The sequence below is a fragment of the Sander vitreus genome, chromosome 16 (assembly GCF_031162955.1).
Source record: "Sander vitreus isolate 19-12246 chromosome 16, sanVit1, whole genome shotgun sequence".
Classification (NCBI taxonomy): Eukaryota; Metazoa; Chordata; class Actinopteri; order Perciformes; family Percidae; genus Sander; species Sander vitreus.
Genome location: NC_135870.1, coordinates 25,317,226 through 25,419,915, shown reverse-complemented (window position 1 = coordinate 25,419,915; position 102,690 = coordinate 25,317,226). Strand labels below are relative to the sequence as shown.

Genomic DNA, 102,690 nt, shown 5'->3' with positions numbered 1-102,690 from the left:
CGTTTTCGTGTGTCACATGATAAACTCACAGGTGCTGCTAATGCTGCTAATGGGTATCGTAGCTTCCCGGCCCCCGGCAAGTTTGAAGAAGGAAACATGGAGGACCACACGTATTCAAAATCCAAATTTCAGGAACAGGAGTCTTCTTCTTCGCCCAGAAAAAGAAAAAGGATATTGAAAAGAGCAAGAGAGCGGCTTTTTGAAGCGTGAAGGCTACCGTAGCTGTAATACGCTGTAATTGCGATATATGATCTCAACGCTAGATGGAAGAAATTCCCAAACATTGGATATGGGTGGGGAAAAAATGGATACAGCGTAGTATCGCAATATTTTTCGTGGCAATACTGTATCGATACACAGACGCGAGGTATCGATCTTTTATTATATATGTTTTGGTCAGTTTGTCTGCTTGACAATCCCATTTTGCAGCAATAAAATTGAAGTGAGTTTGCAAACAGAGAAATTTCTTTCTGCTTTGGTTCATGAAATTAAAACTGTAGGCTACTTATATTGCTAACAGTGTGAATAGAAGAGCTGTTATACATTATACCGGAATTTAATTTGGCGTTTTTGTTTAATCTGGGCCGTTTTTGTAAAAAAACAAAACAAAAACAAAAAAAACAAAAAAAAAACTATGTAGCCTACCCTCATGTCTACTTTTTTTTCTCGGGTTGTTTGTTTAAAAATAAAACACCAACAATCTGTCATAAAATTAAAATGAATGGCATAACCAATGCTGTCATTTGGTAATGTGGTCTTGTTTGCAGCATAACCGCCATCATCTGCAAGTGTAGACTTTTCAAAACTCCTGGAAATCCTTGTCCTTTTTAAGATGCACTCACGGATTGGTTTTATATTGGTTGATTATTAAGAAAATTCACACTTTTTGACTAAATTAGAAGTCACCACACATACGAAATGTAAAGCTGATCATTCCTGCAGCATTTGAAGGCAGCATCGTGTGTGTAAAACGTGTAACCTGAAAAGACGTGAGCCAACAGGGTCCTAGAGCCGACCATTTACCTCCTCATTCACTGTGGCCTAAATGTTCAACAGGTGGAAACACAAACAATACTGATACTGTGCATGACTAACTAAAAGATTGGAACTGAAAAGAAAGAGTTTTTTGAGATGTTGAAGCAAAGAATAAAAAATAAAATAAAAAATGTGATGCTCTTTTTTTTCAGCAAATTTGATGATATATTCAAAACACAGATATTACATTTTTTTCTAACTCAAAGCACAATTCATCAAGAAAAAAATAAAGTCAAGACGGTGAATTAGATGGTAAAATATGCAGATGCGTGCTGAAATGGATCCATGCATTATGAAAAGATTAATAAAAACCTTCATGAAATATTTTTTCATATTGTCATGAAATATAAAAATGTCTGCCAAACTGAGGTTTAAATGCAAGTTTACACAAAAACGCAGTAAGACGACGACGGAAAAAAAAAGGAATAAAATCTGATTTGTGCAACATGATGCCAAGGTAAATATCCAAAGACCCATATACTGGAAAAAGGTTGCTAGGAAACAGCTTAATTTCCTGTCACTGCTTGATATTTGCCAACACTGGAACAGGAAATAACCTCAGACCCATTTTGACAGGTTACATTTTTTTTTAAAGCACACTGATGAGCAAACCAGGCACGTTTTGAGTGAATACATTATCTCTCCTTAATTTGTGTAAAAAGGTCAAATGTTCTACTCATCAGTAGCTCACTCATTACCTCAACATTTACTGTACACTTTCTTCACATCTGCAGTGTTCTTGGGCTTCACTTAGTTACCTTAATTTAAAGTGCTCATAATGTGCTTTTTTGGCTTTTTCCATTTCCTTTATTGTGTTATATATCTTTTTTGTGCATGTAATAGGCTTCCAAAGTGAAAAAGCCCAAAGTCCACCCCAAAGGGACTTACCATCTCCAACAGAAAACAAACTGCTCCAAACAGCTCTATTGTAGTCCAGCCTTTACTTAAGAGACAAACGTGCGTCACTTTGTAACACACGTTATAATGCTCGCCTAGCTGCTAGCATGACACGCCCTCATACTCTGCTTCTGACTGGCTAGTAGTCCTTTCCTACCTACTGAGCATGTGCGACTCCCAACAAAGATGGAACAGAAGTGAGATGTCTCACTCTGCAGCTAAAAAAAGCTCAGCACACAGGGTGAAAAGAGGAGCTGCAGCAATGTGCAGTACAACAAAAAATATGGTGTTCTTTGAAAATTAATCCATGTAAACCTATTCTGATATAACCTCTGAATGCAATTATGAACCTGAAAACAAGCATAATATGAGCACTTTAAAGCTAAATAACTGATGCGCTGCATCAGTTCCTTTTTTACTAAAAATGTTTAAAAAATAAACACAGAAGGTTGTCTGCAGGGCCTGACGTTAACTTGTTTGGCCACCAGCATGTGGCAGGTGGATTTTAAAAACCACTTGCCACACAGACTTTTTACCTGCCAATGTCTTTCTTTTTTGCCTTATAAAAGGTGAAATATAGGAAATGCATGAGCATTTAGTCACTGCGTTACACGGTACATTTATTCTGTACTGCTGTCGTAAATCCGCCACTCACGAACCTTGCCGTTGTCGCCCACTGTCCACTTGCTATTAAAATATTTTCTTTTACTTTTCTTTGAATCATCATCTTTTTGTCGGTTGCTTGTTTCAGCCAGTCTCTTCACTGCAGTACTGTGCAGCCACATTTTTTTTTAGCTCAAATCTAAGGAAATGGCCGTTGAAATGTGAAAGAAGAAAGAAAAGTGCATAAAAACAACTAATAAATCACTCAATTCTCGCCAAGCCCTGGTGGTGTGTCTTATACAGTCCACCGTAAATGTTGCATACTGTATGTAAAGAATAGACATAAGCAACAGTAGTAGAATTAAAATGTACACAAAGCAGAATCACACTACAGCTACAAAGTACGGTAGTTCCTTCATTACCCTGAACACACACACTGTAGTTTATTTTGACTCAATCCTACATACACCGTCCTGCTGCTGTAAATACTCACTAGAGCACCAAATATGTATTAATCCACAGCTGAAAATAGTCCCCAATAAATGCAGTTCAGTGCTGTTTGAATAACTTTAGCTAAGAAACTACAGTGCCCAGCTGTCTTTCTTTTTAACACTATATTGCAAATCAACATTGGGTACAGTCCGCACTGGTTCATACAATCAATTTTATATTTCCATTTTCTTTTCCATAAAGTAACAACAATACAGCAGCAGCCAAGAGACAGTGAGCAGAGTTCCCCCACCCCCTCCCCCAAGCATCTTGTCGGTGATTGGCTGGAACGTGGTTTGTTGTATTTTGGTGCACAGCCTGTGCCCCTAGTGTTTGTTTGACGTTTACGACCCCTGTGTTGTCTCCGGGCTTTCTCACAGTGTATTCAGGGGGCAGGCAGTTAGCGGATCAAGGAGAGATCCCAAGGGGATTTCAAAAATGAAATCACGCTGAAACCATGCAGGAACTCATGGTGCACCTTTAAATGGTGAGGTAGTAAATATCAAGACTTAATAATAAAAAAAAGAGAGCAAACCACGAGAGCCAAATGAGGGGGAAAAAATCCTTAACAGCTACCGCTATTACAGTATTATTATACTCAACCCCTCATCCCAAACCTTCTTCCCTCAGACACCTTAAATGTTTTAGTCTTTTTTTATGAAATTGGTGACGCATTTTTGTCTTCAGTTTAATTTACTGTAATGAACTTGGAGCTGAGAGCCACAGAAGAGGAAGTCAGACATTACGATAACCCCAGCCTTATCTTTTAAAGCACTTTGTGTTGTTTTTTCTGTATTTATAAGATACGAGATGCCTTAATTGTCTTCTATAGGACACCTATAGGAGAAATTTGTCTTGGGCAGAATGTGTTACTGCTACGGGCTTCATTTTGCTGTGGGAGAACTGTTGTGTCTATCTAGCTCTGTTTCTACAATGGAGAGTCTTAGAGAGCTGACACACCAAGACGATTATCGGCCGTCGGACAGTCTGGCGAGGTCGGTGACTCGAGTCTGTTTGGTGTGTTCTGTGCCGTCCTCCGTCGGAGGAGCCGTCGGCCTTCATTTGGGCCGACCCGACATGCTCAGTCGGAGACAGGGCAGTCGGGACTCACCCGGAAATGGCGAGCGGATGAGCCTCTCAAAATCTGACGAAAATCTTTTAAACTAACCTTTCTCGATCTGAAATGAAGACAGATTCAGCAACAGCACGGCCTATTTCTCGCTTAAAATGTTTTCAGAAACACGTTTCGGTGAACTATTTTAGTACAATATGAGATCGTAATCTGAACGAGCCGCCATGACAGTCTGGCTGTGAATTTCCGGAGAAAAAAAGACCCACGTGACGCGTTCGTCCAATCAGCTGCCGGTTTTCATTTTCTGGGAAACAATCATAGACTGTTAATGGAAACAATACAGAGAAGCGCTGCCTGCTGCTATGGAGACGTATTACGTTTCGCGCACGCGCAGAGCGTACGCTCAAGTCGGTGTCGCCTCAGTGTGTTTTGAGGCATTTTTTCGGACCTCGGGGACCCGACTGATCAGTCCGACTGGCTTTTCTGCCGACAGTCGGCCGTCTGGTTGGTGTGTTACATAGAGCTGCAAGGATCAATCGATTAATCAATTTGTGTTTCAACTATTAAATTATTCACCAACTATTTTAATAATCGATTAATCCGTTTGTTTCTCTGATTCCAGCTCCTTAATTGTCAATATTTTCTAATTTCTTCACTCCTCTGTGACAGTAAACTGAATATCTTTGAGTTGTGGACAAAACAAGACATTTGTGGACTTTGGGAAAACACTGATCAACATCTTTTAGACCAAACAACTAATCGAGAACATAATCGACAGATTAATCGACTATGAAAATAATCATTAGTTGCAGTCCTAATAGAGAGTTTTATTTCACAAATGTCTAATAGTTTTCATTTCAAACCATACTTAATAATACTAAGTGTTACTGGCAGCATCTTAGTCGTCATGGATACCAAGCGCCTCTGCGAACGTGAGCTGCCAAAGCAAATGCTCTATCAACTACTGAATACTGAATACACATACACACATCTTTCTAGCAAACTAATTGTGACTATAAGTTGACATAGTGTTGGTCTGTACTGTACGTGTGTGTGTGTGTGTGTGTGTGTGTGTGTGTGTGTGTGTGCGTGCGTGATGTAGGCATGCTTGAGTGAACTCACATTTGATCATGCATGTGCTGATGTCAAGCCACGTTCAGGATCAAAGTTATACCACCACAACCTGTTGCCATGGAGACATGAAAGTGGTTACAGCGTGTCATGTTTCTCGAGTCTAATTATTCAGGAAACATAGAGACTCTGTCGTGTTAGGGCCTCGTGTTAAATCCAAATCAGAAAGATACTGAACAAAAGAAAAAACTGGAGAAACTGCAAATGTAGATGACAAGAGTACAGAAAAGTATTTTTTGTATTTTTGTAAACAATAAGGTTACAACTTCTGTCACGGAACCTGAATGTAACATCCAGCTTCACCCCACAACATATTTTTATAGCTATTACTTTCACTTCTCACATATCCTGCAAAAATGCCTTTTTGTCTTATATCCTACATACTTTGGGCTTGGTTGAACCAGAGCTGGTCTACGGAGAGCCTGTTCACTCCCTATTCAGCCCCATTGTACCGAATCTGGTTGCAGTTCCACCAGAGTTCCACTGGGGGTGATCGCAGGTGAGTGCAAAATGAATGGGACTCTATGGAGCTAGACGGCTACATTTGTTTCTTTCGCCTGATTGTCGTTGATGTAGTTTTTGCAAGTTCAACATGGATTATAGGTCGGAAGTTGAATGAACGAGTACTTGTGTCCTTTCGATTTCTTACAGGTTGAGTCGTTGTTGCCCATAACACGCTAGCATTCTGCTAATGAATGCTGATTGGTCAGTGAAGGACTGATTACGATCGGAGATCACGCTTGACGGCATCCGAAGCAGAACCAGAATGTCAGAGTGAATATTTCAGCGTGGTCTTTAAAACATTAGCAAACCTCTTTCTAGCACGTGTATTAACAGGGAGAGTCTAACCTGTCAGCTGTGTTGTATTAACAGGGAGAGTCTAACCTGTCAGCTGTGTTGTATTAACAGGGAGAGTCTAACCTGTCAGCCGTGTTGTATTAACAGGGAAGAGTCTAACCTGTCAGCTGTGTTGTATTAACAGGAAGAGTCTAACCTGTCAGCTGTGTTGTATTAACAGGGAGAGTCTAACCTGTCAGCCGTGTTGTATTAACAGGAAGAGTCTAACCTGTCAGCTGTGTTGTATTAACAGGGAGAGTCTAACCTGTCAGCTGTGTTGTATTAATAGGGAGGGCCTAACCTGTCAGCTGTGTTGTATTAACAGGGAGGGCCTAACCTGTCAGCTGTGTTGTATTAACAGGGAGAGTCTAACCTGTCAGCTGTGTTGTATTAACAGGGAGGACCTAACCTGTCAGCTGTGTTGACGATGCCTCGAGAGAACAAAGGAAGGGACTCAGAGCTTGCAGTAAAGCAGCATCTCCGGCCGTGCGATGTGTATGACGTGATTGACATTTTAAAAGGCTTTTTAGAACAAAAAAGCCACTTTAAAAAAATCTAACACCCAGCAGTGTGTATTTTCTTAGCCTCCCCTTTCGAATGCAACATTCAAATTACTAGACAAAAAATGATATCCTGAGAAAAGTGGATATTGAGGGGTATAGCTCCATAGAGTCCCATTCATTCTGCACTGGCCTGTGAGTGCCCTCAGTGGAACTCTGGTGGAACTGCAACCAGTTCAGAAGAGTGGAATTCTTTGGTTGAACTGAAGCTTTATAGTCAAAGGCCCAATCCCAAAGTCCGGACTCACAGACTCACGGACTTTGGTGCGCGTTCTCGCTAAATTCGTAAGGGTTGTCCCAATCCCATTTATACCTATCTGAGCCAATGTGGCCTCACACACTCACTCACTTAGCACCTGAGATCAATTCAGTCTGTGAGTCTTTAGTCCTTAGTCCTCAGGGCTCAAGTTGGAATTGGGCGCATGTCTGCACACTTAAAAAAAGAAAAACTTGTGTGAGACAAGGTGGAAACCAATGGAAGGCTAATACATTTGCAGGCTACTCCTGAAAGGATCATCTTCCTGCCATTAAGAACTGTTGCCCAGTCAGAGTAAGCATATTACAGATGGATTGTGGGAAGCCAGTCACCAGTGGCTGCCTCAGCAGCAGTGGGGAGGCTTTTTTGAAACGGGTAGCAATTTATATGTACAGACCTAGCCTCGCATTGCCAGACCTATCTCTGCAACGCTGTGTAGTAAGGTCTGGCAACACCACACACATACATTCAAAACTTGCCATTTTCAGCTTGTAGCTTGCTAGCTCGAAGGTTGTTGTTGTTTCCCAAAGCCGTAGTGAGTCTAGTGGAATAATGTGTGATTCGCATAAAGTAAAGTCATAAGTTGATCCCATCCTATTATTCCCAACTAGGCATGAATGCAGGTAAAGGGACAGGCTCAAGTAAGACAGGCAAAAATAATGAGATTTCACAGCTTCCCCTTTCTCACTCCTTATGAATTAACGCACATAGAAATAGTAATATTACTATTTAGATTTGCATTAAGTGATTTTAGGTGAGGCATTCCCCAAAGAAGTTAATCAGTCACCATTGGTGACCTTATGTTGATGATGTTGTCTAGTTGATCGTTGTGCTGTGCACTATGGGAATACAATAGTCTGTTAAAGTAGACTAGTAAATGAAGAATGGAATTAAACAAACAGGTAAAAGGTAACAAGACACATAACAGAAAGGAAGAAAAGATGCAAAGCTGCAAAGATGAGCTTAACAAACAGGCGAGGACTAAAACTGGTGGCACTGAACGGATATCAAGCCAAGGGGGACGCCTGGTGGTGAAACACAGACATGAAAAAGAAGCCTGTAAATAGCCCTAACATGTAAACCCATTGGCTGACAGGCTGCAAGGGATAAGGTGCTCTCTGATTGGTCAATCGGCATCCACTGTTACAGTCCCTGCGCTCTAATAAGTAAAACATTCACTAAAGCAAAGGCAACACAGACACATTTACAATGGACAATGAGGTTAATGAGGTTAACTACATTTTGTTTACAACCCATTGAGTTATTTATATTGGACCACTTCAACATATCTTCTATAGGCATGTCAAGTTAATAAAAGATGAGTGTGTGGAACACATTTCATGAATTTGGGTCAACACTGAAGGCTGACATGAAAAGGTTCTGAGTGAGGTGATGAAGCAATCGAGGAAACTTCAACAGAGTCCTTCTCCAAACAGACCAAAAGTGTTGTAAATGCTGAGAGGACTGAGTCAACATATAAACCTTCATGCAAACAGACATGCTGCCTCACTGAAACGGATCCTCTTCCTGGAATGAATCAGAGTGTAATAACCCCTCCCTCCTCTTCCTGCTGTCCAGAACAGCCAGTCCCATTTAGTCCAGATATTTCCTGCTCCCTGCATCTTTCGCAGAGTTACCAGTGTACAGATGAGTGTAGCCTGAGTGTATCATGTTGTAAAAGGGAATCCCCATTCACTGCAGATCAGCAAGCAAACATAAAGAAAGGGAACTACAGAAAGCGTTTGGATCAGTTCTCAGTTTTTGTCTTGTGTGAGAAAGGGAAACTATTTCTCATTCACCGTCTCTTCGAGGGTAAATGGCGCAGCAACAAACCCTAATGGATCGTAAAAAACTTTGCTGTTCCATCTGTCTGGATCTACTGAAGGAGCCAGTGACTATTCCCTGTGGACACAGCTACTGTATGAGCTGTATTAAAAGGAACTGGGATGAAGAGGATCAGAAGGAAATCTACAGCTGTCCTCAGTGCAGACAGCTCCTTATACCGAGGCCTGCCTTGGTGAAAAACACCATGTTGGCAGATTTAGTGGAGGAGCTGAAGAAGACAGGACTCCAAACTGCTCCGGCTGATCACTGCTATGCCGGACCTGGAGATGTGGCCTGTGATTTCTGCACTGGGAGAAAGCTGAAAGCTCTCAAGTCCTGTCTGCAGTGTCTGGTCTCTTACTGTGAGCAGCACCTCCAGCCTCACTATGAATCCCCTGCCTTTGGAAAACACAAGCTGGTCGACCCCTCCAAGAAGCTCCAGGAGAACATCTGTACTCGTCACAACGAGGTGAAGAAGATTTTCTGCCGTACTGATCAGCAATGTATATGTATTCACTGCTCCTTGGATGAACATGAAGGCCACGACACAGTCTTGGCTTTAACAGAAAGGACTGAGAAGCAGGGAGAGCTCGGAACGAGTCGGCAAAAGATCCAGCAGAGAATCCAGGACAGAGAGAAAGAAGTGAAGCTGCTTCGGCAGGAGGCGGAGGCCATCAATCACTCTGCTGATGAAGCTGTGGAGGAAAGCGAGAAGATCTTCACAGATCTCATCTGTCTCATTGAGAAAAGAAGCTCAGATGTGACGCAGCAGATCAGATGTCATCAGAAAACTGAAGTGAATCGAGTCAAAGAGCTTCAGGAGAAGCTGCAGCAGGAGATCACCGAACTGAGGAGGAAAGACGCTGCGCTGGAGCAGCTCTCGCACAGAAAGGACCACACCGAGTTTCTACAGAAGTACTCCTCGCTGTCATGTCTTAGGAAAACTACAGACTCGCCCAGCATTAACTGCCCTATGCAATACTTTGAGGATGTGACAGCAGCTGTGTCGGAAGTCAGAGATAAACTACAGGACATTCTGAGCGACGTGTGGACCAAGATATCCGAGCCTGAAGCGGATGTTTTACTGCCACAGGCGGAGCCAAAAACCAGAGGTGAATTCTTACAGTATTCACATCAAACCAGACTGGATCCAAACACAGCAAACACACGGTTGTTATTATCTGAAGGGGACACAAAAGCAACAGTGATGAGTGGAAAACAGGTGTATCCTAGTCATCCAGACAGATTTACTGACATGTTTCAAGTTCTGAGTGGAGAGAGTCTGAGCGGACGTCATTACTGGGAGGTGGAGAGGAGCGGATATGAAGTTTCAGTAGCAGTTGCATACAGGGATATCAGCAGAACAGGGTACAAAAGTGGTTTCGGAAATGATGACAAGTGTTGGGCATTAGAGTGTTTCAAAAACAGGTTTGAGTTCAGACATAACAGTATTACCACTATTATCTCAGGCCCTCAGTCCTCCAGAGTAGGAGTGTACCTGGATCACAGGGGAGGTGTTCTGTCCTTCTACAGCGTCTCTGAATCCATGACTCTCCTCCACAGAGTCCAGACCACATTCACTCAGCCGCTCTATCCAGCACTGGGGGTTTTTGCTACATATAGTAATGATTCTGCTGCTATGTTCTCTAAGCTTGAGTAGATAGAAGTTAGGAGGCAGCAGTGATGGAGTACTCAAGTCCTGGACTTGAGTCTGACTTAAGTTGCTATTCTCTGGACTTGTGACTCGACTTGGACTTGCACACTGATGACTTCGATCATTGGATTTTATGTTTTGGACTCCAGGAAGACTAGCTGGTCGTCTAGGTGTCAGCTATTGGGGATCCTTATAATAAACTTAAAGGTGCCCTGCCACACGTATTTCATTACTTTGTAGTAATGTCTGAAGTTCTACCATGGACTCTGTGACCATGTATTTTTTGTGAAAAAAAATGCTTTGGTTACCTTGTTTCAAGCCATTCTAGCATGGTATAGAAAGCCTGCAGGAAGATTTGTGCCAGTTCTCATTAATATTCAACAAGCTAAGCTGCTTGACTCTGATTGGCTAACTGCTAGCCAATGAGAGCCTGGCTATTAGCATCCTTTACCCAGCGTAACTGGGCGAGCTCATGAATAGTAATGAGCTCAGGCAACACCACGTCAGACTGACCAGCTTTTGTAATTGTCCTGATTTCTCCGCTTATTTCTTTTCAGTGGCTAGAGCTGACAGAGGAGGTAGCAGTTCATTTTCACATTCACGACATAACACAAACACATATGGACCTAACATATTTCAAAAAAAAAATACAAGTAAAAACGGTTTTGTGTGGCAGGGCACCTTTAAACTTAAACTTGGACTCAAGGATTCATGAAATCGGACTCAAGCATTCATGAAATAGGACTCGGAAGTTGACTACTTTTGTTTGTAGTAGGCCATGGTGGATTACTCGGACTCGAGTCCTGGGCTAAAGCTATTTTCTGACTTGAACTCAGGTAATGGTGACTCAACTCGGACTCTGACTCTTCTTTGGTGATTCGGACTTAGACTCCGACTCAAGCATTCATGAAATAGGATTCAGAAGTTGGATGAAGTTTCTGACTACTTTTGTGTGTAGTAGGCAGTGTTGGAGTTCTCGAGTCAGCTTGGGTCACTTTTCTCTGACTCAATGTCTCAGAAGTATGTAGCTACATATAATACATGGTTGGAAAATAGCCATAATGTTTCATCTTTGGGCTACTTTTGTCCGATGAAATAATTGCTACACAGCAAGTGTCAAGTCCGTTCAATTTCTGTGGTTTAATGTCACGAGAGTTGACCGAAAAATCATGCTGTATCCTTTTTAAGTAGTGAAACATTATAGCTAAAAAACTAAAACTGAAATGATTCATTTCTATTAGTTAGTTATGTTATGAGTTTTTAACTAGGCAATATAGTTTCAGTTTAGTTTGAGTTTTTTATAAAGGTTTAAGTTTGTATTTAGTTTCAGCTTACTAACAATATTGTTCACTGATTATTTAGTTTCAGTTTACTATAATAACCACAGTGATTCAGCTCGCCTCACGACAATGATTAAGAACAGGCATTGCTTTTTCTTTTGGATGTGATATGACCATGTCATGTGACCATTATGTGTCAACAGACATTAAGTGTTTCAGGAAGCAATGTTTACTGCCGGTGCTCTTCTTCCTTTGGGAAGCCAAAATATGGCCCATTGGATTTATGTGAAGGGTTAGAAACAATCTGATTGCTGTCTTTCTCTACCATGTTTATGCATATCAAATGTATAATGAGTAATGTTTAGTTCCAGTACATTTTTATTATGAAGGGGGAAAAAAATCACCAATTAATGTATGGTTGCATTTACAGTCATCCAAGACACAGTTAGATGTGATTTATTCGTATGTTTGCAGAAACTCACTATACTATACTCTAATCTTTACTCCAATCAATGAAAGTTCAGAGTTGCTGTCTTTCAATACATTCTTCGTTACTACATTCCAAAAGTAGTAGCCTTAAGTACCAAATATATACTGTAGCTGAAGGGCAGAGCAAAGCCAGTGCACTTATTGCACTATTTTGTATATAAATTATATTATAAATTGCACCCTTACTTATTGTGTTCCTTTATTTTATCTGATGTATTATGTCTATGGCGATTCATTTACGCATCCAGGTAATTGTAGTTAAAACAAAACACATGAATTCAAAATATAAAATACAAGCCGTTTCAGTGTTCATCCATACACCTTCATCAGTTGTTTATTGTGCACAGGAAGTAACTCTGGCCTTAATACACAAGGCAGTCACATGATGTCATGATATATCTGATGTATTGCACTGTATGGCTCTGTATTAATGGTTCATGGTATTCATGGTATTTATTTACTTTTGATTAAACTTATATTTTTGTGATTTTGTTTTTATATAAATCTGGTTTATGATCAATGTAATTGTGATGAAAAGCACTTTGCAAATAAATTTTATATTGTCCATTCACACATTTACAAAAAGGGAATACGTTACAGATGCATCGTTGCATTTCAAGTGTTGCATACAGAGGCAAATATAGCATTCTTTTAAAAATATTTAAATATATATTTGACAGCTTAGACAGTAGATTGTACATACAACACACTATAAGTAGCCAATGTAGGCTATACTACTCAACAGTGGCTGAACCGACTACATTAAAATGTACATTTTAATGCTTTACTTTATTAATAACAATCATAATAGCATTAATAATATGACAACGGCATTGGTTATTGTGCTGCCTAATGAAGACTTTTACTTGTGTTACTCAAGTAGGCTACATTTTGCCGTTTGAATGCATGATTTGACATTTGTACGTTTGTAATGTAGCCTATTATTTTGATAACCATTCATTTATTATATTCGAATCACAGTGGATTCGGACAGAACCTATTTCACCAAAATAACCTCATAACCAAAATAAGCGGAACCTTCAGTCGATGGAAGAGCCCGGCTGCAACAACACGGAATGTTTGTGTGCAGCACTTCTGAACACGGAAGTGAAGCTGCTGCTCCTGTTTATGTTTATGTTTTCGTATTTCGCACCTAGACGACTTCATTTGTAAAACAATATGGCAGTGAGCGCCGTTCACCTGGAGTCAGACGCCTTTCTGGTGTGTATGAATCACGCGTTGAGCACAGAAAAAGAAGAGGTGATGGGTTTGTGTATCGGAGAAGTGGAAGTCACCCGTATCGTCCATATTTACTCGGTCATCATCCTCCGCCGCTCGGACAAGAGGAAGGACCGGGTAGAGATCTCCCCTGAGCAGCTGTCCGCGGCCTCCACGGAGGCGGAGAGGCTGGCCGACATCACCGGCAGGCCGTTGCGGGTGGTCGGCTGGTACCACTCCCACCCGCACATCACTGTGTGGCCCTCCCACGTCGACGTGAGGACCCAGGCCATGTACCAGATGCTGGACCAGTGCTTTGTGGGTCTCATTTTTTCCTGTTTCATAGAGGACAAGAACACCAAGACGGGTCGGGTGCTGTACACCTGCTTCCAGTCCGTGCAGGCGCAGAAGGGCTCCGAGTACGAGCGCGTGGAGATACCCGTCCACGTCGTGCCCCGCGAAGCCATCGGTAAGGTGTGCCTGGAGTCGGCCGTGGAGCTGCCGCGGATCCTGTGTCAGGAGGAGCAGGACACTTACCGCAAGATCCACAGCCTGGCGCACCTGGACCCCGTCACCAAGATCCACAACGGCTCGGTGTTCACCAAGAACCTGTGCAGCCAGATGTCGGCGGTGAGCGGGCCGCTGCTGCAGTGGCTGGAGGACCGGCTGGAGCAGAACAAGCAGAGCATCGTGGAGCTGCAGCGGGAAAAGGAGAGGCTGCTGCAGGAGCTGGCTCTGTGAGCCGCCCGGGAGGACACAGACGGGGGGGAAGGGGGGGGGACAGTTTGGAGAGCACTATTAGTTCTGTTGCTGTTGTTGGACAGGGGGGAAATGATCTGTTGTACCTTCCAGGCAGGGTTGTTTTTTTGGGGGGGGGTTCAACCATAAGCCCAGAAACAAAGATGCTACATTTTCAACGATATAAAACGTTATAAAAAAAAAAAATCCTCACATTCAAGAATCTGGAAACAGGAGGTTTTTCGTAATTTTTGCTTTGAAAATTCTTTTGAAACATGTATTTATCACCTAATTGTTGCAGATAGTTTTTCTGTCAATCAGCTAATCGATGAATCAACTAATAGTTTCAGCTCTATAGTCCCTGGAGCTGGTTTCTAAAGTCTGGTTGGATTTGTAGTTTTGATTACTTGTTCTTTGATCAGGTAATTCCTGATTTAAAATAAATCAACCATTATTTTTTTATTTTTTTTCTGCAAAGGTTTTGTACAGCTCTTTTACGATGAGACAAAATTAAACTTCATTATTTAAGAAGTTCATGTTGTTCATAACCAACAAAAAAATGGATTTGCTAAAACAATGATGCTTACGGTTTACGAGCAGTTTAGTGTCCCAAATTCCACTATGGCCACACCAAGACCTGCCCTACGAAGCAGCTCGATTGGTTGGGGTTAGGCAATTGACCTCGAGTGGTTAAGGTAAGGATAGTCGATTGGTCAGGGGACAGGACCTGTACAAATGGGGTTACGTTACGGGGAATTTGGGACACTAAACTGCACGGATACCAACAAGATATTTTCATGTGGTTGTTTTACATAATGTAATGGAAGATGTTAGCTATCACGCGCCTTTAATGGAAACTGATGGTGTAAAACATTCATTATTTGGGGTAAATGGGCAAAAACATTCAAAGCTACAGTTGGGTACATTAAGAGCCTCCGTCCCACACTATAATCACTCTGAATCAGAGCCAGCTGAGCCCACTGAGGGACAAGCGAGAACGAGAAAGTGTTATTGTAGCGTATTGTAAATGAGGGTTATTGGATGTAAAGGGTGTGTAGATTGCTGTTTAACAGCTACTGTAACATCTCTAGTGCCATTGGTTGACTTCTGTTTGCTTAGCTTGTGTCTTGTCTTTTCCCAGATTATTTATGTTCTTTTTCCGTTATAACTGACTGTCAAACTGGATAAAAAAAACAAAAGTTCCGGGGCGTTCATTGTTTGTGTTTGTTCATGTTTCACAAAGAGTTTAACCTGAGCCAGACTGACAACAAAGATAGAAATAATATCACATCCATACAGGGATAGTAGTATACAGCTGTTAAACCATAATCAAATATATGACACACTGGTATCAGATCGGTACTCGGTATCGGCCGATACGCAAGTTCAGGTATCAGAATCGGTATCGGGGAAGCAAAAAATTGGTATCGGACCATCTCTAGTTGTAATACTTACTGAAAACATATTTCTTTTAAAATTTCTGTTTTCATATTTGGTAACAGTTTTAGGAATGAAATATTGAACATTTGCTGAGTACAGCCTTCTAACTGAGTTGCTTTTAATATTCTGATGAATTTACAGCATTGATTAGTTTAGTTTTTCAGGTGCTGGGCACATTGATTAGTCCAGCAGTGCTACATTTTACTAAGGCAAATCCAAAAACGCAGTCATAATGGCCTACACATTTTAAATTCAGTATGACTTACAGAGGTTATGATTATCTCCGATATCTGTCGTGAATAAACGTCCATAAATCTGCATAGGAATCATATAATAGGAAAAAGATGCTCCTGTGACTCCAGAACTTAAATTGTCTTCAATATCAAAGTAATCCAGTGGTACTTGTCTGTACATCAATGGGTACGTTGCAAACTTTGCAAAAAGATTCCAATTTGCAAAAAATGTAAACAAATATATGATAAAAAAAAAAAAAACACTGGTATAAGTTGAAGCCCACTGTAACTCACTTAATCCACACCAACATTAAAAACTCCTGGTTTAGTCATACATTGTCACAGAAAAGGGTTGTTGCTACCTCAATTTCCTAAAGCCAAAGGGGATAGGCCTTTTTGACAGAAGACATTTTCAATAAAGGTGTAAATAAGAAAATGAATGATGGCCCGAATTCCATTACGCTGTGTTGGTTACAGAGTCCTTGTATTGTGCATGCTGGTACTCTGTAACACTATGGCTACTGGAATAGAACAGAACCATCCGTTCTTTCTCTGGGAATTCTTTATTAGGAATAACCCCTTGAGATGTAGCATCTCGTTTTCAAGGGGGTCCCTACTGTGACCAGTCAAAATGTCTGCAGTGAAGAAGACCTATTCAGTATTAATGTTTTCTATAGCTTGCTTTGCCTAACCAAAAGTCCAAAACTGATCAGCAGTGGCGTATTTGCCATCATGCGTTAAATAAGAAAACCATATCTTTGCTATACAAATTGATCGTGTCGCCACATCCATCTCCATCCCAGTTTAACGTGTGATAAACGGCCGTGAACGCATGGTAACAATAGTCTGTCATGTCTGTGTTGTACCACCAGGTGTCCCCACTGGCTGACTTTTCCCTTGGTGACGGTTATCGTCTCCACCTGTGTTAATTACAGTCCTCACCGGTGTTTAGACCCGTTTCGTTTACCTCAGTTTCACACCTCAGTTTTTCTTAGTCTTTGTTGTTGTTTCTCGTCAATGACCTGTAGTGTTTGTGTCATGCCTGTGTAATGTAATTCAAACCATCGTCTGAAGAAAATCTCTTTGAGACCGTCCTGCCAGTTTCTGTTACTGTAAGAATCTTTGGGGATTATGTTTCCAGACGGACTGTTGCCACAGAGACATAGAACAGAAAAGCAAATACTTCTCTTTACTTACTGACTTTATTAACATATCCAATCAGGTTCAGATTAAATAAAAAATGATGCAACTATTGATTAGTTAGATTCCCTTTTCCAAACTACAAAGTGACTACTACAAATATGATCAAATATGAAACTATGAAAAAAGACATGTGGTTTAGTTCATACAGTAGGAAGCAGAGAAAAAAAAACATGTAGCCTGGGACTCCACCCAGAGACAAAGACCAGACAAGCAAAACGAAACCACTTTACTTGATTGACCGTACATAATGAATCAGTACGTTATTTTAGGACTCATCTTTCCATCTACGTATTCACCTTGTACACAACAACAGTATGTTCAACAAGTATGTCAGCACTGAGGAGGAAAATAATTCAATGATGATGACAAAAAATGACTTCAAAGAAAAAAGGCTTAACTTTACTTTTCTGAATACATTGACAATGTGACAATACCAAAATAACCCATAATTTCACTATTCAACTGTGATTTTAAAAATAAACGTGTAGGTGCTGCTCAATTAAAGCCCAAGTAGCCCACAGAGTAGATAATATTCCAGCAACAATGCAAATTATAGAACAAATTAGAGAAGTATGTACGTATATACACCACACAAACAGGTTTCATGTAGGTTGCATCAAGCATACTAAATGAATTGTCATGCGAAATCCACTCTCTGTTTCCTGGGTAAAATCCACTCTAACTCTTGTCTACTTGATGTCACAAAACTCTGCTGTAGACCCCTTATAATAAACTCCCAGTCCGGCATAGAGAGGCTGAGTGAATGTGGTCTGCTCTTTGTGGAGGAGAGTGATAGTTTCAGTTTCAGAGATGCTGTAAAAGGACAGAATACCTGCCTTGTAATCCAGGTAAACTCCTACTCTGGAGAATTGAGGGCCAGAAATGGGAATTTTCTTACTGTTACGGGTATGTTTGAAAGTAATATAATTACTAGTATGCCTACCTTTGGTCACACACTCTAATGCCCAAGACTTGTCATCGTTTCCAAAGATACTTTCCGCTCCTGTTCTAGCAATACCCTTGAATGCGACAGCTACTGTAACTCCTAAGCCACTCCACTCCACCTCCCAGTAACAACGTCCAGACGTCAGACAGTTGCTACTCAGAACCTGAGGCCTGTCCATGAATCTGTCTGGGTGACTAGGATATGACTGTTCATCTTGGACTGAGGTTGCTTTTCTGTTCTCTTCAGATAGTACCATCTTCATGCTGGCTGTGTTTGGATCCATTTTGAACTTGGGGGTTTTTTTGGCAGTAAAACATCTACTTTACTCACTGCCCATGAGATCTTTTTCAATTCCTTACCATAACTGTCACATCTGACACTGTTGTTACATCGTCAAAGTATTGCAGACGGCGGGTATTGATGCTGGGTAAGATGGCAGATTTACTGATATCTGAAAGCGAGAAGTAATCACGCAGAAACTGAATGTTGTCCTGTGTGTGAGAGAGTTGCTCCAGCTCATCATCCCTCCTACTCAGCTCAGCAAGCTCCTGCTGCAGCTTCTTCTGTAGCTCTTTGGCCCGACTCACTTCACTTTCTTGATGCTCTTTGATCTGCTTCTTCACATCAGCGTTTTTCTTCATGAAACGGTCGAGCTCAGTGGACATCATCTCGCAATTCCCCACAGCTTTATCAGCAGAGCGACTGATAGCTTCCACCTCCTGCTGAAGCAGCTTCTCGTATTTCTCTCCATCCTCGATTCTTTCCTTGTTGTTTTGCCGAATCGCCCCGAGCTCTTTCTGCCTCTCGGCCATTTCCTTCGCAGCTGAAACAGTGTCGTGGCCTTTATGTGGTCCAAAAGCGCACTCATAACAGATACACTGGTGATCAGTGCGGCAGAAAACCATCCCCTCCTTTAACTGATGAGGGCAGGTTTTCTCCGGAAGCTTTGTGGAAGCCTCATCCAGCTTTTGTTTCTTTAATGGAACAGCTTCAAATTGAGGCTGGGGTCGCTCCAGTTCTGCCTTCTTCAGCTCCTCCACTAAATCTGCCAACATGGTGCTTATATTTAGGGCAGGCCTCGGTTCAAAGGTCTGTCTGCACTGAGGACAGCTGTAGACTTTCTTCTGATCCTCCTTATCCCAGCGGTGTTTAATACAGCTCATACAGTAGCTGTGTCCACAGGGAATAGTCACTGGATCCTCCAGTAGATCCAGACAGATGGAACAGCAAAGCTTTTCCTGGCTGAGCTGATCTCCTGGCCGTGCCATTTCACCTCTCACTGATAGACTGACAGTGATATCATAGAGTTTGTGATTATCAATATCCCAAGAGGGAAGCGAAGAGGGGGTGGCTTCCAGGTTGTGCTTCTTTCCAGAAAGAGGAGGAGTTAATAAAAGGTGTGTTCTGTATTGGGAATGTTATGTGTGACTACATGTGTGCTTCCGACAGAACAACGATGCAAACGTCTCCATACCGTACAGGGTATTACTTGTGTCTCTGGTACAGAACGATGAAAAGTATGACTAAAGAAGCTGTTAGAATAACACCAAATGTAGTAAGTTCCCCTCTTGCTAACTGATAATAAGCAGCTGTGCCATCAAGGACACAGCCCTCTCCCCCCCCCCCGCCGCATGTTCGCCTGTAAAACCTCTAAGACCCTGTACTTTGAACACTTTCGCAGACTGCTTTGGCACTCTGTTAAACTGTCTCCTTCTGCTTGCAAGAGAATAATAAAATAACAAAGACAACTCCAGTGTTTCAGCTTCTTCACCGAACACCAGAGAGATTTTCCTCATACCTTTTTGTTATTGGAAAAAAAAAGTCTTTAAGACTAAAGAGAAAATAAAGAAATAAATAATAATATATTGAAGGAATGAATGCGCTGTGACTAACAAGACCCTGCTCTATTTTCTGAATATTCTCCTCAGGAACACTTTGGTTCTGAAGAAATGTCCACAGACATTCATCTTGTGGGGGGGGGGGTATTTGAGGACAGCCATAACTGGCCCTGTACGCATGAAGGAACATACATACATAAATATGACTATCTCAGGATGACATTGGACAGTACTGGCTAAAAACATAATGAGTACAGTAGTGTTCTAGTAGTAGGTCTACTTTTTGGATTGCACACATTAGGACTACATGCACAACACCGTTTAAATGACAAGGTGTGCAACAAGATGACAGAAGTACAGTTTAAAGCCGAAATGACACAGAGAAAGGTTTCGTCGCATGTTCGGTCGACAGAGACAGCGCCCAAGTGTGACACAATTTTGGCACAAAGGGAACCACATAGCTCAAGTACACAGGCTATGTTAATATAAAAATGTACCCAAATTCAAATCATCAATAAAATCTGGATTGGGAGTTTGCAACATATTGGATGCAATAATGTGGTTCGTATGCTATCGTCTACTGTTCAGGGCGGAAAACAGATGAGAGAGGCTTTGGTCAGAGTTTTAATATATGTTTTTCAAGTGAATGCATTATGCTTCCGTAATGGAAGATGTGCTAGAGAGCCTTGAAGACCAAGACCACACCCAGGGAATGCAGAATGCAGTGATCTTTATCTGAGTTAAGCGTTGTTCCTGCCAAATACAACATTCACATCAAACAGAAAACATAATGCAAATATTCTTTATTCACAGTGTTCTTCAGTATTTTCATCTTCCGTATTGTTCCTTCTTTTATAACACTTGCTTTGGTGCTTCCTTTTTCAATCTGCTCTAAACATTAACACTGGATTTAGATGGTAAGTGACCTCATTTATACTGCATTAGAGTCGATAGTTTCTAGAGTATATGCTCAAGGAATACTTGAATTACTTTTGAAAATCAACTTCAATAAATCAATTAACTTGGTTCACATAACCAGTCTGTAAATCTCGGCAATGGACTCTGGCTACATCTACTTTATTTCATCACACAACTAACAATGTCTACTCATGATCAGAATAATGATTAGGCTATATCTTAACTACACATTTCTTATCACATTTACAAAGCGACATGAACAAAGTAAAGATATGATAAAGCGCCGTGACAGATGAAATGATAAGTATGGTATAATCCTGTCTAAGTATAGTATACTTTGAGTTTAATATAATTACAGCATCATTTAGGTGTATGGTGTCTAGAGTTTACTGTCTGATAAAGACCACTATATTTTGGTCTCATGGGATACAAAGTATGGCTTATTAGGTCTAATTACCATAACCAAAAGGGTGATGTGAGTATAGTCATCATTTGTATTTCATTTGCTTGTATTTCCTTATCAAGGAAGTGTTCCTGCAGGAAGAGAGCGACTTCCAGCAGGTCAGACTGGGCTTTACATCTGAAAAATCCATCGACTTGAGATTAGTGTTGTCATACTAATATTAATGCCATCCACATTAAGTAACATTCATATTCCCCAGTGTCTCATACCGAGAATGAAAAAACACAGATATAATGCGATGATTGATAACTATACCTAACTTTTCTTTCTATTACAAGTCCCAGATCCAGTAATTTATTAAAAGTGTTCACGCTCCAAAGAGCAGCTTTCAGTAACGTCAAAATCAAACAACCTCATCATTTAAGGCTTTCACTTATGAACACAGTAGTCATCAAACGGAAGATTTTTTTTTAATCTTAAGAATATTGATAATTCATGACAGTATGTGCCATAAGTGAGCCGAGTTCTCTCACTTTACAGAGACTGTATGTGTTTGTTAATTAGCTCCCTGTCTGCTGGGTGTGTTTTGTGCTTTAAGCTGTTTGGACGGACGCCGTGGTCCTTGTTTCCTGGTGTGGGTGTGACAGTGGCTTTGGGGCCAGGCTGGGGGGCAGTACGTGGACTCCTTTACGGGACAGGAGGCCAATCTCTAACCTGGATACACACAGACATCTATAAATGTCTGTGTATATATATATATATATATATATATATATATATATATATATATATATATATATATATATATATATTTATTATGTCATTAAAGTTTGTAAAATGTATTCCAGACTGATGTCCTTGTGTGCTGTGCTGTGATTCGTCGAGGTGGTTCGGGGCCAAGAGTTTGAAATGTCCTAATGATCACTGATCAGGAGCGTTGCACACAGCCTAGATTAAAAAAACATTTCGTAAGATCTGGTTTGACTTAAATGCTATTTCAAACCATGGTGACCACGAACCCATGCCTTGTGTCCCTACAGAGCAGAAACTGCCAATGCTGTTTTGCCAATAGTTAAGATATTGTGCACAAGCTGACTTTCTGAAGTAAAAATCCCATTGATTTTCTCCATAAGGATTTAGAATATCAGTCATAATGTCTAAACCATCCGAGGCAGACTGACCCCGAGCTACGTGGTTGTGAAACGAAGGTTTCTGCTCCTGTAGAAGCTAGAAGTCCGTATGAAATCAACCTTGTTTTAAGAAAAACATGTTTTATCCACGATTTAATGGAGAAAAACTACACTACCCACAATCCTAAGCGTAACAGCAACGTCTCTGATTGGTCCAACTCGCTGTTACCATAGAAACGTTTACCGGACCCTTGAAACCGCGAACGGCTAGAGCGAGCTTCTACCATTGAGGTCTATGGTAGTTTCTGTACACGGTCTTGTACCTTTGCCTTTTTTTTTTTTGCCGTTTTGCGCCGAATCAAATGTGTTACGCTCACTATTCATCTCGTAGCTTCTTGGCTCGGTTCCGGACTTAAATCTCTTTATATAAGCAATTTTCGAAACGTCAATGAAACAATTGAATGGGGAAAAAACACTTCTGGAGACAGAGCCGGAAAAAACAGTGGGCGGTCACTGTTGAGCTCTATATGTTTTTGTAATAGCGGCTACAGCTGATATACTGTACAGTGGGTTGTGATAGGCAAGGGTCTCATTTCCTTTTCATGTGCATGTTTTAACAAGTGCCTTTGCTGTTTTTTGTTTTACTGATCATGATTCTTTAGTTTGCAGTGTTTTAAGGTTTTAGACCACTTGTGTGAGGTACCGCTCCAGTTTTAATGTGACTGTACACTGTTTTACTAGAAATATGCGTGGAAACCCGTTGCCTTAAACCGTTTAAGTTTTTACACAAGGTGAAACTTAAAGCAACACTAGAGAACTTTTCCCTCTTCGGTCCCCCTACAGGTTGTCTCACTGGAACTACAGCTCGTGCTAGGGTAGCGCTAGCTGTAGTTCCAATGAGACAAGGCTGTAGTTACTTCTACTGGCTTTTTTTACTCCAAGTTTGGCTTGGTTTAGCTTTTTTCAAAGTTTTTGTCGCTGTTTTTGAAGATTGTCACCTTTTTTTTTGAAGGTTTTTGTCGCTTGTTTTGACCTATTCTTGCCTTTCTTCCTGCTTTTTTCTACTGTCTTTTTTTCTTCAAAGTTTTTGTCTCTTTTTTTTTCCTGCTTTTTTGTTAAGTGTTGTTTAAGTTTGTGTCACTCGAAGTCTGACGCTTATTTGAATTTTTTGTCACTTTTGTCGCCCGTAGTGTTTGTTGCCCTTCCTTCTTTCTACTGCGTTTTTTTTTTCTAAGTTTTTGTTACTATTTTCGACCTATGTCGGGGTTTTTTTTTTTTTGTCGCCTTTTTCCATCAGCATTTCAATGTTTGTCTCTGTCATGGTGCAACAATAAATGTAGATAAACATGAACACTGAATCAACCATAGAAAACTAAAACCCAGATAACATAAAAGCACAACCAAAACATTAACAGAACGTCATTAAAACACACTTTACCGTTCAGAAACGTATATTTTTTTCAGTTCAAATGACTCCGCCCCTTCCATACAGAAAAACATCCTTAGTTATCTCCATTAATATTAACATGTCTCTGGTTAGCTCTACTTAATATGCTCTGTGCACTGCATACGTAAGCTGATTATTACAAACAACTAATGTGATTTGGTAATGAATATGGTTCTTATCAAAACATGAAAGAAAAAGTAGTGACCACTAAAAAGTGTAATTACAACTAAATCTGGGTTCACGGTGTATATAGTCCAGGACGTAGGTCAATGCAAAGTGTAGTGTCTCGGGTGCTGAAGAGTCAGTGGAGGTCTGGACAGGGGCGGGTCTAGATGGGGGGCCTGGGGGAGGATCCTTTGGAACAGTCAAACTTTATAAAGGCAACTAAATAGGCAGGTGTACTCTCAGCAATGTCCTAACTCTGGCTTTGTATATATAACCACGGAACCATGCAGGTGTGTGCCCTGCGACAACAAATTGCACAGAATTTACTTCTACGGCAACCATACTAACCCTGAGGTGGGGTCAACAGATACATCTTAACAGAACAAAACATAACCTTAACTTACCTTCGCACCAACCACCAACTAGGTTTATTTGCAAATGCTGTTATATGTTACGCTTAAAACACCATGGAGACATCAGTGCCCCATGTAACTGTTGTTGGTTATTTTACGTTACCAAACTGTTATACAGTGTTATAAAAGAAGGAACATTATGGAAGATGGAAACACTGAGGAACAGTGTAAAGATAGAACATTTGCACGTTTTCTGATTTTAATTTTGTATTTGGCAGGAACAGCGCTAAACAAATACTGCAGCAGATGACTATCCTGGAGACTGTCGAAGCCACACCCATCCAAAATACTCACAACAACAGAAACCAACTAACCAACTTGTTTGGTTTGAGGACATTTTTTATTCGTTTATTTAACGGCACATAAAAAAGAACTTTGGATCCTTGCAATTTTGAGGCCAGTTTAGAAGTAGAAGCATATTGAGCTCACTGTAGAGCACCTGTTGCTTTATTTCTGTTCTGTTTCCTAGTATCTGAAAACGTGATATGTGTTACCTTTGTTGAAGTTTGAAGCACTTTTATTGAAAGTGTATTGCACTTTATTTTTATACGGTTCTATGAAGAAAAAAAATCTCCCCAGCCCATCACATCACCAGTTAATGCTTCCATGATGACTATCCAAATGTTTGCCTTAAAACTCCCTGAAACCCGAGCCATTGTTGAGTGTTTTTTTGCTCCTGTCTAATTATTTCTCAATGTGAGCTCATTTTTCACTCTTTTTGCAAGTTTTGCATTTCAAATTAACAAGCACAACCATGGCCAGAAGTAGGAATAACTCCTAAATGTCTTTTGAGCAGTATAACAAAGTTATAATGGCATAAACACAACAAAAAGGAAAAACGTAAGTTACATTTATTTGATAATTTATTTAAAAAAAAAGAAGGAAAAACTGCTGAAACAGATAAGAACCCATTTCCCGAAGGGAACAGACGTATACAATACAGGGAAAAAAAAGATCGAAGTTAACACCAGTGGTGGAATGTAACAGCTTCAGTTACTAGTTCTGCATTGAGTACTTTTACTTTTAATACTTAAAGGGATACTTCACCGATTTATCATTAAGCTTTGTCTCAGTAGAAACCCGGTAGTATTTTTGAATGACCGTGCTTCCCTCCCTCACGTCCGGGGCCGCAGGTCCGGTGTTACGCTGAAGCTAGCATAGCACACAAGCCACCTCTATCGAGCCTGTATCTCTCCAATGCCAGATCCCTGGTGCATAAAACGGACGACTTGGAATTACAACTCGCTGGAAATCGCTATGTTCGTGACTGCTGTGTTTTGATTTTCACTGAAACCTGGCTTCAGCCGGGGATACCCGATACAGATCTAATCTAATCTAATTTACTGAGTTGTTGATATTAAGACCAGTCCTACAGGGGGAGGGGATCAGGCCGTGAGTGCAGAGACAGCTCTGCGTTAGTGGTATTTACGACAGTAACGTTAAATACAAGTACTCCACAGCGACTCTAGGGGTAGCTGTTTGACAAAAAACAGAAACTGCATAGTATGCCTTGAAGTAAAGGATCTGAATACTTCTTCTACCACTGTTCACCACTAGGCTGCGCTGTGTTTTGGAGCTGTTCTCAGTCAGTTTGGATGAATTTTCATCACGTGGCTGTGCGTAGCAGTAAACAAACATGGCTGCCATACGCATATGTATGAGACCTATAGTTGGCTTCTTGAGGCTGCTTGAGGTTTATCTGAAACCAAGAAAGGAGATCACATGAGAGCTGAAGATCTTTGCCCAAACCCGACGGGACCCGACGGGTTCGGTCGGGTTCGGTCTTAATTTCTATCATTTTACACGGGCTCGGGCCGGGCTCGGGCCGGCGCTCCGGGTTGCGCGGTAAATGAGCGGTCAGGTGATGCGTTTCGATTAGCGCGAAAATGGATGCTGAGGAGGTGAAACGGAGGCTGGCCTCTGGAGGACTTATTTTATTTCTTTGTTCCAACTTCCAAGTGGCCTATAGCCTACGTTAGTCATGAATAAATTATGCTAAAAAATGTATAAATGACTCATTCTTGACTAAAGGCAAAAGAGCCTTGCACACATTTGAATAATGTCGGGCTGTAAACGGGTTCGGGCTTTTAAAAAGCTGTCAATCAAAATGTACTTGTCGGGCTCGGGCCTCGATTACAGCTCTACCTTTAGCATCCCTGAATTTGTTTACTGTTTCTTTTCAAGATTTTTAAATTGTATAACTGAAGTCAAAATCGAACACCCTCATCACTTAAGGCTTTTAATTATGAATTAACACAGTAGTCACCAAACTGAAGTATTTTTGTATCTAATAATTCATGACTAAGTGCTATTAGTGAGCCGAGTTCTCTCACTTTACAGAGACTGTATGTGTTTGTTAATTAGCTCCCTGTCTGCTGGGTGTGTTTTGTGCTTTTAGCGGTTTGGACGGACGCCGTGGTCCTTGTTTCCTGGTGTGGGTGTGACCTGTGGGGGTGGGCACGGGGGCGAGCAGGGGCTTTGGGGCCTGGCTGGGGGGCAGCACGTGGACTCCTTTACGGGACAGGAGGCCAATCTCTCTCCTGAGGGCCTCAGCCTGCTGCGCTTGTATTTTCACCAGGCCCTGGAGCCTCCGGATCTCCTCCTGGTCCGCACGTCTCCTGTAATCCTGGAACTGTCTGCCCTGGATACACACAAACAGACATCTAGAAAGGTATGCAGTATACAGATGGAAACACACACATTTAGGTTCATACACCTCAGTATTCACAAATGCTACTTCACTCAGTTGTGTGCACATGAATAAAAGGGAAGCAGGCTAAAGTGCTGACATCCTATCATGTTTTAACACATCGTTGCCATACGTAGAGATTTACTCCTCGACGCAGCAGGCCCGGGTTTGACTCCGACCTGCGGCCCTTTGCTGCATGTCATTCCCCCCTCTCTCTCCCCTTTCATTTCTTCAGCTGTCCTGTCAATAAAGGCCTAAAAATGCCCAAAAAATAATCTTTAAAAAAATAAATAAATAAATATCGTTGCTGCTGGGTAAAAAAAAAAAAACGTTGTTTTTCAGGGAATGAAAAAAGGCAAATTTAAAGATAATTTTTTTGGGGGGCTTCTCCCTTTATTATATAGGCAGGAAAGGGGGAGAGAGATGCGGGATGACACGCAGCAAAGGGCGGCAGGTCGGATTCGAACCCGCGTCGCTGCAAAGGACTCAGCCCGAAAAAAAGGCAAATTTCAAAAACATTTTATTGAGCTATTTACCTCGGATGAAGTCAGATGAAATCGCCTTGTCACTGTTTACATACTTGTGTCATGTGAAAGGTGAGAATTCTCTCCAGCCCTGCAGCTCTGCAGAGCCTTTAAGCTTTCTTTGGTTTTACGGCACATTTTTTAATTGGTTCAGTCCCAGAATTGTCTTTAACCTCAACCAACAGAAGGCAGCGTAAAAGCACTGTACACTAACTGCTCAGCACCAAACAGCAGACACAGACACAGTTAGAGAAAAGCTGGTAAGGAAAATTGAACATTTTAGCAGCTAAGGAGCCAGACATTTCCTCATGAGTTGGTGGAGATCAAACTAGAGTTAGAAGGAAAAACTTGTGCTCACAGTTATCAGATGGACACAAACACTACTCACATGGATGCTAATGTTGTTTCTGCTGGATGTGTAAATGGGTTTGCAATAACAACTTAATAAGGTGATGTGTCTGAGTGTGTCTGTTGCAGTAGTTTGTCTACCCCATAGAGGCTAAATAATCCATTGTCGCCCTCTGCAGGTAACTGAGATTCTGTGTGAACAGAGGTTTAGCCCTGCTGCTTATCTGAATCAGATTAAAAAAAAGATACCCATCTACCAACCTGGACCCTATTTTTCCATGTTTTTGTGTCTAAGTGACTAATGGGAACAACATTTCTTTTAAATTAACAAGCTGCAATGTAACATTATTGGGCAAATGCACACCTTCAATTTACGTCTACTACATTTTTTTTTGCCACTGACATTATGGAAAGGATCCCTACAGAGATAGGTAGATAGATAAAGAGTAAGATCTTTTTTGTTTAACCAGAAACCGAAATCGCCAAACTCACCAGACTCCATGTAAATAAGCAATACTTTTTGCGTGTATCGAGGCAGCATATTTCCACAAGTAAATGGGTGTATTAAGGGTTTATTTCAACCAAACCAGAATGGTGATTGTTGGAACAGTGGAGAGACGAACCAAGACGGCTTTTGATGGTTTTATTTGGTTTTTTTTCAACTTTAAATTAAGTGTGTTTTAGGCTGATAAAATTACCGTTTATTTACATGGAGTCTGGTGAGTTTGGCGACAGTGATTTTGGGGATGTTTCATGTTCAACAAAAAGGATCTCACTCTTTAACAGAAAGCATAACCTCTGTAGGAAACCTTTCCATAATGTTGTCAGACACTTTGAATAATAATCTGAGCATGTCAGTGGTAAAAACAGCACTTTTAGTGGATGGAAATTAAAACGTGCGCAATTGCCATACAACATAACATTGCAGCTTGTTTCGCCGCTGTCGACAGCAGCACAACAACATGGGAAAATAGGGTCCAGTTCGAAAAACACTGAAGTTTCCTTTTAATGTGGATCCCAGCTTTGATCAATATTACATGTAAAATGTAATTGATGCACAGACATTACCATTTTCTTTTGCCTAGCGTTGAGCTTATGCTCCAGTTCCTTTTTCTGGTCGAAGAGGGTCGTCATGCGGCGGAGACGCTCTGTGTTACACCTGGTCACCTCCATCAGAGCCTGGCGCGCCTCTTCCACCTTCGCCTGAATATCTCACACACACACACACACACACACACACACACACACACACACACACCAATAATCGTAATGACTTTTGAGGTTTACAGGGGATCAGAACAAAACAAGGCAGATATACAGATATCCCACACATGTAACGCCAAAGCGCACACAGATTTGCAAACACACACACACACACACACACACACAGGTCAGCGTACATCCCACTGTTTGATTTCCTTGGCGTACGCAGCTTCACGGAGGAGTTTTTCCTGCTTGAGCTCCTCCATGGTCCTGTTCCCTGACAGCGTCTGCAGAGCCTCCAGATCTACCGGCCTCCCGAACTTCATCATCATCTGCTCGTTGCACTGCTTCTCCAGCACTACAGCAACACACAGATCAGTATCTAAGAATGTTACCTCCTGGCAATAATCATTCCTGGGGCATTTGAACTTTTACTCTCTCTTCAACTCTCTTTTTACCTGTTTAAAGTCCCACTCAGTCTCACAATTGCAACCTATTCGGAACTCAGCAGCCAGATTAGTATATTAACTAAGTCTAGGAGGTTCTTTCATATAACTCCAATTTTAGCATCACTGCACTGGTTTATTTATTTATTTCAGGTTTTACTTTACTTTACTTTTAATACTTTAAGTACATTTACCAGATGATAATTACATACTTTTACTTAAGTAACATTTTTGATGCAGGACTTTTACTTATAACAGAGTATTTTTGCAATGTGGTATAAGTACTTTTTAAAAAAAGATTTCTTTAATGGCATTTTAGGCCTTTATTAGATAGGACAGCTTTAGACATGAGAGAGAGAGTGGGAGCGACATGAAGCAAAGGGCCACAGGCCGGAATCAAACCGCCGACCACTGCCTCGAGGACTAAGCCTCTGTACACGGACGCACGCTCTACCAGGTGAGCGTGCCCTGGCGCCCTGGTATAAGTACTTTTACTTGAGTAAAGGATCTGAATACTTCTTCCACCACTGCTTTAATTCCATTCCATCGCAACACTGCGTATTTCCTCATTTTGCTACTTTTTATTTGAACTTCACTGCATAGGCGGCACCAGGGAGGGGCTAGGGGGGTGCTGTAGCTACCCCTAGGATTGCCATAGCACCCCCTTAGCACCCCCAAGAAATTGCTGTGGTTGATTTATAAATCAATAAAAAATCGTTAATGTTTAAATAGTATAATTTATATTTGAAAAATGAATAAATACATTAATAAAACAAACAAACCTAAAATATTTTTAGGTTAAAAAACACAGGTGATCGTATTCGGCCAAAGGGTGCAGCACAGATTGAACTTTAGAGCCCAGAAAACACATTTGCCGTCAGTGGCTTATTTTGATATATTAAGTCACTACAGATATGACTACGTTATATTGACCATACGTACAAGTGTGAAAACTCTGTGAGGATACATGCGCGTGTGTGTTTATGTGTGTGCTTGGCCATGGGGGGTGTATTTGGCCTGCTGCATTCATCTTCTGAGCCACTGTATGAGAGCTGCAGTAATGATTGTTTGAACCCGGCTTGTTGGCTGGTATTTGAAATATGTTTGGTGGGCTAATCAGAGTTCTATGGTGCCGTTTTATCGGCAACTTTAAATCAATCTCTCTCGTTCGCTCGCTTAGTAAACCGCGGCGGAGGTGGGTAGGCATCTGCGTGTGTGTGTGTGTCTGAAACATCCAGCAACCCTAAAGCACCAGCAAAAGAACATCTCTGGCACCGCCACTGCTTCACTGGCATTGCGTATTTACATTATGCTGAATTTGTATTATCATTTTAGTATTTTTAGATGCATTTTGCATACATGTTTCTTTTATTGACATTCTGTCTTGCACTGTCACAATTGCTGCTTGAAATGTGTGCTCTCATGTTCTAATTTTTGTATGTCATGGGATGGAGGGGAGTTTATATGGGTTTCTGAGTCCTAATAAATATCCTGTAAATATTTTTAATCTGGAAAGCACTTTGTGCTTAATGCTTGAAAATTGCTATATAAATAAAATGATTATTATTATTATATAATTAATTTCACACGTATCTAACATATCGTCAGAGCTTTCAGCTTAAGCTGGACGGGAGCTGGAGTTGTTCTAGGCCCAGGTTTTGGCCTGTGTGGGTCTTACCCTGGATTTGGGCATCCATGTCCTTGCGGTCATGGATGAGCCTGACGTGCTGCTGGCGGGCCTGAATGTACAGATCTCTCTGATGGCTCTTCTCCGCCTGCAGCTGCCTGATGCGCTCCCGCAGCCTGTTCAGCTCCTTCATGTCCAGCACCAACGCCGGGCTCAGGTCACACGGCACCGAGCCGTCAGTGATGAACTCAATCTGGTGAACCAATGGAGAGGGTGGAAGGAAGACTATTCGCAGGAGAAGATCAAATGAGAGCATTTACCGTGCATGAGTGACGTCAAACTCCTCTAGTACCTGATAACCCTTGTGTTGTCGTTGGGTCAAATTTGACCCGTTTTAAAAATGTCTATATCAGAAATGTGAGTTTCTTGTTAACGACCTAATTTTCATTGCCCAAAAATAACACGGATGATTCCATGCAACGTGCGTCACAAGTACAACAAACGATCGGATCTCTACTCTCATTGAATTTTGGGTGTTTTATTCAGTTTTTTTAGCATTTGAAAAAAAAAAATTGAAATGTTTTGAAACTGTGTCCCAAATGAACATATACCCGTCCTTTAATATTAGTCTAAATAATTCATAATGTCTGCTTTTTTAACTAAAAAAATAGGTATAATTTCCAGTTTCCAGTTTAAGTTTATTGACCATGAATTCCAAAAATAAGTGTAAACAACTAGTAATAAGTTGGTTAGTGGTGTATATACATGGTAGTGAAAAGAAGCGCTAAACGGCCAAAAAAGCGTCAAAAACATTCAAAAAAGAGACAAAAACGTCAGAAAAAGTGTTGATTTTCACCTGGGGGGACGACAAGCAGTACATAACTCTGCCATAATGATAATGGACTTTTTATTTTCAAATTCAAGCAATAGAGCTTGAATTAATTGCAATAGAGCTGCGAAACGAACAACAGAAAATTAATTGCCAACTATTTTGATAATCACTTAATTGTTAAAATCATTTTTAAAACAGAAATGCCAAAAAAAAAGACTATTTCCAGCTCCTCAGCTGTTTATATTTGTAGATTTTCTTAGTCCTCTATGTATTATGTACTATCTATGTACTATTTGATTATGTCAAACTGGGCATATGGAAATTGCAATGGGGCATTTTTTTCAACTATTTTATGGACCAAACAATTATTTCGTTAAAAACGAGAAAATATGAATCAAAAGTGAAACTAATTGTCAGTTGCAGTTCCAAATTGGAAAGTGGACTTTTATTTAGAATGTTTGTTCTGATTTTAGCTCATTGAATGAAATCAAATGTTCTTCCTTATGGTCAATTTCATAATGGCAGAATTCTTCCAGGCCTCTTAATTGAAATGCTGGGTATTGGGCACCAATCAGAGAAGACAATTCCACCGCTCTGGTTTCTGGCCAGGGTTGCCATGTCTACCTAATATTAGCAAACGTGGGGTTGTTTTGCTTGGGATATGCCCGAAAGTAAAAGGTAGGGTGGTATGGTTGCAGGTTAGGCATCATTTTTACCTGTCAATTTAACATGCTTTCTTTGGGCTTGTACTTTGTCTGGCTCATGCACAGGACCACCTCCAATGAAATACAGTGGCTGTTAATGAATGGCTGTTACCGAAATATAATGGTTAAGGCAGTTGGTTCAACAAGATGCACACTGTGCGAGAGGTTTTAAATGTTCTTGATGATTATAATAATATAAGCAAGCTAAATATTTCATGTTTATCTTGGTCATACTGCACTGCCAACCCATCAAAGTTACCAAAAATGTGCTTACAAATTTGTTGACTAGAACTTGTTGTTTTGTCACCAGTCAACCTCCACAGTTTTGGTCTGTTTACCTGATGCTAGTCTCGCATTGCCAGGCCTTCCTCCACAGCGCTGTTAAGGAGGGTCTGGCTAGTCCACACAGCATTCCGGGATGGGAGAGAAACTGTGGTTTATTTGCATTTCTTTAAACCAATCACAATCGTCATGGCGCACAGAGCCACGGTGTCTCTGCAAAATAGCCTCGGGAAGGAACTTGTTTTGGTGGAACGTGTGTACGTTCAAAGGTTGTTTTAGTCGTGCAACAGAAAACTCAGATTGGACAGATAGTCTAGCTAGCTGTCTGGATTTACCCTGCAGAGATCTGAGGAGCAGTTAACCACAGTCCTCGTAAATCCACCGGAGTTTAGAATTCCAACTCAAAGAAAGCGGAAGGTAACGGACATCTGGCTGAAAGAGATGCATCCGGCGGAATTTACGGCAGAAAACGGAGCAATCCCCGAAGTGGAACGTCGTGCATGTAGACTAACCTGATGCAGTCTAATAGGAACCACCACATCCAGTTCATTCATTTTCTGCTGTTTCTCCCTGTTCACCAACTCCAAGTCGTCCTCTGCTGCCTTCCGACTGCTCTTCACCAACTTCTCCTGCAGAGGCGAGCAGAAACACACACGCACACACACCAGGATGTGAGTGACAAAAACAGCACACGACAACAGGAAAACAAGTCAGATTAGATGAGGCGAAAGATGCAGAAAACAAAAGCAGAGTGTGACCTTCTTGACGAGGGTGTCACACTCTCTCTTCAGAGCTTCAGCACTCTTCTTCTCCTCCACTAGCAGTTCCTCCAGGTCCAGCCGACGCTCACGCAGCTGCACTGTGTTCTCAAACAACTCTGGCTCACAGCCTGACACACACACACACACGCACACACACACAGTTAGAGTCGAAGCCTGTTAAACTTAAAGCACAGTGAACATCCAGTCTGTCCAGGTCCAAATTATATTCAGTCTATTCAAATAGCAATTTACCCTCTGCCCCGAAAGCTAGCGTAACCACCGTTTTGCGGTAGCTTGTTTCAAGCTAGAGACACATTCCATTAGCATGAAAACATGTCCCAGAGAACGTTCGACCTGTAAAAAACGTCCACCAATCACTGCCTTGTACCCGCTTGGAATGAACCAATGAAATGCCTCCTTGCCCCAGTGCGTGTACTCTACCCCTCCCGTGTACGAGCCTGAGCTCAATGCGCGTCGTCGCTGCAGGAGTTACTGCAAGTCTACTGGAGAATGGAGGAAAAAAACTAAATAAAAGTAACCACTGCAGGGGCGACCTCTAGCTCACCCAGTGAGAGCGTGCGCCCCCGTGTAGGCCGAGTCCTCTGCAGCGGCCCGGGGTTCGAGTCCAACACCTTTGCTGCGTGTCATCCTCCATCACTCTCCCACCTTTCCCGTCTATCCACTGTCACTTTCAAATAAAGGGATAAGCCCCAAAAAAATTTAACCACTGCGTCTTGATGGTTGACGTCTTCCTGTTGGACAGGTACGGGGGTGTATTTGCAGGTCTGTGTGTGGGCGGAGCCTCAAGGTCAATGGGAGGGGTTAGACGAAGACCCGAGGAGATGCTACTACCAACTCTAGCTAGCTTTTCAACATTACCAACCCTGCCATGGAAGTTTCGGGCAAAAGAAGCCTTTCTTCAGGTTGAGAAAAACACGTTGAAGAAGGGAGTTTTGCCCAAAACATTTACGTTCCAATAAAAAGTATTACTTGAAGAGCTGTCCAAATTAAAAAAAATTCCCAGCACAAGACTGACCTGGAGGGCAAACATTGTTGTCCAGAGCAGCTCCTCCCTCCTCTGTGCTGTCATAGTCATCATCATCATCCCATTCATCGTCTTCATCAGAGTCTTCGTCGCTGTCCTCCTCTTCTTCTGCAAACACACATTTAGATAATAAAGGAGACATTGATATACGCCCGCCACAGCATCACACAATCACACTTCCTGTCCCGCTCACCGCCACCTTCCGTCTGCTCCTTCTTCTTAACACGTTTGATCTTCTTCTTGAAGACTTTGGTCAGAAAGTCTTCAAACTTGTTTTCTTCGCCCAGCGAAGCGTGGAAGGCGGCGATCAGAGCCTTCTCTCTCTCCTGTAGCTTGGCGATGTCTCCCCGCTTCAGTTCCAGTTGTTCGTTATACTCCTCCAGCTTAGACTGTGAGGAGAGAAAGGGGATGAGGAACGAGTGAGCACAGAAAGGATCTGTAACGATAACGATACCATACGATACAATACCATACAATACAATATGATGATACGATAGGATACAATATATATGATACGATGCGATACAATATATGATACAATATATGATACAATATATGATATGATACGATACAATATATGATACGATACAATATATGATATGATACGATACATGATATGATACAATATATGATATGATACGATACATGATATGATACAATATATGATACGATACAATATATGATATGATACGATACATGATATGATACAATATATGATATGATACGATACAATATATGATACGATACAATATGATATGATACGATACAATATATGATATGATACAATATATTATATAATATGATACGATACAATATATGATATGATACGATACGATACAATAAAACATATGATACGATACAACTTTATTGTCAGCCAGGGCTGACATTCTTTTTGGATGCCTGGGTAGCTCATATAAAAAAGAGGACATAGACATACATACAGACATACATAAGATGAATAACACCAAAAAACATACATGAAACATTACCACAAATGACATAAACACCCAAGTAAGGAAACAAAGCATACATCCTGGACAAGAAACCAAGCATTTTTCATCATTCATCCAATATTACATAAACACAGATTACTCAACTGGGAAAACATGGTCAAATATTCAAATCTATGTCTTCTCTATGAAATTATTCACGGTTTATCATCCCCTCCTCTCCACTAGTTTGTCAACATTCGAACAGCTGATCACAGCAGAACCAGAGGTGCAGCGAGGGGAGATTGTACCATTCCATTTAGGAAAAGTGTATTTGGACAAACTGCTTTTTCTGTTCGAGCAGCTACTGAGTGGAACCTCACCCCCATAACCATCAGAAATCTAAACACATATAGTACATTCATGATCCAGTTAAAGAAATGGCTCATTGATAATCAGAGCTGTCAACATTACCATTAACTTCTTGACCTGCTCATGTCTTCATGTCTTTGTCTGATGTTATTGGTCTGCTATGTTTCTATTGTACATTTTAGCTTAATAGTACTTTTTACTAAATGTATTGTAATTGTTATATTGTTATGTAAATATGTAATTTTACTTTCTTTTAGGGTGACTTTTACCATCTGTCTAGGGACTGCAGATGAAAAATAGCCTTCTGGCTAACTCTGGCATATTGACAGAAATGTTTATTAATATGCATTGTCCCTGTAATAAATAAATAAATAAATAAATAATAAAAAAAAATGACATGAACATACACACAGACAAGGTCTTGGAGACTGTAACCATGAATACATATTGCACTGGATTTAATGTAGCTGGTTTAACAATAGGATATATTGATGTATGAAAGAGTTTTCAGGTCTGATGCGTTTGAAAGAATGAACTCTAAAGCGTCCGTTTGAAGGCAGAAGCTGATATTCTCTGTGCAAAACATGTGAGGAGTCATTTGAAATATCTATGGCCAGTCTGAGCATACTATTATTGTGGGCTTCCTGAAATGTGCTACAGGTAGTCCTATAATCTTTGAACAAATTTGAATATGATCAAATAGCTGTTACTGGTGAGGTGAGGAAGGAAATCCCCTGCAGTGTTACTGTCGCTGCGTTTCATTAGCGTTTCAACATGCCCTCCTTCTGTTCGCCTCAGCCCTTGGTACGATGTAATAGCATACGTACGTCGCACGGAGGCCACTCACACGGAGAGCAGATGGGAAAGTGGGCGGGGGAGGAGCCGAGGATTGAAATGAAACGCACCTTCCTTTGTTCACTTTCAGCCCAAACTATACGGATCGACCGGGAGTTGTAGGCTTAGCGCTACCGCTTCAAGTGCGTTTTATTTCCATTATTATTCCCATCAATTATGGCAATCTATCCCCGTTTTTATGTTCATTCTATGTCTGCTTATTTCATGCAACTTCTTTATCGTAAAGCATTTCTTGTATGAAAGGCGCTGTACAAATATTGTTTATAAAAAAAGTATTATTACTGCTTTTTACACATCATATACCTGCAGCCTCTTTTAAATGAGGCTTGGTATTCAGCTGCATGAGTTTGTGATTTAGAAATGTTGTGGCCTGTATCATGATCATATTATTGCTTATATTTTGCAAAAACAGAATTTCTTCCATGCATTTACAGATAATGCTGGAAATAAAGAAATCACAAATACTATCTATCTAGTAGATTAAAAAGCATAAAGTCGATATTAACTGACATTAGTTTTATTACATTACAATAACTCTCTCCCACCGTGATGCTTTTCTCCTCCTTGATGCGTGCGCTGAGATTCTCCTGCAGCATGTCCTCCCTCCTCTCAAACTCCTTGAGGAGCAGCAGCTCCTGGTAGAGCGTCATCTGGCGGAGGTCGGCCATCTTCAGCTGCCAGTCCAGACGCAGCTTCTGGTGACGCAGCAGCAGCAGCTCGGCGTCAAACTGACACACCCAACTCTCCATCTGAAGATTACAAAAACACATCCACAGATTATGGGCCCTATCTTGCACCCGGCGCAGCGTAAAGCCCGACTCAAGTGTCTTTGTTAGTTGTTAGTTTCTCGTCCAGCGCCCGCGTCGTTTAAATAGCAAATGCACCTGCGCCCATCTTTGCGCCCATGGGCGTGCCGGTCTTACAGGGAGGTGTGTTCAGGTGCATTCTTGGCGTATTGCTATCTTGAGGCGGCGGAAAGTGATTGCGCCATTGACCAACAAAAACCTGGTCTAAAGTCAATAACGCAGCATTTCATTGTTATTTTAACAGCAAATTAGTAAAATGTGCCTAGGCTTATGCACGGCGCGCGCACACTGTGCTTGTTACACACACAGGGAAGCGCAGCAAAAGATTACAAATACAAATATTACGGTGCAAATCCGCCATCATAACAGCAATGCGCCAAGGTCCAAACGCGCCTGGCTTTTAAAGGGAATGGGAGATGACACTCTGATTGGTTTGTTGCATGTTACGCCCAAAACACACCTATGAATCAATGAAGACACTAAGTACAACCCTTCTGAACCACGCTCCCGGTGCACGGACCCTTTTTTCCGCCGTCAAACTAACAAAAGTAGATTTGGACACGCCCTAAACACACCTGCGCCATGCGCTTCACGCCGTGCGCTTAGATTGTTAAAATAGGGCCCATATATATGGTATAGTGTTAAAGCTTTAGTGCGTAACTTTTTGATATTAATGAACGTCCGTTACATTCAAGCCATTGCCAAATGAGTTGCTACAAAGCTAATTAAGACAATCAGCTCCACACAACTCTGTGTGTATTTCTCAGTCTGGTTATGTTCAGAAGATTGTGTCGTTCCGACGCCCAAGACAATTGTGACTGGTTCAAAGAAATGTCAATAAACCAGAGTACGTTTTTTTTCTCCCATCCCGGAATGCTGTGTGGACTAGCCAGACTTTCCTTTGCAGCTCTGTGGAGGAAGGTCTGGCTATGTGAGGCTACCTTTTATTTAATCACAGAGTCATCATTCAATGGAAGACAGACCTGCTCCAGCAGAGAGTCCTGCTCGTGCAGCAGTCTGATCTCCTCCTCCCTCCGGAGCTCCTTCTCCAGCTTGCTCAGCTTTGCTTCTTCCTTCGCTGTGGTTTCTTTTTCTTCTCTGGTTAAATATGAAGCTGACAGACCTGGAGTCTCTTCCTCTCCTCTCTCCTCTTCTTCTTCCTCTTTCCCGTCCTCTCCTTCCATCTCTTTCTCCAGCTGCTCCAATAAACTCGTGGCTCCCTCCTGCTCCTCTTGCTCCATGTTCTTGAACCTGTTTGAAAATTTAAAAAAAAAGTCAATATATATGTCTTTAAAAATATGCCATCAGCAGCTAATCAAAATATTCTGAGGTTCAAGTTCAGTATAAGAACACATTTTTACAGCTCCTTTTATTATTTTCTAAAATAAAATAAAACAGTAACAGTGCAGCAACACATATACAGTGATGGTAACAATCAGTGTGTTAACATGCGCAGTAGTGTTTTCCCTAGCTTTGTGGAAGACTTAGGTGCATGTATTTGCCGCGGGGTTTAGGCAAGAAAATGTTTTCTGAAAATTTGTAAATTTCCCCTATACATTTTTGTGTCTCTTTGTGGGATTTTGCGTCTCTTTTTCACATCATTTTGGACGTTATTATTACCATATCTGTGTCTAAAACTTTTGAAAAACTAGAGCACATAATAGCTAAATAACTCTCAAAAAGCTTAAAGCTTTAGTGCGCATGTTTCTTAATCCTCTGTGTCCTCATTGGCTTCTAGCAACTGCGTGGAGGAGGGGTGGGGCCACTGGGGGACCATAGACAGGTTGGGGGAACTCATATTAATGTTAAAAACCCTCATAAAGTGACATTATCATGCCATGGGACCTTTACATATGTGATCAGAGAGAGACACGCCACACTGGGAAAAGAAGAACAATAAACAATGGACAAATAGAGTCTTTAAACGCTTCAGATGTAAAGTTACTCGCTGTCAAAGTGACGCCAAAATCAATGGCAGTCAATGGAATGCTAACGGGAGGTGATGGCTTGTTAGCATCAAAATGGCGCCATAGGAGCTACGCGTTCCGAGGAGAAGCTTACCCCCTTGAGCCTGCTTTCCTTTACTTCCGGTCTCTTCTTCTCTACTACTTCTTCCTTATTTACAGATTATTTAGTTAGTAAGCTCTCTGGTTTTACGGAGAGTACCGCAACGAACAATGCGTTGAGCATAAACGCCTCTGTGCATGCTCGTAGCACGCGCGCCATCTACGGAGGCCCGCGTATGGTGTCGCGCTCGAGTACACCCGCCGCTTAACTCTACCTCCGGTACAGTAAATGGCGCTCTGCCAACGTATAATTTCTCCGAATAAGGCTTTTTCTTTCCGGTTGACCTTTGTCAAAATCACAACAAATTGGAAAGCGGGGAGAACATGGACGACTTTTTAGCGCTGTATATTTCATACATTTACTTTGCAGGTCATGGCGAAGTCCTCAGTGAGTTTAAACGTATAAAGCTTGTGTTCCTGCTGTTGTTTTTGCTGCCGTTGCTTCTAACTGTTCTCTTCTATTTCCGGGTTAAAAACCACTGCAGCGGAGTGGGGAGGGGCAGGTACTGTATAATCTATGGAGCGTGAGAAGACATGTAACCTAAGTTTACCCGGGCTAAGGTTTATACATGCACGAATACCACGGTTACTAAAGGAGATATCTAGGTCTGTTTATTCTCTTTGTCTGGGAAAGCCCACCCTAATAGCTTTTATCATCCAGAAAGACTAATTTTGTGTGTGTTAAAGGAATCCAAAAGCCTACATAAAAATAAAAGGTCTGCCAGATTTGTGCATTCATATACATCATTTTGGAAAAATGACCTTTGTTCCCTCAGAAGCCGATATCGCTCCAGGGTAGCGTGGCTGTACCGCAGCCTCTTCTCTGGGGTTTCCTCGGGCAGTATGGTGGGCAGGGTGGGTGGAGGGCGGTGATGAATGGCCGCCAGACGCTGCTGGACCTTCTGGACCTGCTGAGCCTGAGCGCGCAACTGAGACACCAGGCGAACCTTGGAGTCCCGCAAGGTTACGATCCGTCTATTCATCTCAGTCTGCTTCTCACGCATCTAGAGGGAAGGAGTCACGAAATGAATCTGCTATGCATGCAACCAACATTCTTTCAGTCATAAATGAATCTACTGAGTATTTGTATTAGTCTGTTAAAGGTGCAGTAAGCGATGCTGCTCAAAGATTGTCGATATTTGAACTCAACTGCCAAACAAATACAACACATAAGCTCCGCCCCCCAGATTCCCAGACATAACATGACAATAGTGTTTTGTGGCTTGTGCACTCCTTTCTGTTTGTTTTCCATTTACAGAGCCAGGGGTGTGTAGGAACACCAGATTCTTTGTCAGCGCACACAGAACTAGAGCGCTAGGTGACCGTGAGGAGATATTCACTGTATTTGACAAAAAGTGTATTATTGGATTAGCATCACTTACTGCACCTTTAATGCTTTCTGGAAGAAGTTCATGCTGTGAATGAGCTGAGTTGTGTGTGTGTGTGTGTGTGTGTGTGTTTGCGTGTGTGTGGGAGAGTACATTTTCCTCCAGGCCTATCAGCTGCGCTCTCTTCCTCTCAGCGTTCACCCTCTGGTGTTTCGGCACCGTGAAGTCTTTGGCTGACTTTAGTTTTAAGTCTCCAATGTTCTCTTTGGCTTCCTGGATGGCCTGCACATCCTGCGGATCCTCGCAGTTCTCGTCTGGCTTCTCTGCGTAACTGAGACACAACAATCCATCACAGTTCAGGTCAACGGCTCGTTTTTGCACCCGAGACCCCTAGTGGGTTACTCTGGCACTGCATTTTCTTTTTTTAAATGACAGTAAACAGACCATAAAACAAAATGGAGAATGCCATGTAAATCTAATTAGAGCCCAGAGGACTGAGGTGAGGTTGTTGGACATGACACTCACAGTTGGGCCCATTCCTTCTTCCTCTTCTCTATCTTGGCTCGAGCTTGTTCAGCTTTCTCTGCAGCCTTTCGGAGCCTCTCGACCTGCCGATCTGCCAGCTTTACCCCCGCTGGACGAGCCGGCAGGGGGCGCAGCACCTCCTCTTCTGGAGAAGACAAACAAGCGATAGGTTGAACATAGAGTCATACTCTGAAAGCCACTCCCACCGGAGAGGAAAACAACTCCCCGCTCTCCATTGACTTGTATTTACGGTTTCTTCAGGTTTGACCAAGTCAAATTTAAAGTGCTCATATTATGCTTTTTGGCTTTTTCCTTTTCCTTTATTGTGTTATATATCTTTTTGTGCACATTATAGGTTTACAAAGTGAAAAAGCCCAAAGTCCACCCCAAAGGGACTTACCATCTCCAACAGAAAACCCTGTTCACAAACAGCTCTATTGTAGTCCAGCCTTTACTTCAGAGACAAACATGCGTCACTTTGTAACACGTTATAATGCTCGCCTAGCTGCTAGCGTGGCACACCCTCATACTCTGCTTCTGACTGGCTAGAAGTCCTTACCTAGCTACTGAGCATGTGCGACTCCCAATAAAGATGGAACAGAAGTGAGATGTCTCACTCTGTAGCTAAAACAGACAGCTCAACACACAGGGTGAAAAGAGGAGCTGCAGCAATGTGCAGTACAACAAAAATTCGGTGTTCTTTGAAAATTAAACCATGTAAACCTATTCTGGCACAACCACTAAATATAATTATGAAGCTGAAAATGAGCATAATATGAGCACTTTAAGACTTTTTAAGACCTTATATGGACCATTATGAATGAAATTCAAGACCCATATCACGACATAAAATCGAGTCCGGAAACATCTTCTGAAACCAAAATTTAGATTTTTGAATGTTAGACTTTTTAAGAACCTGTCACGTCCAGTTCCGCTCTTATTGTGTTTTCTGTTTGTTTCTTGGACTTCCCGTTTTATTTTGACATTTACTGTCTTTATTCACTTCACTTGTCTTCCTGCCTTTGTTTGTTTCCCGCCGTTTGTGATTACCTTTCTCCGCCCTAATGTGATTCACCTGTGTGTAGTTGTCTTTCCATCCCCGTGTATATATACCCCCCTTGTTTCACTTGTTCCCTGCCAGATTGTTGTTACTCCTCGTGTGTCTCATTCTCCAGCGTTTCCTAGTGTTTGTTTCCTGATTTATTGCCTGTATTTTTGACCCCGTCTTCTGCCTATTGGATTTGTACCGTTGCCTGGATTGTTTTTTCTTTAATAAACATACTCACCTTTTACTCCGTGTTGAGTCGAGCATTTGAGTCCGACATTGTACCCGTGACAGAACCCGCGGAAACCCTGTGTATTGTGTGAGGGTGCCTCATCGTCAATTCCGTCTGCTAGCAAACAGCAGCTGCTGTGTGGTGATACCTATTCACTACCAACAATGTAAATAACTAAACATTTTATAAGCTGCCGACTGGAAAAAGTGAGCTTTTATTAGGACAAAAGTGAATACAGATGTGAGGAATCATCAGGGAGAGTGGGAAGACTGTGGGATCCTGACACTTAGCTAACGATATGTTCAACGTTACATTTGCAGGAATCATTTTGTTACCAAGTCAAATATCAAAATGACAGTTTTAGGCCAACTATGTCTGTAAGTAAGGCTCACACACGTAACGTCGAACATTCATTAGGTTAGAGTTTTGTCTTCATAAAAGCTCAGTTTTTTCGGGTCGGCAGCTTAAAAGAACTAAAGTTATGGTTTCTCTACATTGTCATAAACATCACCACACAGCAGCTTTTAGGCATTTTTCTGTTGTTTGCTAGGAGGCAGAATTGACGAGGAGGAACCTTCATGCAATACAAGTCAAGGGAGGGCGTAGAGTTGTTTTCCCTTACGATGGGGGCGGGACTTAAATGCGCCTCTATTGGCCCTATTTTAACGATCTAAGCGCACGGCGTGAAGCACCTGCAGGTGCATTTAGGGTGTGTCCAAATTCACTTTTGCTGGTTTGACGGCGAAAAAAAAGGGGTCCGTGCACCGGGCGCATGGTTGAAAAGGGTTCTACTTAGTGTCTTCATTAATCAGAGGTGTGTTTTGGGCGTAACATGCAATAAACCAATCAGAGTGTCATCTCCCATTCCCTTTAAAAGCCAGGCGCGTTTGGACCTTGGCGCATTGCTGTTATGATGGCGGATTTGCACCGTCATATTTTTATTTGTAATCTTTTGCATGTTTGTGTGCTTCTGCGCATCCTTGTGTGTGTAACAAGCATAGTGTGCGCGCGCTGTGCACGAGCCTATGCAGATTTTTCTAATTCGCTGTTAAAATAACAATGAAATGCTGTGTTATTGACTTGGCTTTAGACCAGGTTTTTGTTGGTCAATGGCGTGATCACTTCCCGCTGCCTCAAGATAGCAATACGCCAAGAATTCACCTGAACACACCTCCCTGTATGACCCATAGCACAGGTGCATTTGCTATTTAAATGACGTGGTCGCTGGACGGGAAATTGACAACTGCGTCGGTCTTAAACTAGCAAAGACACTTGCGTAGGGCTTTGTGCTGCGCTGCGCCGGGTGCAAGATAGGGCCCTATGTCTTTGACAGGTGAAACAAATGCAAAAACACTTTCCTACCTTCTAATATGCTGCTGTCTTTTGCAGGCTCGGCTCTGGATTTTCTGCGTTCTGGTGCAGCAGCTTCGTCTTCGTCAGGCCAGCCGGGTCTGTGATGTCTGAGACCGGTTGAAGGCCTGGCGAGCGCCGGCAGACGGTAGGTGGAGACTCTGTGGTCGGTGCGGATAGCGACCACAGTGACCACGTTGGCCTCCAGAGAGTCCTTGAACCTGAAAACAAACACTAGAGGTGAGGGTTTCAGTCCGGGCGCTGGTTCACTTTACCTCCTAACGTTCTACCCACATGGACAACACGTCTCTAGTGACAGATAAGTGACAGATCTAGTGCACAGATAAAAGTCAGTATAGTCGAGGTCAGACATTTTAGGGGACATAAACATAAGAAAAACTAATAGAGTGGCGAGCATCTTTAGCTAAAACGTGCAGTAACTAGAGAAAAACTAAAACTTATTTACCAAAGTCTTAATATAGACAAGTTTCAAAATAGCAAAACAGTATCCAAGCATCATTAACAGACAATAATGATATTTCTAATTATTTGATTAATTAGATGTGTGTGTGTGTGTGTGTGTGTGTGTGTGTGTGTGTGTGTGTGTGTGTGTGCGTGTGTGTGTGTCATCAGTACCAGTCCTGTAGTTTGCGGAGTGCTATGTTGCTGCGCTCCTCCTCCCACGCCATCTGCTTCCTGAGCTCCCTCACCCGCTGGGCCTTCACCCTCTCGGCCTGCTCCCTGAAACGCTGATCCAGCTGCAGCTCCTACACACACACACACACACACACACACAGTTGAGCACATCCTTCCCTGAAGACTTATCCAAACCCTCATGATATAACAGAGTTTCCCCTAGGTTTGCGGAAGGCTTACGTGACCATATTTGGCGAAGGGGTTACGGGGAAAAAACATATGCAATTTTGGATCATTTTGGACCGTTATTATTAACATATCTGTATCTAAAGCATTGGAAAAGCTAGAGCAGATAATAAATAAATAACACTGATAAAGCTTAAAGACAAAGCTTTCTAAAGAAGTCCAACTACAATCATTAGATCTGAGAAAAGTCTTTTAGTCACGTTCATTCGGCTTAGGTGCTGCCCAAAACGGCTCGGGTGCGGCACCTAAACATTACAGTGGTATGGAAAACGCTGGTATCAGAGGTTTAACTTAAACCTGATGCAGAACTGGTTTAACTAAGGTTCACGGTCAGTATAACTACAATCATTAGATCTGAGAAAAGTAATTTAGTTAGTTTTGACGCTCACACTGATTTTACATTCATTCGGCTAAGGGGGTGCCCAAAACGGGTGGGATGCTGCGCCGAAGCCTTATAACGGTAGGGAAAACGCTGGATAATATGCCTAAACCTAACCCTTACCGTCAGCACTTAAGTAACCTAGTTGCAGTTGGCTTTCTACAGTAAACATCATATCAACAAGAAACACATTTCCTCAGCTGGGAAAGGGAATTAGCGGAACCTGTTTTCCCCCGCTAGATTTGCAGAGAAGGACAGCTAATGACATGTCAGGATGCCTTCTTTTTTTTAAATAATTCCATCCACTGCGTATTTAACAAACTATTTGTGCCAATTGAACGGACCAATAGAGGCATATCTGATATTAGTCAGCCTGTGATGACAGTTGCTAAGATAAGCTGGTTCTGAAGGGCAGGACTAGTTCTGTAATCGCAATTCTTTTACGTAATCATCGTTTCTTTGTTTAACCGCAATGAATTGCTAACGTTAGCTAAGGCCCTGAAGGGTACGGCTGTTGATCGCAATTGTCGGTCTGATGTTCATTCAAAAACAAAAATACGTTTTATGATAATAAAGAGGCGTGGTTACGTCATAGGCTGTGTACTTGTGTTATATAACAGTGATATAACCAAAAGATGTATTCTGGGGTTGATTCGAAACTTTTAATTTGTTAGCAAAAGTAATACATGAATACATATATTTTTACTTTTTATTTTATCTGATTGAAACAGACAGATATATTGTTAATCGAAATTATTTCTGGGACAATTGACTGTGCAGTCAAATTTTTAATTTTGACAGCTCTAGTCAGGACGCTTACCCGCTACTGATGTCTTGTTTCTGGGGTGAATTTTGGCTGCCTCTTTTAGTTTTATGTTAAAACTTAACCGAAGCTGCAATGTCAAACCACATGGACTGTCAAACCAGATGACAGTGGATGACGGAGGTGTATGGTGTATGTGTGTGTGTGCGTGTGTGTGTGTGTGTGTGTGTGTGTGTGTGGGGGGGGGGGCTGTACCACAGGTTTGAGGCGAACTTGCTCCGGCAGACTCTGGTTGACGTTCAGCAGCTGTTTAAACTGCTTTTGGAGCTCAGCCAGCTTCTTCTGCTTTGCCATAATCTTCAGCTCGGCCTCTCGACGCAGACGGTCGTTCTCCAGCTTCTGCTTAGCCGTCTCAATGCTGGAGGCAGACAGGGTGGGGGCAGGGGTTGGAAAGTTAGATGAGATAGAACTTGAGTTCGATTTTCTTAAAGGTCCCATGGCATGAAAATTTCACTTAATGAGTTTTTTTTAACATTAATATGAGTACCCCCAGCCTGTCTATGGTCCCCCAGTGGCTAGAAATGGTGATAGGTGTAAACTGAGCCCTGGGTATCCTGCTCTGCCTTTGAGAAAATGAAAGCTCAGACGGGCCGATCTGGAATCTTCCCTTTTATGACATCTTAAGGAGGAAGGTTACCTCCCCTTGCTCTGCTTTGCCCGCCCAGAGAATTTGGCCCGCCCATGAGAAAGAGAGTGACATCATGGCTTGAAAACAAGCAAAGTGGCAGTTGGTCAAGGCCACGCCCCCACCCTCCACCTTGCCCCCCCCCCCTCCTCCTCAATAGCATTTAAAGCTACAGACACAGAAATGGCACATCCTAAGGAAAGCTCATTGTGGGACTGGCTCTAGTGGCTGTAATTCTGCACCAAGGCTGGATTTCGGGAAAGAGACTTCAGATACAGTATTAGGGGACCACTAAGGCCTATATAAAAGAGACTTCAGATACAGTATTAGGGGACCACTAAGACCTATATAAAAGAGACTTCAGATACAGTATTAGGGGACCACTAAGACCTATATAAAAGAGACTTCAGATACAGTATTAGGGGACCACTAAGGTCTATATAAAATATACTTCAGATGCAGTATTAGGGGACCACTGAGGTCTATATAAAAGAGACTTTAGATACAGTATTAGGGGACCATTGAGGTCTATATAAAAGAGACTTCAGATACAGTATTAGGGGACCACTAAGGTCTATATAAAAGAGACTTCAGATACAGTATTAGGGGACCACTAAGGCCTATATAAAAGAGACTTCAGATACAGTATTAGGGGACCACTAAGGCCTATATAAAAAGAGACTTCAGATACAGTATTAGGGGACCACTAAGGCCTATATAAAAGAGACTTCAGATACAGTATTAGGGGACCACTAAGGCCTATATAAAAGAGACTTCAGATACAGTATTAGGGGACCACTAAGGCCTATATAAAATCATCCAAAAAGCAGCATGTCATAGGACCTTTAAATCTAAAAATATATTTGTAGCTTAATAAGAAATTCCTAAATAATTAAATAACAAAGTATACGATTTTCTAAAATCTTTTAGAATTAGAGACACAGAAAAAAAGAAAAGTGACAGATACACGTAAGACACAAATAGAATGACAGGGAAAAAGAGGAGGACCAAATTGTCCTTAAACAGATTATTCACGCTCACCTGTAGGCGGCTGGATCCTCAATGTCCTGGGCCAACGCCTCATTCTCAAGACCCACCTGTGTAAAACGTGTAAAATAAAAAAGATATTACTTACAAGCAACCATGCATTTGGCTTCCCTGCACCATACCTTCCATAAATAGTTTTTTTGCTCCCAAAAAGTTTCTAAATCATGTGCTAAACACAAACTTTTTAACAATCAACATCTCAAAACAACATACAACACCCTCCATCCATGGAGCCCCGATTTGGATCTAAAACAAAAACTTTAACAGACAAACAAGACTAAGTCTACAGTCATGCTAGCAACTCTGTGAGGATGTACTTAGGCACAGCAGTGCTTTGAGCTAAATGCTAATGTCAACATGCTAACATGCCCACAGTGCCATTTGGTAATGTTGTTCGTTTTGCAGATATTTAGTCCCAAAAGAAGTATTGGATGAATTGAAATCTTGACTTGATGACGGCGCAAGATTGAAAGTGAATGCCAATGTGTGTTATGGTGACGCAAGGGGAAAAGACAGGGGATCACCACAGTCATTAGAATACATCCTCTGGAAACCATGAATGTCATTCCACAGGCCATAAGACTTTTGAACTCATGAGCTCATTGCATGTCACTTTACCCTAAGACCGTCACTTTATACTTTATCTTCATTTATATATATATCTTCAGGGTGTGATTTGTGAAAAAAGCAGAAGGAGGGATGTTTTTTGATCATGCACAACAAAACAGAACATCCACAACCACGAACGCCGTGTAACCAGTAACATTCTTTAACCAGTAAAGTTTTCCCAAGATGGCGCCTGCCTGTATACGTGAACGGTACTGTCTTTCTAAACTATCTTTTTAATAAACTGTCTGTACACTTACAAAGTTCTCAATGCTTCGGTTTACATGTAGGGACCCTCATTATGCTACCGTGGAAGTGTGGTGCTAATTTGAGCCTTGTTAGTGGTGTAGAAATAGAGATTTCTTTTTACTTTACTCTCTGCCCCGACGACTAGCGTTATAAGCTAATTAGCGGTTTGAGCTAAAACTGGGCACATTCGATTAGCATGAAAACAAATCCCAGAGAACGGTCGACTCGGTACACGTGTTATTAACCCCTAGGTTCATTTTGCGCTGGATTTGTCCTTTAACTCCACCACATGGCCCCTGAAAGGACCGTCATCTGGCGGTGCCTGTACCCAGCTCACAGTCACCTATCGGCGGCTAAACAACTGCCGCTGGTAGCCGGCGTCCCGGAGCTCTGTAGCTGCTAAATCCAACCAGCAACTGCTGCTCTGATTTTACCGTTCTACGGCACTTTAGACTGTTCAAGTTACAGCGCTTTACTTAGTTTAACATACTTCTATTTTAGGTATATAATATATGGTCTAACTGTTTTCACCTCTGTATTTACTGTATATATCAAGATATGATATACTACTTCTCATTATGCATATACATGTACTACATTCAGCTTATTTATTTGCAATTTCTGTCCTCCACAAATTTATATTACCTTTTACATTTATTATGTTATACTTTATCCCTATATTTTGCAGTTTTGCAGTTTTTATGTCTTTGTTTTTCATTTAGTTTTTTTTTATATTAGCATTAAAAAAAATTGATTAGCGTTGTTGGAGGGAGCCTGAGACCCAAGAATTTCAGTGACAACGACTGCTTTTGTAATTGTTGTGCATTAATAATAAGAATAGAAACTTGAATAAAGAACGTCAAACTTGCTGGTACCAAATTGTGCCAATCTATCCATTAGATATAGATACATTTTACTGGATACTAGAGGAAGGAGGCACTAGAGGAAATAAGAGGGGATCACCAAAGTCGCTAAGATTCATCCTCTGGGGGAACATGAATGTCTACAAAATGTCTGAATTGGCAGACAGACTGATTGACTTTGTCATCCATAGAGCCCCGCTGCATAAAGAGTTAATAAATGCTGACTGACCCTGGGTGAAGGAACCCTGGCCCTCGTTCTCTGCAGGCCTTTCTGCAGCTCCTCTGGAGGAAGCAGGCTGAAGGAGAAGATGTTCCCGTCATCTCCCACCGTCAGCACAAAAAGGTCGTCGTGGCTACAGCGGATGTGCCGCAGGGGTCCGTACTGGTTGTCGTGGACACTGAGAGCCCAGTAGGCCTGCATGGAGGTGAGGCTGTGGTCAGCGGGCTGCAGAGGGAAAACCCTGATGGAGCCTGAGTGCATGCCGCAGAGCAGCAGCTGCCTGTTGGAGCTACAAACAACAGGAGGGAAACTTATACAGGGAACATTATTGTGTTTTCTGGCTTTATTTCACACACTGTCTGTATAGGATAAGGGTGTTTATAGTGTACATATTACTATTATTTTTTTATTTCTTATAATACTTCTTGTATATTTTTTCCTATGTCTATTTAATGTGTATTTGTCTTATTCTGATGTGTATGAATATTTTTGAGCTTCTGTAACAAGGGCATTTCCCCAGTTTGGGATCAATAAAGTCTATCGTATCTTAAGTTATATTATCTTGAGGTAAATTTATTTTTATTTTGAATATTTTTTCTGTGCTGACTCTTGGTAGATTTAAAGCTGCATGAAATGATTTTTGCACACACTGCAACTCCAAAACAAGCTGGCAGACACACAGCCCTAACCTTATAACGTTATGATGGCTAACATGGTGTTTGGTGTTTTAAGCCCCCAACATCGCCTTCCAGGCAGCGCTGCCTGGGAAGGCACTAGGATTAGGCAATGGTTAGGGTTAGGGTTAAGGTTAGGGTTAGGTGCCTTGAAGTCAACGGTCGCAGCGCTGCCTTGAAGTCGACGTTGGGTGCTTAAAACACCATCGAGTGGCTAACATTTAAGCACACACATTTTTACACATCCAGCAGGCACAGAGCAACATTACCGTTTCATCTGATTGGTGTTGTGTTTGTGTCCAACTGATGCATGTCGTCCAATATCCACTCTCCTTTTAGCTCTATTTTGGTCTAAACCAACTCCTGTGATAAATATCTGGCTCTTTCTTCACTAGCTATTCAATAACTGTCGTCTGTCTGCTCTTCAGTGCTGAGCACGGGTTGATAAGAGAACCAGCCGGTAAGTGTGCTGTAAAACCCAAACTATGAGCTATAACAAGGCAAAAAAGCTCAGCAGCGCTCCAGAGTTAGTGAGAATTATCTGTGCGTTCAGCACTACAAACATCATTTTCACATTGCGTTCTGTCATTTGATTCATTGTTGATTTAAAGAATACTGATTTGTAAGTTTGCCCTCTGGCTACCTGAAGGCGACGGAGCGAATGGGGTCGTTGTCTGTGCTGTGGACAGGCAGGAAGTCAAAGGGCTCATCCTGCCGCTGGTCCGGATCCTGGTCCTGCTTCTCAGAGAACTTACAGTGGTACAGGAAACCTGAGTCATAGCCACCCTGCACCAGAGAGAAGAGAGAGAAATGGATTCAGTCTTTAAGTAAAGAATTGTCCAGATGTCATAATAGATTGTTTCTGTCATTACGTATTATGATTAGTCTTGGGCTGGGTATTGTTTGAGCAATTTCTAATAAAGTTTTGAAACTATACCTGTGTTTTGGTACTGGTACATAAATGAATATATACACATATACAAATAACATTTGGGCTAGAAAACTGATCAGACCAAGTACAACTGCATGTGCTCTAGTCTGGAACAGCTGGTGTTGAGTCAGGAAATGCAATCATGCAGCGTGTGGTGTTAAAGGACTCTTAATTGCTTGTCTTTTGATCCAGTCGCACTCTTTGTAGAGTTTCCAGGCCATGTTTCTCTCATCTCTCATCTCTCTAGCCGCTATCTCATCCAAATAGAATGTTTTTCCTTAGTTTCTTTATTTTTTTTTTCCACGAGGACCAACTCTCATGGTGATTATCTATTTACGACTGTGTAATTGTGGCCTACCTAATGCTTAGTGTAATGTCTCTGTATTTACTCAGTCGTTCAATATGTGCAGTCATCGTGTGTGATTTTTATGAAATCAGGACTTGTTGGATCAAAGAATGAGAGAAAACAATAACATTTGAATACTTTTGATATTGGACATTTATCGGGATGAAAAAAAGTAGTTATGTTCCATGTTCATAGTTATTTATATCTTCTGCCCACATATATAATTGTGTTTGTGTGTGTGTGTGTGTGTGTGTGTGTGTGTGTGTGTGTGTGTGTGTGTGTGTGTGTGTGTGTACCATGGAGAGCCAGAACTGGCCAGGCTGTGAGTAGAAGCCACAGTAGAGAGGACTGGGAGACTCGGGGATGTAGATAGAGGGCAACTCTTCCTCTTCCTCCTCCTCTTCTTCCTCTGGCTCTATGTCCGGATTCTTTGATTGTTTCAACCTCTCTTCTCTTTCTTTCTTCTTCTTCTCCTTTGCGGCTTGACGTCTTGCGATTTCCGCCTCTCTCTGAAATACACAAACACACAAATGGTCTGAAACCGACATGGAGTTAGTTATTTACAATGAACATGCAGATCTGCTTTTAAATAACCTTTGAGACAGCAGGAAATGAAGGAAAGATAAATACTTAAATGAGACAAGGCCACAGAGAGAAGTAAGGCTGGGTATTCGATACCGGTAGCGATACCAATACTTCTTTCGATACCAATTTTAAAAAACGTACAAGAAAAAGAAATTACAACATTACACATGACAGCACAAATACTTTCATTTTTTTTTTCAGCTCCTACTACGTGAGCCCTGTCTCTGTGCGTAACGTAGAGTTTTTCCTGCGTGCCTTTACGACGTGTAACGTTAGACAGCCACGCACCAGAATAATTAGATCTAGGTAGAATCATGCTGCATGCTTATTGGCTCACTGACACTGATGAGATTTACTGGGCAATTATATCGACATTGATATATGAGGCTAGATATCGTTTTACATTTTTATTATCGTAATATCGTGATATGAAACAAGTGTTGTCTTTTCCTGCTTTTAAAGGCTGCATTACAGTGAAGTGATGTCATTTTCTGAACTTATCAGACTTACTAGCTGTTCTATTATTTGTTATTGATAATTATTTCTCAAAAAGCTCATTGTGTTAGTATTTCGTAAAAGAACCAATAGTTAAACATGCAATATCCAACATCGACAACGATGTATTTGGTCAAAAATATCATGACGTTGGATTTTTTTCCATATCGCCCAGCTCTACTCTACGAAAAGATTCGGTAGCCAGCCTTACAGAGAAGACATCAGGAGTAAATATGATGTAGATTACAAACAAAACATGCAGTGTGATATAATACAGCAGTAAAAGGCTACAAAGTAAAGCTGAGAAAGGGAAAGCCCAGACCTTGATTCGTGATTTGATGCTCCTGAACCTGAAAGATCTGCTGGACAGGTCAGGCAGCTGGAAGGTTTTGGTCGGCCTCTCGGCCTCTGGATCAGGCCTCTGCACTTCGACCACGTGGCCGCTCTGACACAGGATGAGCAGCCTGTTTTCACTCTGGGTAAAATCATAAAAGAAGTCGGTTGAATCAATAAGGTTCCATCGCAGAGAGTATTTTGGGTGCAGGTGGGTGTCGGAGACCGAACATACGTGGGAATGAGGTGACCACTCCAGCGCCTGCACTGGCCCGGGAACGTTGATGAAGCCGATGGGGTTGTATTTTTCCCCGATGGTGAAGAAGAACACAGTGCTGTCAGAGCTCTGAGCAGGAGGGTGGAGGCGAGAGGTCAGGAAGAATAGAATAGAACACAATTGAATGCCTTTTATTGTCACTATACACATATACAACAAGATTACAGTAAAAGCAACTCCTTTTCCAGTGCCAACATGTACAAAAAAGAAATGTAACAACATGGAATAAAATAAGTAGTGCAAAAAAAAGGGGGGTGGCGGGGTGGGTAAGGTGCACAGTTCTGAGACGCTATATACATATATAAAAAAATAAAAAGATAAATATGGTTGTATATACAGTGTGATATGCAGTGTGGAGTATGATACTGCACAGTATACAGATATTGCATAGTAATGAAATTGCACAGTATTATCAATATTATCAAAAGTATTAGATATAAATATTTCACAGTAGGTGGGTAGAAGAAGAAGGTGGGTAGAAGAAGAAAGTCCGGGGGTTGGGGGGGTAAGACTGTGAAGGTGAGACGAATAGCAAAAAAATGTCTATAGAAACTTCTCAAACCACTTCTGTGGCATAATTAACATCTCACAGTTCTAAAACACGACACCAGATCACAGGATAGGTTCAACTATTCCCATACTAAGATACTCACATCAAAGCAAGCAGGTGGTTTATTCCCTTTACTTTTAAAGTAAAGACGTAACGAGAAATTTCGCTGTCAGAAATAAGCGAGTGACAAATGAAATCCACGTGTGTAATGACGTTATGAGACTGAGGGTGAGGCAATAGCAAGAGTTGTAGTTATTGTTTCTGTACCTCGTGAAATATATTCATCATTACCACAGGCTGAGATCACCTGTATCAACAAAAGCTGTCTAACTAAGGTGAAACAGGAACAGAAACAAGTCTTCTTTTCCCCTCATATACGAACAAAAATGGATGTGTGATTGTGCGTATCCGTAATTTGTTCTCAGGTCTCTGTTGTAAAAAAAAAGATCTTACTGTAATCTTTTCTCCTGAAAAATAAAGGTTAACTACCTAAGGAAAAACTTCCAGAGTCCAGGCTGACCAAAGCTGCCGTCTTTAACGAAGGAGCAAAATACCAACCGTTCAGAGCCACCTTTCTAGTCCACAGGCACTGTGTTCATACTCAAAACATGGTGATTTTAAAAAAAAAGATAGATTTTTAGGTATTCTTTCAAACCGTTAAGCCTAAAAACATACATTTTCCAACTTCTGATTGTTCAGGTGTTTTCTTGGGAAACCTCTTACCCCCGTGGCTAAGATCTCTCCATTTCGCTCATACGCAACAGCAGTTACAGGGGCATTATGGGGTTTGAAGGCCTGTTTGAGGCGTAGCGTGGCGTCTCCTTTGGGGCTGCGCCCGCTGACCATGTGCAGCCTCTGAGGGTCGTACAGCTCCAGCAACCGGACCACCCCGTCCTCGAAGCCCGTCACCAGTAAACTACCACTCTGGTTCACCTGAAGACAAACGCCAGAGCCTCAGAGCTTTTACGGTACACGTAATATGATAGAGGATACATGTTTACACTGACGCACTTACCAAAGGCGGAGCCCAGCCAAGAGCAGTTCCACCCTGATTGAAGCGAGTGGTGGTCAGCTCTTTTTTTGCCAGGAAGTCAAAAACTCTGACTGAACCTAGAGAGCAGGGCCAGACGCAGACAGAGTTACTGTTATGGTGTGTGTATGTGTGTGTGTGTGTGTGTGTGTACACCTGTGTGTGTGTGTGTGTGTGTGTGTGTGTGTGTCTGTGTGTGTGTGTGTGTGTGTGTGTGTGTATGTGGGTCCGTGTGTGTGTCTCTGTGTGTATGCGCACGTGTGTGTGTGTGTGTGTGTGTGTGTGTGTGTGTGTGTGGCACTCACGGTCTAGAGCGGCCGTGGCCATCAGGTGAGATTTCCTGGACGCGTCCATGGCCTGGATCGGCCCGGCGTGGAAGGTAAACAGGCACTCTGGATCAGGAGTCTACACACACAGATGACACATCAACTGCTATTTCACTGGGCGGGAACACTTGCCCAATTATTCATGATACAATACGGTTTGCACTATAGTTTTCCACTAGGACTAGACAATGTTACCTAGATCACTATAAACATGTATTCACCTCAATAAGAATACATGTAATAATAACTTTATGCCTTTCTCGTCTTGGCTCACCTCTGTTTCCAATTAAAGATTCTGGATGTCTGGGCAGTGGACCGATTGGCTGACTGAATTATTGGTGAGATGTTATTGGTAGTTAAAGGCATTTTTAGTTTAATTTTATGGGAAACAGGCAATGTATTAATAGATCATTTGCTTTATGAGTCGATTTAGGTCACTAAGAGTTTCATTACATTGCTAATTAAATAAATGAGGCACATTATACAACCCTATTTTCCAGTGGCTTTGTGCAGTGTTTTGTTCAGCACAGAAGACACTGGAAGGGCAGCCAACGTCTGTACTGAGCCAGAGGACAGCTGGCTCCAACAGGAAAGTGACGTTAAAAAAATAATATATATACATGGCAGGGGTTTTCCTTCCATTATAAGGCTTAGGTGCAGCACCCAAGCCGTTTTGGGTACCACCTAAGCTGAATGAATGTAAAAATGAATGTGAGCATCAAAACTAACTAAATGCCTTCTCTCAGATTTAATGATAGTAGTCCTTCCCCCAGTAGACTCTTTAGTAAGTTTTGTCTTTAAGCTTTTTCAGTGTTATTTATTTATTATCTGCTCTAGCTTTTCCAACATTTTAGACACAGATATGTTAATAATAACGGTCCAAAATGAGCTGATATTGAATTTTTGTTTCATTGAAAAAATTAACATTTTCTTAAAGGTCCTATGACATGCTATTTGGATGCTTTTATATAGACCTTAGTGGTCCCCTAAAACTGTATCTGAAGTCTCTTTTATATAGACCTTAGTGGTCCCCTAATAATGTATCTGAAGTCTCTTTTATATAGACCTCAGTGGTCCCCTAATACTGTATCTGAAGTCTCTTTTATATAGGCCTCAGTGGTCCCCTAATACTGTATCTGAAGTCTCTTTTATATAGACCTCAGTGGTCCCCTAATACTGTATCTGAAGTCTCTTTTATATAGGCCTTAGTGGTCCCCTAATACTGTATCTGAAGTCTCTTTTATATAGGTCTCAATGGTCCCCTAATACTGTATCTGAAGTCTCTTTTATATAGACCTTAGTGGTCCCCTAATACTGTATCTGAAGTCTCTTTTATATAGACCTTAGTGGTCCCCCTAATACTGTATCTGAAGTCTCTTTTATATAGACCTTAGTGGTCCCCTAATACTGTATCTGAAGTCTCTTTTATATAGGCCTTAGTGGTCCCCTAATACTGTATCTGAAGTCTCTTTTATATAGGCCTTAGTGGTCCCCTAATACTGTATCTGAAGTCTCTTTTATATAGGCCTTAGTGGTCCCCTAATACTGTATCTAAAGTCTCTTTTATATAGGCCTTAGTGGTCCCCTAATACTGTATCTGAAGTCTCTTTCCTGAAATCCAGCCTTGGTGCAGAATTACAGCCACTAGAGCCAGTCCCACAATGAGCTTTCCTTAGGATGTGCCATTTCTGTGTCTGTGTTTAAATGCTATTGAGGAGGAGAGAGGGGGGGCAAGGTGGAGGGTGGGGGCGTAGCCTTGACCAACTGCCATGCTTCGCTTGTTTGCAAGCCCTGATGTCACTCTCTTTCTCATGGGGGGGCCAAATTCTCTGTGCGGGCAAAGCAGAGAAAGGGGAAGTAACCTTTCCCCCTTATGACGTCATGAAGGGAAGATTCCAGATCGGCCCATCTGAGCTTTCATTTTCTCAAAGGCAGAGCAGGATACCCAGGGCTCGGTTTACACCTATCACCATTTCTAGCCACTGGGGGACCATAGGCAGGCTGGGGGAACTCATATTAATGTTAAAAAACCTTATAAAGTGAAATTTTCATGCCATGGGACCTTTAAAGGGAGGACCCCTAAACCCCCCCCCCCGCAAAATATGTACACCTGAGTTATCCACAAACCTAGGGAAAACACTGCATGGTTTTTGTTATACCCTAGTCTCACTTTGCCAGACCCTCCTCCAAAAGCGGGCTGGAGGAGAGTCTGGCTAGTCCATATAGCATTCGGGAATGGGGGGGAAACGTGCTCTGGTTTAATGGCATTTCTTTAAACCAATCACAATAGTCACTGGCGGTGCTAAACTCCATACAGAGACGCTGCAAAATAGTCGTGCGGGAGAAAACAGATAGTCAGATTGGACAGATAGTCTAGCTAGCTGTCTGGATTTACCCTGCAGAGATCTGAGGAGCAGTTAACAATAGTCCTCAGAAATCAACCGGAGTTTAGAATTCCAATACAAAGAAAGCAGAAGGAAATGGAAAATACATGCATCCGGCGGAATTACCTGCAATTACCGGAGCAATCCCGGAAGTGGAACGTCAAAGATATAGACTTTTTAAAAAAGGTGCAGATCAGTGTAAATTATTTTTTATTTCATTTTTTTTCCCTCACACACCCAAAAGATGTTGTGGTCCTGCTGCAGGAAACACTGTTCAGTCAGTTCACAGTAAAAAAAAAGGTGTTGTTGATCACAGTGGAGAAAATCTTCCGATTATACAAGATGCAGAGAAAAACCCAAAGAAGCTGCTGATTATACATAGTAAGTAAACAACCAAGAATAGATTTCTATCCAGAATAGTTGTATTATTTATTTTTTATCTGATAGTTATCTGATATGTATATATATCTTTATATATGGGATGTTTACCCTGCTTTAATGATCAAAATAAACACAGATAAAGTCCTTCGTTTTCAAAGATGATGGACAACGCTCAGAAAAAACTCATATAAGGACCCTGATTTAACATTTTCTGTCAACAAACTGTGTGTGTCTTGTCTTTAAAATAATGATATTATATCAATAAATTCTACATAGATGTATGAAGGTAAAATCAATGATTGTGTATAGAACTTCACTGTCATGTGAAGAGTTTTCTGTTTTACATCAATCACAGAATTATCAAAAAGTGTTGAGAGTGACACCACAGCTAGCCAAGTATGGAGTACATGGCATCAACGTACACTAGGGCTGCAATCGCAATGTTATCGAAATCGCAAAATGGACTTGGACGTGCGATATCCGAATTATCTACTCCTATTCTCCGATTCTAGTCAGAATCTGAGTCTGATGCTGCTCCATTGGGCTGTGATTATGGGGTGTGTTTCAACCGAACCGGGAAAGAAAATGCCTCTACACTCAACTGGACAGACCTCCAACCAATCAGAGCAACGGAGTATGTGACGTATGTTGAGCGATCGCGGTTCTCTGTTCCTCTTTTGAAATGAATGCGCTGTCTTTATCTTCTATAACAGACGCGATGGCGGAATCTACAGCCATCTTTGTTGTAAACAAATTCAACCCGAGCGCTCTTTGGTGACGTGGTTGATTACGTTACTGTTGATCATCTGTCCATCATCGTATCAATTTGATTGGTCCGAACAGCTCTGGTTGGAGCACAGTTGCTCCACAACGGATCAAGTCCAGACCGAACTTCCCGACCTCAAATGTTGTTGGCGGGGCTAAGTTGGGCTGGCATCCAGGCTACCGAATCGCAAGAGGGGCGCAATATTTGTTAAAGGCAAAATATTGTATGTGTCAAACCATTCTGAATATAATATTGTGGTGCTGCAGAGACGGCCCGGCCTACAAATCTTATCCTACAGACTAAAGAAAAAAAACGTTGTTTGGTACAGAGCCTCGCACTAATCACTTTAATTTTGAATATTTTTCAATGAAAATAATGATCAAAAGATGATCATTCCCTCCAATATCGTGAATCATATCGCAATTGCAATATCAGTCAAAAAGAATCGCAATTCGATATTTTCTTCACATCGTGCAGCCCTAACGTACGCATAACAGAAATATTAAACAAACAGTCAGTGTGAGATACTCACCGTGTAGGTGAATGAGAGATCCAGTTTCCAGATGGCTCCGCTGGAATCCTACAAGACGAAAAAACATAGTGGAGAGATGCGTTTTGATCGAGGTGAGGCTGGATCACGTACTACAAATGGTTTCATTTGGTGACCTTTGACCCTTGTGCCCTCTGACCTGAGCAAACCAGATGCAGGAGTCGGGCAGGGAGCTCTTCACCAGAGACGAGAGGCAGACGTTGTGTCCGACCACCATCTCATTCATGGGCTCCAGCTCAAACCTGCTGCTGTCGCTGTTACTGTCGGCGCTGTCGATGCTCTCAAAGTCCCAGCCCTGTGGGGGGGGGAAATGGGGGTTTACAAAGCCATACTGATGATAAAACTGATTACAGGAAATCTCCATTAAGATCATCATTCCTGCTCAATACATGCACACATACATACATACACATACAAAGAGCAAGGAAAACTTATTTAAGAAAATATTATTAATAATAATAAATCTTTTATATGGCGCTTTTCAAAGTCCTCAAATATGCTTTACATTGTAGGATACAAGTAAAAATATGAAGATAAGGATGAATCAGGATGGTGATGTCTATTTTGAGATATATATATATATATATATATATATATATATATATATATATATATATATATATATATATATATATTAGAGCTGCAAAGATTAATCGATTAATCAATTAGTTGTCAACTTTTAAATTAATCGCCAACTATTTTGATAATTGATTAGTCGGTTTGAGTAATTTTTTTAAGACAAAAGTAAAAATTCTTTGATTCCAGCTTGTTAAATGTGAATATTTTCTAGTTTCTTCTCTCCTCTGTGACAGTAAACTGAATATCTTTGAGTTGTGGACTAAACAAGACATTTGAGGACGTCATCTTGGGCGTTTAGGAAACACTGATCCACATTTTTCAACATTTTCTGACATTTTAAAGAACAAACACCTAATCGATTAATCGACTATGAAAATAATCGTTAGTTGCAGCCCTAATATGCCCAAATATATATCTTTTTTCTGACTTTTTAATCACCTTTTTAAGATAGCTAATTTTCTTCTTTTCTTTTCGCGTTTCCCTGCTATTTTTCATTTTTAACTGTTCACATATTTGTCAAATTATCATTGTGTATTTGAAGACAACGGCGTGAGCAGAAACTAACGGTGATCCTATAAACCAGTAAACAATCTGTGCTCTTACATGTCACCCTCCGTTAATCTCAGAGGTGTGTTTGGACTTAGTCTGGCAATGTGTTTTAATCCAATACTGATGCACCAAATGTGTGTTAATCAGCCACTGATGATAGTTGCCAACAAATGCACTTCTTTCTCCTGTTTGAGTAACATTTACAGCAGAAATGTCAGCACCTTTAATGTGTGTCTGCCACAAAGTAGAGTAAATGTTGCAACTATTCAAAGAACATCTGGCAACTGCAATCCCTTTGCAGGAACAGTCATGTCTCAATCTAGGCTCAACCTGTGCGCTATACTGCCGACAAATTAAAATCTCAGAATGTTTTTGGCCACGCGTGTCATTATAACGTGACAATCTTTTAGAGAGGAATATTGCTGCCTTCAGGAGATATTTAGACACAAGACATGGTTTCAAAATGAAAAGCATCAGTAGCGGGGAAACGATCACCAAACATTTGCACGTCCTCATTGTTCATTTAAAATAAACATCTGGCGACAAACTTGACAGACATTCAGTGGTGGAAGAATTATTCAGATCCTTTACTTAAGTAAAAGCAGCAATACCACACTTTAAAAATACTCTGTTACAAGTAAACGTCATGCTTTAAAAAAGGTAGTATGAAGTATGTAAGTATCATAAGGAAAATGTAATGTAAGTATTAAAAGAAAAAGTACTCAATGCAGAAACATCCTCACATTTTAGAAACGGGACAGAATCCAAACAGTTGTACGTTTCATGGTCTGATCACGTCAGCTGAACTTGTCGGCCGTTATATTGTTGGATAGTTTCATTTATAATAAAACATCATATTTTAGAAACAACATGTGTTTTGTGTGCAAAATTCTTAATTTGTAAAGTAACTACTAACTACAGCTTTCAGATTAAAGCTTTAGTGTGTAACATTTTGATATTAATGAAGGTCCGTTACATTCAAGCCATTGCCAAATGAGTTGCTACAAAGCTGATTAAGACTATCAGCTCCACACAACTCTCTCTGGATCTCTCAGTATGGCTGAGAAAAATGGTGTCGTCCGGGGCCTTTTTTTGCGAAGATAATTACCTCTTCTTCATGTTTTTTTAATCCTACGTGTCCTCCTTGGCTACTAGTAACTGCGTGGAGGAGGGGTGGGGGCTGTGCGCGATCACGGAAGGCTTGTATCATGTGGATGCACCAACATGTTGTTGTCATTACTTAGAATTCCTCATGGGGGGGAGACAGAAACTACACACTATGGCTTTAATGTAGTGGAGAAAAAAAGTACAATATTTCTCTCTGAAATGTAGCGGAGTAGAAGTAGAAACTGGCATGAAAAGAAAAGACTCAAGTAAAGTACAAGTACCTTAAATTTGTACTTAAGTACAGTGCTTAAGTAATGTACTTAGTTACATTCCACCACTGCAGACACATCCTAAAAGTCAAGCATTTTGATGTTTTTTTTTTTTTTTTTAGTTCAATTATTGCCAGTATCTTACCCGGACCACACCATCAGAGCCAATCGTCATCAGCTGTCCATCCTCCAGGGCAAACGGCTGGACCATCCCAGCGTGGCAGTTTTGCCCCCCCTTACGGCAAATCTCCACCTTGATGGCATTCCCATCCCACAGCAGCAAGTTGCCCCAGTCTGTGCCGGACACCACCTAACAGGACACAATGAGTGACGAGGGTCAGAGGTAACTATTCGTTTTCTTGAGTCTAACAGAGGACTTTTGGAAAACTAAATATTTTGGAGTTTGACTTTGCAAACAGCAGTTGACGAAAACAATCTCACAACAAAGTCCACCCTGTAGCTGTCCTGACTGAAGCTTCCAATCGTATCACACGATCTTTATTCATTTATGCTCAAACAAGCCTGACAGCTCCAGAACAGCTACTGGGTGAGACTGTTGTCAGAAACATATAAAAAATAAAGAAGACGATGATTATATTGTGTGTTATTTCACTTTTTCCAAACCTTAAAGCCTAGATTTGACTATGACTATGGTCTATGATGTATGTTTGAAGTCATTTTGTTGCCATAAACGCTGTCATGCAACAATCCTTAGGCAGAAAAATCATCATTCATGATGTCAGTTTTTTGGAGGGATCAGTCATCGGACCAAACGTGGCTGTAAACTCAAAGTCATGTTCCATACATGTCCAGGCCGTCCTGACCTATCACAACAGCAGGGAACACACCTTTCCATCAGGAAGTTCCACATAGCCCTCAACATCAGTCGCTGCAGTTTTCCCAAAATGTCCCATCAGCCCTTGCAATTTAAGACCTGTGAATGTGCTGGCCATTTTCCAGAACCTGATAGAAAGAAGGAGAGAAGGTATTTCCACCTTGTTGGAAAAAAACAAAATAGAAATACTCAACATCAGTGTAAGGGAATAATTCAACTTCTGATGTCTGAAGTCATTTGAATAGCAGTGCTTTAAGTGGGTTAAAGGGTTTTAGGAAGATTGAGTGCAGGGCTGGGTATTCGCCAATGCCCAAATCGATTCCATCCCAACTCGATTACATTTCCGATTCAATTCTACATCAATTAGGTTAGGGGAATTTCAGTTACAATAGCAATTTTGCTTGGATATAAAAGAGATACTCAGAGAACTCATGCTGTTAATTGTACAAGCAAGAAGCAACCCTCAATTCTTAAATGCACCAGGTTACTGTAATGTTTACATTAAGAACTGAACCCCTAACAGTACTTTTCACTTATACATCCATGGTGAAAAGGCATTTATTAAAAGATCAATTTCTGAGTTTGATGAATCGATATCAGATCACTCAACAAAGATGGATTTTAATTGGAGAATCGATTATTTGAACCCAGCCCTAATTCAGTGTGTCCTTTACTTGATGTGTCCAGATCCTGAAGATGTGAGCTGTCCCGGGTTGTACGGGGAGAAGCTGACTCTGTAGACCTCCTGAGAAACAGCCTTGCAGCTCAGCATCACTTCCTCCTTCCTCCAATTCCACAGAGTCAGCATGTAGTCGGGGGCGCTCCCTACGCTGGCCAGCAGGCTCCCGTCGCGGTTAAAATCCACAAAGCTGTACGCCCGCTCCGTACCGCCTTACAAACACGAAGGTAAAAACATGAGCATCAATAAAAAAAAAACATCACATTTGAAAAAGGTATAACTCAATGCATCTTGGACCCATTTTACCTCGGAGGATGCTGGACGGTTGTAACGAGGGATATTCATATACTATGATGTTGGGCTGGATTCCCTTCTCTGCTACAACAAAGTACGTCTTGCTAGGGTGTGCCTTCACACACACACACACACACACACACACACACACACACACACACACACACACACACACACACACACACACACACACACACACACACACACACACGATTATAACAGCACAGCATGGTTTGCTAAATGGTTACCTGTGATAACATATACATATAAGTTTAAATCCTCTAACAGTTACTCAACTACCACAATTATAAAGCTGCACTTGAGTACAGTGGTGCTCATAAGTTTATGAACTCATGCTAAAGTTGACTAAAAAGAGGAATACAAAAAAAAATAATCATCTTTTGGAAATTGATCTTAATGCCTTAATTAAAATAATTTGGAAAAATCCAACCTTTAAGAACACCAATCTTCTTTGTGAATGAATAATGTATCGTAAATAAATAAATGTTCTTCCTTAAAATACAGGGGGCATAAGTAAGTACACCCCTATGTTAAATTCCCATAGAGGCAGGAAGAGTTTTATTTCTAAAGGCCAGTTATTTCATGGATCCAGGATACTATGCATCCTGATAAAGTTCCCTTGGCCTTTGGAATTAAAATAGCCCCACATCATCACATACCCTTCACCATACCTAGAGATTGGCATGGTTTAATTTCAGTTAGCCTCAATAGCTGGTTGGATTTGCATTGAGAGATGATCTTATGAAAAGTACCCCATGCCAGTCTCTAGGTATGGTGAAGGGGATGTGATGATGTGGAGCTATTTGAATTCCATCATTATTTATTGGAGTGACCTGATAACAATACATAAAATCCAGAAATGCATCTTTTAATATATGCCCTTTCACCATGGATGTATAAGTGAAAAGTACTTTAAACTAACTTTTTGGGGATCAATTCTTAATGTAAACATTACAGTAACCTGGTGCATTATAAAAAAATATTTGAGGGTTGCTTCTTGCTTGTACAATTAACAGCATGAGTTCTCTGAGTATCTCTTTTATATCCAAGCAAAATTGGTATTGTAACTGAAATTCCCCTAACCTAATTGATGTAGAATGCGATCGGAAATGTAATCAAATCTGTACCTTGTGAATCTGAATCAAATCTATTGGGGATACCCAGCCCTAGTACAGTTATCTATCTATTTATCCATCTCTCATCAGTGTTTCCTGCACTCAGTTACAGACGGCCTGGAGACTCAAGAGGGACTCTTCACTTACATGACATGTAAGTTGGTCACCCATCTTACCGTGATGGAGCCAATTCCTCCTCCGCTGCAGGAACGGAGGTATCTCTGCTCCTTGGTGGAAACGTCCAGCAGGACGAGCAGGTTACCTGCTATAAAGATCAGAGTTTTGTCATCCAGCAGCTGCAGGTTCCCCCTGCGCCTACTGTCGTAGCCAAAGGAGTGACTGAATGCAGGACGGGTTAAGGATGAAGATCAGATTCCCGTGCTTATTTGCTAAGTATGATGATGAGAGAAAGTTAGAGATGGTGGTGTTAAAATGTTTCTCGTGAAACACATTTTTAAAGAAGGATACGAGAGGAACAGGAGGTTCTCTGGGATTTCAGAGTCGGGTGTGATGTAGGGTCTGGAGTGAATATCCTCATACTTGTAGTACGTGTCTGCAGAGAGCTGCTTGTTTGATCCCTCCTCAGCCTGCTGCTGTATCTCAGCATGTTCACTGTCATGGTCTGTGAGGGAGGAAACATTTGACAGCAGCTTTCAGGCACCAGTAATGTAACTTCAACTGCTTGAACCGCTACACATCAACTGACAGCTTTCATTTCTTATTCTTTAAATAACGTCAACTGAGAGTGCATCTACTTTAAGAGAGTACACTCCACCTGACATCTCAACTTTAAATGCTTAGTTTGCTACACTTCTACTGACATTTCATTCACTTTATTCACAATCTCATAACTAAACTGGACTCATGTCAATTATTGTGTTGCGACTGCATAACCACAGCATTTCATTAACTTAGCTAGCTAACGTAAATTAAAAATATATATATTTTTAAATGCCCTTTTTGTTGTATTGTAGCTATGCTAATTCATTTTATATGTTGTTGTCGTTATGGTCGCCAGAGAATCTGAACCTGAAGGCCTTTAGCTTTACATTACAGTTAATGTTAACGCGTTAACGCTAGCTAGTTAAGCTAGCTAGCTACATCAACTTAATCAAACACTAACGTTACCTTCGGTGTTTTCCTGTGAAGCTGTCGGTGTGCTCCCAGTCTGTTCACCAACACAAATAGTGTTTTCTTCCGACATTTCTGCTGTTAAATCATCTGCTGCTCTGTTATTTTTTTATCTGTAAAATAAAGAGGGCATATAAATATTCAAAGGTATTTCCAACTTGACCAAACTGACGTTACACAAAGTAAAATACAGCGTTAGCAAATATATTTTCACACCATCTAAATTTTCTGACTCCCAAAGTCCGTTTTAGTTTGGTGGCGTTGCCATGCAACAAGGAAAGTCACTTGCAACTAGCCTGCTGCTGGTTAATGTAGTTCTAAACCCTTTTTTCGCCTACGTTTTACGGCAGCGAAGGTTCAGTTTGATTGGACGTTTTGTGCCGTAAACAGTGTTGGTTACAGAACGCATGGGAAGAGCGTGTGTATCTGAAATGTAAGTTACACCAGTAGAAATGTTTTATACCTTGTTATTGTTTGCGTTAACAGTACGGATAAAATACAGAAGCGCGTGGCGTTATCGATAGTATACCGGTAATCAGATTTGTTGACATAGCTATATATGCTATTAACGTTAGCTTGGTTAACTAACGTTAGCTTCGGCAAAAGTACCCAAACCATTTAACGTTATCCAAGCGAAAGTAGCGACAACACCATCTAAAACTAGGCAGTTTGAAGTAAATGTGCGTCATTAAAATGTAAAATTAAGTAACGTAGCTAGTACCAGCACAATGTGCTTAAGTATCAAACGTGTGAGTTAGCAAGTCGTGAAACACAGTTTTCTTCATAGTTCTGAGTGTTAACGTTAGCTTATTTATTTCTGGGTGACGCTAGTGAGCTAAGCTAACGTTAGTAACGTTAGACACAGGTATTTTCTTGTTTGTAACGTTAGTCTGACACTTTTCCTACTGCCTCTTATTGTAAAAAACGTAGTAATATGTCCGTTTAAAATCGGCTAAATGATACTTTTAACGGATTAAAAGAACATTTCCCTCAGAATTGAATTAAACAAATCTTATATGTGGAAAACGTTAGTTAACGTTACTTAGAAATACCATAAGTTAGTATTATGTAACGTTACGTGGGCTTACGTGCAGTTTAGTGTCACAAATTATTTTCCAAAAACTGAGTGTCCCAAATAATGAGGGTCTTATTTGAGACAGGTTAAGGTAGGGGTAGGGTGGTTTAGCAGGTTCATAATGAATTAAGGACATTGTATGGGGAATTTGGGACACTAAACTGCACGTATACCCGTTATGTGATGACAGATTTACTTTTGAAACTCACTGCTGTTTTGTGATTTTGGCAGTGTAGAATCTTCACCTACATATACTGAACAAAATTATAAACGCAACACTTTTGTTTTTACCCCCATTTTTTATGAGCTGAACTCAAAGATCTAAGACTTTTTCTATGTACACAAAAGGCCTATTTCTCTCAAATATTGTTCACAGATCTGTCTAAATCTGTGTTAGTGAGCACTTCTCCTTTGCCGAGATAATCCATCCACCTCACAGGTGTGGCATATGAAGATGCTGATTAGACAGCAGGATTATTGCACAGGTGTGCCTTAGGCTGGCCATAATAAAAGGCCACTCTAAAAATGTGCAGTTTTACTGTATTGGTGGGGGGGTCCGAAAACCAGTCAGTATCTGTTGTTAGGGTTCATCTGTGAAGAGAACACCTCTCCAAAGTGCCAGACACCATCGAATGTGAGCATTTGCACACTCAAGACGGTTACAAGGACAAACTGCAGTCAGAGAGAGATGAACCCTAACCCTACGTCGTGGATATAGACTAAGCCCAACGCAACCCTAATGTTCATCTCGATGCTGAACCTAATACGCGTACATTTAGTATTGTTCTTCTGCATGTACCTGTTGGGAACAGCCCTGTTTTACGTCAGTCTAACTCCCTACATACTGGTCGAATCAAATCAAAATTTCCTGCAAGCTTTGTCCAAATCAGACACTTGAAGAAAAAAAAAAACGATACTATATGACACACCAAATAGGCCTGGAAATATTGGGACTTTAGTATGTTGCAAAGAAAAACTCCCGCACACTGTCTAACTTGCAAAAAACACAAAGTTTTAATAATAGGCAACGTTTCGTTACTATGCCATCTTCAGGCAAAAAGATATTTTTCTGTACTTTGCTATGTGACATTTTTTGGAGCCCAGATTTCTGATTACTTGTATGTCTCTTGTTCTGCTGTTGTCCTCATCTCCATTTCTCTCCGTTAGAATGGAGGCTAAATCCAAAAAACCCTTTTCCCCTAAAGGTGGAAAGAAGTTTACACAGAAAGGAAAAGGTAAGATGCAGTTCACCTTAACCACCCATGTACACCGTTACTTTCAACCAGGTTTGTGATTGGCAAGTCTCACTCTGTCCAGATTCCATAGGGACCAAACTCGGTGGGAAACCAGGCGGTAAGCCAGGTGGGAAAAAGCCCTTCAAATCGTACAACAACGCAGAGAGGAAGGGCAGACCGGAGAAGGGCGGGGATGGCGGCAAGCGAGGACAAAAGTTTGCTTTCTCCAAAGACGGGGAGGGCCCGCAGAAGAGAAAAATGCCATTTAAAGGGAAAAATACAGAAGAAGAGGGTGGAGGTGAGAAAACATATGCGAGTCGATTTTTGCCCTCCCAGAAGCTGTCAGATTGTGGTTTTTATATATTTTAGTCTTTTACTTCTCGGATATTTTGAACAGTTAGTGTTCTCACTCACAGTCCCATTCTTGTGTCTGTTCCTGTCTTGGATTCACAATTGGCCCTCATTAAGTGCTACATGTTGCACGTCAATAATTAGATTAGATTCAACTTTATTGTCATTGTGCAGAGTACAAAGACAACGAAATGCAGTTTGCGTCCAACCAGAAGTGCAAAAACAGCAGGAAAGTGCAATGTGATATTCAAGTATAGACAGGTGGTGCATAGGCAGGACAAGACATACATTGCAGTGTTATAAGAGCAGAATAAATATGGCTATGTAATATGAGCAATGTATGAACAACATGTACAGATATGTGCAATGTAGTAGCAGTGACATTATAATAGTAGTAAGAATAATATAGATGTATGCAATGTATTAGCAGAGTATATAATAAGAAAAACAGAATAAGTACGGATATTATCTGTATGAACCATATAGACAGATATGTACAGCTATGTGCAGTGTGGTAACATTATAAGAGTAGTGAGAATAAGTGTATGTGCAGGATGAATAGTATGAAGAGCAGTAGAATCTGGCTATGTATAGGTGTAATTACAGTATGTACATTTGTAAATAAATAAATAGAACAGTGTGGGTGGGGTAGTGCAGTAAACAGTTCAGGGGCGCCCTGGTAGCTCACCTGGTTGAGCGTGCACCAGAGTTCGAGTCCGACCCGCGGCCCTTTGCTGCACGTCATTCCCTCTCTCTCCCCTTTCCTGCCTTCAGCTGTCCTGTCAAATAAAGGCCAAAAATTGCCCCCCAAAAACAGTACAACACGGTAGGCATTTGAATCAGCGCCGCGATATCGACTTGCGCAATAAACGCATTGCGAAAGGCTTCGACATATCGCGAAAGACACTCGCTCCCTGTAAAGGCTGTTTTATACTTCTGCGTAAGATCTACGCCGTTGCTACATGCGTAGGTACGTGCAGACACAAGCCTACGCCGTAGCCTGACGTGCGCCTCTCGAAAAATGTAACTACACGTCGCGGCGACGCATGTCGCTCGGCCGTGGCTTGGTAGCGTTGCATTTCCTCCCGACTCATTTCCTGGTTCTCCTTCTCCATAAACTACATGAAAACAAGGAGAGGGTTAACTTTTCCTGCTCCAGATTTCCCACCGTGGTCAGAAAGCACAGGGGAGACACTTTGTTTCTCTCGCTATGACTCTAGAGACGCTACTCGCTCCGAAGCGATTGGCCGTCACTCTCTCCCTCGCTCTACCACACACGCACACACCAGCGCACAAGTATAAACATCAGGCCACTTACGTAGGCTACGGCGAAAGCTCTGCGTGGAGCCTCCGCACAACCATTAAACAGCCTTAACTGTCATTCTTTTTTTAGTGGTGCCTTTTTATATTCAATTCAATGTTCAGTTTGTTCCATTTCTTTAAAAGATTTCCTTTCGTTTGTTTTAAATTCAACAAGAAATTTGTTGTAGCTATGTTACCAGAATACTGAAAGCAGCAGAACTGAGTACACTTTAATATCTGTTTATTTATCACAAGTGATACCGTTATCGCGATATTCAACATGTTTTCCTCACATTGTGCAGCCCTACGACACGGCCAGTTAGTTCAAGTTGCAAGGAACAATTACAGTCAATACACAGTATACATGTAGTACAAATACAGCTTGAAATACTATATACACTTGAAAAACATGAAGAGGGGCTTGTGATTGGTTGCCTGTTTCGCTGCCCTGCTCAAAGCAGTGGTGTCTTACCTCCAGTTCCTCCACCGCCTGGATTCAGCCGGAATCTTTTTCTTGACGAATAACCACTGAAGTGTCAAAACGTGTTACGGAATTTCTGCGTGTGTCTGTGTTTGTGTGTGCGATCAGGTCCGGCGGCTAAGAAAATGAAGAAAGGCGAGTTCAAGCCAAAGACGGAGCTGACGGAGGAGGAGCTGAAGAAGAACAGGCAGCAGAGGAAGAAGGATCTGAAGAACAGCAGACAGCAGGCGGAGAGGAAGGACATGTTTCAGATCATCTGTCAGTGCAAACGTGTGTGGGGAGACCTCAGGAGGTACACACACAAGCACACACACACACACACAAAGTTAGAGTTGAAACCTTAACCCCACCCTTCTTTTAACAAGGCTGTGGGGGCAGCCAGGGCCTCGTTCAGCCCCGACAAAACGTAGCAACTGTAGCAAAAAACTGAAACGGGGGTGCGTTGAACTCCATTAACATGAGTTTACATCTCTGCTGATTGGGTATTACCTGTGACACACCCACCAAACGAGAGAAAACGCATCTCAAAACCGGGAAACCGCAACAAAACGGTGCACGCCGCTTTGAGATTGAACTTGCCCCTGGTATAAAAAAAAAAAAGTTGTTGCAGGCTCAACTTTAGCTGCCAAATGTTATCCAAGTAAAAGCAGTACTATAATTTATTATTATTATTTTGGATCGGACTGTTTTTCTATGTGCGTAAATGACAGCTGGTTGACTGGAACCCACCACACAGTGTAGTTGCATGCGGATCACTTGTGATTATTTTAAATAATTGAATATTTTTCATTTATGTTCCGGGGCCAGAGCTAAAATCTCTGCTGCAGACAAAGGAGAGATGACACCGGGGCCCTGATGGCAACTAAATTATGCTGCATCATTTCCTAAACGAGGGGTGTACATAATAATATTACAGCTTTAGAATATCTGCTATGATTTGACACTATAAATAAAATTTGAATTGAATTAAGAAAAAGACATCCAGCAAACACATTGACCAATCAAACACATGCAAGCCCACATTCCTGGTAGATGTAACGTGAATGTCGCTGCCTGCTCACTGATTGATGATTGTGTGTGTGTGTGTGTGTCTCAACAGGAAGAAATGCGAAAACGACTTGAAGCAGAAACTGATGAAGGAGCTTCATGATCTGATTCGCGGGAAGATCAAACAGGTGAGTCTCGGTCCACCTTTTCATCGGTTTACTGCAGAGTTGTTATTTTGTTTGTTTGACATAGCACATCAGCTTTGGGAATGTGAGAAGGGTCGTAAACAAGACACCCTTTCCCTCCATCTGGAAGTGGTGCGTACAAAAAAACCCCCAGTGTGGGACACGAATGTCTTGAGGTTTCCTATGGATGCATTTTTTGAAATCCAGCTGCCATTCAACCAGTGGGCATTTTCACTTACAAATCTGAAAATGTACCCATAGAAAGGGTTTCTTTTTATTTGAAGATATTGAGTATCTTATCTTTAAAGAATGTTTCTGGTTTATTACAACTTGGGCATTGTTTTCCCAGGTTTGGCCCATCAGTTCTGTCAGTATTAATAACATTGGACTCATCAAGTTAATGTTCCGAATCCGAACATTGTTGTAATGTTGTACTGAGGGGATAATATGAGGTGAAAATAGAGATCTAATTTGGCTTAATGTTATGAAATCTTGTGGACTGTCGTTTCTGACTGCTCTCCTGCCTCCAGATGGCGTTTGCTCACGACTCGGTGCGCGTGCTGCAGTGTTTCATCCAGTTCGGCAGCCACGAGCAGAGACAGGAACTGTTCGAGGAGCTCAAAGGTGAGCAGACGTGTTTTGCTTTTTCCATTTGCTGCCTTTGTAACTTTACTGTCACTGTGTCTGTCGACGTGTCTGTGATTACCATGTGACAACTGAAGATGGTTGTTCTGGTTTGAAAACAAACTGAGGGCTTATGGGTAGATAGCGACATAGAGAATGTGCGAAAGATGGCCAGTATTTTAAAAGGGAAACTTGCTTGTTAGCTGTACACACTGCAGGCAATCTAATGGGGTTTTTAAACTAACCTATCCATATACAGTATCTACTGTAGTGTCTGGTATATTTTGAGGAAAGGGAGCAGGATTTTCATACATGCTGTCATTACTGTAATATCCAGAACTAGAAGGGCACCGCCAAGGCCAATAGTCCAGTCTTCTATGATATGCAGATCTGCAACCGCAACCACTATATATGTCTGGATATGTTTCCAAAACTATAAGGACCAGTTTTTCCATTGCCAATTTATTTAGCCCCCTTCAGGACAGGCTAGCATGATCTGCTAGCAATACCTTATATCAAGCTTCAAAGAGTTGCCCGCTACAGCGAGTTAATGATGGCCGAGAGGGTCTCAGAGGGCTACGGTTGTGTTGTGATCCACTATTTAACTATTTATCAGAGGAACCAGCAGTCAGGTAGCCTGGCTCCGCCCTCTTATGTACTTCCGCTCAATTTTCATTTTCTTTCAGTACTACGTCTGGGTTTGCAGTATATTCGCGAGTTTTCTCCGTTCAATTTCTTGCCGGTCCAATCAGCGAACAGAGGGAATGGCTGAGAACGATGACGTTGAGGCCGTGCACTAGAGTTGTAGTTCTGTAATGGCGGCGGAGAAAGATGCGAGCGAAGCCATTCGGTCCGTTGTGGCGACGCTGCCAAATAGCCAAAAGTTAAAGCCCGAACAAGAACAATCTTTGCGGAGTTTTGTTGGTGGCCATGATGTTGTGGCCCTCCTCCCCACGGGGTTCCGGAAAAGTTAGATTTTCCAGCTCGCTCCGTTAGTGGTGAAGGAGTTGGCTAAGGCTAAGGCTAGCGATGCTAAGCCGACGTCACGACCAAACGTTAGCGATTGTTTATGGCAGTTCCAGAGTGGCTCTGAGCAGATCCAATAGTTTTAAACTTCAACAGAGTACCCGCCTTCAAGGAAGTTAACACTTGGCAATGGCGAGTGGCTAGACTCTCTGTACAAATGAACAAGAATGTACAAGAGTCTGGTAGGACCAGGCTAGCAGTCAGGACCACTATTAAAGCTATAGTGTGTAGTTTCTGTCTCCCCCATGAGGAATTCTTAGTAATGACAACAAAACTGCCCGGGGCGTCCACATGATACAAGCCTTCCGTGATCGCGCACGGAGACTGCCAAAATGCACAGAGCCACCTGTAAAGCCATAGCCCAACCTAGTGGAAGTCATGCCACGCCACTGGTTACTCATGCCATGCTGTACGTACGCGCATCCTCAACTGTCTATCAACAGGAAAGGTGTCTAATAGGGGAATTGTTTCCTTATTTACAAGAAGGTCTACTCAGCAACGTCTGTGACATGAATGTGACGGATGGAGGATCCGGAGCTGACCTGTAGTCTTAGTGCCCTACGAGTCGAGCAGCTAATTAACAAGCATTAACTGTTGCTTTGCTGTCTACCGCAGATGACATCATCGAGTTGTGTAAGTCGCAGTACGGCAAACACGTGGTGAAAAAAATGCTGATGTACGGGTGAGTGGGCTCCGATTTTTTATTTTTATTTTTCTTACTGCATACGTCTATATTTAAATTAGAATTGGATCAGATGTGGTCCCGTTACATTAAATGGATGTTATTTCAGTCGTGTGTGTGTGTGATTTGTGTTCATGTCTTTTCTCCGCAGGAACAAGGAGCTGGTGGCGGCGGTGATGCAAACGTTTAAAGGCCACGTGCGGCCGATGCTTCGCCACGCCGCCGCCTCGTCCATCATCGAGTACGCATACAACGACAAAGCTGTGCTCGCACAGAGACTCATGCTCACTGAGGGGCTGTACGGGAACACCTTCACTGTCTGCAAGGTAAACACACACACACACACATACGTGCCATAGCATTGGGCTGCTTCCAGATATTATACACCATGGTACTAGAGGTGTGAATCTTCAATGATCTCCCGATTCAATTACGATTATCATGTCTTCGATTCGATATCTCGATGCATCACGATGCGTGAAACACATTTTTTTGTTAAAGCCATATAGGATATTTAATTCATAGCTTTTCAAGCTTCAAAAACAAAACATTCTGCAGTGCTCTAATACTAAATACATTGGATACATAAAACTACAGCACTGAGCACATGGCACTTCCTGAATGTGCAAAACATAACAGAATATGTAAACAGAAAGGTTGTTAGGCCTACATTAAATTGTAAACAGAAATAATCGATTATGGCCCGGCCGATTAACGATGCAGCATCGTCCATGTCAACAAATCGATGCATCGATTATTTGATTAATTTCAACACCTCTCCATGGTACAGTATATGATAATGTTGATGGTATCGGTGGCGTCCATATTGGATTAACTGTGGTTATGTTTGTGGAATATCTGCGACGGACTGATTGGCTGTTAACATTTCTCTGCCTGTGTGTCCAGTCGACAGTGTGCAACACCATCGAAAAAGTTGCTGAGGCGAACCCGGACAAGCTGAAAAACATCATCGACGAGATGAAGCAGATTCTCACCCCCATGGCCCAGAAGTAAGACCAGAAAACCAAATCGGTGATAAGATAAGAACCGAAGAGAAATGAAATATAAGCAGCTGAACGCAAACATAAAACTACAAATAAAATGTTGTTGATCCGTGCAGGGAAATAGTTTTACTTAATATATGTTATCAGCTTTAGTTTGAGAGTAACCAGACCAACCAATGATGAATCTTTAAAGGTCTATATGACAGGTCCTATGACATGCTGCTTTTTGGATACTTTTATATAGCCCTTAGTGGTCCCCTAATACTGTATCTGAAGTCTCTTTTATATAGACCTCAGTGGTCCCCTAATACTGTATCTGAAGTCTCTTTTATATAGACCTCAGTGGTCCCCTAATACTGTATCTGAAGTCTCTTTTATATAGACCTTAGTGGTCCCCTAATACTGTATCTGAAGTCTCTTTTATATAGACCTCAGTGGTCCCCTAATACTGTATCTGAAGTCTTTTATATAGACCTTAGTGGTCCCCTAATACTGTATCTGAAGTCTCTTTTATATAGACCTCAGTGGTCCCCTAATACTGTATCTGAAGTCTCTTTTATATAGACCTTAGTGGTCCCCTAATACTGTATCTGAAGTCTCTTTTATATAGACCTTAGTGGTCCCCTAATACTGTATCTGAAGTCTCTTTTATATAGACCTTAGTGGTCCCCTAATACTGTATCTGAAGTCTCTTTCCTGAAATTCAGCCTTGGTGCCATTTCAGCTGTTGTGCGACCGCTTTCCAAACATGCGCGTTTGCCGTGAAAAGATACAGGCAACGCAATTTTCTTGTCACGTTAACGGCGCATGTTAAAATCCGGTGCCAGTAGTGCACTAGTGCCCGGTATCTACCGGACGAAATAGCAACGCGGATTACGGTGCCACTTAAATGTCTGCGTTGGGCTCTGATGCTTCAAAACAGACGTTAGAGGCAACCGAAACATCGCTGCATGTCACGCTAGTAAACACTAATAACACGTTACACAGCAGCTAACGTTAGCCTACCGTTAGCTACAGTAGTAACTGGATTAAACACGGCTAAAATGCTGACAGCTAAACAGTGTATTTCACTGTAGAGGATTCCAACAGCGGGATGTACAACAGTCTGCCGCTAAAGCTATGAGCAAAAAGACTCAAACTAGCACTGGTCACTGCTGTTGTCTGAAAAACAACAGACGGGAAAATAATTTGCGTTTACTGGTAAACCTCGGGACGACTTATGACCGACGGCTATCTGTTGTGGAATTTTCTTCACGTTACTCTGTCCTCTGTGACTGTCTACATCTAAACTAAGCTGTGCGGTGCACGGAACAACTCTGATTGGCTCATGGAGGCACGTGATCAGAGAGTGGTTTACGGAGCTTTGGAAAAAAAAATACTTTGATACAGAGCATTCTATGAACAGAATGAAGCATCTTAAATATCGCTCGATCACGTGAATTTGATCATGGGAAGCCAAAATCGTGATCGTCATTAAAATTTGATTAATTGTGCAGCTCTGAATAGGGTAAAGAAATAGAGAACGAAACAATATCATGCTAATTGCAAGCAAAATAGCACCAACAAGGAAGAGAAGACAACATTCCCACAGTAGAGGATAAGAATAATGTGATCCATGTTACTTTTGTTATTTAACGTTCGCTTTAAGTTTAGAGCTGCTGGAAAGCTTCGATTGACTTTTTCTAAATGTTCTTGAGGTTTCTCATCTGCAAAGTTTAGTTCTGACTTTCTTGGGTGAGTTAAAGGTAATGAGAAACTCTGAATATACAGTATATATGCCGTTTTACTTTATTTACTTCCTTTCCTCCCCCTTTTCCTTATCTAATTTGATGTAATTTGAATTAATATGGTATCTTAATTTATTTTTCCACTTCCTTTGATTGCCTTTTATTAATATGTAGAGTTGAAACCTTGTAACTGCAACCTTTGTTCTGTTTCAGAGAACAAGTGATCAAACACTCTCTGGTCCACAAAGTCTTCCTGGACTTCTTCATGTTTGCGCCGGACAAACCGAGAACGGTAAGCAGCTCTTCGACATCTCACACAATGTCAGTATTTGAAAAGCAGCACATTTCTCTATAAATGCTTAAAAGAAGAAAAAAAATATAGTGTGGGGTAAAACAAAATGCATCAAACGAAAATCAAAGAAGTAAAGGAAGCAAAACATCAGCAGACATTCGAGCTGCGAAGAAGACAAATATTACACGTTCATAGGAGCACAAAATTATAAAATAAATAAAAGACCGATTAAAAAGTGTATTTGGTGCTGACCGCATTAACCATTTGTATTTGTTGTGATGTGAGCAGGAGATGATCGAGGCCATCAGAGAGGCGGTTGTCTACATGGCTCACACACACGACGGAGCCCGAGTGGCGATGCACTGTCTGTGGCACGGGACGGCCAAGGTGAGTTATTAATGTCCAGAACACACAGATTACAGGACTACATCGACGACAATGAACACAAATCTATTGTCAGAAACATGCAAGCAATACAAAATATACCCAAAAAAATTTACCAATATCAAAACTATAAAATAGGCCATCTGGTAATTTTGGAGCCAGCGTCTGTGCAGTATCGATCGGGCGGGGGAGGCACGGCACCGAAGTCCCGCCTGACCAATCACGAGTCAGTCACAGCTGTCAATTATGACATTTCACCCAGTTTTTCAAAACGTCAAATAACTCATAAAAACCAAACTTGCTTGTCTATAAATACTGTTTAGACTTACACAGTCTATGCAACCCGTTTGCTACATACAGTACATTATCATCTGTGTAACATGAAAATGCATGTCCTAAATACTGCCTTTATACGTATATTTTCTAATGTTACTGGGTCATTTACAGATATTAAACAACAAATTATGGGACGATATGCAGAATATTATGAGAAACCATCGAGCTTTGAGATTCAGAAGATTGGCAGGAAATAAGTGTTGAAGTAAAATAAATGTTTTTTTTGTTTTTCATCTTTCAGGACAGAAAGGTCATCATCAAAACCATGAAGACCTACATGGTGAAGTTTGCCACGGTGAGTTCTCAACGCTGCTCCACTCTTTCATTCTAGAAACAAGCTGTCAAAACTTTATTAGCTCATTGGTTTTAAACAGTGATTATTTACCAGGAGAAAAGGTCTTCACCGAGGTTCAGCGTTTACCTTTGTTGGTGTTCGGACCAGCGGAGAACACATGTAGAAATATCTGATCTCAATCATCAGTCCAGACCTGATTAGATACCCTGCACTCTTCAAGTCTCTTCTAAACTCCTGTTGTTGCTGCCTCCTCCCGCTGACTGGCTGTTTGTCCACAGGGAGAGTTTGGTCACCTGGTTCTTCTGGCCATGTTCGACTGTGTGGACGACACCAAGCTGGTCAAACAGGCCGTGCTCTCGGTGAGTCTGATGCCATGTGGTTTGAATGATGCTTCACGAGACTCAATGATAATCCTGATTATTGAAACCCTGACTGCACTTTAGTCAAACCCAAGTATGACGTGAATGATAGTTTAAAGAAGCTGCCAGGTTGTGATTAACAGTTTGGAGATGCAGAGATGACGTGGTTGTTGTTTTAAAAAAAAAAAAAAAAAAAAACTTGTCTCACCTGTTTCCCACCTGTGCAGGAGATCCTGTCGTCTCTGGACGAGGTCATCGGTAATAAGTATGGTAAGAAGGCGCTGCTGTACCTGCTGAGCCCCAGAGACCCCGCTCACCTGCTGCCCGAGATCATCAAGGTGCTGGAGCAAGGAGACGGGAACGCACACAGGTAACAGCCGTGGGTGGTTGTCAAAACTTTCCCAATGACACCTTTTATTCATGATGTCACTTTTCCTTACAGTGGAGTTCTCATTAAGCTGCAGCGCAACAACTGCTACCAACTAAGCCTTTAAACAGACAGTTTGACTTGTCATCGAAGGAAAAGCACTTCTAAAGTGCTAATTTATAACGAACAGCTTCCTGATGGAAGGAAATGAGTTGAATGCATCAGTAGCGAGTGATGTAAATGATGAGAAACTATTGGAGGCCGTAATGAACCCCAGTGACATCAGTGCTGTGTTCCTCTCGTCAGTAAAAAGGACATGGCACTTCGGAGGAAGGAGCTGCTGGAAGTGGTCTCCCCCCCACTGCTGGAGCATCTCCGTGACAACGCTGCCGCCATGGTGATGGACAAGGCGTCCAGCGTCACCGTTAGTGACATCCTGGCATCGGCCTGTGGGGACCTGCGGCCCGCCATGACGGCCGTGGCTCAGCTGGCCAACCAGGAGTTGGTGCCAGGAGGGACCAACGGACAGGTAGAGTGTGTGTGCGTGTGCGTGTGTGCGTGCGTGCGTGCGTGCATGCGCGATTAGCGAGTACCGACTCTGGAGGCATAGTGGGAGAAACAATGTGTCTCTCCTGTGCTTTCTGACCACGGTGGGAAACCTGCAACGCTATTAAGTAGTTCAGTTTTTCGAGAGATGCACGTCAGGTTACGGGGAAGGGTCCGGCGTAGGGTCGGTATCTCCACGTACCTACGTATGAAGCATAAATCACGCTTTAGTAGGATGGTTACCAGAAGAAGCAATCCTGGCAGCGGGCTTCCTCACAAACATATAATCCAACAACATGGCAGTTCTGCTGTTGTTCATTGTGAGTTTTTGCTTGTGCTGCAGCTTCACATGGCGGAGCATCCAGCAGGACACCTGGTGCTGAAATGGCTCATGGAGCAGGACATGACACTGGCAGAGGCCGGCAAGGAAGGTAAACAATAACACACACGCACGCACGCACACACACACACACATGCACACACACCTCTTGTAATTTGGCTTTAAACTGCTGGGCGAGATAATCTGCTTCTTAAAGCACTATACTGGCCATCCATTCATTTCAGGTTGCATAAACTTTAAATCACAGAGACATGCTGTAATCAGTTTATTACAGCATGCTATGAAAAGGAATTTAGAGAGACTTTAAGTGACTGAAAAACGTCCTTTTGTTGGTCAATTTATTTTCTGGTGCACTGAAGACACTCACAAAAAATAACTTGATAAAATGTACTTCATATTGGGCAACCGGGATAGAAACAATGGTAAAAACAGAGTGTTGCCTGTATGCCTCAGCCACAGATGTGCTTATGTGAGAGTGCAAAATTATGGCCACAGGAGGGCGCCAACTGCACCAAAGACAGTTGACCCAGGGCCCAACCTTCCACCAAAATTGCACTGAAATCCGTAAAGTTTTTAAGACAAAGGGGACCATGACTTCAGTTCAAATATTGATAACTTAAGCATTTTCTTCTGTTCCCCTGTCTCTCTCCCCCCCCCTTCCTTCTCCCTGCTGATGTCCGTCTCACCCGCCCCCTCAGAGCGGTTCAGCAGAATACTGGTGGACACTGTGGGAACAGACAAACTGAAGAGCTGGGTCAAAGTCAACAGAGGAGCCATGGTGCTCTGCAGGTCAGCACACACACACACACACACACACACACACACACACACACACACACACACACACAGAGGTGTATTTGTTTACAGCGCACACAGAGGAGCTGCCTCCCTCCCCTCATGAAGTTGCGTGCCGCGTGCATGACAGCATCAACATTGCACTCCCACTCAGACAGAGAGGCTATCGTTACGTTAGCAGTAGCATGCTGCTGCTGGTGTTGCCGTGGGATTAACTGTACTAATAAAACCGTTGAAACAACGCAGCCACGCTGCTGTGAAAGCTCCCCGAACGTCATTTATCAGAGTCTGGTTGTTACCCCTCCCCGCGGCAGTCTCCTCCACTCCATATCTTTATAACGGAGCTAGCTAACTGGAGCTAACCGCTAATCAGAGCTAATCGTTGTTAACCGAGCCTTCAGTTCTGCGTGCCTGTATCCATTAACTGCATGTATGGACTCGAGCCCGAATAAAACCCTTCATTTTATTAAAATGGCTGTAAAAGTTTTAAACTACAACTCATTTGAATGACAGAAATCTGCTCAAGGTACGGCGTAGCGTTAGCGTGCTAAGTTGATGCTTTCTCTGCCGGTGCAGACTGATTTGCTCTTGCGAGTCACGTGAACAAATCACAGCCTTTGCGATTAGGAAATCGTTCAGCACTAACACACACATCACGCACACACTTCTGCGTCTCAGATTTCTCACAACAATAAAAAAAAAATTACATTTACAAACAACAAAAAGGAAGTTCTTTCCACAGTGTCCACGTTTCTCTTGATGAGCCACAACGCGTCTGTCGACAGTGTTAATAGGAACTATTTCATTATTAGTAGAAAGCTGTGCGCAGTGGAGTCTGTGGATTATTGACGTAGCGATTCAAAACTGAGCACCACAAATGAACTCCGTTGCATTTGGGTTAAGGCAGAAGCGTCAGACGGATAAAACCAGAACTTTCTGCATGGATAGATGCCACTAGAGGGAAGTGAGACAGAGGGCTATATTTCTACAAAGCCTGCTGTGCAGATCACATTGGCCACAGGGATGGATCAGAAAGAATACCATACATTATAGGTGGACGTGTTAGAGGCTGTTACAATCATGGCCAATCACTTTCACATAGACTACAGCAGCTCAAATATACTGCCGAGAGCAGGTGGGGACTCTTTCACACGTTCAGTTTGACTGTTTTACATGCAAGCAAAAAAAACTGCTGACAAATTATTTGTAATTCTAAAAACAACAGTCTTTTGTCTTTGGGCGAATTTCAACCCAAACAACCTCGATCGCACCCTGTCACAGCCACGTCTTACCTCATGTCTAATACGTGGAGCTCCAGGCGTGCGCAGTTGTTGCCCCGGTTACCCAGTGTTAAGGATGGAGACACCGGGCGAGGACCGGGAGGACTGGACGGTCCTGAGGGAACTATTGGCTAAGAGAGACGTTTCAATTGATCATTGATTAAAAGCATTGTTCTCCAAGACGTCTGTTAAAGCTGCAGGAGGCAGAATTTGTTTAGCGGAAGCCTCGATTGCCCCGTTTACGTTTCCTCTCCGATCTCCGGCGTCCGTTTGGATAGCAGCCTCGGGTCCTCGTAGCTAATGCTGCCATCCAAACGAGGAGACGCCTGAGAGGAAGTGGAAACCCAAAAAAACAAGCTGGTGTTCATGCTAGGCTAAAGGCTAACCAAAGCAGATGAGCTCTCCCGACACCAAACTAGATTGAACTATTTTTACACTATTTTGTTCCTCTGGTACATAGATTGATCACACTAAAGTTTCAGTTGACTACGGTAAACAGAATATCACTGCATGCACATCTGCATTGGCAGAACAGCCAATAGGAAGGATCTCTCTCCCCGAAATGACCTGTGATTGGCCAGAGTCTCCTGTGACAGCTAGATTTTCTAAAGCCTGAAAACGGAGCCAAGAAGGAGACGCAGATGTTTTCTCTCACACCACTATTATAACAACATGCTAAAGGCTTATTGTGGATTTCTTTGCCCAACAAGGCCATGAATGAAGGGCCTCCCCGAGCTTCAAGGTGTAGTTGATATTGTGTAGAGGAATTCATTAAAATGACAAGTTTGATGGGCAGCGAGGGCTGATGCTGGTTGCATTAGTCACTGGATCCATCGTGGTTCGACATCATCACTCCAGTGAGAAACTGCAGATGGACACCGTCTTCCTTCAGATGGCTTTAAAGAGTCCGATAAGAGGAAAGGCCTTCAGTATACGCTACCACGGTAACCGTCGTGAGAAGCACCCATTCAACTTTATTCTGCCTCGCTGGCATTAATGCCATAATTGTAATAAAACCTTTTTGTGCTGCGTGGTCACGAGTGGACAGGTGAACAAAATGATTTTAGAGAGGTGTTTATGGGTGTGCCTTCACAAAGAACGTGACCCCAATAAAAGTCAGGAATTTGCGATGTCGCGAACACAACAATTCACGCAAACTCAACCAGTCTCCCCGAATTCAGCGTGACTCGCAAGGTTGTCCAATCACCGCAACTTTACCGCAAATATGTAGAATGGATGCCAGCCAAACGTAGCCCCGCCCGCAACATTTGAGGTCGTGTGCTCGAATCAGAGCTGTTTGGACCAATCAAATTGTCAGGGCGGGCTTTAGACGATGATGGCCAGATGATCAACAGTAACGTAATCAACCACGTCACCAAACAGCGCTCGGGTTGAATTTGTTTACAACAAAGATGGCCTCTGCTGGAGAACTAAGATGTGTAGATTACTCCATCACGTCTGTTATGGAAGATATCAACAGCGCATTCATTTAAAAAGGAGGAACAGAGAACCACGATCAAGGCATTTGTCGATCGGAAAGATGTTTTTGCCGTCCTCCTTACGGGATTCGGCAGCAGTTTGATTTATCATACGTCGCATACTCCGTTGCTCTGATTGGTTGGAGGTCTGTCCAGTTGAGTGCAGAGACATTCTCTTTCCCGGTTCGGTTGAAACACGCCCCATAATCACAGCCCAATGGAGCAGCATCAGACTCAGATTCTGACTAGAATCGGAGTATGACCACGTCAGGCTAGATAATTTGACCAATAACCAGAGTTTCCCCGCGACTTCAACCAATCACAGCTGTCCCACGTGCCAGACTTTTGTTTCAGTATGCGACTCTGAGAGCACTGACCAAGCGGGAGTGAGAACGGGTTGACGTAACACACGTACGTATGTCGCCAAATTCATTTCCTTGTTTGTGATATGAAGATCACATCTCACATTTGCCAACAAAACAATCCAGACGGTCCTGCCAACCTGTACACACTTTAACATCACGCTGTAGCGCAACAAAAACACACGAGACATTGCAAATTTGATTGGAATTTTTTTTTTACAAAAGATGCCGCCAAATCTGACATTTTGGGCTGCAACAATCTCAAAAAAAGGTCTGCGAAATCCTGGAGGGCCTGAAAATGGAACACAGTGTGCTGAGCCGCGTTCTGCACAACATGACCCCAATACGTGGGTGAACTGACCATTTAACAACCAAATCAAATTTCTAAGCCATGACATTACTTGAGCTGCACTGTTTAAAGGTTACAAGGGACATAAAACGAGTAACATTTTAAATAGTTGAATGCAAGTATGAAAAAAATTATCGGCCCCAATCTAACTTTTGTGAAATCTTTCCCCTTTTGTTTTTGTGTGCAGCCTCCTGAACAGCTGTGACAAGTCGGTGGCAGCAGAGGTGAAGGCGGCGCTGGAGTCCATCAAATCCGAGCTCAGCAGCATCAGCAACACCAACAAAGGAGCGGAAATCCTGCTGGAGAATCTGAACAAGTAGAGACTTTTGATTTCAAACAGACTGGTGCTGTTAAATACATCACTTCCTGTGCAGCAGTGGGCCTTTCCCCCCCCCAGAAAACGCCTACACGACTGCGAGCGGAAACTTTTTCACAAAATGGATACAACCTGGAGCACCGTTGTCATGGCCATCACTGACGGAAACAACGGACGTGAATTTGTGTGGAAATGTTGACAACTGTATCTGTGTACAATGAAATAAAGGTGTTTGGAGGACGAGGCGACGCTTCAAGAAAACAGATGCCCCCTGTGTGCAGGCAGCAACAATGCACATAACGTAAACATATAACATACTTACATCTTTTCAATCACGGTCAAGCTGTCGCCAAATAAAAGCATCTCTTTCACATTAAAAGCTTACGTGGGGTAAGAGAAACTACGCTCTCACAGCCGCTCAAGGCTTTTAAAGTGAGTTTCATTGACATCCAAATGGAAAAAAACTTCAGTCGATAAACAATTAATTCTAAAATAGTATTTCACTTAGAGGGGAGAGAATAGAAACTCAGAGCAGCCGACTTGTGAATAATATGATTCTGTTGGATTATTCAACAGCAGCATCTATTTTACAGGAACAGTGTCCCTGTGGCTCAGTACCAAACCGATATCTCAAAACCGTCTCTATGGCAACATACAACCTAAAGGTTTTCTTGCGGTCATTTGAGTGAGCCAGGGGCTAGAAACAGCAGCCCCGTTTCTAGATGTCCAGTAGTCCTGAATGTTTGTGCCATCCTCTGTTTCAGATTTTATTTCTTAAGATTTTTTTTACCTTGTGATAACTATCAGCTGAAAAGAACGTGCGTTTGCAAATTAAAGATTATTTGAAGTACTTAATTGTATGATCTCATATTTTAAACCAGATGGGGAGTAATTAAAAACGTTAACGGTTTTCTAACCAGGCAAACATAAGTCCAGGGCTGTTGCTATTACAATGAAATCATGATTCCGTGATTTGTATTATTCCGTGCACGTAGTGTCTGACATTTGATTTAAATGAGAGGACAGAAACCACTATCATGTCTGTCAAATATGAAGCTACAGGAGGCAGCTTCATGGGCAATTTTAGACCCTTTTTAGGGGGGGCTCAGCCCGTCACGTGGGTCTGGTTTCTCTGTCATGGCGGCTTGTTCAGAATACGATCTCCTTCTTCTTCATCTTCATCCGCTTATCCAGGGTCGGGTCGCGGGGGTAGCAGCTCCAGCAGGGGACCCCAAACTTCCCTTTCCCGGGCCACATTAACCAGCTCCGACTGGGGGATCCCGAGGCATTCCCAGGCCAGGTTAGAGATATAATCCCTCCACCTAGTCCTGGGTCTCCCCCGAGGCCTCCTCCCAGCTGGACGTGCCTGGAACACCTCCCTAGGGAGGCGCCCAGGGGGCATCCTTACCAGATGCCCGAACCACCTCAACTGGCTCCTTTCGACGCAAAGGAGCAGCGGCTCTACTCCGAGCTCCTCACGGATAACTGAGCTTCTCACCCTATCTCTAAGGGAGACGCCAGCTACCCTCCTGAGGAAACCCATTTCGGCCGCTTGTACCCTGGATCTTCTTCTTTCGGTCATGACCCAGCCTTCATGACCATAGGTGAGGGTAGGAACGAAAACTGACCGGTAGATTGAGAGCTTTGCCTTCTGGCTCAGCTCTCTTTTCGTCACAACGGTGCGATAAATTGAATGTAATACCGCACCTGCTGTGCCGATTCTCCGACCAATCTCCCGCTCCATTGTCCCCTCACTCGCGAACAAGACCCCAAGGTACTTGAACTCCTTCACTTGGGGTAAGGACTCATTCCCTACCTGGAGAAGGCACTCCATCGGTTTCCTGCTGAGAACCATGGCCTCCGATTTAGAGGTGCTGATCCTCATCCCAGCCGCTTCACACTCGGCTGCGAACCGATCCAGTGAGTGCTGAAGGTCACAGGCCGATGATGCCATCAGGACCACATCATCTGCAAAAAGCAGCGATTAGATCCCCAGCCCACCGAACTGCAACCCCTCTCCACCCCGACTACGCCTCGATATCCTGTCCATAAATACTACAAACAGGATTGGTGACAAAGCGCAGCCCTGGCGGAGGCCAACTCTCACCTGAAACGAGTCCGACTTACTGCAGAGAACCCGGACACAGCTCTCGCTTTGGTCATACAAAGATTGGATGGCCCTGAGAAGGGACCCCCTCACCCCGTACTCCCGCAGCACCTCCCACAGTATCTCCCGGGCACCCGGTCATACGCCTTCTCCAGATCCACAAAACACATGTAGACTGGTTGGGCATACTCCCAGGCTCCCTCCAGGATCCTTGCGAGAGTAAAGATCTGGTCCGTTGTTCCACGACCAGGACGGAATCCGCATTGTTCCTCTTCAACCTGAGATTCGACTCATCGACCGAACCCTCCTTTCCAGCACCTTGGAGTAGACTTTACCGGGGAGGCTGAGAAGTGTGATACCCTGTAATTGGCACACACCCTCTGGTCCCCCTTTTTAAAAAAGGGGGAACCACCACCCCGGTCTGCCACTCCTTAGGCACCGTCCCAGACTTCCACGTAATGTTGAAGAGGCGTGTCAACCAAGACAACCCCTCCACACCCAGAGCTTTAAGCATTTCTGGACGGATCTCATCAATTCCTGGGGCTTTGCCACTGTGGAGTTGTTTAACTACCTCAGCAACCTCCACCAGGGAAATTGATGCCAATCCCCCTCATCCTCCAGCTCTGCCTCTACCATAGAGGGCGATTAGTCGGATTTAGGAGTTCCTCAAAGTGCTCCTTCCACCGCCCCTATTACCTCCTCAGTTGAGGTCAACAGCGCCCCATCCTTACTGTACACAGCTTGGATGGTTCCCCGCTTCCCCTCCTGAGGTGGCGAACGGTTTTCCAGAAGTACCTTGGTGCCGACCGAAAGTCCTTCTCCATGTCTTCTCCGAACTTCTCCCACACACGCTGCTTTGCCTCTTTTCACGGCAGAGGCTGCAGCCCTTCGGGCCCTTCGGTACCTTGCAACTGCCTCCGGAGTCGCCTGGGATAACATATCCCGGAAAGACTCCTTCTTCAGTCGGACGGCTTCCTGACCACCGGTGTCCACCACGGTGTTCGTGGGTTACCGCCCCTTGAGGCACCTAAGACCCTAAGACCACAGCTCCTCACCGCAGCTTCAGCAATGGAAACTTTGAACATTGTCCACTCGGGTTCAATGCCCCCAGCCTCCACAGGGATGCACGAAAAGCTCCGCCGGAGGTGTGAGTTGAAAGTCTGTCGGACAGGGGCCTCCTCCAGACGTTCCCAATTTACCCGCACTACCCGTTTGGGCTTACCAGGTCTGTCCAGAGTCTTCCCCCACCCCTTGACCCAACACACCACCAGATGGTGATCGGTTGACAGCTCCGCCCCTCTCTTCACCCGAGTGTCCAAAACATACGGCCTCAGATCAGATGAAACGATTATGAAATCGATCATTGACCTTTGGCCTAGGGTGCTCTGGTACCAAGTACACTTATGAGCATCCCTATGTTCGAACATGGTGTTCGTTATAGACAATCCATGACTAGCACAGAAGTCCAACAACAAACAACCACTCTGGTTTAGATCAGGGAGGCCGTTCCTCCCAATCACGCCTCTCCATGTGTCTCCATCATTACCCAAGTGCGCGTTGAAGTCCCCCAGCAGAGCTATGGAGTCCCCGACTGGAGCCCCATGCAGGACTCCACTCAAGGTCTCCAAGAAGGCCGAATACTCCGAACTCTTGTTTGGTGCATATGCACAAACAACAGTCAGAGTTTCCCCCCCCACAACCCGCAGGCGTAGGGAGGCGACCCTCTCGTCCACCGGGTTAAACTCCAACGTAGCGGCGCTCAGCCGGGGGCTTGTGAGTATCCCCACACCCGCCCAGCGCCTCACACCCTGGGCAACTCCGGAGAAGAAAAGAGTCCAACCCCTATCCAGGAGTATGGTTCCAGAACCAAGACTGTGCGTAGAGGTAAGCCCCACCAGATCTAACCGGTAGCGCTCCACCTCCCGCACAAGTTCTGGCTCCTTCCCCCACAGAGAGGTGACATTCCACGTCCCCAGAGCCAGCCTCTGCTGCCCGGGTCTGGTCCGTCGAGGCCCCTGACCTTCACTGCCACCCATGTGGCAGCGCACCCGACCCCAGCGGTTCCTCCCACAGGTGGTGGACCCATGGGATGGAGAGATGTCCGCCACGTAGCTTTTTCGGGCTGTGCCCGGCCGGGCTCCGTGGCAAACCCGGCCACCAGACACTTGCTGACGAGCCCTCCATCTGGGCCTGGCTCCAGACGGGGGCCCCGGGCTTTCTCCGGGCAGGGTCACTTCATCCCTTCCTCGATTTTTCATAGGATTTTTGAACGATCTCCTATTTTACTAAAATAGTTCACCGAAACATGTTTCTGAAAACATTTTAAGCCAGAAATAGACCAGGCAATTGCTGAATTGTTGCTGAATCAACAAAGGTCAGTTTAAAAGATTTTCGTCAGATTTTGAGAGACTCTAGTCACGCTCATTCCGTTCCCCGTTTCCGGGTTGGCACTCTACCAATCAGATGGGTCATTTGAGCCCGCCCCGCCGATTATACGTCAAATCGGCCAAAATGAAGGACGCCGGCCCCTCGGACGGACACCGGCCCGGAACACACCGAACAGACTCGAGTCACTGACCTCGCCAGACTGTCCGACGGCCGATTATCGTCTGTGTGTCCGGGCCTTTAGGGGCTGAGCCCCCCCCCTAAAGGTTTGATCCTAGAATCGGCCCCTGGGCAGTTTAGAGGCTGGAAAGGAGGGAAACAGTCTGCTTCTGTCCAAATACACACACCTCTAAAGCTCACTAATGACCTTGTTTAATCTGTAATAAATGCTATCTTAAGATAGGCTAATCGCCTTGCTTTAAATGTAGCATACTGTCTGTCACTAACCTTTTAACCAGGAAGTAACATATTGTTTATTACAGCAGAGCTGACAACTGCTAAAACTACTGATCTGGTGACACTGATGATTTAGTGTAAACATTTTTTTTACAGTTCTCAATATGAAAATCTGGAATTTAGTAGACTGTTTTTCTGCTTAAGTTGAAGATGTGTTAACATTTGGAGTTTTTATTTTTTTAAATCTGCAGAATTCTGTGTCCACAGATTCCGCGTGGCCCTGGTAACCACTTCTACACCTACACGCACACACACACACACACACACACACACAGAGCAGCTTTATGACGACAAGTTAAAGAGACAGGTTTATTAATAGAGAGAAACGCATGGGGAAGATAAATATCAAATATCCGTCGTCCAGATGTCAGGTCTTCAACTTCTGATTTATTTGAGTCCCGGTGGCGTTGGCTCCTGAAACCTGGATTACTTGTGAGCTTTAGAGACTAGTGGATGGAGGAAGAGTAGAGGTCGGTGACGATGATGCCACGGACAGCTTTAGCCTACAACTACAGTATGTAGATTAAAGCGTGTATAAGATAGCATTTTGGCAAATGAATTAAAACAAAAAAAAATTTACCAACATTAGGGCCGCAACTAACGATTATTTTCATATTCGATTAATCTGTCGATTATTTTCTCGATTAATCGATTAGTTTGGTCAAGATGACGTTCTCAAATGTCTTGTTTTGTCCACAACTCCAAGATATTCAATTTACTGTCACAGAGGAGAGAAAAAACTAGAAATATTCTCATTTAAAGGTATAGTGCGTAGTTTCTGTAGCCTAGGAAAACCCTGGCGAACTTCTGGCAAATGTGAGATTTGCTCTGCAAGTCGGTCTGGCCAAGAGCCCATTCAAGCCCATTTCTAATTTTTCCAAATCGAGGCACCAATCACAACTGTTGAGGCGGGTTTTACACGATGACGATAGCGCAGCGAAGGCGAGCAGCTTTTTGTTTACATTCAACATGACGGCCACCGAAGCGCAGCAACCCGTTGATGCCGCTGTCGCTGCTACGTCACCCGGATCGTTGGTCTGATTGGTTGAAGGACTATCCAATTGCGCCCAGAGGCATTTGAGCGGTGTCCGTTGGCGACGCCCCTTTGGAAATGAGCTGTGAGTGAACCTTGCCCAGACCCACTCTCAGTTACAACTGAGAAGGGTCTGGTTTCAACCAGGCTATAGTTTCTGTCTCCCCCCATGAGGAACTCTAATGACAACAACACTGTCGGTGCGTCCACATGATACAAGCCTTCGGTGATTGCGCTCTTCAGAAGAGGTCATTATCTTCACTTGAGTTTCTGCGCACGAAAGTCGCCGGACGCCACAATCTTCTGAAACACAGCCATACTGAGGAATACAGAGAGGGTTGTGTGGAGCTGATAGTCTCAATTAGCTTTGTAGCATTTGGCAACGGCTTGAATGTAACGGACGTTCGTTATTATAAAAAAGTTACGCACTAAAGCGTTCAGAAGCTGGAATCTGAATTTGCAGAATCTTTGCAGCTCTTACCAACATTTGTCCCCCCTCCCACACCCCCCCTCCAATCTACTCCAAACCCACCCCACTGATTCGGAGGGTGTTTCCCTATGCAGTGCATGCTGAGATAGGCTAAACAGCAATACACGGGTATGTAGGATGGATGGATCCGATAGATGAAAGGATGTATATTAAAATTTCTCTTCAGCAGAAATACAGTCCTGACCTTGGAGTTACATTTTGATCTCGAAAGCGTCTTAACTGAGGTCTAGATAGTTTGAGATTTCTCAGCAGGTAACTGGTTCAAACTTCCATGTCTCCTGCAGTCTCACTCTGCCACAGGGTTTAAGTAGTCTTTGCCGAATGTCCCAGGTTCATTTCACATCCCTGACTGTCACTCCTGCCTGTCCAGACACATCTTACTGTAGAATTGGAGATCTACACCCCGGCTCACTGCCGGCGGGATGTCCTCGGCTGAGCAGCGTCCTCGCAGCACTCGGCCAACTTCTTGGCCGCCCTCCTGGCGAAGTGCATCTTCCCGCGGGCCTTGGTGACGGTGGCGTACTCATGGGACTTGAGCTTGGTGTAATAGTCGGAGAACTTGTTGTAGAGGATGGAGATAGGCATGCCGTTGAGGATGACGCCGAAGGAGATGCAGGCGAAGGCGAAGATACGGCCCAGGCTGGTCTCAGGGAGCATGTCGCCGTAGCCCACGGTGGAAATACTCACCTGAAGGAGGAAAGACACACCGAGGAAGACAGAGTAAACCACAAAATTCGAAATAAAAAGACTTGATGAGATGTTGACGACGTGATCATTTCTCTCTATCAAATATAAATCCTATTCTGATTCAGTCAAAGGACATGCAAAGTATTTGTTACCACAGTTAGCGCTGACAGCAGTCGTTCATCTCAAATACGTACGGATTCTGGGATCTGTGTATTATTAAAGGTCCCATGGCATGAAAATTTCACTTTTAGGTTTTTTAACATTAATATGAGTTCCCCTAGCCTGCCTATGGTCCCCCAGTGGCTTGAAATGGTGATAGGTGTAAACCGAGCCCTGGGTATCCTGCTCTGCCTTTGAGAAAATGAAAGCTCAGATGGGCCGATCTGGAATCTCCTCCTTATGACGTCATAAGGGGAAAGGTTACCTCCCTTTACTCTGCTTTGCCCGCCCACAGAATTTGGCCCGCCCATGAGAAAGAGAGAGACATCATGGCTTTCAAACGAGCAAAGTGGCAGTTAGTCAAGGCCACACCCCCCACCCTCCACCTTGCCCCCCCCCTCCTCCTCAATAGCTACAGACACAGAAATGGCACATACTAAGTAAGGCCACGTCCACACGTACCAAAACGATCTTTTTTTTACCCGTCTTCCCAGGTGTAAATGACTCAACGCGCTACTTCATATTCCAGGCCTATAGGCGGCGCTGTTTCTGCTACAGAAATTCACCAAAACACGGAAGAGTCAACTTCCCATCATAACATGACTAGCTAGACTAACGTTCTCTTAATACATCCATGGACTAAAATAACTTTCACCACTCCTCATTTTATAAAGGCCTTCGCAAGGAAACACATCTTTGTTTACATTGTATAATGTGCTGTGGATTGCTTTTTATTTTGCAATTCTGTCTGCCATCGGACATGATTGCAGCGCGCTAGCTGGCAGAGCTAACGTTAGCGCGCTAACGTTAGCTCTGCTAACTAGCTAACATCGGCAGTCAAACAAACATCAATGAGCCAATGTCTTTTTGATAATCTACACGTTTGTCTTGCAGTAGCTTTTCTACAATAAGCCGTGGTAAAAGTTACTATAATCCGTTCAAGGAGTTGATAAGCAGATAGATTAGCTAGCTAGCTTCCACTTTATAAACAGCTAGTTAACCATAGCAGCTAACGTTACGTCGCTGCTGTAGCGGTCAGCTACTTTAGCGATGTTTAACGTTAGCTACATAACGTTAGCAATATATCTTGTGTAGAATCCAGGACCAGCAGAGCAGAGGGAAGTGTCAGGGAGCAGAGACAAGCTATTTAGCTAGATGAAGTGAGCTGGTTTGACCATTGAGATGGGATATGCTCGCTTAGCTTCACCGCAGTCGTGTGTGGCTGTGCGCTAGTGCGGGACTGCGGTAAGAGGTCGAGGGGTGTGGCGATGACATCATCGATACGATAAATATCCGGTTTCACCATCCAGACGAAGCCAAAAGAGAGCCGTTTTCGAATTTTTTCACCCTGGGACCCAGTTTCAAAAAAGTGCATTTTCAGGCAGTGCGTTTAGTGGATTGGTGTGGACGAGGGGCCCAAACGATGCTAAAAATGTGCGTTTGCACCAAAAAGCGTCTGTGTGTGGATGGCCCCTAAAGCTCATTGTGGGACTGGCTCTAGTGGCTGTAATTCTGCACCAAAGCTGAATTTCGGGAAAGAGACTTCAGATACAGTATTAGGGGACCACTAAGGTCTATATAAAAGACTTCAGATACAGTATTAGGGGACCACTAAGGTCTATATAAAAGAGACTTCAGATACAGTATTAGGGGACCACTGAGGTCTATATAAAAGCATCCAAAGAGCACCATGTCATAGGACCTTTAATACCGTACTTGCTGTTACCACCAGTGACTCATCACTTGACCCACCCTGTGGCGGTGTCTGTATCTGCAAAGACCCTGCTCTCTGCCTGTACTTTATTATTTTCCTGTGTGGAGGACGTTTATGGGCGTCAGCAAAGAACCTTTGGGCCCCACATGGGTGTGTGGCCAATAACAGCACCCAAGACAAGTCCCTACGGACTGAGCTGCTGCTACCCCCAGACTCCTTCAGTTAAAATCTCAGGTTCTTATTTCGATTATGCTTGAAGCCGGCAAGGACACCTCACCTCAAGCTACAGACCTATCAGCCTGATTAATTGTGATCTTAGGATGCTAGCCAACATTAGAATCAGTCATATCCCATGTAATTTACCTGGACCAAATAGGTTTCAAAAAGGGCCGATATTGCAACGCTTATTCAGTCCATTCTGAAACAGTCTGGACCTGCAACTGGTCATCCCTCTTCCAAGGGTCTGGCCCAAGGCAGATACAATGGTCCTGTAACATCATGGAACCATACAGCCTGACATCTGCCCGGTACTGTGCCTGTCCCCCGTTAGCTGCAGCGGTAAATCTCAATATTAACAGAAAGTAACCTCCTTGGGTGTCGCCATGCTCAGTTATGTTTACGTTGAGAAAAATCTCAAGGCAGATATTGGTGTTAGTCAGGGATGATTTAACACTGATCTGCCTCCTAGTGGATTGATTTTTTTTTTAATTCCCCAGGAACACACAGCAAGTAGACAAGTCACTGCTCACGTCGCAGCTACTTGTCTGTGTGTTTTCTAAACTGAGTATACTGACTGGCTGTATTTTGGAAAACCCCACTTGCTGAAGGTGATGTACACAGAAAGTGATGGGTGCAGAGAACAGGTATAGAAAACAGACAGAAAGCAGGTTTATTAACAGTTTGACTCACAGCAGCCCACCACCATGCGTGTGGGATGGAGGTGAAGTTGGTGTTGTAAATGTCATGCTCCACAGTGTACACCATGGCTGAAAACACGAAGATGCCCATGCCGATGAAGAGCAGTAAACAGCCCACCTGCACACACAAACACATTCTATTATGTAGAACTGTGAGGCGTCTGAGATTCATTAGTATCTATCCACACACAGGTTTTTCAGGCATTTAAACACTTTCTTCATCGCTCCTCCTACACATTTCATCCAATTCTTACTAGATTTGGTGCCTACTTGAACCAGAGACGGTTCAAGTAGCCCTAAATCAGAGTAGTTTCCTATATCTGTGTCACATGGGTTTCTCCACGGCTATGCCTCATTAGTAGAGTAGCGGCAGGTCCTGAGTGAATTGATTCCAATGGGAGAAGTGAACGTGAACACAGATTATGAACTGAATTCTTTTGACCCATAGTCACCAAATTAAATATTGGACCCACAAACCTCCCAACATTCTGACACTAAAATGGCATTCTTTTTAGACAGCCAAATCAGGAGAAAATTGACTCTGTCTGAGACCTGTTTCTGTCTCAGGACCGAACTCTCGCAAGATCTGGCAACACAAATACGCTAACATCAACTAACGTTAGCAAACGCCCTAACAAAACTATTTTTCGTAATGCTAAATATCTTTCAGCTGTGTAAATACTAATGTTAGTGAAAAAAAGTATTAGTAAATTATGCAAATATAACTTTTCTTCCATCCACATGACGTTCGCTACACTTTCAGACGAGGCCAGGAAGACAGGAAGTGTGTACCGTTTCTTTCATTGGCACAGCGTGTAGTCTATATGCACGACGTTCCACTTCAGGTATTGCTCCGGTGCCGCTGGAGATTCCACCGGATGTCCCTCTTTGATGTCACGCTTTCTTTGGTTTTCTAATTTTAAACTCTGGTGGATTTCTGAGGACTATGATTAACTGCTCCTCAGATCTCTGCAGGGTAAATCCAGACAGCTAGCTAGACTATCTGTCCAATCGGAGTTTTCTGTTGCACGACTAAAACAATCTTTGAACATACACGTTCCACCAAAATAACTCATACTGCAGGAACGGTATCACCGAAAATGTTAGTGGTTCTGAAACCGTGACTTTTTTATACCACGGTATACCTTCAAACCGGTAACCGGCCCATGCCTAGTGTGGACTAGCCAGACCTTCCTCCGCAGCGCTGTGGAGGAAGGTCTGGCAATGCGAGACTACACAGCGTGTAATGTGCTATCTTTAGTTATAGAAAATCTTTGCTTGAACTCAACTATGAAAAAATGTAATTCCTCTGTCTTTTGATTCTTATTACTGGCTTCTTTGACATCAGCTGTAGGTACAGTCTGACCTAGAGCTGTAATCGGGCCTTAAAAGTTCGGCCCGACAAGGCCCGAGCCCGACAAGTACATTTTGATTGACAGCTTTTTAAAAGCCCGAACCCGTTTACAGCCCGACATTATTCAAATGTGTGCAAGGCTCTTTTGCCTTTAGTCAAGAATGAGTCATTTATACATTTTTTAGCATAATTTATTCATGACTAACGTAGGCTATAGGCCACTTGGAAGTTGGAACAAAGAAATAAAATAAGTCCTCCAGAGGCCAGCCTCCGTTTCACCTCCTCAGCATCCATTTGTGGCGCTAATCGAAACGCATCACCTGACCGCTCATTTACCGCGCAACCCGGAGCGCCAGCCCGAGCCCGGCCCGAGCCCGTGTAAAATGATAGAAATTAAGACCGAACCCGACCGAAACCGTCGGGTCCCGTCGGGTTCGGGCAAAGATCTTCAGCTCTAGTCAGACCTGCTGGTAACACTGTCTCAGTGTGAAGCCGAACGCTCTGAGGCCGGTCGAGTGACGAGCCAGCTTCAAGATCCTGAAGATTCGCATCAGACGCATGATCCTCAGGACCTGACCCACCTACAGAAAAGATAAAAACACAGAAGAAAAAAACCAATGGATATGGGTGAGACAAAATCAATCCAATCATCTCATGCTAACCTCCCCCATCAGCCCCCTCTCTTACCTTCCCGACACGCGCCACGGTCTCAATGTCCCCCGAGTGCAGGTGCATGTCCTGGTCCTCGAAGCACTCCAGCACCATCTGCAGGTAGTGCGGCAGGATGGCCACCAGGTCGACCGTGTTCAGCATGCTGCGTCCAAAACACTTGAGGTCGGGGGTGGACGCCAGGCGCAGCAGGTACTCCAGGGTGAAGAAGGTGATGCAGAACGTCTCAACGTACTCGCCATAGAATCTGCCGCTGAGCTGGCCCGACGCCGTCTGGAAGAAAAAAATAATAGGAATTATAAAAAAAAAAAAAAAAAAAAAAGTGGACTGTTTGCTGGATGAACTAGCTGGATATGATGTTTATTTTCTTTAACATTTATGGTATGATTAGTGAGATGTCCTTAACTGTTTTTGGAATATCCAGATTTTAACTGGGACTGTTTATGTTGTCTTCTTCTCTCCTTTTTTATTTTTTTTTAATCTTTTATGTTTTTACACATTTGCTTTGGATTTTTTTTATATATCAAATGCAAATGAATCTACGAATATAACAGACAGTCTAAAAATAAAAATAAATCCCGTGTAAGTTTGCTTGCATTTAATGCTGTAATGCTCCGATCGCATTTGCTCTCTTACCCTGTGATGTGGGAATTCTAATACACAGGGTGAGATCTAAAATAAGGCTTCAGTCAACAAAGTCTTTTAAGAATTTATTCTTTGCGCAAAGAAGGTTCAATGCATCAGGAGAGTCTGAGAGAAAAATACAAATAGTTTTGGAAGAGCAGCATCCTTATGTAGTTTCTACAAGGCTGTATGAGGGTGAGGGGGAGGGGTGAAAGCTGGTCAGAACCAGTTCTGAAATGAGATTCAAGCAATCAAAGTTAGTCAGATATGCAATTTTCTATCACACCTGCACACCTACACTCACACACCAACCCACCCACCCACACACACACCTTGTATTGCATCTCCTCCACGGTGTTGAGCGTCATGGCGACCAGCGAGACCAGCACGAAAATGGAGGAGGCGACGCCCATCAGCTTAGCGCTGACCGAGGAGAACGGCTTCTCCATCAGGTTCCAGATCATCTTTCGGGACGTCCCGAAGGCCAAGCCATCAAATAGCACCTCGTTCTCCTCCATCTCCAGCTGGATGACACGGGGCAGAAATACGTCCCAGTCACAGAACAGAAACAGGAGAAACATTATTGTTGATGGCAACAAAAAATACATTTTAAAAAGTGGACAACTATGGAAATGAAAGGATTGATTTTTTTTTCTAAAATACGTAAACTTTTATTTAGGATAAAACAGAACTAAACAGAATACTTTTTAAGTGTAAAATGATACAATAGTCTATGTACAAAAAAAAGTATGTATTTAAGCAATGAATAAGAGTTAAAGGTTTATAAAAAATTTCTCATTTTAAATGAAGACAGAGCAAAACAAACTAAAACCAATTGAATTCATTGCTCGTAGGAAATTGTTGGGTCTTTGTAAATTATAGAGCGTGGTCTAGACCTACTCTATCTGTAAAGTGTCCTGAGATAACTCCTGTTGTGATTTAACACTATAAATAAAATGCAATTGAATAGAAGTAAAAACTAACGGGGGAAAAAATTGGTACAACAAACTGCATCAGAGTGGGACCTCTGTGACGGAAACATCTGTCTGATAGCCTCAAAATCTAGACGCAGCCAGGGTCGTCTAACAACTCTCCGTTGGCTTGCGAGCTGGAAAAACCAAACTCTAGTCAGGCCAATCACATGGTGTATAGAGTCGGTGGGCGGGCTTAACATAATGACGGCAGAGTTGCGACGGTTCCGCGTGAATTCCCTGCTACTTGAAAACAAAGAAGATGGCTGCTGCTGCTGGCGAACAGCGGTCTTTTGAATCGGCTTTTGGCCGCGACTCTGAAAGACTTTTCTTTGAGAAAAGAACAAAGAACGGCACTGAAGTCATTCTTAAAAAAGGAAGATGTGTTCGGAGTTTTGCCGACCGGATACGGAAAAAGTTTAATCTATCAACTAGCTTTGCTCTGGTTGGTTGTAGCGCGATCCTATTGCGTGCAGAGGGAATTTGAAAGACAACCGTTTATCCCGCCCCTCGGATTGAGCCCTGCCAATGGTGAGTTCCCAGACCCAACATCTGGATGTGGGTCTGGCTTGTCAGGCTGTCTGTCTAAATCTGTGCCAAGGAAAAGCTTATTCTCTGCTCTCCATCTGTTAAAATGGCGACGCGGAGCAGTGATTTATAATGTAGGTCAGCCAGCAGATTACTAACTTAATCTCACAGGTACAAAAACAAACTGCTGAACCACTGAAGCTAGAAGGGGATGACTTCTTGACATCCTATTTGCAACATGTATAAACATAGAGCGGAGGGGGAGAGTAGGCTAATAATTAGTGTGTACAAAATACTAATTCATTACATAGTTCAAGTTGCAATTCTTTGGATTATCTACGGTAAATGGGACACTGATTTTATGTTTTTATTTTAAAAATGTAATTTTTCAATGGCCGCACTACACAACATAATTTCCATTCACATTCATTGTTTTGGGGTGGAAGCAGGACTCCCAACACCTGAATAAATAAAACCAAAACTATATGTATTGATAGGTAACACTAGAGGTAAGTGACAAAAATAATTTTTTTTTATTTTTGAAATAAACGTGATTAATGGAGGAGGAGCTTACTTGGACTATTATGGTGTTATACTTTAAGCCAGTGGTTCTCAACCTTTTCAAATCGCGACACCCCCAAAATAGTAAGGTTGGTGTTCGTGACCCCCCCCCCCCCTCCTCGACAATGAGAAAGAGGGCTGCAAACAGCTGTTTCTATGCGCCTCCCCCCTGCTGACGTTGAGTGATTTTTGTGAATGCTCCGATTAATACATGTAAACAATTAATTCTTTGCTTTAATGACAGTTTAGTTTAGGTTTGAGTTTTAGCAGCTAGCACCTAGCCTTGTCCAATGTGCTCCAGGCTCTGTGGATTTTTGATGCGTTTGTGACTTGTTCTCTCCCCCTGACCCGCCTTCAGTCAGTCCCCTTTCTGTGTTCCAGGACCTCCTGATTTACAAATGAAGCTCTGAGTATAACACATGAAATGTACCAAACTCACACAGTAATGTAAAAACCATTCCCCACTCTCATTTTCTTCTCCCCAACCTTCTGGCGACCCCCAGAAATTATCTTGCGACCCCCTTGAGAAGAACCACTGCTAGCTAACTTATTAGCTGCTGTTTAATCCTGCTCAGCAACACTCTCACGTTTAACTAAATGTGTTGTGATAATGTGAGGAAAAATACATTTGAACAGGAGCAGGATTGTTAGATGTGTATAATATGTTAGCTAATGTAGCTAGCTAATAAGCATATCAAACAAGCATATGTCTTTGTTAGCCTGTGTTCGACATGGATGTATTAAAAGAACAGTGTTGGCCAATACTGCATGATAACCTACATCTTTTAGAAACCAACACTAGAGCCCACAGCCATGCTAGCTGCTCTGTGAGGCTGTACTAAGGCACAGCGGTGCTTTGAACTAAATGCTAAAATTAGCATGCTACCTTGCTCACAATGACATGCTAACATGCTGATGCTAAGCAGGTACTGTATGTTTACCACGTTCACCATCTTAGTTAAGTGTTTCAGCATGCAACATTTCAAAGTTTTAGCCATTACGTTTGCTTTTTAGCACTTAACACAAAGTACAGCTGAGGATGATGGGAATGTCATTAGCTTTGCAGGTATTTATAATAGGCCATGGTATTTGGTCATAAACCAAAGTGGTCGAAAAACTTACATTTGGACCTGATGAAAACTGTAGATACATATAATAAACATAATAGAATAAATAATGGCAAGATAAAAAAAAAAAAAGTCAATCAGCAAAATGATTTATTCCTATTCATGATAGGGGACCATTTATGTACCACATTTCGTGACATGACCGTCCCACTGACATTACTATCTATACCAGTCTGCAGGATTTCTTTTCAACCAAGGACTCCACCCACTGATTAGCACTCCTTTAAGTTGAGTGGAGGAACACGTCTGGCCATCAGTGGGAATGAAAACCTGCAGACTGTTGGCCCTCCATTGCACATGGTTGGTCACCCTTGCTCTATTGTAGTTTCATATCTATGGTTTAGTATCATGATCACTGATAAAAAAACAGTGAGTAGACTGTTGACTGTAACTAATGCTGAGTTTAGGATGTCACTATCTGATAATGTCACAAACTTTATTGCTTCACAAAAAGGCTCTCCACCTGGGAGACAGCCATTCACCAGAACACCACTTGAGTTGTCAACAAATGATTCAGAGATCTGGAACCAGGCTATCTTCTGCAAGTCTCCAGAGGTACAGGTACAGCCTCCTCTACGTCCCTTACAAAACAATGTGAACACACACTGCCAACCCACCTCTGCTATGAGCTGCTTCTGTATTTTCAGTTGCTCGTTCAGCTCCTCCTGCCTCTCTTCAAAGGAGATGCGGCAGCAGCGTTGGCTGTTTTTGATTCTGACGCCCCAGTAGTTTATCTCCTCCAGGAAGCTGTGGGGACACAGCTCGTCTTTAATGCACAACACTCCAGTTCTGATGGAGAGGACAGAGATAGGAGGAAGGGGTCCAGAATTATTTCAAGAAGTCCTAAAGAAGAGGGAATCTCATTTCTTCTTTCATTTTGCAATGTATGTTTATGTAACCTGTAGAAGTTGAAGATGTTATGGAAGACTTTAGGGTCCCGGTCGAAGAAGAACTCGTTGCTCTGGACGATGTAGTCGTCACAGAGATCCATCTTCCTCATGTGGTCTGTGTTCATGGCCAACTGGCCGATCCTTGTCTTCGGATACCTGGCAGCTAACCTATAGGGCAAGTGGTACACCTGGGGAAGAGGAAAACAGAAGACAAGAAAGTGAAATATAGTATAAGGTAAACCAAAAAATGTAACCATTTTGAGAATGAACACACTAGAACGCTTTTAAAATGTTTATCCATGCGTAAAGCATTTGAGACCAAGACAAATTTCTCTATGGGGACAATGTCATGCAACAGAAAACTCAGATTGGACAGATAGTCTTGCTAGCTGTCTGGATTTACCCTGCAGAGATCTGAGGAGCAGTTAACCACAGTCCTCAGAAATCCACATCCAGGAGTTTAGAACGGCAACACAAAGAAAGCGGAAGGTGACAGACATCCGGCCCGAAAAGAGTATAATCCGGCGGAATTTCTGTCGGCACCGGAGCAATCTCGGAAGTGGAACGTCGTGGATATAGACGACAATAAAAGGGGGCATCAGGCTGGTTTTCAACATATCTAATTAAGCAGTATGTTCATGGTAGAAGATGAGTAAAGTTACCGTTCCTCCAACGTTGATGTTGAGAGTAAAGTGTTTGGTTGGAGAGAGCAGCAGGTGGGAAGAAGACACCGGGAGTCGATCTTCCTCCTCCTCAATTTCATACTCAGCATAAATATCATAGATGTCTCTGCTCAGATCCTTCAATAATAACACAAAAAACGTTATGTTGATGATGAATTGAGCATTTTTGACCCATTATGCTAATTCAGGTTCATACTTTTTGTATGTATTTTGTGTTTCTACTAGAACATGTTTACATGCTTTAATATTCCAAAAACTTTTTTTTTTTCTTCTAATACTGCCCCTGGCTGCTGCCCCTGTATCACCCTCTGTCTGAGATGCTCTGTTGGAGCCTCATTTAGTCAATTTTAACTTGACAGAGGGACGTGATTTTCCCTCTCAGATCAGAAAACTAAATCCTGTCTAGTGAAGAGCAGAGGAATTTAGAGAAAGACTAGAACAAATGAAAAGAAACATAAAACTATGAGTTGATAAAGTGTCTGACCTGCATCGAGTTCCATGGCTTGACAAAGTTGTTCGTAAAGTCCAGATAGTCGGCCGGTTCTTGGACGGTTTCGGTCCAGCTGCCGATCTTGTAGCTGGGGAACAAACTCCTGCTACGGGCTCTGAGGTGGGTCAGCATGGTCCTCGTGCATGCGTATTTGAACCGAAAATCAGTCAACCTGCAAATAGAGACATGCTGGCAGCTCTACCACCACCTAAATCTCAACAACACACTGGAACAGCTGGAATCTTGCACATGTGCCTTGACCTTCATCTCTCACTCACTCTCTCACACACACACACACACACACACACGAGGTAGAAAGTGACTCTCGTCCTCTAACGCAGCTGACTGAGATGATCTGGGTGCTTAAAGTTTTAAATACCATTATCCTCTTTTCATTTCATTCATCTCTTGATCTCTCTCTCCCCTCCCACTTTACTCCGACATATCATAACTTTACCAATCTGGTTACTTGGTTCCGGACTGAACAACATAGTTGCAAGCAATGTCTAAAATATCAAAATTATGTTTGATAATGTTTTTTTCCTGCATCACATCCTAGACAGGTGATGAAATAAAGG

The 102,690-nt window shown here is 42.6% G+C and overlaps 5 protein-coding genes and 1 pseudogene across 5 annotated transcripts; 3 read left to right on the top strand and 3 right to left on the bottom strand.

Moving 5' to 3' along the window:
* The first annotated feature begins 8,466 nt into the window (after nucleotides 1-8,466).
* On the top strand, nucleotides 8,467-12,614 carry LOC144531181 (E3 ubiquitin/ISG15 ligase TRIM25-like). Its single transcript, XM_078271165.1, has one exon. It carries the CDS (start codon nucleotides 8,697-8,699, stop codon nucleotides 10,362-10,364), a length of 1,668 nt encoding a protein of 555 aa, XP_078127291.1. The 5' UTR covers nucleotides 8,467-8,696; the 3' UTR covers nucleotides 10,365-12,614.
* A 579-nt stretch (nucleotides 12,615-13,193) lies between these two features.
* brcc3 (BRCA1/BRCA2-containing complex, subunit 3) lies at nucleotides 13,194-15,286 on the top strand. Its single transcript, XM_078271166.1, has one exon. The coding sequence runs from the start codon at nucleotides 13,307-13,309 to the stop codon at nucleotides 14,084-14,086; it is 780 nt and encodes a 259-aa protein (XP_078127292.1). The 5' UTR covers nucleotides 13,194-13,306; the 3' UTR covers nucleotides 14,087-15,286.
* Nucleotides 15,287-16,959: 1,673 nt separating this feature from the next.
* Nucleotides 16,960-19,218, bottom strand: LOC144531346 (tripartite motif-containing protein 16-like protein; annotated as a pseudogene).
* Nucleotides 19,219-25,042: 5,824 nt separating this feature from the next.
* cfap44 (cilia and flagella associated protein 44) lies at nucleotides 25,043-66,162 on the bottom strand. Its single transcript, XM_078271989.1, is given in 34 exon segments — nucleotides 25,043-26,860; nucleotides 28,849-28,983; nucleotides 29,181-29,341; nucleotides 31,108-31,309; nucleotides 33,387-33,503; nucleotides 33,633-33,763; nucleotides 34,672-34,785; nucleotides 34,856-35,069; nucleotides 37,382-37,585; nucleotides 38,626-38,893; nucleotides 40,471-40,712; nucleotides 41,190-41,367; nucleotides 41,562-41,706; nucleotides 44,201-44,409; nucleotides 44,825-44,955; nucleotides 46,468-46,630; nucleotides 47,939-47,994; nucleotides 49,892-50,171; nucleotides 51,200-51,342; nucleotides 52,130-52,342; nucleotides 53,236-53,388; nucleotides 53,482-53,592; nucleotides 54,797-55,006; nucleotides 55,089-55,183; nucleotides 55,409-55,508; nucleotides 59,493-59,540; nucleotides 59,650-59,805; nucleotides 62,160-62,324; nucleotides 62,863-62,977; nucleotides 63,524-63,740; nucleotides 63,835-63,937; nucleotides 65,135-65,297; nucleotides 65,427-65,580; nucleotides 66,087-66,162. Coding segments are annotated over 34 exon segments (5,457 nt in total). The 3' UTR covers nucleotides 25,043-26,575.
* A 296-nt stretch (nucleotides 66,163-66,458) lies between these two features.
* Nucleotides 66,459-84,508, top strand: pum3 (pumilio RNA-binding family member 3). The gene is made up of 18 exons (XM_078271573.1): nucleotides 66,459-66,522; nucleotides 68,332-68,399; nucleotides 68,482-68,697; nucleotides 70,642-70,825; nucleotides 71,633-71,708; nucleotides 72,236-72,329; nucleotides 73,971-74,037; nucleotides 74,189-74,363; nucleotides 74,944-75,047; nucleotides 76,982-77,060; nucleotides 77,349-77,447; nucleotides 78,022-78,075; nucleotides 78,354-78,434; nucleotides 78,662-78,804; nucleotides 79,108-79,330; nucleotides 79,691-79,778; nucleotides 80,386-80,476; nucleotides 84,139-84,508. The coding sequence occupies exons 1-18, from the start codon at nucleotides 66,497-66,499 to the stop codon at nucleotides 84,269-84,271; spliced, it is 2,001 nt and encodes a 666-aa protein (XP_078127699.1). The 5' UTR covers nucleotides 66,459-66,496; the 3' UTR covers nucleotides 84,272-84,508.
* Nucleotides 84,509-91,088: 6,580 nt separating this feature from the next.
* kcnv2a (potassium channel, subfamily V, member 2a) lies at nucleotides 91,089-102,244 on the bottom strand. Its single transcript, XM_078272070.1, has 9 exons — nucleotides 102,107-102,244; nucleotides 101,602-101,739; nucleotides 100,949-101,127; nucleotides 100,667-100,838; nucleotides 97,195-97,386; nucleotides 96,257-96,511; nucleotides 96,034-96,150; nucleotides 94,208-94,333; nucleotides 91,089-91,425 (listed from the first exon to the last, which is right to left on the bottom strand). The coding sequence occupies exons 1-9, from the start codon at nucleotides 102,242-102,244 to the stop codon at nucleotides 91,147-91,149; spliced, it is 1,596 nt and encodes a 531-aa protein (XP_078128196.1). The 3' UTR covers nucleotides 91,089-91,146.
* Between the last annotated feature and the right edge of the window lie 446 nt (nucleotides 102,245-102,690).

Bases quoted from the DNA above. Each gene is read 5' to 3' on its own strand.
- LOC144531181 (XM_078271165.1), top strand. From the start codon at position 8,697: ATGGCGCAGCAACAAACCCTAATGGATCGTAAAAAACTTTGCTGTTCC.
- brcc3 (XM_078271166.1), top strand. From the start codon at position 13,307: ATGGCAGTGAGCGCCGTTCACCTGGAGTCAGACGCCTTTCTGGTGTGT.
- pum3 (XM_078271573.1), top strand. From the start codon at position 66,497: ATGGGAAGAGCGTGTGTATCTGAAAT. The intron at 74,364-74,943 runs GTAAACACACAC...CTGTGTGTCCAG, and splicing joins ACACCTTCACTGTCTGCAAG to TCGACAGTGTGCAACACCAT. The intron at 78,805-79,107 runs GTAACAGCCGTG...TCCTCTCGTCAG, and splicing joins GGAGACGGGAACGCACACAG to TAAAAAGGACATGGCACTTC.
- kcnv2a (XM_078272070.1), bottom strand. From the start codon at position 102,244: ATGCTGACCCACCTCAGAGCCCGTAGCAGGAGTTTGTTCCCCAGCTAC. The intron at 101,740-102,106 runs GTCAGACACTTT...TTATTATTGAAG, and splicing joins AGCCATGGAACTCGATGCAG to GATCTGAGCAGAGACATCTA. The intron at 91,426-94,207 runs GTGAGTCAAACT...TTCCTCCTTCAG, and splicing joins ACGCATGGTGGTGGGCTGCT to GTGAGTATTTCCACCGTGGG.